The sequence below is a fragment of the Melozone crissalis genome, unplaced genomic scaffold (genome assembly GCF_028551555.1).
Source record: "Melozone crissalis strain CALT ecotype California unplaced genomic scaffold, PUWL_Pcris_2 ptg000034l_1, whole genome shotgun sequence".
NCBI classification, from domain to species: domain Eukaryota; kingdom Metazoa; phylum Chordata; class Aves; order Passeriformes; family Passerellidae; genus Melozone; species Melozone crissalis.
Window position 1 is genome coordinate 24,223,571 of NW_026535812.1, and position 125,002 is coordinate 24,348,572.

The following is a 125,002-nucleotide window of genomic DNA, read 5'->3' on the forward strand; positions in this document are numbered from 1 at the left end:
CCCAGAAATCCAACCCTGGCATTGGCAAAGTCCCCGCAAGAAACAAGGTGAAATCCCAGAAATCCAGTCCTTCCCACATCCTGGGATTGGCAAAATCCCTGCAAGGAGCTGGGGACACTGAAATCCCAGGAAAATTCCAGAAATCCAATCCTTCCCTCAAACCCTGGAATGCTGCTGGGGCTTTCTGGCTCTACCCCAAAGATTTTTAGGGGATTTTAGGGATGCTCCTCCTTCATCTCATTGGGTACCACCAGACTCAGCAGGAATTGCCTTGACAGTTTTGAGGAGAGTTTTGACATTTGAGGACCCAAAGGAGAAGGAATTTGTGCATTTATTTCTGCAAGGTCCATTTATTTCTGCAGTGGGATTTCTCCATTTCTTCCTGCAAGGTCCAGGTTTCCCTCTGTATTTAAAATGCAGATTTTTGGCATCACAATCCCCTCCCTGAGCTGGGAGTGTGGAAAGGGGTAAAAGAAAAATAAAAAAGCTCTATGGGATCATGAGAGCAACACATGTTAAATTCCTTTTGGATGGTAATTTGGTTTTTTCCCCCCCAAATGATCAAATTGTGAATTAAATGCTTGAGAGAAATAAAACCTGAAAATGAAAGAGAAAATAATCTTTGGGTAATGCCTTTATAGTTGTTCTGTTCTCAGCTTAAATTTGGGGGGTTCATTTGTGATGAGAACTTTAAATGCTGCATGGGGTAAAAATTATTTCATTTGCATAGAAAAAGAGCAATGGTTTGTGTAGGAATTTAAATGCTTGACTAAAGACAATACATAGAAAATTAGAAAATATATAGAAAATACATACTAGAGAAAATATCCCCCTCCACAGGGATTTCCTTTGGATTCAGAGGAATAAAATGATCTCCCTGTAAATTCAGTCTCATTAAATTTGGTGTTACTAAAATTCAGATATCAGGGGGAAGATGAGATGGGGAAAACCTGCATCAGTCAGTGCATCCCACAGCCCCTGCACCAAATGTTGATCCAAATCCCCTAAATCTGCAGTTGCACCTAAATAAGGATTTATTGCCCTTTAAATTTACTGGCTAGGAGCTCCAAAAGCTTCTATTTCCCAAAAATAACCATTTGGGAAATTATCTGAGAACCTCCTGGAGTCAATCCCTCTGAGAGCCCCGAAACGCAGATTTAGAGCAGCAGAAACACGCAGTTATTTATGGGAGACACCAGAATTACAGCTCAGGAATTATTCTGGCTGGGTTTTCGAGCCTTTTGGGATGTAAAACATATTCCCCCAGGTGTTATCCCAAACCCTGCCCCGGGATTTCCTTTGTGGGGAGCTCTGGGCTGAGAAAAGCATCCATTGTCCGTTCTGGAAACTGGAGACACCAAAGGGAAAAGGGATAAAATTCCCTGGCTCCCCTTTTCACCCGGGGGTCCCTTTGTGAGGCAGCCCCAGGATGTCATGGACACCCTTTTTTCCCAGGAAATGTTGTTTTCCTTGTGTGTTTGGGAAACAAAACCATCCTCAAGAGCCCTTTTTGGGATTGTTGCCCTCCTTGTGGCCAGTGCCGGATTTCAGGGAAAATGAGAGGCTGGAAATGAGGGAGGCAGGAATTCCTTTGGGGCAGGGCTGCCATTCCCTCACCCCAGCAAAGCCTCTGGAATCATCATTTAATCCTGGCAAATCCATTCAGCACCCAGCTCCCCACAATAATGAACATTTTATGAGATAAAGGGCTTGGAGGTTTAATTCAGGGAGGATCCTGTGGCACAGAGTCCCTTTGCAGGTGATTTCAGCCCTGCAGGTGTTGCAACACTCCTTGGAAAGAAGGAAATGGGAAATTCTGGTTTCCTTTCACCCAAATTCTTCTTGGCTCTGGCAAATCCGGGCTGTGCAATAAAATCCAGGGTTCCAGCACAGGGCAGTGCTGCAGCACCTTCAAATCACAGCAGGAAGCAAAAATCTGGTAATAAAACTGTCTCTGTGTGCTAGACTCAAAGAATTCAGGGAGGTTATGGTATTTTGGGAATTAAAAAGCAAAGGAGAGTGAGAATTTTATGTTTTCTGATCTGCAAACTCGCTGCAAGGGCACTAAAATCAGAGGGAAGATTCCCTCTGATTTCTTTGGAAGAGATGCCTAAAACTCTCCACCTCCTCTGCAACTCGCCCAGAAGCAGCAGAGGCAGCAAAATATCTCCAAAAATAAACAGGGGGACATATAACAGCAATAAATTATAAATAATTGTCAGATTAGATCTCCTGACTCAAATCATATCCTGAGTTGGAGCAGATCATTGAAGTCCAACTGCTGGCTCTGCACAGGACATCCCACCCACCAGGAATCCCACCAGGATTAGGGCAGGAGCAGAGTGACCGAATTTCCTGTTCTCATTTTTCATTTCCTATTCTTATTTTTCATTTCCATCTCTTATTTTTTCTTTTCAGCTCTCATTTTTCATTTCCAGCTCTCATTTTTCCCTTGGAAAGGGAGAAGGAGCCAAAAGTGCAGAGGTGGGACGGGTTCCTCCATTCCATGGAGGTGGCAGCTGTGCCAGATGTCACCCGGTGCTGGAATTGGGGACAACAGCTTTTAAAAAGGGGTTCCAGGCTGGCAGGTGGAGCTGGGGAGGAGCAGGATGGCAGGGCAGGGGGGGGATGGAGAAGGAAAACCCAGGAGGTTTTGGGAAACACGGGAATTGCTGCTCCAGGTGAGGCTCGGCACAAGAGGGAGCTCCAGGAGCTCCCAACAGCCCGGCCAGGGACGGGTTTGCAGCTGAAGCACCAAAATTAGGGAATATCCCGGTTGGAACGGCCCCACAGCCCAATTCCTGGGCAGGACACCCCAACAATCCCACCCTGCCCAACATCCCAGCACTAAGAATTAATGACCCCACACACCCTGAGCCACCCTGATCCAACCAGGACAAGCACAAAGCTCCAAACAGAACATTTTCCCGGGATAACTTCCCAAAATGGAATTTTTTTGAACACAAAATCAAGTTTCTGAGAGGCCTGCACTGCTCAAACCTGTTTGCATTGGGAGCAGTAACCTATATAGGGGGAAAGAAGCAAAAAAATAAAACCTGGACGTGGGAAGAATTCCTCATTTTATGGAAATTTCCTGTGGAGAACTGATTTTAGAACGAGTAGGATTGCTCTCAAAGCTGGGCCTTCTCCAGGTGAAAATCTTCTCCAGCCCCAGGGTGGGATGTGTTCAATGGGTGATTCCTCCCAGAGCCCCCCAAACTCAGCTGCCTCCTCCAGAGGGAAACCTGAACCTCCCAAAGCAACTGGATTTTCCTCTGGAACATGGATGGGAGCAACTCAGGCATTCCCTGGGTGGGGATCCCCACCTGCTATCCTGTAACCATGATATTTTCTGAAAAATCCTTTCCTTAGGATTTTTTCTCCTGAGAAGCTGAGAGGCCTCAGGAACGAAATGCAAACAATGCTTATCTGCTGCTATGGAATGCAACAGGTGCATCTGGGATTGGTCTCATGGGGTTGTTTCTAATTAATGGCCAATCACAGCTGGCTCGGAGTCTCTGAGAGTCACAAGATTTTATTATCATTCCATTCCTTTCTATTCCTTGCCAGCCTTCTGATGAAATCCTTTCTTCTATTCTTGTAGTATAGTTTTAATGTAACATATATCATAAAATAATAAATCGGCCTTCTGAAACATGGAGTCAGACCTTCATCTCTTCCCTCGTCCTGTGAACACCACCACAGTGTCCCAGTGAGGGTGGCAGGATGGGCACGCTGGGATCCGCAGGTCAAGAACAAATCCCATAAATCCCATTTATCCCAGTTATCCCAGTTATCCCAGCAGATCACACACTCTGCTCTTCCAGCCTGGCTGGAGCAATTCAGCATTGGCCAAGGGACACAGCAGGAAGCAGAGATGTGGGAATGTGACTCACCCAGCACTGGAGATCCTGCCCAGCCCTTGTTCTGATTATTCCTTTACCTTCTAATTAATAACTTGTTCCTGATCCCAGAATTCCACCCAGCCCCTCCCCCAGCTGGGTGCAGGCCAATTAACCCAGAACATTAATTGATATTGCTATTGATTTTTTGATATGGAAGAGAACAAGGCTGCTGATAAATAATCCCAATTCCACATAAAACAGATAAAAAGGAATTTCTCAGAAGGAACCACTGAACTCATTTGGCACAAAACTCCCAAGGAAATCACAGCACAAGGGAGGGTCAGACCCGGTCACTGCTGCCACAACTCCAGAACAGGAGCTGTGGTGGCACCTGGAGAGATGATCCCACAGAGGGCTGTCACCACACCCCACAGGGCTGACGGCTCTGCCCTGTCATTAGATAAAAGGGTTGTTCTCGAATTTGATAAAAGGGTTGTTCTCTAATTTGTCAGCAGAGGGTGGCTGTGGGCAGGATCACCACACACCAAATTAGCTGGGAGCACGATTAGCAACAAGATAATCTCAGGTTCAGCCAGAGCATCACCTCAGCCCACAATATTCTGCAGACTCTGCCAGATTTCCTTGTTGACCCTGGAAATTTCCTTTCCTTTCATCAGGACAGCCTCAGCAGCCAGACAAAACCTGAGCAGACACATCCAGATCTCCCGGTGATGGAAAATGAAGAGTTCAGGCTGTGGCTTTGTTGGGTTTGCAGGAACATCCTCAAGTCTGCTGAGGTGGAGGCTTAGATGAGATTTTAGGGAGAAATTCCTCCCTGTGAAGGTGGGGAGAGCACCCAGGGCTGCTCCATCCCTGGAAGTGTCCACGGCCAGCTGGGACAGGGTTTGGAGTGACCTGGGACAGTGGAAGGTGTCCCTGCTATGGCAGGAGTGCAATGAGATGATTTTAAGGTCCTTCCAAGCCAAACCATTCTGGAATTCTGGGATTCTGTGAAATTGGATTTTCTGGGAAATCCTCTGGTGATCCAGGCTGGGAAGAGCCTGGCCTGTTGTGTTCCTGCAGGGCTGGGACAGCCCTTTAAAGGCTCAGGAAATACTCCCAGACTCTACAAAAGCCATCCTGGCCTCTCTGGCAGGGCAGGGATTTTATTCCTTTCCTCAGGGGCTGAGCTGGACGTTTCCTGCAGGAGCCAAAGCCACGCTGGAGTCCCCAGCAATAATTAACACAAATCCCCAGGGGCCAGACCAGAAAGGGATCAGATCTCCCAGAGCAGCAGCCCCTGGGCAGACAAGGAAACAAACTCCTGTGTTTTTATCTGCTTTATGCAGTAATTTGGTCTGATTTTACCATGAGAAGCACAAGGCTTTTAGGGAAGGCTGAGGTTCAAGCAGGTCTGGAACAGGAGAACGGTAACCCTGAGGAAGTTGGCAATTAAATGTGCTTGTGTTCCTTATCTTTTATTTTATTTATTTTATCTTTGATTGTAAAGCACTGGGAGGTTTTGGGGCTCCTTTGCTCGGTGCAATAGGATCAGCCTGCAGCTGATAAATGCAAGGGTTAGGTTTATAAACAAATTTATTTAACCACATGAAGTATTTTCTTTTCAAACCCTTCTCCGATAGAAAATTAATTTAAAAGTTAATTCTTAATTTCCATTTTTTTTTCTTTTTCTGTTTTGTTTATTTGCTTTTCATTCCTTGCAAGGACAATCCAGAGGCTTCTCCTGAGTCAAGGGAGGAAGCAGCAGGAGAACGAAGCTCAGGAGGAAGCAGAGCCTATCAGCAGCAGGGCCTGATAAATCAAACCACAGCCTCCTTTCAATTAAACCCTGTCCTACTTCTCAGAATTCAGAATCCTGAGTTCACTCAGTTCTGGCTTGGGAGGTTCTTCCCTGTGGAAACACCAGCAGGGCCTGGCAGGGCCCCTCAGCCCTGTCTTGTCTCAAGGCAAACAAAACTCGATTATCAGCCAATCTGAAATTTATTGTGAGGCAAATCCTTCTCCGTTTGATAAGCCAGAGTGTGCCAAAGGCAAACTGAGGCATTTACACAGCACTGAACCTTCCTCTGCAGCCACTGCTGAGTGCACCTGGGGATGAAGGGCCTGGAGCACCAGGAGGGGCTGAGGGAGCTGGGAAGGGCCTGGAGCACCAGGAGGGGCTGAGGGAGCTGGGAAGGGCCTGGAGCACCAGGAGGGGCTGAGGGAGCTGGGAAGGGCCTGGAGCACCAGGAGGGGCTGAGGGAGCTGGGAAGGGTTTGGAGCACCAGGAGGGGCTGAGGGAGCTGGGAGGGTTTGGAGCACCAGGAGGGGCTGAGGGAGCTGGGAGGGTTTGGAGCACCAGGAGGGGCTGAGGGAGCTGGGAAGGGCCTGGAGCACCAGGAGGGGCTGAGGGAGCTGGGAAGGGGCTCAGCCTGGAGAAAAGGGGGATCGGGGGGCCCTTGTGGCTCTGCACAGCTCCTGACAGGAGGGGACAGCCAGGGGGATTTGGGATCTTAGCCCAGGGATGAGGGAACAGCCTCAGGTTATGCCAGGGGAAGCTCAGTTTGGATTTTGAGAACAATTCCTTCCTGGAAAGGGCTGTCCAGCCCTGGCACAGCCGCCCCAGTCTCCTGGTCTTGAGGTGTTGGGGACCTCCAAGGACTGTTGGAGTCCCCATCCCTGGAGGGATTTAAAAGCTGTGGGGTGTGACATTTGGGGACAGGGTTTAGTGGTGGCTTTGGGAACACTTGGACTCAATGATCTTGGAGATCTTTTCCAACCAAAATGATTCCAAGCTTCAGGGATTCTGTGCCCATCAGAAGCAAGGCAGCAGCAGCTTATCAGGGCACTGATGACACTGTGGGGCAGCTTTTTGTAAACTCCTCTCTGGAAAGTTCAGGCCCTGGAATAAATACCCTAAACTGTTATGCGGAGTGATGCCTCAGGTTTGAGCTTTTATATTTTCCAGATTCTGTGCTGCTTTAGTGTGTGGGTCTGAACTTCATATTAGGGATGGTGATCTCTGTGCACAGAGCAGGGAGACAAAACAATTCCTGCTCCAGCTGGGCACCAAGGACAAATGACCCAAATCTCAGCCCCAGAGCACAAACCCCGTGGGCTGGAGAGAGAAAAACAAGCAGGGTGGGACTGCCTGGGCTAAAGCTGGAATGGGACAATGAACTGCAAGGTGCAAATGGAGCAGAACTGATCCCAGGGAGAGACCCCGGGAGCGCTCGTGCATTTTGGGGCCATTTTGGTTCATCTTGGGTGCAGCCCTGGCTGGGCTCTGGTGCTGCCCAAGGTGGATCCATGGAGGAGATGCTTTGGATAAATCCCTGCTTTATTCTGGGACTCTGCCCAGCCTCTGCCCCAGGGCAGCCTGCACAAGGCACCAGAGCAGGTGCCCTGATAACCCAAACGGCTTTTGCCAGGATTTTTAGGGGATTGGGTGACACCCACCCACCCATCACTGACAGAACCACTCTGGCCATTTCAAGCTCTGCCCACTCAGGGATTTCACCACCCCGAGTGGTGCCCAGACACAGCACAGAGCTCTGGGACAGGCAGAGCTCTGCTCTGGGCTGGGAAGGGACACAACCATCTGCAAATTTTGAACAAAGCTTTTGCATGTGAATATTTTCCTATCAAAGGCTAAGCAAGCATCAGTTCCACAGTCAACATCCATAAAAATAGCAGAGGCAGAAAGAGGCACTGCTGGGTTGGGAATGAAAGCGTCACTCCTGATGGCCCCTTTGTCACCTGCGCTGCTCTGTTTGAGCAAGCGCCTCTTAAAGGTGTTCGCCGTGGAAAGAGCAGATTTAAAGCATCGTTAAAATGTGTTCAAACAGGAAAAGAACAGCTTTAACCCCAGCTGTTACATCTGGCCCTGCAAAGGTTTGCATTCCTCTGAGGTCGGAAGGCACCGGTGGGTGCCAGAGCAGCGACACTTTGTTTAGTGAGGGGATCGTGCCTGGAATCCTGCTGCTCCAGGGGAAAATCCGGGAAAAAGCATTTCTGACACTTTTATTCCTCACGTCAACTGCAAAGTTATGTGCTGAAGTAGATGTTTGGGAGCGAGCAGGACATTTCATTAAGCTTTTTTATCTCTGCGACAGAACAAACTACACAAAGCTGAGCCTCATGTTTGGCAGGGTCGTGCTGCATTCCGCGGCATTTCAAATTAAATTTTGTGAATTCCTGTCCATTCCCGCCTCTCCTTCCTGCACACCCCTCACCTGACACCTGGGGGTACCTAATCAGTGTGAAATCACCCCGAACCCCTTTTCCTCCCCCTGGAACACCGCGCTGCAGCTCCGGCTCCTTCCACCCGTCTCCTTGGAGCCGGGATGCTCGCAGGCACCTGCCGGCACCCTCGGCAGGATAACCGCGCTGCAGGGGCGTCTGTCGCGATGGAGAGCTGCGATATGAAGGCTGTCTGTCGCGACAGAGGGCTGCGATAAGAAGCCTCGGGGCATCCCGCCGAGCTCACGACGCCAGCTTTTTCCCGGGAAAAGCCAGGGAAGCACGGCGCTGCAGGAACAGCCGGCGTGCCCGAGGTGCCAGCCGGCTCCGTCCCACGGGTTTCCCCGAGCCCGGCTCGCCGCTCCGCCTCCCCCGCTCCGGGCGCAGCGGCTGCGGCAGCGGGCGGGGCGCGGGGACCGGCCCGGGCCCACGGACAGAGCGGGCGGGAGGTGAGCGCCGGGAGGAGGAGGAGGAGGGAGGAAGGGAGGGGGCAAAGGTGGGGATTTAAGCGCGGGCAGCGCCGGGCTGGGGAGCTGCGGTGCGCGGGGCGGAGGTGAGGGAGGCGCGGGGCCGCGCTGTGCTGCATCCCGGTGTTTTACATCCCGGTGTTCTGCATCCCAGTGTTTTACATCCCGGTGTTTTACATCCCGGTGTGCTGCAGCCCGGTGTTCTGCATCCCGGTGTTTTACATCCCGGTGTTTTACATCCCGGTGTGCTGCATCCCAGTGTTTTACATCCCGGTGTTTTACATCCCGGTGTTCCCGCAGCCCGGTGTTCTATATCGCGGCATTCCAGCATCCCGGAGCTCCCGCATCCCGGTGTTCTACATCCCGGCGTTCCCGCATCCCAGAGCTCCCGGTGCCGGCGCTCATTCCCCGCTCAGCTCAGCTCAGCTCGGCTCGGCTCGCCCAAGGGCACCGCGGCGGAGGCGCGTCCCGGAGCATCCCCAGCAGGGCCGGTGACCTTGGCGAGCGCGGCCGCGGCCACGGCGAGTTCCCGGCGGCCCGGTAAGGAGCGGGGGAGGCCCGGTAAGGAGCGGGGCAGGCTCGGTAAGGAGCGGGGCTGGCAGCCGCAGGAGCCGGGGTCGCTGCGCTGTGCCTCCATCCAGGGAGATGCCGGCGCTCCCGCCGCACCTGCAGCCCCCAGAGAGGGCTCGGGGTGTCCTGAGATGGGCTTCGATGTCCCTTCCAAGCCAGAGCCTGCCGTGATTCCGGGACTTGTTGCTGCAGCCCTGCAGCCGGGGGTGCGTTTCCAGGTTGCAGGAGGATGGTTTGCCTTAGGGATTCCCTAAAAACAGTAAAACAGCCAGGAGAGGGAAGAGGGATGGAGGAGACTGTGTGCTCACGCTGCTGGGCTGGGAATGCTCATTGCCGGCAGATTTTTCTTCTCTGCTTTTCTTAGTTGCCTTCAGAGGGAAGCAGGTGCAAGTCCTGCATTCCCTGCTGGATAAACGCTGGATAATATGGAGGAGAATCCCTGCAATAAACGCTGTGGCTCTGCTTAGTCAGCACAAGGCAAATGGGGGATTTTAATGTGGATTTTAATGCTTTAGGAATTGGGATGCTGGGGTTTCTTTCTCTGATGAATATCACGAGTATGGTACAAATACCTGCAATTCCAGGAGTGCTTGGAGTGATTTCTGGTGGGGAGAAGCAGGGAAGCTGTGCATGGAGCATGGATGATATTCCAATATTCCAGCTGGAATGGGAGATGCTGAAACGCTGCCTGGGGAGCAGCCTGGGCCCGTGGCAATGCTTGTGCCACCCCTCTGTGCCCAGAAAGCACCCAGAGCACCAGGACACAGAGCTCCAGCTGGCTGGGAGGCAGCCAGGGCGCTGCTCTGGGTCTTGCCAAGCCACATTTTATGGAGCTTTGCATTTGTTTTATGGAGGATATCAACAGCTTTGTGTGTCCAAACCTGTTTGCTCACAGCCTGCAAAGGAAGCTGTTCCTCACTGCACAGATGGGGTTAAATCCGTGAAAAAAGTGCATCTCCTTTTTTGTTTCTTATCTGTTGCAAGCATCTCGCTCCATTTTTGCTTTTCCCCTCTGGAGCAGTGACTGGAGTGGTGCAACTCTGCTTCCTTTGATGAGATCTCAGGGAGATGCCCTTGCACAAGAGTTTGGTCCCATTTTCCAGCAATACCTGTCATAGCTGTGACAATATTCACCTCCTCACGTTGCACACAACCCAAGCTGCCTCAGAAATGACTCAGAGCAAAGCAAAGAAGTCTGAGTAAAGTAAGGGCTACAACTGCAAGTAAATCTTATTTTAGAGCCCAGACATCTCAGTTATTTTGTTGGTAGATTGATGTGTTTACACAACCTCCTGAACTTGGAAGCCTTCAAAGGATGTAGATGATGTCCCAAATCTCACAAGGAACTGAGGTTTGTCACCAGGAGCAAATCAAAACCCCTCTGAGATATTCCGGAACAGTTCTTTAAGAACTCTCAATTTTTAAGTGTTTGTAATTTAAACAACTGCTGCTGCTCTCTAGTCCCAAATTTGAGGTTTTGGTTGGGGATAGTTCTGTTCAAAACCATGTTCCTAAATTATACTTACACTCAAAATAGAGGGAAAGGTTTCCCTTTTTGCCTTTCCCTGGGATTCAATTTGGCATTTTCCCATCTCCTCTGGCAGAGCTGCTCACCTGTTCTGTCCCAAGGCACAAATCCTGGCACAGGGGGAGGACCCAGAGCCCAAACCGTGCCCAGCCCAGGAAAGCTAGGAAGGAAGGGATCTGTACCAAAACTGCAAGGAACAGCTGGTTATGTAAGGAAACAACCAAGGAAACTTCAGGGGAGGGAAGAACAGGAAAATTGTTGAAAAATTAATTTAGCCTTGGAAGAAAATGGGACAGAGTTGCTCCAGGAATGTTGTTGGTACAGAGAAGCTGCATCTTCTCCTTTCTCTGTGCCTGAGTAAGGAGGGGATTGGGCACTGATAAATCAGCCAGGCTGCAAAGGCAGGGGCTGCTGAGTTATTCAGAGCTGTGCCTTTGCTGGGAGCAGCCTCCAGCTGTCAGGGGCAGGTAAGGCAGGAAATCAGCCCCAAATTCAGCTGCCTTCAGCTGCTGGGCTGGTACCGAAGCCTCTCTCCAAAGGAGATCCCTGTGGGTGCTGCAGGAATCAAAAATTTCCTGAGGGTCAAAAATTTCTGGATCTCATTTGAAAGGACTTTTCCACATGGTTGTAGGTCACCATAAACTCCATCTGTGTACTCTACTCAGCTGAAGGAGAAAATTCAGCAATTCTCTGGCTGCTGTCCCCTGCAGCAGGCAAGGCAGGCTGACAGGAATCCCCCGCTGCAGAATCCTCTGCTCCAGGCAGAGATGCAGCTGAATTCCAGCCCCAAAGCCCAGAACTGCAGCAGGAGGAGCACACACACAGATCAGGGTCCAGGTGGAGACGAGGAAGTCGGCTCTCAGACTTTGTGCAGGTGTGGCACTGCCACTCGAGGAGGGGTTTGAGGTTCCCAGGGGTAACAGGAACTCTTCCTGGACAGGGAATGCTCCTGGGCTTGGTGCGCACTGAGCAGCATTTCAAAGACCCAAAATAGCACCTGCGTGCTGCCACTGAGGCCAGCAGGAAGGAAGTTGGGGTTAAAGATCAGGAAGATGCTGGAATTTCACTCTCCTGAGCCAGGTAAGGCAGAAACAGGGCTGCAAACACCACTGCTCTTCCTGCCTCACCCCTTCCACTCCTGGAAGATTTGATTTCCAGCAAAGCCCACGGGCCCAGCCCAGCCACGCTCACCCACGTGCAGAATGGCTGAGTCATGAGCAGCACCAGCATTTCCCAGCTCAGACCCTCATCCTGTGCTGCACAGGACGCGTGGAAGGGATCCACATCTCCTGGAGCTCTGCAAGGGATGCCCAAGGGTGCTGAGGGACAGGAACCAGCATTGCTTCACTCTGCTGTGCACTCCACAATTCCAGGGTGGTTATTTATCCAAATCTGCAAGAAAAGGTGCTTTTTGAGGTGTGGCCTTGTCTTTCAGCCTTACCCCTTCCACTCCTGGAAGATTTTTTTTCCCCCCAGCAATCCCCACAGGCTCTGCTGTGCACTCCAGAATTCTAGGAAGGGTTATTTATTAAAATCTGCAAGTCAAGGTGATTTTTGAGCTGTAGCCTTGTCTTTCAGCCTTTCCCTTTCCACTCCTGGAAGAAATATATATTTCTTTCATTGCTAGAAGAAATATATATTTCTTCCAACAATCCCCACAGGTTCTGCTGTGCACTCCAGAATTCTAGAAAGGGTTATTTATTAAAATCTGCAAGTCAAGGTGATTTTTGAGGTGTAGCCTTGTCTTTCAGCCTTACCCCCTCCACTCCTGGAAGAAATATATATTTCTTTCATTGCTTTCAGTGCACTCCAGAATCCCAGGGGTGGTTATTTATTCAAGGTGGTTTTTGAGGTGCGTTCTTGTCCGCAGTGGGAGCTGTGCTGGGATTGATGCTCCTCTTCTCACTCCTGGGATTTCCTCCCTGGGAGAACAAGCTGGGGGTTGAATTTAAAATTCCATGTGGGAGAGCTGCAGGAACGTGGGGGCTCTGCTTGCCAGGAGGGGAAGGCAGATCTCAGGGCTGGGCTGCTGCTCCATGGACACACTCCGTGTGGGATCAGAGATGCAGGGATGCAACAGAGGAATGGGCTGGGGTGCTGTTCCCAGGAAATTCTGGGATTTGGATGCCCTGGAATGGGCTGAAGTGGTGTTCCCATCAAATCTGGGATTTGGATTTACCAGAACAGGCTGAGGTGCTGTTCCCAGGAAATTCTGGGATTTAGATTTCCTGGAACAGGTGCAGGTGGTGTTCCCATCAAACTCTGGGATGTGGATTTCCTGGTTGAGGTTGCATTCCCAGGAAATGCTGGGACTCGGATTTCCCAGAACAGGCTGAGGTGGCATTGCCAGGAAATTCTGGGATTTGGATTTCCCAGAACAGGCTGAAGTGGCATTCCCAGAAAATGCTGGGATTTGGATTTCCCAGAAAAGGCTGAGGTGCTGTTCCCAGGAAATCCCGGGATGTGGAATTCCCTGGAATCTGCTGCCTCATTTCAATTTCTTCCCAAGCACTGATCATTTCATTCCTTGATCCCTTGTGCACCATGCTTGGTGCTCACTGAATAAAACATGAATGGAACTGCGTGGGGATGGGAATGGGAATGGGGATGGGGATGGGAATCCCTTCCTGGTTGTGCTTGCACTTGGAGTTGTCAGCCTGAATAAAATCCCTAGGCTCATCCCAGAATTCTGTCAGCATTAAGAGGGACAAGATGGTGCCTTGGATAAATCAGGATATTCAGCAGGACAAACCCATGAAGTTACAGATAAGAACAGCTCCACATCAATAACTTGCAGACAGGATTTCCATTCCAATCCCAAGGAGGTGATTGCCCATTTAGCTTCTAATATCCAGGATTATTTACAGATCAGGCAAGTTTAAATTCAGTCTGGCATTTTGCCTGGCTGCACCTACCCACATGTGGGTGCTGGAGGGACTGGAACCCCCTCAGGGACTCGTGCAAGGATTTTATTTAAGCTCCAGCACCAGAGGATTCCCTCAGGATGCTCCAAACCCCATCCACTCTTGCTGCTGGGCTACCCCAGCAATTATCCAGCAAATGGTCACTTTTAGCCAATTAAATATTTGTATTTGGGAGATGGATTGATTGTTTGCTGCTTTTATTTCTCATCTCATCCCTACTTTCTATTTAAAGCAGCAGAGATCTCTTGATGAATGATCATGAGGCCATTTCCAGCTCCAGGCTTTGTTTTTGCCCACTCCAGATGAACTTTTCCTGAATATGTGTTGGAAACCCTTTTTCCCTGGATGTGTAACTCAGCCAACCCCTCCTGCTGAGGGCATCAGGTGTTTTTTAAGCATTCTCTGGAAACCAGTCTCTCCCAGCTCCCCTCCAAGAATGTTTCTTTCCACAGGAATTTCCCAGCAGGAGCTGTCTGGCCACGGGTCAGAGCTGCAGATTGAAAATGTGACCGAAATTCCCCAAATCCCAGCTGCTCAAAGCAGAAATTAAATATTAAAGGACCTAACACTGTCATCTTCTAACTCCCAGCTAGCTCTGACTCCACAAAATAAGGTCATTAGTAAAGAAATTTGGGAAATTAGCATGCTCTGAAATGAAACCTTGATATCTGGATGATGATTTATCTTTTCAGCTGCCCTAATCACAGACATGTGTCAACAAGCAAGAAAATCAGGCAGCCACTTAAAACACTAAAAGCTGCTTTACAGGTTTCTCTTCTTGCATTTTTTTCCTATTGGAGGTGCAAGTGCTGAAAATAACCTGAATATTGCTTAACAGGAGCTGAATTCTCCTCATTTCACTCATAGCTGGCTGTAACAGTCCCGTGGCCTCTGAACAGGAAGGCATTTCCCCAGCACCTCTGAATGCTTCAATCCAAATTTGTAGACAAATGAATGCCGAGTTAAAATTGCATAAGAACAAATGATCTCCTGCTCTGGAATAGTGGGAACTGATGAGTGAATAACTCAGGGCCCTTCCAAGTGGGAGTGCCAGCTGGAATAGAATAAAGCACAGGCATGGAAGTGGAGCCTCTCTAGGAGGAATCCTGTTTAAAATACACATTTTTAGCCTCTGAGGTTTGCCTAGCAATCTGCTATTCCCTTTGATTGCTGCTACAGTTAATTTGGGCGGTAAAGCTGCCACAGACCTCTGGAGGTGTGGGGTTTTGGGCTACTCCTTATTCCTCATAACGGGATGCAAATTGTCCCTTCCCCAAGGGATCTCTGTGACAGTGCCACAGAGGAGCCTCATCTCTCATTGCCTCAGCTGCTTGCAAATGGCTTTTTCCCCTTCCCCTCCTGTGTTTTCCTTTATCAATTATGCAGCTGGAGTTGTGTTATCCCTGCACAGCTCCCTGCTCTCAGGCTGCATGAAATGCAGAAGTGTGTCAGTGCTGAGGGCACAGGCTGTAATTTGCTTTTGCCTTTTACTTATCCCAACCTGCAGCATTCATTAGGAGACCACAGAGCACGAAGGCAGCTCGTGTTCCTCCTGGAATTCCAGAATGCCTGGGGATGGAATTACTGCCAGGATGGAATTACTGTGCTGGGGCTGCAGGGAAATGCAATCCCCAGGCTGGAAAAAAGGTGCCAAGGGCTTTGGTTAAACCCAAAGGGCTTCTCATCATTTTAACTGCCTCATCCTTTATTCATGTGGCCCTCCAAGGGGTGATGGTGAGGCTGCAGCCTGGAACATCAGTAAAATCAGCCTGGGGGATGTTTTTTCTGCCTGTGGCTGTCCTTCAGCAGCTCTGGATGGAGATGGAGATGCACAGGGCTGTGAGCTGCTCTGGGCACTCAGACACCCCCAGTAGGGATTACCCACGGAAGGGATGAGTTTAACCAGCACAGCCCTAACCCCAGTGTAAACCCCATAATCCTGGAAGTCCTCCTTCTCCTTCTCCTTCTCCTTCTCCTTCTTCTCCTTCTCCTTCTCCTTCTCCTTCTCCTTCTCCTTCTCCTTCTCCTTCTCCTTCTCCTTCTTCTCCTTCTCCTTCTCCTTCTCCTTCTCCTTCTCCTTCTCCTTCTCCTTCTCCTCCTCCTTCTCTTTCTCCTTCTCCTCCTCCTCCTCCTCCTCCTCCTCCTCCTCTTTCTCCTCTTTCTCCTCCTCCTCCTTCTCTTTCTCCTTCTCCTCCTTATTTCCAGGGCTTTAAGGCCTCTCTCTCTGGAGTTGTGCCTTCCAATAAATGATGTGGAAGGAATCAGCTTCCATTCATGGCTGGCCAGAGAGCAGCAGAGCCTTTCTCCCCAGGCTGAGCCCCTGCAAGGAAAGCTGGTCACAGACACAGCCACTGCTACGTTTAAATGTTGATCTGTCCCCAAAAGTGTTTAGGAACTTTCTTGCTCTAGGAAATATGGGAAGATGGAAGTGAAGGAAATGCTTTGGGAGAATTAGTAGGGAAAACTTCATTTTCGTAAATCCTATATCCCCCCAGAACAGAGCAGGAAACCACTGAATATTGGAATATTTTTTACCTATATGAGTGGCCCATCCTTATTTTAATTCCAGGTGCAAATTTCCCAGTGCTGCTTCGGGATCTGCTGCTTCGAGGGACAGCAAGGCTCTGCTGCCCCAAACTCACTGTGAACACCACACTGGAGGGCTGTGATGTGCCCAAGCCTCTTTGCTCTGGCATTTCAGGCAGCACAAGTGTAGAAGAAAAAGGGGCATTGGGAGGTTTTCCAGCAGGGAATCTGCTGAATTCCCTATGGACTGATCTGCTTGGAATGTCCTCAAACCTGAAAATAACAGAATCCCTCTGGAAAGCCTTGAACGCTTTCTTATCATTCTGTTTTCTCTAAATAGATGCTTTTAGCCTGCATTTAAAGATTGTTTCAAATGCCAAAAAGCACATTTAACAATGAACAGTGGAAGCAAACCCTATTTCCTGTTTAATTCTTGCTCAGCCATTCTCTTTCCCAAGTGGAGCTGGGAACAATGAATGCATAAAGGCATTACCCAAGAGGAAAATCATTCCTAGATTTGTAATTTCCATTAAATATTCTTTTAATCTGTAAAGTTTTTCATTTCTATGGAATGAACTGCAAAAAAAAAAAAATCCTTCTGCAACCAGAGATTACTTTTTTCTCCCTCTCTCTTTCGTAACTTGGTTTTTCCTCCCAACAATTGCAGACCAATAAAAACCATTATCAAAAATAAGCAGAGGAGTTTGTACAGGGCAGTTGTTTTAATCTTATCTTTATTCCGGGGCATGCATGGAAATTATGGAACATTTATGGAGTTTATGGAACATTTATGGAATTTATGGAACATTCCTGGAAGCTGACCCAAAGCCTTTCTTTTTAAATGCCTATTTCCCTGATTTCCACAGAGAATAGGATAGGAAAACACACTTGGAATGTGGGAATTGATAGAATCACAAAGCCTTTCTTTTAAAATGCCTATTTCCCTGATTTCCACAGGGAATGGATAGGAAAATACACTTGGAATGTGGGTATTGATAAGATCACAAAGCCTTTCTTTTTAAATGCCTATTTCCCTGATTTCCACAGGGAATGGTTAGGAAAACACATTTGGAGTGTAGGAATTAATAGAATCACAAAGCCTTTATTTTTAATTGCCTATTTCCCTGATTTCCACAGAGAATAGGATAGGAAAACACACTTGGAATGTGGGAATTGATAGAATCACAAAGCCTTTCTTTTAAAATGCCTATTTCTCCAATTTCCACAAGGAATAGAATAGGAAACCACACTTGGAATGTGGGAATTGAGAGAATCACAGGAAGGTTTGGGTTGGAAGGGAGTTTAATCACCAGTGCCACACCTGCCATGGGCAGGGACACCTTCCACTATCCCAGCTCACTCCAACCTGGCCTTGGACACTTCCAGGGATGGATCAGCTTTTCTGGGAAGTGGGAATGCCCAACTGCTGCAGCTCCAATAACTGAGCAGCAGCTGCAGAACCCATCCATGCCCTTTGGTCCAGGGGAGCTGGTGGCGCCGACACTTCAGAAAATGAGTCTGCGTAGTGTTTCCACGGGATACCCCCGCTGTAATCCCAATTCCCCTGTCATTCCAGGCACCCTCCAAGCCCCCTGGAGCTGAAGATGGACGTGAAGAGGGTGAAGGACTACCTGTACTGGCTGTACTACCAGTACCAGCTGGTGACGTGCAGCTACGTGCTGGAGCCCTGGGAGCAGTCCATGTTCCACACCATCACGGTCACCGTGCTGGCCATGGTGGTCTACACCGCCTACGTCTTCGTGCCCATCCACGTCCGCCTGGCCCTGCAGTTCTTCTCACAGATCTTCGGCTCCCAGCCTGAGGGGGCAGTGCTGAACTGAGCCGGGCCCAGCAGGGCCCAGCAGCTCTGTGGAATGGCTCACAAATGGTTCCTGCTGAGGAAAACCCTGCTTGATTCACCTCCGGGGATGGAGAGCGGAGTGAGGCACCGAGCACGGCCCCTCTTCCATGGACACTCTGGGAATGGCACAGGATCCACACAGCTGCCACCTCCAGCACCAAACCCCATCTCCTGTTCCATCCTTCTCAGCCATTCTCTGTCCCAGTGCTGCTTCGGGATCTGCTGCTTCGAGGGACAGCAAGGCTCTGCTGCCCCAAACTCACTGTGAACACCACACTGGAGGGCTGTGATGTGCCCAAGCCTCTTTGCTCTGGCATTTCAGGCAGCACAAGTGTAGAAGAAAATGGGGCATTGGGAGGTTTTCCAGCAGGGAATCTGCTGAATTCCCTATGGACTGATCAGCTTGGAGCATCCTCAAACCTGAAAATAACAGAATCCCTCTGGAAAGCCTTGAACACTTTCTTATCATTCTGTTTTCTCTAAATAGATGCTTTTAGCCTGCATTTAAAGATTGTTTCAAATGCCAAAAAGCACATTTAACAATGAACAGTGGAAGCAAACCCTATTTCCTGTTTAATTCTTGCTCAGCCACTCTCTTTCCCAAGTGGAGCCAGGAACAATGAATGCATAAAGGCATTTCCCAAGAGGAAAATCTGTCCTAGATTTGTAATTTCCATTAAATATTCTTTTAATCTGTAACATTTTTCATTTCTTTGGAAATGAGCTGCATCCAACTGCTCTGGCAGAGGCTGTTTTGGTGGCTCCTCACACCCAAAGTTCTACCAACACAGTGCAGGGGCCAGGTTAGAGGAGATAAAAAATGAGGATATCCAGCAGGATTGGAGTGCTCATGCCTGGTTGGTGACTTCCAGGCTTCAATGGATGGGAGAGGAACTTGGAAGAGAAAGGAACAGGAGGATGAACTCAAATCCAGCTTTTTTTCACGTCTAAGTTTCTGCCTCTGAGTTCAGATGGTCTAAAATATTTTCTTTTTGGAAAAAAGTTCTCCACCTCATCTTGCAGCTCAGTGAGGATGACAGGAAGAAGCAACCCTGCTCTGTCTCAGTGCCCTCCTGCCTTCTCTGATGAAAATCAAAATCTTTTCTTGCTGCTCCCATTCACCAAGGTAGCAAAGTGCAAATCAGCAGCAGGGGAAGAGGATCCAGAGTGGAAATAATATTTTAATGCCTGCAGGGAAGGCTTCGAGAGATCTCCTTTACAAAGAAGAAATTAGATTTATTACCATTGCCTGTGGGGAGGTTTTGAAACGATGGGAGGCTTGTTTGGTTTTCACTGTACACAAATCAAACGTGGGTGCCAAATCATAAATTACAGCTGCACTCTGCACGTCTCTACCAGCTGATGCTCCTGTTAGTAGAAGTGAGAAGTGCAAAATGTAAATAGCTTTCAAATGATGTTTGCACAGTTCTAGATTAAAGAGAAAACCCTCTTAACTCCTTTCTCAAGCTGCAGTGGGCTCCTGCATGCTTCAGAGCACAAATTTGTTTGGAAACGAAGACATGTGGTGAAGGTTGCCCAGATCTGAACATGTGTATGCAGTTTTTTCAGCCAAAAAAAATAAAATTTTATTCTTCACAAACGATCTCCGGCTGCATGACTCAGCTCTTCTGTGTTTCCCACTCATTCATAAATATTCTGCATGTGTGTGGGCCAGGCTGGCGCTGTGCAAGAAGGATTATTTTGTGGTGAATGTTTTGGGGAGAGGTTGGAGAATCCTTTAAATGGATCTGGGGTGAGTGAACTTCAGCCCAAGAGCTCTCCTGTTTCTGGAGGGAAAAAACCCTCTGATCTGGTTCAAATTCAGGCATTATCAAATAGCTGAGTGTGCTGAGAGCTTTGGGCTCCAACAGGAGCTGTCCTGACAGTTTATCACAGTTGGGAACTGCAAACACGAGGTGCCAAGCTGTAATCACACCTCGAGTAATGAACACAGCACTGGAGGAGATGAAAAATGGCAAAACCCGGGGCCATTCTTCTTGAAAGTGTCTGTAAAATAGACTAAAAGTCATAATCCCAATGCTGGAGGTGAAAAGTGAGAATATTTACTTAGCAAGTTGGTGTAAATTCTATCTCCAAGTGTGTTTAAATTCTGTCTCCAAAGATTCTGCTCGTCTAGAAAATATGATGGTGTGAGTGCCAGGGCTCCTCCTCATCAGTCCTGTTCCCATTAATTTTTGATTCCTTCAAAAGTGGATTTCTTCCCCATGCCATCAAACCCAACTTTGAGAGCACAAGGAAAAGTTTTTGTCTCCAGGAATGCAAAGGTTGGAGCTGCTATCTGCAGGAGCCCACACCCGGTGGAACATTGCTCTTTAAACATCTCATTTGGCAAACAGAACGTGGGGAGGACTTTGTTCAGGATTTCCATTGCCCTGCCATGGTGGGATCCATGCAAAGCACTTTCCTTCCTTATTGTGCCTGTTCCCTGTGTTTGGCTTTGGGACGTGCAGGGAGTGGCAGGGAAACAGCAGCAGGTGCTTTTGGGGAGGGTCCCTGCAGCTTGAACCAAGTAGAAACTCATTTTTTTGTGTGAACTCTTCACCTTCTTCACTAAATTTTAAAGGGTTTAGGCAAGAGGTATTTACTAGGAAGGAAAGAAGCTGCTGAAAACAATCTCTGCTAAAAACCTTTGGAGATTTCCCCAGCCCTTTGCACTTCTCCTCGCATCCAGAAAAGCTGGAATAACCCTCCCTACGTAATATTCCAAATCACTGGGTTCCAGCAGGAGACTTCAAAGGATTCTGGCACTCAGCAGGGAACAGAAGCTTTTTTTTTTCCCCAGCTGAAAGAGAGAGGAGGTGAGATAACACTTCTGACAGCTTGAGACCGCACCACAGCTTAGGAAACTCTCCCAGCTCTAAAATCCTTTTCCCTGGGAAAAAAAAAATCATTCCTGGACAATGGGAAGAGGTTTCCATGGGATCCCAGCTGCACACTGAGGTGGGAGGGTGGAAATTTGGAGCTCCCAGGAACACCAGTATGCCCAGTGCAGGGTGACAGCTCTCTTGTGAGGGATATGATGTCAGGCTCTTTATAAAAGTCTCTTTTCTCCTGCTTCATTACAGTTCCATGTTAATTGTAGTTAATTGCTTCACTGGGCTAATTGTAGCACAGCAGCTGGAAGTGTTCACACCAAAAATAATCCAAATAAAAAGAGGAAAGAGAACCAATAATCCAGCAGTGAAAAAGGGAACAAAGGCAGAACAGGAGATGATCCAATTCCAGCTGCATTGACCCTGAAAGTACAAATGCCCCATTAATTTAAGGAATGAGAAATGTTGGGGCTCAGCTGGCCAGCACCATATACCTCTTGTTTAAAACTCATTTTCTTCATTTCATCTCATCAGAATTCTCATTTATCCTGCCATAAAAGTTTCCTGGCCAATTTCATGGACCATGAACCTCCAGAACCTTCCTCCCAAAGCCCTGAGGGCAGCTTTTACCCAAAACCATCAAAAACAGCTTCTCAAGGACCTTCTCCTTAGTGCTGCTCCCCAGGGAACACAGGGATCAGGATCATCACCAGTGCCCCTGCCCATCTGAGTGTCCAATTTACTCAGAATTCCAGGGAAAATTCTTGTGTTTATGGAATTTTGAAATCTTAAACAAGCTGGGGGGTTTTTTGTTTGTTTGGTTTTTTTTTTGTTTGTTTGTTTTTTGTTTTTGTTTTTTGGTTGGTTTTTTGGTTGCTGTTTTTGGTCTTTTTTTTTTAAAGTTTTCTCATCATTGTAATTCAGCCATAATCTAAAATTCTTACTTCGGATGCTCCAGTTATAAATTGAATTCCCTGATTATTTGGAAGTTAGGGAAAAAATTCACACAACTACTTAAGCCATGGTAAAAGAAGCCCAGCAGGTGCGGGACAGTCAGCAGAACCACACAAACAGCAAATTGCAGTCGTGCAGCACCAGTGAGAGCCAAAATTGGGACAATTCTTCAGATGAATTGCTGCACCCCAGGGCACAGACATGGACAAGTGGCCACGTGCCAGGCTGAGCACTGAAATTAAAGCAGAACAGGCGGATTTGCAAATGAAATATCACAGAACGTGGATTTAAATAACTTTCTCTTAATCACACACAATGATCAATATTCACGCAGCAAAAGCAGCTCTCTCCTCTAACCCCTACCCAAATAATTTCAATTATTTTTCCCTCAAACACCAAACAACAGCTGAATATCCTGAAATCCTTCCACAAACTGAAAAACTGGGAGGTCAGGAGCAAAGCTGGACTCAAAGTGCAAATTCTCAGATCCAACATCAAACCACCCAAAGCAGCCCTGCTGCAAACTTGTCACAGTCAAGGCAATCAAGGAGCTGAAACCAATGAAATGTTCAGGGAAAATAATCCCAGGAAATGGAGAATTCAGGGTTTGTGGGCTGACAAAGGAGGGCTGGTGCCTCCTGAGGTGCTCCAAAGGCTGGATCTGAGCTTGTTCCACGACTCCACCAGAACAGATAAAGGCTCCCCTTGACGCTGCCCTCACACCCAGCCTGCACCAAACAAAGCCCCTTGCTTCAGCAGCTCTGTCCTTCATACTCCTTCCAATAAGCAATCCAATAACTCTGAATTTGGGGAGCCCAGATCCTGAGAATATCTCCAGGCAACTTTCGTGGGAACTCCCTGGCTGGAAGGCTCTGATTCACGGGTGGAGGTCGGAATTAACTCCAGAAATTCCCTCTTGTCATCATCCCTGCCTGCTCCACCCTTATTTCAGCATTGCTCCATCAGGACAGGGAAGAGCTGATAAACTCTGCTGATCCTGGGGTTTCAGGACAGCCAAGGCCTCCTTTTCGTTGGAATAAGGAGGTCCAAGCTCAAAATAGGCTATGGAAGTTGTTTAATGTGGCCTGATGTAAGTTAGAACCCTCCTCAATTACCAACACACATTAGTCTAGGTTTAAAAGTGAAATTAAAACCATGCACACTCTGCATTAAAATAAGAATCTCAGTGCTGGAATATAATCAGGCAAGAGGAAAAAATCAGGAAACAAGACAAAGAGGAGAGGAGAAATATCCACATGTCAGAAAAGAGGGTAAATCTGGCAAATCCATATTAAAAAAAAAAAAAAAACAAAAAACCAGATTCTGCTTTTCTTACAATGACTGAGCAAAGAGGGAGGAAATGAAGGTAAATTGTGGCAGGGTCAGAAATAGATCCATTGGCAGCCAGGGTGCTGTTCCCGTTATTTTCTCTGGCAGCTCCTATCTCTGCTTTGTAATCATGGAGTAAATCAGAAATATCTCTTTATTTTCAAGGTCATACTCAAGGATGAGTTACACTCTGAATTTTTAGCAGCTTTAGGTGCTTTTAAAAAAAGAACAGGGGAAAAATGCAGGTAAAATGTTCATCATGGGGAATTTGACACAAAACAAGAGAAGCCAGGCACAGGATGAAGCACCTGGCATGGAAAGGGCTGGGATGGGATTGCAGCACCCTAATTAAAGATGGGGAGCAACAGCCTCACCCATGGGGCTGGCAGAGGAAAGGGCCTCCAGCAGCTCCTTGCATTTCCCACAGCCACAAATTGCACAAGAGAGAAGCCTCGTTGAGGCAGTAATTATCTGCCAAATGCACAGAGATTGAGTGATTTATGAAGGAACAGCTCTCAAAAAAGATGCTGCAAACTGATTCAGCACATCCAGCTCTGGACACGACGCTGCCTTGCTCAGGGGACACATCTGGTATTTCACTCCAGGTAAATAATACATCTCAAGGCATTTTCTCCACACATTTTTGATTTCCCTTTCTAATATTTCTCCCTACGTGAGAATTAAAGGTGAAATCAAGTGGGATCAGGCTGGTGCTGAGGTGTGGGTACCTACACCCAGCAGTCCGTGCTGCCTCAGGCCCGGTGTGGAGACACATCCAAAAATTCCAAGTGCTTCCAGTGCCCAAAACTTCCACAGCTGGCTACAGGTGCCTCACATGCTATCCAATAATCTGAGGTAATTGGTATCCAAATTTTGGCTAGTTTTGATATCTAAAAGCTCTTCCTTATCACAGATGTATTTTAGAGATATAAAATACCTCAGAGCCCCACACGCAGTTCAGCATAAAATTGGATTTTGGGGAGAAATCCTTCCCTGGGAGGGTGGGGAGGCCCTGGCACAGGGTGCCCAGAGAAAGGATGGCTGATCCATCTGGTGGCTGATCCATCCCTGGAAGTGTCCAGGGCCAGGTTGGACAGGACTTGGATCAACCTGGGACAGTGGAAGGTGTCCCCATGGCAGGGGTGGCACTGATGGGCTTTAAGGTCCCTTCCAACCCAAACCATTCCTCTCCAATCCCCTCTACCCATGCCAGGACTTGGCAGTGAAACAGCCTCTCACAGCATCCCTGGCTCCATGGCCGCTTTTCCCCAAGAAACCCTCAGCTGCCAAACGAGCATCACTGGCATCATCTTTCATATAAATGCAGATACCCCTAAATAAATGATGAGCTGCAGCCCCGGGATCAGCTGGGGAAGTTTCCACCCCCTCGGCCGAGCAGCCAGCCCTGGTTTTGCAATGCTCAGGCTGAGCAGCACCTGCACCAACACCTTTTCCCAGGGATGTGTCAGCACTCCGTGTCGTGCCGGTGCCAGCAGGTGGGAGCGCTGGGAAAGGATCCATCCCACCGCAATTGCGACATCTCCCCCCCCCGGGAGTTTATCTCGCTGGATAGTTGTAACATGTAAATGCCATCAGAGAGGACTGGAGCAAGCAGAAAGAAATAATGAATAGTTAACAAGAAGGAGTTAATTGTCATTTCATTTAGCAAATTTCATTTATTTCAGCACATCTTAGGTTGACACTGGGAAGATGCTTAATGCTAAAATGTCCCAGTGTTCTGGTGGAGCCCTGGGTGGACAGAGTGTTCCTGTCCTCCTCCTCCTCCCACTCCTCCTCCTTTTTCCTTGTTTTCCTTCCCTGATGGTTTAAGCAATCTTCCTTCACTGAACTGTATTTTTGGCATTTTCCCTGGTTTTGTCTCCAGCCAGACAGAATGAGGCAAGGAAAGTCAGGAAAGTGAATCTGGAAATGTCAGCTCTCTCCATAATTTTTATGTGCAGCCTTTGAGCAGGAATAATGTGCAAAATATTTTCACCTGCATATGACTCTTCTCACGTTCTCTCATCAGAGAACTCAGAATGAAAAATACACTCATTTTCCTATCATAGAATTACAGAATCATTGAGGTTGGAAAAGATCTCCAAGATCATCAAGTCCAACCTTTAACCCACTAAACCATGTGCTGGTTTAACACTTCCAGGATGTGACTCCACCACGACCCTGGAGAGTCCATACCAATGCTTAACCACTCCTTCAATGAAGAAATTCTTCCTGATATCCAACTTGAACCTCTCCTGATGTCCACACCTGTCCTCTCCCAGCAGCTCTCAGCTCTCCCCACCTCCCACCAGGATTCCTTTAATGGGATGAGATGTTTTAGCTGGCACACAGAAGATCACCAAAGGCAAGTGGAAAGCAAACAGCTCCTGTACAATCATCCTCAGATCCCTCTCGTGTTCTGATGAGCAAATATTTACCTTTTAAAACAATTATTTCTCAGTCTGAGGTTCATGCCTAGTGCAGCCTGGTAACAAACACAACTAAAGCAACACCCCCTGGCTCCTGTCCATGCTTTGCCTTAAAGTGAAACCTTGGCCATGGCTGTCTGTGGTTGTCAAGGAAGGATAAGCCATGATGTTTGAGTTATCACAATTTCACAGAATCCCAGAATCCCAGAATGGTTTGTGTTGGAAGGGAATTAAATCCCATCCCATCCTGCCCCTGCCATGGCAGGGACACCTCCCACTGTCCCAGGCTGCTCCCAATGTCCAGCCTGGCCTTGGGCACTGCCAGGGATCCAGGGGCAGCCACAGCTGCTCTGGGCAGGGCCAGGGCCTCACAGGGAACAATTTCTCTCTCAAATCTAATCTAAATCTACTTTCATTAATCTGGGGCATCTCCTTGTTTGAGCAGCTCAATACAGTTTGGGTTATTTTGGTTTAGAAAGGCTACAAAGAAAAAATCCCGCTGCTTGTAAGCCCATGACAGACACAGCAGGAGTTTTTCAAAGGTTCCAGGGATTTAGGAGGCAGAGGGTGCTGTTGGTTCCCCTGACTGCACACACCCAGCAGCTCTGCCTGTGAGCATCCAGCCATTGCCAGCTGCCTCAGCAGGGCTGGGAGTTATCCCCTCTCTGACACAGGGCAGCACTTCCAGAGGTATCCCTGAACTGCACCCAGCGTGTTTGACGTGCAGGTTTCACACAACACGAAAAGAAAGCCAACCCACGGGTATTTGTGCTGTGACCACGCTCATTAAAGCTGGTGATGCAACACAGTTTCACCTCCATCAGCTGGGAGTGGAATGTCACAATATCCCCAGCCCTGCCACAAAGCTATTTTATAGGAGCTCTTCTGGCTCCTTTTGTTCCTGCCTTGAAGTTCAGCAGTGATAATGCTGGTGGCTCACGCTGTAAATTGGATTGCTAATTGGATTCCTCACAAGAACTGAAGAAATAGGCAAGAACTGGAAAATAACTGGAGCATTATCCCAGTAAATGTAGTGCAGGTGAATGCACAGAGAGCAGCCCTGGAAGTGCCGTGTCCCAGGGGAATCAGGGAATGTTATTCCTCCTGTTCAGACCACAGAGGACACACTAAAGCAGCGGCTGAAATTGCTGAAATTACCACTTTGCAACTTCCCAGCTGCAATCCATGATGAAAAGCAAGGAGAGCCCTGCTTTCCAAAGGAATAGACAGCCTGGAGATGTCTGATTACAAACTGGGAGCTGGATCCTGGCTTGGAACAAACCTGGGACCTGCCACCCCACACACAGGCCAGGCACAATCTGTTCCTGCCCAAGGATGTCCCCAGTGGCACTGGGAGCTGAAACAGCTCCTGTAAAAAGCCCTGCCTTTAATTCCCCTCTCCAAATCCTGGTGACTCCTCTGCCAATTCCCCTCTCTGAATCCTGGTGACTCTTCTATTGCTAATTCCCCTCTGAATCCTGACAATTCCTTGGTTGGTAATTCCCCTCTCTGAATCCTGACAATTCCTCCACTGTCAGAATAGAAACTGCTCCACTCCTCTAAATCATGGTTTCCTGCAATAGGAAGAGGAGCACAATTGTTGGGAATGTGTGAACGCTTGTGAGAAATAGATTTGTAAAGAATTCTTGAATAGATTGGTAAAGAAACACAGACTGGGTGTCTTCAGGATCCTCCTCAAAACTAAACTGGGCACCAGTAAAGATCAGAAAGGTGTTTTATTGTTATTGCACAGCCCTTCCCATGCTTCCATCTGGACGCTGTTACTGAAATCCTGCAGTTGAATGAGGATGTTTTTATTGTTTGTGATATGGAGGTGCTGTGCACACTGCTCTGAATGCCCAATTTATGTGGGAGTGAATAGGAAAAAATAAATGTAAAACACTGTTTGGTTCTGTTCTTAAATCCCTGGAGTTTTATACTGAAATGAGCACAGGTAATGCAAACAGCAGCCCAGAACAATCCCTCCTTGGGAAGCTGAGAGCAGGAGAGGTCCAGGAGCTCCTGGAGCACCTCCTTTCCTGGATCCAGTGAATGTGAGGGAATAGTGACCTCAGGTGTCTGTTCCATTAATCACAGGGATATTCCCATGAATTTACCAGGAATTCCATTGGACATTCCTGCTGAAAATGAGAAAATGAAGCTGCTGGGAGCTGCTGTCACTGGCACGAAGTCTCCTGGGTTTTCTGGCCTTGGCACTTGAGCTTTCCCAAAAACACCTACAAGGACCTTCTTCAGGGCCCAGCCACCTGCAAAAAAACCTGAGAACACATCTATATTGAAACCTGGTTTAAAATAGTGCGAAATTTTTAAATTTGAGATATATTTAAATGGTGTGCTCACTGTCCTTGCCTATTGCACAGATCCTTTAAATGCTGTGAAAGAATATGGCAGTAGAGGCAGAAAACACCCATATAAAATGAATATAACATTTGATGCTCACTGAAAAACACGTAAGAAATCAGAACAAACTGATATGGCTTTCATTAGGGGTGAGATTCAGGCTGCTGTGCTCTTCACCTCATTTTGTGCAATAAAAAAAATATTAAAAAATATAGAATCCTTCAGAAGTGGCTGTAACACAGTTTAAAACACAAATTTTCCACGGAAGCCAGAGGACAACCAGAGCTCACAGGCAGCACAAAGTACCTCAATGACTACAAAGAACCCAGTTCTGATATTCACTGAGGCTGTGCCTTGAGCTGAGGTGGGATTTGGTGTATTAGCACCTAAATTAAGTCGAGAAAATAAATCTGCAGTTGAAAATAAATCTGCAACGGAAACTTTTCCAGCATTATCAGGATCCAGCTCTCATCCCAGTGGCTTCAAAGATGTGGCTTCCATAAAGGACACACTTTGTCCTACCCGTCTCCCAACGCCACTCTCCAAATGCCAGCCTGGAAGTGCTTTATTTCCTAAATATAAGATTGAGTGATTCATCAGGGCTTCAAAGTAAAAACTGTGTAACACCCACTGTGCAGCAGAGGTTCTGAAACAAAACTTCAGAGCAGGGAAACATTTATTTTTCATTGTGCTTTTTCCTTTCATTGTTTTAATAATATGGTCCATAGAGAGTCTCCAGAGAGGTCTGCAAAGAAACTTGATTTCAAAGGAGCAGAAGTGAGTAAGTGTGTGAACACAAGCATCGCACCAAAGAAAAATGTGCCAAAGAATTAAAAACACGGCAGACAGCTTGACAGGCTGTGATTTTCAGTCCTCGAGTGAAAGAACTCTTCATTTCCATCAGGATGTTACCACATTAAATAAATCCCACACAACGTGTTGATGCAATTCAGCTTTATTTTTCTCCAGCATAACCTGCAGGAAACAAATACTGATCTACAAACAAACCTCGGTGTCACAGAATCATCAAATGACAGAATGCTCTGGGTTGGAAACGACCCTAAAGGTCATTTAATTCTAACCCCCTGCCACGGCGGTTCCTTCTTTCCATAGGGTGCTTATGGTACATTACAAATGGAATACAAAGCGAACGGACTGTGCGGGTGGTCCATGTAAATAAAAATATAATGTAATTCTTAATTAATTCATTGTAACAACGTATGTCCCTCACGGTTCCCTCCCGCTCCATGGCTCCCTCACGCCCTTCCGGGGCTCACTCAGGGCTCCTCCATGGCTACCTCACGGTTCCCTCCATGGATCCCTCACGGTTCCTTCCATGGCCCCCTCACGGTTCCCTCCCCCTTTTCCATGTCGGCTCCATCACGGTTCCCTCCATGGCTCCCTCACAGACATTTCCAGACTCAGGGCTCCTTCGTGGCTCCCCCACGGTTCCCTCCAGGGCCCTCACGGTTCCCTCCCGCTTCCCCATGTCGGCTCCATCACGGTCCCCTCACAGCTCCCGCCCGCCTCTCCGCGGCCCCTAACAGCCCTTCCCACGTTCCCTCACAGTTTCGCCATGATCCCCTCACGGCTCCCTCACCGCTTCCCCCGCCTCTCCATGGCCCCTCACGGTCCTTTCCCGGCTCCCTCAGGGCTCCTCCACAGCCCCCTCACGGTTCCCGCCTGCCTCTCCACGGCCCCGCACAGTCCCTTCCTCCTTCCCTCCTGGTTCCCGCCTCCCTCTCTGTGTTCCCTTCGCTCCACCCTCCCCGGGCCGGGCTATGCTCAGCCCCGCCGTCTCCTCCCCTTCCTGTGCCGGCCGGAAAGCGCCGCGTGTTCCGCAGCCATGGAGTACCTGCCGGCCCCCGCGGCCCCGGCGCAGGGACACATGTGAGCGGTGGCGGGGGAACGGGGTTCCCGGTGCCTGTAACCGTGACCATGACCATGACTAACTGTGCTTCTCTCTGTCCCCGTGTCCCAGCCTGTGCTGCCAGTGCGGTGTCCCCATCCCACCCAACCCGGCCAACATGTGCGTGGGCTGCCTGCGGGCCCAAGTGGACATCACCGAGGGCATCCCCAAGCAGGGCACGGTGCACTTCTGCAAGCAGTGCGAGAGGTGAGCAGCCGCGAGATCGCTGGGGAGGGCAGCAAAATATACTTAGAATGCACTTAGAATATATCATTCTCAGGGTTTAGGGAGGTAAAAGCGCACAGGTTTGGTGTGGAGGAGCTGGAGGGGCTCAGCCGGGAGAAAAGGCGGCTCAGGGGGAACCTTTGGCTCTGCACAACTCCCTGACAGCCAAGGAAGGGTTGGTTTGGATATTGGGAAAAATCCTTCATGGAAAGGGATGTCCAGCCTGACACAGCTGCCCAGGGCCCCGGTGAAATCCCCATCCCTGGAGGGATTTATAAGCCCTGTGGATGTGGCATTTGGGGATGTGGTTTATTGGTGGCTTTGGCAGTGCTGGGGGAATGAACTAAGTCACCTTAGCCACGATTTTCTATGATTCTAAAAGTTGTAGCTGCATTGGTGTTACTGAACTGAAAGCTTTGGAAATAGCTGCTCGTCCTTGGAGTGATTTAAGGTAAAATGCTCCCTGCATCCCAGGTACCTCCAGCCCCCAGGAACCTGGATCCAATGTGCCCTGGAATCGAGAGAGCTGCTGGCTTTGTGTCTGAAGAAAATCAAAGCTTCCCTGAGCAAGGTGAGAGCTGATCCTGCTGGGATTTCAGAGCCTGGTCTGCAGAATTGTTTCTGCAGAGATGGGAGCTGAATGAACTGAGGGAAGCTGATGTGGTTTTAATTTCAGAGTTTTTTGTAGATTTCAGAAATTATTTATGCAATATTTGTTCTCACTGGTTTATGATGATATGAAAAAGGGTTGCAGAGGTCTGTATATAGATTAACTCAAATTCACGTGTTTCAGTTGAATGAAACATCCCTTAGGTTCAGAATATTATTAGAGGGAAGGACCTGAGATTGAGCATCTTGAGGTAAATCGACCTCCATGTTCTAGCTAAGCACTATTAATTGGATTTGGGATATTAATATATATATTTTTAATTAAGATTATTCACTTTTTCGCTACAGACTGTTTGTGTTTGTGGAGTTAGGCTTGGTTTTACTGAGCTCTTGTGCTTCCCCACGGGCAGGTCCGGCTGATTGATGCAGGGTTCATTTGGACAGAACCACATTCCAAGAGGATCAAGCTCAAATTGACTGTTCAGAAAGAGGTAACTGGAGCACAACCTTCTCCAGGTGGCTTTTAAAAAGCTTTTATGGCAAACAGCAGGATTTTTTAATTATTATTTTTCCTATTGTTAGATTTCATCCTGCCTATATTTTGTCACTAAAGTGCCATTCATCAGAATGAAGAAAGTTTTTGTCTGTTCCAGTAAAGATGGAACAATCTTGCAGTTATTTGTGACCCAACCAGAGCCTAAACCTTGAACACTTTTGTTTTGCAGGTGATAAATGGGGCAGTTCTGCAGCAGGTGTTTGTGGTGGAGTACGTTGTTCAGTCTCAGATGTGTGAAGACTGTCACAGGATTGAAGCCAAGGATTTCTGGAAAGCTGTGGTGCAAGTCAGGCAGAAGGTAGAGGCAAACTGAATTTTTATTTGATCGTGGCAGAACAATCAGGCAAAGAATTGGGTGATTTTCTGGATTTCTCAGACAAAAATGTACTCACATTTAGCCACAGGGATATGGTTTGTGTTCAAGGTTGTTGAATTTTTTCTAACTCAGTTTAGAAAAACTTTCTGCTGTCCAGTATTAATATTCTTTAAAATGATTCTGGCAGGAGGATCTTGTGTGGATAACTAAATGCTCTCCTGTATTTTAAGGCAGTTTGGGAACTGTGGGACAAATATTTAAATCTTCTTTAAAGGAAATAGATCTCTGTAGCAACCAGTTCCACAAAAATGAGAAATGGGAGCTTTCAATAATTTGGTGTAAGTAGAGCAATCTGAAATCTTTTTGTTTAGTTGGATGTTCTTTCTCTAGGTGATCTCTTCATATAAATGTTTATTCTTCAGAGATCCTGCTTTGCACTTGATGCTTCTTAAACAACCTTGATGCTTTTGTGTTTGTTTGGCTTTAGACTGTGCACAAGAAGACTTTTTACTATTTGGAGCAGCTGATTTTGAAGCACAGGCTCCATCAAAACACACTGAGGATCAAAGAAATCCACGGTGAGTGGCTCTGGAGGCAGAATAACCTGGATTTATGATGGATGTTTTCACGTGTGTGTGCTGGGACCTGTGCAGAGAAAAGCTTATGAATTATATGTGATAAAGTAGAATAGAAATAGATTTGTTTCCTTGCTTTTCAGATGGCCTGGATTTCTATTACTCTTCCAAGCAACATGCCCAGAAGATGGTGGACTTCCTTCAGTGCACAGTTCCATCCAGGTGCAGCTCCCCTGTCCATTGCCTTGAGCACTCAGAACTTTGGGGAACTGTCTTAAATCCTTCCTTTTAAAAGAATTTTTAAGTGCAAGTGTAAGGAATCTGTATTTTAATCAAAACACACAAAATTCCTTCTACAAAAGTCCCATATTTTTCACTTAGCCATGGTAAAATTTGTATTTGTGATGCAGACACTTTGTTCCAAGGATCTCCTGTTCCAGGTGATGTCTCTTGTTTCCTGAAACTTTATTTTTGTGTTTTACAGATCCAAATCATCCCAGCGTTTGATCTCCCACGACATTCACAGTAATGTCTACAACTACAAAAGCACTTTCTCTGTGGAAATTGTTCCCATATGCAAGGTGAGCTTCCTCTGCTTCACCTTTGGGGTGTTGTGGGCAGAGTTGGGGTTTGGAGGTTGTAGGGTTTGGGGGGTTAGGGAGGGATCCACACAGGAAATGCTGAAGTTATGGGGCTAGAAAAATAAAACCACAAAAGTTTAAAATTTTGTTTCAGAAGATTTGGTAAAAAATGGAGGAAATGGGAATGTAATTGATTGTGTTTTTTGCAGGACAACGTTGTGTGTCTGTCACCCAAGCTGGCCCAGAGCCTGGGGAACATGAGCCAGATCTGTGTGTGCATCAGAGTGACCAGCACCATCCACCTCATCGACCCCAGGACTCTGCAGAGTGAGTTTGGGCTTCTCCCCTGCCCAATTGTTCTGCTGGCACAATTACTGTGGGTTTCTTTCCACAAAATCCTGGATATTTTGACTTTACTGTTGTTAAATTGATCTGTACAGTAGAAATTTCGTAGTGAGCTGAGAGTTCTCCAAGCTTGATTTCCATAGGATCCTGGGCAGAATGTGCAGGCTCAGTTTGAGCTCCTGGATGTTCTAAATATTTACCTATGTCAGCTTTATTCCCCTATAATTACATGGCTTGATTTCCATGGGATCCCGGGCAGAATGTGCAGGTTTAGTTTGAACTCCTGGATGTTCTGAGCATTTACCTTATCACCTTTATTCCCCTACAGTTACATGGCTTGATTTCCATGGGATCCCGGGCAGAATGTGCAGGTTTAGTTTGAGTTCCTGGGTGTTCTGAGCATTTACCTTGTCACCTTTATTGCTCTACATTTACATGGCTTGATTCCCATGGGATCCTGGGCAGAATGTGCAGTAGAAATTTCATTGTGAGCTGAGAGTTCTCCAGGCTTGATCCCCTGGGCAGAATGTGCAGGCTCAGTTTGAGCTCCTGGATGTTCTCAGCATTTACCTGTGTCAGCTTTATTCCCCTACAGTTACATGCCATCTGGATTAAATTTTCAGCCACTTCAGTAGCAGAAATTCTGTGCTTTGCTTGCTGTGTGCTGGGGAGCTTGGGCAGCAGAATCCCTGTAAAAGATGGATCCAGGAATAATTCCTTTGAGCAAAGTCTGCCACAGATCAGCTGCTCCTGCAGCAATGTGGGTCATGTCCTAAATAAGTGTTACAGAGATGAACAGATTGTGTCTGGCAGTTGCCTGCATTTTGGTTAATGGTTGTTTTTTCACCAGAAGTTCTCTCCCCGATCATTTTGCAGTTGCTGAAATCGATGGCAACACCTACTGGCGCCACCCCTTCAACAGCCTGTTCCACCCCAAGCAGCTGGAGGAGTTCATCATCATGGACATCAACAGGGTCCATGAGAAGAAAAAAGGTGCTGGGGCAGGGGCTCGATCAAACAAGGTGAGTTTCTCTGTTTAATTCGTGTTTTGGGCCTCCTGCTCAGCTGAATTCATGGGCTGGGTGTGCCTGGCACAGTCTGGGCTGTTCTGGGTCTCACCACTGGCAGAAGCTTTCCTTGGGACCATTTAGTTTGGAAATGGCACAGGCAGGAGGTGAATTCCCCTTCCAGGAATTCTGCTTGAAGAGTTTAAACTCTGCTTGTTACTGGGTATTGAAATATTAACTTTGCAGCTTTAATGACTGCATTGGTTTTGTTGAAGCATTTCTTTTTAATCATAATTAATTGATCTTCTCAGTTAAAAGCTAAAATAGTGTTTATTTATAGAAACAGCCTTTGGGAATTCCTGAGAGTTGCCATGTCCATTTCTTACTTTTATGTAATGAGAAAGGAGTGGCAAGGGACACATTGGATGTGATGCAGAAACACAAGTTTAATGACAAATGGAGTTTAAATCAGTGCAGATATTGGAGTTAAGCTGGGTTTGGTTAAGGAATGTTTTATTTTCCATTCCCACAGCACACTCTGGCTGAAGCCTGGGTCAGGAAAACCTCAGAGCTGGACACAGATCACCAATATTTCTGCTGCACTCACCTGGGGCACATCTTGAATCCTGGCGACCTGGTCTTGGGGTCTGTTCTTCTTTTCTGAGCTTTTATTGAATGATTATTTAATGACTGAATTCATGTGCTATCAGAAAGTGTTGAACTGCTCTGATTTCAAAATGAAAGCAGCAAAAGGTGGGGAATTTCCTGGTCCTAATCCAGGAAATCTCTTTTCTAGAAGGAGTTTTCACATAAAAAATTGTTAGAAATAAGAGAGCTGATTGCCTTCAGAGTGCAGCTTGGAGTCACAGCTTAGCCACAAATAAATGGGAAGGATTTTTAAAACACCAATTAATTATTTGTTTGCTAATGAATATCATACAGTGATAACAAATGGGGATTCTTGGTAAGATTAGGCAATTTAGGTGATGCTTGGAAAGGTTTAAACATGAATGTTGTGAGCCCAGCAGAACCTCAGTGGGTGTTGCAGTTTGGATTCCAGAGGTTGGGAGGTGCCAACAGCAGGATTTGGGAACTGCAGCTGCTCAGACTTAGCAGAGCTGCACATGAATGTGGATTTTTGTTTCCCTTCCTCTGGAAATATTTCTGTTCCTTAGGATCTGCATCTTGCCCTGTGCTGTCCTTTAGCACAAATATCATAGAATGAGGTTGCGTTTTTATAAAGCAGAATAAAACCCCTGTTTCCATTTTAGCTTTGACTTGGCCAACTGCAACCTAAATGATGAATTTGCCAACAAGATGAACGCCCAGCACATCCCTGATGTGGTAAGAAAATCCCTTTCTCTGTCCCAAGTTCCTCCATTGCCCAGGCTAGGAGGGAGTGTGATTTTATAGTGAGCAGTGCCTGAAGGAAGAGAGGATATTAACAGTGACATTTGAGCAGCATCTGATTTTAAAGGATTATTTCCTTAAATATTTGAGTGATTGTTAAATTACACATTTTTTGTGGGGTTTTTTCCAATTACCATGATTAGCTAATACATTAATTATTTGTTTTATTCCAATTACCAATCCCTGGGTGCTGAATAATAACTCCAGTGTGTGCCTGTCCCTTCAGTACCATTCCCCAAGTGTTTGGAAACATTTGAACCAACAAACTCCCTGTAAATTCAGTATAACACTGCTGAGTGCCAGCCCAGCTGGTTCTGGATGCCCAAATGTGGATTTGGGAGCTGATTTGGGGTTTTGGGAGGTGGAAAAAGGAGAAATCTGCTTTTCTCTGCAGGTGCTGATCAAGAAGAGCTTTGACCGCTGCAAGCGGCAGCGCCGCAGGAACTGGAAGCTGAAGGAGCTGGAGAGGGACAGGGAAGCCTCAGACACAGATGATGAAAGGTTCAGTATCTGCTCCCCTTGTTCACTGACAAAGCAGCTTCTGAATAACCTCCAGCTGAGAGGAAAAAAGGAGAAAATGAGAGATAATTGAGTTGGGAAATAATAGGTGAGGGTAAATCAGCGACGAGTTGGAAATGTGGGGATGCTCTGGGGTTTTGTTCCTGTGATTTTACTTTGTTGCATGAATTTCCATAAATCCAAAGGAACAGGGAGTAAATACATCCCACATCTTTTACAGACAATACCAGGACTTCCTGGAAGATCTGGAAGAGGATGAGACCATCAGGAAAAATGTCAACATTTACAGAAGTAAGGCCTTTCTAACTCCCTCACTGGGTGTCATTAAATCATGTTTGAGGCAAAACAACTTTACTGGAATTCTCTATTTGCATTCTCCAAACTCCTCATGCCTGGAGAAATGCTGTAAAGTATTTCACAGATGTGTTTCACCTGATGGGTTTCCTTGCCTTTAAATGAAAAGGAACTTTCCTCCTGCACCCAAAATCTCTGCTGGGGGAAGGATTTGATACAGAATTCAATTTTTTTCCATGAGGGGACTGATGAGTTTTTAGGAGTTTTTTGTTTTGTGGTTTGTTGGTTGTTTTGGTGTTGTTGGTTTGATGTTTTTTCCCCATTTTCCCTTGGGGTTTCTCTAGTGGTTTGGGGTTTGTTTTCTTTGCTTAACTGTTTTTTTGGGGGGTTTCTGTGTGTTTTTAGATGCAGATATTCCTGTGGAGAGTGACACAGATGATGATGGAGCTCCACGGATCAGCCTGGCTGAGATGCTGGAAGATCTCCACATTTCCCAGGATGCCACAGGAGGGGAGGGAGCAGAAATGCTGACAGAGTGAGGACAGTGCCTTACACCCAATAAATTGGGGAGCAAAAACTCCCCAGACCATCATTAACCATCACAGGGCCAGGAAAAGTGACAAAACGCCCATGCACCCCAACATAATGGCCTGGAATTCATATTTTATGGTTGATACTCCAGAGAATCAGCAATTAAAGCTCAATTTCTGGTGGAAGCGTTGCAATATAAATTCCACAAGTTCCTCCCATCCCTGAGGGATCTTTCCATGCAGTTTCTGCAGTGGAGAAAATAAGGAAAGATGTCCAGAGGGAGAGATTTTATTGCAGTTTTCCTGGATTTTAGGTAGAGTCCCTACCTACTGTTACAGCTTTAATTTCTCACATGGGGAAGCTTTTCCCCATTTTTGGCACTGTGGAATTTTGAAGCCTTTTATGATACTGGTAGATTATTCCATATATCCATATTTAGGGAAGCTCAAGACTAATTTCTGTTCCCTCACACAAAGAAAACTTCCCTGCAAAGCCCTTGATCAGAAAGATTGGAAAATCCTGTGGAGTGTGATGAGTATTGAACTGTATCCCATGTCTGGATCAGTGGATTAAAAGCAACATGCACAGCAATTAATTAATAAACCAGCTATAAAGGATTAAAAACCTCTCGAGATGTTTTGATTCATTATTTTTTAGTTCATTTTAAATCCAGTTGCCCTCTGCAAGTCCAAAGGGGACAGAATAATGAACTCCCTGTTGGTGGCAGGTGATGGGAGGGTAATAAAATCTGGGTTTAAACTCTGCTGTTTCCATCAATCCTTTTCCTCCTCCCTGTTTTCCTTGCTGGACTCTCCCAGGAATGTTGGATATTTGCTGTGCTGTTTATCCCTGGAGATTTCTCTCTTCCTTTCCCCCCTTCCTGGAGAAGCTTTCATGGATCTTTTATCAGAAGATTTTGTGCTGCTGAAGCCTTGAATCCAAGGATTGCCTGAGTTTGTGGGATTTCTTTGGCTGGAGCAGCTCCCCACAACCAAAGCTGGGTCTCTGTAGGTTCCCAAGTTTCCAGTGCCCCTTTGGGAGCTCAGAGGGGTTTAGGGAGTGTCCAAAAAATTAAATATTCACCAGTATTTCAGTTATCAAAGTATTCATTGTCTTGGATAAAAGCTGCCACTGGCCCTGCAGCTCTTCCTGAAAATCTCTGACTTAAAGCACAAAAAGCTCCTTTTGTACAACAGAAATCCTTCAGGGTTTTAACCAGACCTGCTCAACGATGCATTTCCACCCAGATGCTGATGGATTTTGAGTTGGAAGTCATGGGAGAAGCTGTGCAGAATGTTGGAATTATGTTTTGCTCAGAGAAAATGGTGAAAAAATGTGTTTTATAAGTCAGAGCTTACAGCACAAAAGCTGGATAACTGAGGGGAAAAATGAACAGAAAAAGGGGATTGGGGTGTGCAAACACTCATTTTTGATTTATTTTTCCCTAGATAAAAGTCTTGTGTGTTGATGATGAAAAGCTTTAGGTGATGATTTCACCTCTAACTGCTTTAAAAATCTGTTAGTGGATGGCCTGATGTAACTCCAGGGCTCCCAGATTTTCCCAGATGGAAATTGCTGAGGTGAAATATTGATGGGAAATCACTCCTAACCTCAGGCCAGGTGCCTGAGCTTGGCTGCACTCCTGGGCCAATTTTGGGAGCTTGCAAGCTGAGGAATTGAGACGCTGATCTGGTGGGGACTTAACAAAATCAGTGTTATTTCAGTCTCTTACTCCTGGAAGTAGCTTAAAATAGAGAATTCCAGAGGAATATTGTGTCAGGGAGTTTTCCATAAAAAGTTGGACAAGGGTACAATCCAAATTCTGTTGGATTTTTGGGATTTGGAATCATTTCTCTGAAATGCCAGTGGGAAGAGTCTGGCTCCATTTCCACCCTGGGATTGATAGAGATGGATCCAATCCCGTCTCTTCCCCGTTCTCCTGCAGGAGAATCCATGGAAAATGGGGATGTGCTGAACGGGAGAGTCCACCTGGTGTCACTGTTCCTGCACCCAGAGCAGGTGAAAGGAGTGGGGGAATTGGAAATCCAGAGGGATTTGGGAATGTTTCCTGGAGCTCATTCCAGGATATAATCATGGAACAAAGAATCTCGTTGCTGTCAGAATCTCTATTTCCTCCTCAATACAAGATGGGAACCTGGTTAAGCCAAATCGGAAAATTCAGTTTAAAACTTGTCAGGGTTTCGGTTCCAAACAAAACCAAAGCCTGATGGTAAAGCAAGAAACTGAAGGGATTTTGTGAAATTTAAATATTCATCTTCCTAAATATTCATCACTGTTCCTGCATGGCCCCTGGTCTGCTCCCTGCTCCAGGAAAGGGGGGCTGAAAACTCAGGAAAAACTCTTCATGCCCGTGCAGTTCTTGGTATTTAAATTCAAAATAACTCCAAGCTAAAGGAGAATAAGACAAAAACTGCTTTGAGCTTGATGTTGGAGGATTTAATGTCAGCAAACTGCTCCTTCTGCAGACTGATCTCAACTCAGGGCCATTTGATTCAGATGCACCTCCCAGAGCAGGTGAAAGGAGTGGGAGAACTGAAAATCCAGAGGCATTTGGGAATGGTTCCTGAACATAATCGTGGAACAAAGAATCTCGTTGCTGTCAGAATCTCTATTTCCTCCTCAATACAAGATGGGAACCTGGTTAAGCCAAATCAGAAAATGAAGTTTAAAACTTGTCAGGGTTTCGGTTCCAAACAAAACCAAAGCCTGATGGTAAAGCAAGAAACTAAAGGGATTTTGTGCAATTTAAATACTCATCTTCCTAAAATGAAAGCATTTTGGATGATGCTTTCATTTAAGGAAGTTGAATACTCAAATTGCACAATCCCCAACAAGGACTGAAAAGCCTTGAAAGCCAATTTTAAACTCACCTCTATCAGTGAGGTCTGTGAGATGGAAGGAAACTCCTGAAGCTGTGAAATATTTGGTGCTGTTTGCGCACCCTGCTGGGAGTGTGTGCTCTGAGGATGGTGCTGCACACCTTGATCCCTGGAAAAAATGCCTGGAAAAATATCAAAGTAAATCCTATTTCATGTAATATCTCTGCTCTGTCCTGGGAATGGCAGCAGCAGGGAAGGAGGAGCTTCCTGTCTCAGAGAAACTGGAACTCAACTGTTGCATGAAGCAGTTTCAGCTGAGCAGGGAACCGAAGCAGAAACTTCCAGCCAGGCAGGACAGAGGGATTTCGGTCAGCTCTGGAAAAGCAAACAGAGCTGCTGGAAACTCCCCCCTGCTCTGAGCAGCCCTGCACATGGAAATGTCCTGTGGGATGCACAGCCAGGAAGTGCTGACAGGTTCATTCTCCAAGCAGGATTTTCAGGTCAGGTGATGGAGAGCAGAGATAAGACCTGCAATTACACGTGGCTGGAAATGAAGCAAAGTGCTGCTGTTGGAGTGCAAAACAATGACAGGAACAAGGAGCGAGAAATTATCTTAGAAAGCTTCTAAAAACTCCTGAGGTGATCAGCAGCAGAGGGGCTGAAATTCCACATGGAAAACCATCTTTAGTGCCTTTAGGAAGTGCAAACTCTTTGGATCAATAAAATTAAAGTTTCATGGGACATAAAGTGTGAAAGTCCTACAATAAAATCACTCCTAAGGAGGATGCTGGGATTCCAGCAGGGTGTTCTGGCTGGAAATATCAAAGGTTTCCTGTGAGCAGCACGAGCAGTCGGATTTTAGCAGCTGGTTCTCATTTTGTTCTTTAGTTTCCACTCTTGCTGAAGCAGCGTGGGTTAAGTTGTGCAATTTGAATATTTCCTTTTCACATGGCAGGGATCTGAATGTTACCTTGCATTCCTTTCTGCCAGGACAGAAACTTCCCCCAGACAGATACAGCTGCCCTTGGCGTGCTCAGGGAAGGGTGTGCAGGGAATATTCCCTTTCCCATTCCTCTGGGAACACTTCCTGCTCCAGCCATGCATCCATTCATCCATTGAGGTTTGGAACACTGAGCATCAGGTGGGAAAAACTCAGTGCTGTGGCCACTCAGAGCAGCTGGTTGGAAAAATCTGGAGAAATGTGGAAAGAGACTTTTCCACCCCAACAATCCCAGCCTGGGCATCCCTGGAGTGGTGCCCAAACCCTCCTGGAGCTCCAGCAGCCTTGGGGCTTTCCCTGGGGGCCTGGGCAGTGCCCAGCAGCCTCTGGGGAAGGAGCTTTCCCTCTCTCCACCCTGGCCGAGCCACAGCTGTGCCTGTGCCTGTGCCTGATCCTGATCCCGATCCCAGCTGAGCCTGACCTGACAAATCCAGACTCCCCTCAGGCAGGAACCTGCCCAGGCAGGGCAGGGAACTGAAATGGGGTGAGATATTGTAAATCCTGGAGGCTTGGGACAGGCAGGGAAAAGAGGGGGATGAGGAAAATGAATGAGGAACTCCGGGGAGCTCCGGCTGCCCCTTGGTCCCCCTGTTTTCTCTGCTGGATTTTGGTGCTTCCCTGGCTCTGTCCTGTTCCCCCAGCCCAGCTGGGATCAGGGGATGGGAGCAGAGCCCCACCCCAATCCTGCACCCAATCCCATCCCAATCCTACCCCAGGTGTTGTGAAAGAGGCACCCCAAAACCCCACATGGGAAAGGGCAGAAGTAACACAAGCAGGGTGCATAATACAATAACACAAGCAGGGTGAATAATACAATAACACAGCCTGCTCCTCCAGCCTGCTCTGGGATTCCCGAGTGCCCAGAAATGCTCAGGATGTCCCTGTGGAGTCCTGCAGGGACTGAGGGTGACCTGCTCCTGCCCTGGGCTCACTCCCAGGCACAGCTTGAGCAATAGTTATTTACATAGACTTGAGAAATATACAGATTTTGCACCTTTAATGCAAAGTCCTGCCTGTATTTCTCTGTATTAGGGACTGACAGGCTGGGGAAAATTCAATGTCTCCATAACTAGGCTAATGATTGATATAATTAAAATATTGTGTGCTCCCTCTTCTTCCTAAACATCAGTAAATACAAATTATATTGATAAATATCAGTAAACATAATATGCAGACTAAGCATGAAAGCAAATCTACACTAATTACTACTTCAACCATTATGTTACTTGAATGAAATATCCCATTGGATCCAAGTTTGGAAGTATTGAATAGATTTTTTTTTACAAACTTAGCTGTCCTCATTTTCCCAGAGAAATTATTTTCATCTCCTGCCTTATTTCCCCATAATTATAAGCTGGGAAAGCAGCTGAGGTGACAAATGACATAACTGATGTCTTCACTTTGTTTTGTCGCCTCCTGTGATCAAGCCTCATTCCCTAATTCCCTGCATTGCCACCTACAGCAACAACCCATCCTCTGCAAGGAGAGCACATCCCAGGAGCTTGGGAAAAATCCCAAAACAAAAATTTAGAAGGTGAAAAGGAGGGAGTAAAGGGTTAGGAAAAAAGGAGACATTGTATTTTTATATTTTTATATGTTTAGGGGTTTATTTTCAACTGAAACCCTAGCACAGGTGAATCTGCAGTGTTATATTCTCTTTATGATGCATGTGATTTACTCATCTTCTAAAGACTATCTGGTTTTATAAAGCACAAGAATCTGAGAATTTCATCAGAAGTTTTCACAGCAGCACATCCTCACATTTTTAATGAATCAGTGGCATTGTTTGCACCATGGTAACGAGCCAGCCAAGTAATTCATTGTATAAAACAATCAAGGAGACTGAATAAATCCTGAAATCATTCCACAAAAACACAGCAAGCTCAGGGAAGCAGCTCCCACTCGTCCGGGATTTTTGTGTGCACATCTCTTCTGGCAGACAAGAACAAATCCATGCTGTCTCGTTTCTCCAGATGGAAACTTCCCATATCCAAACAGCTTTCCCTGGGATAAAATCTTCACGGGGGTTGTTCCTTCCCCCAAAATAACAAATTCTTCAGGAGGGTTGTTCCTTTCCCCCTGGAATAACAAAATCTTCAAGGGGGTTTCCTGTCCCAATCTCAGCTCTGTAATTCCAGTGGGTCACTAAAATTGAAAGCTCTTGAAGAATCAAATAGTAAAAACAGGGATTGATTGGAGCAAAAATAATTTCCTGTCAGAGCAAAACACGAACAGAGGATAAAGCAGAGTTTGCTGCTCCTGGACAAAAATGGGATAAGGAAACTCTTTGATGCCAAAAGGCAGGCTGAGGTTTTACTTCACCACAGACAGAGAATTTTCCCGTGGGTTTCCCAGGAAGCTGCAGAGGAGCTGGAAGGCCGAGCTGGCGTGGAAAGCCAGGCACACATAGGTGGTGTAGAGCAGCAGCCCCAGCATGGCCAGGTTGAAGGAGTAGAAGAGCACCTTCTCCCAGGGCTCCATCAGGTAACTGCAGGTGATCAGCTCAAACTGGCAGAAGAGCCAGTACAGGTACCTTGGGGTGCTCTTCACATCCATGCCCAGTCCCAGAGCTCCCTGTGGGATGAAAGGTGGGGGATCATGGAAAAGGGAACCTCACATTGCTCCTGAAGGATGGGGGAACGTGGAAATGGGAACCTGACATTGCTCCTGAAGGGTGGGGGATCATGGAAATGGGAACCTGGAAATGGGAACCTGACATTGCTCCTGAAGGATAGGGGATCATGAAAATGGGAACCTGGAAATGGGAACCTCACATTGCTCCTGAAGGGTGGAGGATCATGAAAATGGGAACCTGGAAATAAAGGGTGGGGGATCATGGAAATGGGAACCTCACATTGCACCTGAGGATGGAGGATCATGGAAATGGGAACCTGGAAATGGGAACCTCACGTTGCTCCTGAAGAGTGGGGGATCATGGAAAGGGGGGGTCATGGAAATGGGAACCTCATGTTGTACCTCAAGGGTTTGGGATCATGGAAATGGGAACCTCACACTGCACTGAAGGGTCTGGGATCATGGAAATGGGAACCTCATGTTGTACCTAAAGGAAGGGAGATCATGGAAATGGGAACCTGGAAATGGGAACCTTACATTGCTCCTGAATGGTGGGGGATCATGGAAATGGGAACCTGGAAATGAAGGGTGGGGGATCATGGAAATGGGATCATGGAAATGGGAACCTCACATTGCTCCTGAAGGGTGGGGGAATCATGGAAATGGGAACTTGACATTGCACTTGAGGGTGGGGGATCATGGAAATGGGAACCTGGAAATGGGAACTTCACGTTGCACCAGTCTCACCAAGGAGGCTCCCTGAGAGCTCATTTCACCCAAGAGCTGTGGCAATTCCATTCCCCAGGCCAAACTCTGCCAGAATTTCACCTTGCACTGGGTTACTCAAGGCTCTGTTGGAGCAGCTTAATTAAAATTCCCTTTAAACCTTCTCTCCTTCCTCCTCCTCATCCCCACCTGTGGATTTCTACACAGAATTTGCTACAGGGATGATTCCTGCCACTGCAGGCTGGATTTTATGTCTCGTGCTCCAGTTGCTGCTGGAAGTTCCAGGTGCAAACTGAGAGCATGGAGAGCTCCACACAAACAGAATTCCAATAAAAGGAAACTACATCCAGGTTATCCAGCTTTTTCTGCAGCAGGGAGTGAATGGATCTGTTGCCAGAATTAAATAATAATACTAATAATACTAATATATTGTAATGTAAAATAATAATAAACACAGATTTCTTTTCAAGAAGAAATAAATCAATGCTAGTAGTTACTGAGTATTGCATTATGGCACCAGCAGGACACAGAACTGGAGGGGAAAAGGGAAAACAGGACTAGTTCAGTTATTGACACTTTGTGTCCTTTGGTGAATAAGAGGAAACAAATCAAAAGCTCTGATTTCCCACTTTTTAATTGGGAAGTAAAGAACTCCTGGTGATGTCAAAATCTGTGGAAAGAAATTTATCCCTCAGAAATGACAAACCATTAACTCCATAGCTCCAAACAGAGTGGGATTTCACCCTAAAAAAGCCACTTCCCAGAGATTTTAGCAACATTTTGCTTCCATATCTCCTCCTCCTCTTTTCTTCCTGCCAGGTGAGCGAAACAAATGCCTCTGTAGTTTGAAATATTAACAATTACTTGTGGCAATACACTCATTAACCACCCCATTTCTGCCCTTACACTAAATTAGGGGACACCTGAGCCTCTTCCCACCAAATGCATCACTCTGAGGTAAAATTTGGGATGTAAAAAGCAGAACTCACCTGTGCCCCAACACGACTGGGCAGGGGATGCTCTGGAGCTGGCAGGGAGCAGCTCCCGTGTGGACGGAGAGGCAGAGCCCAGGAGTCTGATCCTCAATTACAGAGCGTGTCCTCCTCTCCCCGCCCTCCTCCTGCCCGCTGAAATCTCCTCTGGCCACAGGACTCTGCTTTGTGCAATAATTTATGCTCTGCCTGCACCACGCTCAGGACACGGCACTGGGATCCTGGGGCCGAGCCCAAGCTCAGGGACTCTGCAGGGAGGAGCACAGCAGGCAAACAAATATTTACAGTTCATGCCTTGGCTGATTGCAAACCTCCCAAAACACCTCTGCCCCCGTGGGGCTCTGAGCTCCTACCAGGGGCAATTTCGTGTCTCCACAGAATTATGGGGTTAAGCAGCCACAAAAATGTGGCACAGGAAGGCCTGCAGTGAAGCCACCACCTTCTTTTGCAACATCTGATTGGGATTATTTTCAAACAGCTCCCAATCTCTGCATCTGCCAAATCTCATCCAGACACTTCAGGGTGGAGGGGATTTGGGGATGAGGTTGGTGTGAGGAAAAGAGGGTGAGTTTTCCTCAGAAAAGCTGCAAAATAAGAGCAGGCCGCAAATGCTGGAGGCTCTTTAATGATCTAATTGGGCAAGTAAACGAGGTAAGAATCTGCATAATGGATGGTGTTCCAAACTATCTGCCTGCAGCCAGATCATTTCCAAATATGAATCATGGGGATGATGTGCCACAAGCCATGTCTGAGCCTCACCTTCCCTCCCTCCTGTCCCAAACACAGCCTGAGCTCAGCTAACAGCAAACCCTGCCCTGCTCCCTCAGCCTTCTGCTTTTCCTCCTCATGTTTTCCAACAAAATCAAATTTTCTATTAAAGAACTGGCCCTTTCCCCTAGAAAATGCAGCAATGGGGAAGGACTGCCCCAGGCAGCAGCAGTCAAAATGCTCCATTTTCAATCTTTCAACCAAATTCTTCATGTCCAACCCTTGTCCCTCAGGAATTCCTGCTTCCAACCAGACCCTCTCAGCCATGGTTTTCTGTGGTGTCTGGAGGGCTGGGGTGGGATGCTGCAGACAGGTAGAGATATTAGAAAAGGAAAAATAAAATATAGTTTAGGCCCTGCTACTCTAGCTAAGCTAGCAGCATCTGAGTGTGCCTCTCACAGAATCCTGGGATGGTTTGGGTGGAAGTGATGCCTCAGGTTTGAGCTTTTCTATTTTTCACATTCTGTGCTGCTTTAGTGGGGAGTTTGAGCTTCACATTATGGGATGGTGATCTCTTGTGCACAGAGCAGGGACACAAAACAATTCCTGCTCCAGCTGGGCACCAAGGACAAATGACCCAAATCTCAGCCCAAGAGCACAAACACCGTGGGCCGGAGAGAGAAAAACAAGCAGGGTGGGACTGCCTGGGCTAAAGCTGGAATGGGACAATGAACTGCAAGGTGCAAATGGAGCAGAACTGATCCCAGGGACAGACCCGGGAGCGCTCGTGCATTTTGGGGCCATTTTGGTTCATCTTGGGTGCAGCCCTGTCTGGGCTCTGGTGCTGCCCAAGGTGGATCCATGGAGGAGATCCTTTGGATAAATCCCTGCTTTATTTTGGAACTCTATGCTAGGGCCTAGCCTGCACAAGGCATCAGAAACAGGGATCCTGCACAAGGGGGGAGTTTTCCTCTGCAGCTCCAGGGCTGCTGGAGATGGGCCTGGGCTCCTCTGGCAATGCAGGGCAGCACAAAGCTGCTCCTCTGGGAATGCAGGGCAGCACAAAGCTGCTCCTCTGGAAATGCAGGGCAGCACAAAGCTGCTCCTCTGGCAATGCAGGGCAGCACAAAGCTGCTCCTCTGGAAATGCAGGGGGCAGAGGCTGCTGTGCTGTTCCCAAACCTCAGATTGTACCCAGGTAGGAATGCTTGGCTCCTCCCCTGGGCGGAGCATCTCCCCATGGGATGGTGGAATTGGATCAGCCATGCAGGGACACTCACTGGCCATGGACAGAAGATAATTAATAATTAATGGCCCATGAACAGCAGACATCTCCTGGAGGGAGGATTGGCTGTGGGAGAGATAAAGAAAACTGCCCAAATAACAGCAGAGAACTGCCCCAGCTGGCCCATTATCAGAGGATGTCCCTGTTAACCCCCTTATCAGAGGATGTTCCTGTTAACCCCATTAACAGAGCATGTTCCCCCAGAGTTATGAGGGATGGGCCATGGAAGGGACAAATAACACTGCCCCACCTGGATTAAACAGCTGCTGTAGAATACACACCCCTGGTTCCATCCTGCATTGCAGCCTAAGACAAGGACGCCCCACAGAAACTGGATAAGGAATTTCTGGGCCTCCATCAGGAGTTTATCTGGGCTGCACTGCTGGGGCTGACTTGCTGCTGTTTGGGATGCAAATCCAGAGTTAATTAGGACATTGCTGCTGCCAGAGTCACCCCATCTCCCACAGCTCCCCACACCTGCCAGACCAGTCCAGGAGCTTCCTCAGCTCTGCATCAAGAGAGGTCATTAACCAAGTGAGAGCAGGGATCTGCAAAAGCACAGGAATGTGCATGGAATATGCAAGGAATTGGCCCAGAGGATGGGGCACAGCCTGTGTCAGCTCCAGGGTGACACTGACAGTGTCACAAATGAGTGTCCCATAAAAGCTGGCCAGGGAATTAGGGCGGCAGTGAAACCCAGAACTGCCCTGAAGGCCTTTAAATAAAGATCTCCTTTTCTATTACCTCCTTACTAAAATGATCTCAAGTTTCATTTCCAAGCTGGAGAAAAGGCAGCACCTGCTCAGCTGGGCTGTGCTTTCTCTGAGCTGGCACCAATATTTATCCTCCTCAGTTCCTCCCCTGTGCTGCCCAGGCTGGGGCATCCCTCACCTGATACCTGCTCTGCTTTCAGGGGCAAAACAAATCAACTGGGAAGGAAAAGCTGCCTGAACCAGGTTCAAATTCAAAATGGCACAGACACAAAGCCATGAGCTGGGACTAAGAGCTGATTAAACTGGGAATTCTTGAGACCAAGTTCTGACCATGCTGCTCTCCAATTTCCAGGATCATTCTGTATTTTTTCTTTGAATCAGGGGTGATGTCACCCTTGCTATCTTGCAGATTTTCAGCACACATTGTACCACTGACTGAAGCAGTAAGAAATAAAATTTATCTGCTTCTAGTAAAGAAATGGCAGCATTTTTATAACCGTTTTTCACCTGTAGAGGAAATTTTTTGTAGTCTTAGCAAGCACAGGCCTGTCAAACACTATGGGAGATTTTAAAGAAAATAAAGTACATTTGGAAGTGTTCAAGGCCAGGTTGGAACAGCCTGGGATAATGGAAGGTGTCCCTGCCCCTGGCAGCGGATGGAACTGGATGAGCTTTAAGGTCCCTTCAACCCAAACCCACTGGAATACTCAATGATTCTTCTTCCTGCCATTAATCCACAGAAAATTCCTTCAGAACACCCTGCTAAAAGTGGCAGCCCAGCAAAGTGGCCCAGGATGGGAATCAGGGATTTTCCAGTGCTCAGGGATCTCACATTCCCTCTCCCTGCCACTGCCTCTCGTTCCCTCTCCCCTCCTCATTCAGCTTGGAAGTTGTGAACAGTGTGAATAAACACACTCCAGAAATGCTCCATCCCTTCTCCAGGAGGATTCAGCTCTCTGACTCCATCCCACAAATTCTCCATCCCTTCTCCAGGAGGATTCAGCTCTCTGATTCCATCCCACAAATTCTCCATCCCTTCTCCAGGAGGATTCAGCTGCCTGATTCCACCCCCAGCACAGAGGGAACCCCAAAAGCTGCCAGGAAACCCAGCCCAGCTGCAGCAGAGATGGGAAAGGCTCCTGAGAGAGCAGCAAGGAATTTTAAACCCCTGCAGCACGAAACCTTCCTCCAGCTGATGCTGGGACCACAGGGAATGCTGCACAGGGCCTGGAATGTGCAAAGGAACATTCCAGCAAGGAATCATCGAAAGGACATTTGGGAGTTCGTAATTAATAATCATATAAACACAAAATAATGACGGGGTGTGCTGCTTCCCTGTCCCAGCTGTGCCAGCAACCACGGGCAAGAGCTGAGGATCCATCTGGGCTGTGCAGGAGATGCCTCTGGGAGATAAATCAACACTGGGTGAGGTCCAGGGAGCTGGGTTTAGGAGGAAAGGCAGGGAATTAAAATTTGGGCTTTTTGGGGAAATATTCAGTGATTTTTGAACCAGCTCAGTGATTTTTTTAGGCCCCAAAGCGGCCACATCAGCCTGCCTGTATTTATCTCAAACCTGCCTCAAAAGGGTATTTATCAATGTCATCAGAGTGAAACTATTCCCAAGTTTATTTAAAATAAATTTTCCTGTATCTCCATGCTTTTAAAATTCTGTTTGGATCCCTGGTGCTTTATAACTCTGAGGAAGGAGAAAATTCCACAGGGCTGGAAAAGGAAAATGGGGCGTGGGTGATGGATAATAATGGGGAGGTTGCCAGAAGTTTCTCTTCCACTGAGGAATCAACCCATGGGGAGGCTAAAATACACAGAAATGCATCTTTTGCTAAATATTTTATATTTCTTGCTCTCCAGGGCCCACAGATTTGGAACCTTCAGCTTTTTTCAGTCAGCTCTGGCCTTACTTGGTGGCCACACCTCTCAGAAAAGTGGATCCACTTTTTATTTTATTTCTGTCTGACAAAATTGATTAATTGAGAGTGAGATTTTGAGGCACATTTTTCTTAATCTTTATTAAGAAATTCTTGACTTTTCTTGTAGAATTTTCTTAATCTTGATGTATTTTCTTGTAGAAAGCAAATCTTCTGCATTTCTGCCTGCCAACATAATCAGTGCTGCTGCTGCTTTATTCATATTACTTTGACAGAGGTTCAGACCTTTCCCTGGATATGAATCCTCTTTATTTAGATATTTCTTTTACACATGTCCTAGTTTTTCTGAGACTGTAGTCCAGAGAAAGAAACAAGCAGGAATTTATTTTTCTTTCCTGTAAGAAACGGGAATTTCTTTTCAGTGTAATAGTGGGTATTTCTTCTGTGGGGAAATTTTCCTGGTCAGTTATTTATTCCCATAAAATCCTGCTTTGTGTGAAGTGTCCCAGGTTTTAGTGCTGTCTTTTGGAAACTCTTTCCCACTTAGCAAAAGAGAGGTTTCTGTTGTGCACATTTATTTGCAATGGAATCAAGCACTCCCACAGGGGAGTTAGTTCTTTCCACACACCTAAAAAGTGGATTCTTTGTTAAATATGATGCAGTTATTTGGTTAATTAATTGATAAGGACTGGAATTTTGCAGTTTTAATCTTTGTTCTGCCTCGGCCCCCTCAGAGCTGCCACAGGGATCACTTTTAACATTTCTCTTTTCTTTCTCCCCCTTTATATCCTCCTCTTATTAAGAGCCATTTGTCACTGTGGAATTTTCAGAATTTTAGTGTAGATGTAAAAATATCTTCTTTTGTACACATCCATCTTTATGATTAATAACAGACTGGCCTGAAAAGAGCAATTCCTTTCAGAATTATGAAAGGTTTTCATCCCATCTCCTCATCCGATCTGAAACGGGGACATTTTCACTCCTGGAAAAAAAATAGTGAGGTGTTGCCACTCCTCTGAATCTAAATCTAAATCTAAATCTAAATCTAAATCTAAATCTAAATCTGATCTCCCAGGCTCATTAAATCACCAGAGAGGGGTGGAGATTTCCTGGAAAGTGCAGCCCTGGTGATCAAGTGATGGATAACTTCAGCTCAGGACAGAGATCTGCAGGTGCCAGATTTTATTTCTTTATTTTATTTACTGCCAGCCTCTCCAGTGGAGCTCTCATAGGTGTCAAATCTTAAATTCTTTTTTGCCAGGGTGGGGATTAAATCTGTGAGATGGTAAAGATCTAAATTAAAGACCAATCCCAGGCCTATTTTAAACTGAAATCCTGAGGCTGTCAGGAAGCAGAGTGGGGTTAAGGAGTTATGTGAGAACAGTGAGAAAGCAGAGGATTGCAGCCTCTGGAATTCTGGCACAGGGGGAAAATCCGAGATATTTACACCTTTACACCATGTTCTTTTACAACTTTGATGGAGTTAAACACACCAAAATGCAGCTCAAGGGGGAAACGACACTATTTATCCTTTAAACACACAGCTATGGATGGGATTAAATAATGGAGCAAATTGCTGTCAAAATACATTCTGTGAGAAGAGTGAGTATTGAACAGTGATGCAGGAGTGTGAAAAGAATTATTAAATTGGATTTTCCCATTTTTTTTAAATTTGTGCCCTGGGCTGTACAAATTCCACATCCCTCCCAAGCAGCCCCAGTGATTCCCCACATTCCCAAAAATGCAGAATTGTGTGGAGGAGGGCACAGGCTGAAGGTCACTGGGACTACTTCTGTGCTGAAATGTTTCCAGAGCAGGGTCCCAGTTAAAAACCTTTCCATTTCAGATTGCTCAGCACAACCTGGCTGTTTGGAAAAAGCCATTTCAAGCCCCAGCACTTCATTAAATGTCTCCTGGTACCAGAGAGGAACAAGTGAACCTTAAGGAAGTAATGGAGCAGCTTGAGAAATGGCAACTTTCTGAAATCTGCCTTATTCCACCCCAATATAACTTAGCCAACATTTAAAATCTATATTCATTTAGAATGATGGTTTCTTGCTCCTTCAGAGAGATTCTGTCTGACTGACTTTTTTCTTATTGTCCCTTCTGCCTCGCTATTTGTCCCTGTGAGACTCCTCAGACATTTAAGGACCCATTTTATTGGGGTCAGAGGCCTGTCTGAGCTGCCATCAAATTCCCTGGACAAGGACACTTGAATTTCCTCACATGTCCCCAACTCCTGACTCCAGACTGTTGGGAGGGAGCTCTTTGTGGTGACTCAGAGCTGAAGGTCACACCAGGAAACATTTGCTGCTCCAGCTCCTGCATTTCATCTTCTCCCTCCACCAGCACTGCAAATCCCCCTGAGAGTGACAAACTGGGGAAGATAAAGAAAAATACCCTAAATTTTCCCAAATAATATGTAATAACTACTAGAGGAACAGAATATTTGTGCATTAGGTGTCGGTTGTATTCATTTTTCTTATAGTATTCATTTGTTGTATTCAGTTGTATTCATTTCTCTTATTTCTCTCACATATTCATTTTCTTATTTCTCTTATGTATTGATTTCTCTTATTTCTCTTATGTCTTCATTTCTCTTATTTCTCTTATGCATTCATTTCTCTTATTTCTCTCATGTATTCATTTCTCTTCTCTTGTATCCATTTCTCTTTAATTTCCAACATTCAGGTTTTTTCCCCATAGTTCTGCTGATCCATGTGTGACTGAAGCAACTCTTGCTGAAGGGAACACTTGGAAAGGCACTGAAGGAGTGGGGTCTTCCTTCCCAGGCTGCAGATCCATCTCCCTCCACTTCCAAAGGCTTCTGTGAGTCAGGATTTCCACGAATTTTCAGCTCTAGGCAGACCAGAAAAAGGAAAACAATGGAAGAGAGATGGGTGAATCTGCAGGCAGCCCGCAGATCCTGCACACCGCGCTGTGTTTTGCTTTTCTGTCCTCACAGAATTAATTCCTGTTGCTCCTGCTTGGGAACAGCCTCAGCAGAGCCCAGGCTTTGGCTGCTGGCCCAGCTCCTCTGACAGAAGCGCCTCAGCCACCTCCTGCTCCGCCACAAATCCACAGCAGCACGTATTTGTTACACACAGAGCGCTGCTCCTCAATGCTCAGCCAGGCTGGGAAATCGTTCCTGGCCTCCTTTGCTTTCCCCATCGCAGCCGGGAGCAGGAAGGAGGAGCTGCTCCATGTGCAGGCAGCTCTCAGGTTTGGATTTTTGGCTTCCAAAGGCAGCATTAATTCTCTCATTAAGGTGTTTCTGCTCGGTTGGGCTGCCTGTCCTCAGGCACATTTCTTGTGCTCAGAAGCTGAAGTAGGAAAAAAATCCTTCCCTGAAAAGGTGGGGTGGGAATGGGATGGGATTCCCAGAGCAGATGTGGCTGCCCCTGGATCCCTGCAGTGCCCAAGGCCAGGCTGGATGGGACTTGGAACAATGGGAGGTGACTTTCTGTGACTTTTTTTCACAGAATTCCCAGAATCACTGGGTTGGAAAAGACCTTCAAGATCATCGAGTCCAACCCATGCCCTAACACCTCACCTAAACCCGGGTATTGAGTGCCACATCCAGGCTTTATTTAAACACTTTTTAGGAAGCAATGACTGATTGTGGCAGGCAGGAAAAGTGCAAATCCCTGCTCCTTATTTGTGGGGCATTACTCACGGATTGGGAATGGGCTGCAGGGAGCCTGAGCCCCGGGACCAGGAGCTGCTGGTGTCAGCAGATGATCAGGTTGCTGCTTGTGTGTCCTCGCCTCCCTTATCAAGTGAACTTGAGGTGATTTTCTCTCCACATCCCAGGTTTCCTGGTTGTCCTGGAGAATCCCAGCTCTCCACAGTGACCAGAATTGATAATAAAGCAAAAAAATCGTTAGGCACAGCATTAACAGTGGGCTCACAACACAACAAGATTTCCCCCTGTATTTTAAAGTTGTTTCATTTACTTGGCAGAGCTGCTCTCCTGACTTCCAATTTGAGCAGGAAGGTCAGCCCAGAACAATGTTTTTGGAGAAGTCACAGGCTATAAATAAATCCCTTCATCCAGCAGATAAACAGCAGAGGGATCTGTGGAATTACATTTCTGGGGATGGAATCCCAGCCCTTCCCCTGCTCCTCCATTTCCTGCTCCTTTTCCAGCAGCTGAAGGAGCTGCCAGTCACTCATCCCCTTCCCAAAGAGAAACTGGGAATGTGGCACGTCCTGGGAGCTGGGAATGCTGAGAGCACTGGGGCAGGCAGGGAGGAAAGGTGAATTTAGGATCATCTTGCTCCCACCAGCTTTTTCCACATGCAGAAAGGAGCTGGAAGCAGCACCAGGGAAAGCCCACAGGTGCTTGAAGCTCCTTCCCACATCTGCTGGCAGCTTCTGATGCTTCAGGAGACCGGGGAGTGATGTGGGAATTGGAAATTCAAGCAAAGTCATGAAATTAAACAGCAGCTAGACGATTCCCCCCGTTCAATCCCAGCTCCAGTGCAGCAGATCTGCATCCCGAGGAAGCAGATGGTGCTGTGCATGGAGAGCTCACCACGTGGGGAGGAGGAGAGGCACTGCTGACAGCTGAAGGCTCCAGCCCAGGCAGCTATTTTGGGCCAAAGCACTCCATTCCCATCACACCCAGCACATTGCCCAGGAGAAGCCATTCCACTGATGCCTCAGGTTTCAGTTTTTATATTTTTCACATTCTGTGCTGCTTCAGTGTGGGGGTCTGAGCTCCTCCTTAGGGGATGGTGAGCTCTGTGCACAGAGCAGGGACACAAAACAATTCCTGCTCCAGCTGGGCACCAAGGACAAATGATCCAAATCTCAGCCCCAGAGCACAAACACCGTGGGCTGGAAAGAGAAAAACAAGCAGGGTGGGACTGCCTGGGCTAAAGCTGGAATGGGACAATGAACTGCAAGGTGCAAATGGAGCAGAACTGATCCCAGGGAGAGACCCCGGGAGCGCTCGTGCATTTTGGGGCCATTTTGGTTCATCTTGGGTGCAGCCCTGGCTGGGCTCTGGTGCCCACTCATCTGCCTTGCCCAAGGAAATCTAAATTAGCCCAGAGCTGGCTTATCTCAATCCTGCCTCAGAAGGTTTCACTTTTTGGGTTTTATCAAGAATTTGGTCAAGGGAAGGCGTCAGGGCTGGAATGAACCTCTGGAGTAGCCAAGGCACCGAGTGAAATGTGGATTTACACTCCGCAGTCAGCTGAGGGCACAGCTAATTTTAGTCTCAGAGAAGTCACCAAAAAAGGCACCTGTAACCTCAGCTCCCCTCTCACCTCAGCTCTTTGGGACAAGCCTGGCCTAAGGATTTAATCCTGAAGTTAAGCCTGTCATGTTCTGCATCCAAAAGTGCCTCAGAGTGAAAATGTGAGGCATTCAAATGTATAAATCAATTTTGCAGCCCTTTGCTTAATGCAAATTAAACAGTCTGCACCACAGACACGAAACAGCTGCTAAACAGAGTAAAAATTAATGAAGAAGAAAATGAAGATTGCTTTGCTGCTGCTTTTTATCAATTTGTGCCCAGATCTGAGGAAGGTTTGTGAGAGCGCTGCCAGTTTGCAGAGCCATCCCATGCTGCTGAGCTCCTATTTCCATTTTCCTGGAGTTTTGTGGGCAAGGGGGGAGTTTGTGAGGCATTAATTCCCCAGAAATGCTCCACAAACACTCCCTGCGGTCTGCACTCTGCAGTGGTGCTGCTGGTTACACCAAAGATCCCTCCAGGGAGCAGCTCTGGGCATCAGGAGCATTTTCAGTTTTACCTGCTGGGTCTTCTGGGGGTTCCTCTGTCATTTCCCAATTTTCAGGGAGTTCACACCTGGAAAATGACAGGGAAAATCTGTTTGGAATAATCTCTGCCTCCCAGAATTTGTCATGCCCTGGAGATGTGGACCCCAAATCAATATTTTAGGGATTGTGCTGCCAGTGACTTCAGTGGCCAAATTTTTGTGGCAATTCCGGAACTGGGGCAATTCGAGGCTCGGGAAGTTGGCCAACCCCCGAATTTTCTTCTGAAAAAGATCCCAGGTTAAACTTTTCCATTAAATTAACATTGACATCTTGCCTTGATGTATCACCAGGTAGTTTGGCTCTGATAGTCAAAGTCAGTAAGATGTAAAGGTTAATAAACAACATCCCATAGCTTATGTGGGAAACAAGATAAATTATTGTTTTCTTAAAATAATGTTCTTTTCAGGTGTAATTTACATACTACAAAATGAAAATTTTATATTTAAAATGAAAATTCTATATTTAAAATCAAGAATTATATTCCCTGAGTAAGGCAGGCGTGTGATTTCCATCCCAGGCACCTGCAGGTATTAAACCAGGATGTCTTCCTATTTATAATTTATATATAAAATTTTCACTGCTAATTTATAGATAATATTTTCACTATTATATATAATAATTTCACAATAGTGAAATATATATATTTCATTGTATATATTATGTACATTTAATAGTATTAATAATGTAATGTAATGTAATGTAATGTAATGTAATATAATGTAATAATATAATATAATATAATATTATATTATATTATATTATGTTATATTACATTATATTATATTATATTATATTATATTATATTATATTATATACATTGTATAATTACTATAATAATATGCTGATATTAGATATATATTATATCTAATTTCACACACAGCACTGTGTTTTGGTGCACGCCATTTCACAGCAGAATAATGTGTTTAATAAAAGATATTTTTAAAATATCTTTTATATACTTATATATTTAAATAAGGTATATTTCAATATATTTTCTTTTTTATATATTTATAAAAGATATTAAAACATCAGCCAAAAATCTCCCTCTGCCTTTCCTTCCCACTGACACCAAGGTCACTCAATGGCATCAAGGAATACATAAAAATCAGATTTTACACATGAAGATGTCCTGGGATTGGGAATGCTGGAAAAGAGAAAGGAGCAACTTGTGTGGAAAATTGCTGTTTGCATTTCCCATCTGCAAATGTTCCTGTTCAGGGCAGATGCAGAGCAGAGCTGCTGGGATGGGATTTCTCAGGGGGAGGCAGAATTTCCCTGCAACTCCTGGTGTGTGAGGTGAAACCCTGGCAGTGGCATCAGGAAATGGCATTTGTGATTTATAAATGGCAATGGTGATTTCTATCAGCGGGGATGAAAGCGCTGTCGGGAGAGCTCAGCCTGATTTCTGTTATCCAACCCGATGGACAGAGCAGGTTCTGGGGCTGCACCCCGTGATTCCCCTGCAGAGCTGGGCCTGGGGCACCTGAATATCCCAAAATCAATTTTTGCACCTGCCTGCGAAGAGAAACACATTTCTTTTACTGCATTGCAGTCCTGACGGGAAAAACTCCACTTTTACAGTTGTTATTTATTATTGGTGCTGATTTTTCTGTTCTGATTTTGTGTCTCAGCAGAGGAAAAGGGAGGTGAATCCACAGGTTTTGGGGAATATATTAATATTTTAATCTTCAATGAATCACATTATTGTGCACATCTGATTTATGCCAATAGAAGTATTTAAACCTGAGAAAACATTTTAACTGGGCAGCAGAATTCAGCAAACAGCAACAGCAATGTCCCCCAAATTTTAGCATCCCAGAGAATATCATAGAAAGGATATTCTACAGATTCTGGGAGTATTTTTACAAAGAAATCTCCACCAAATTAAACGTTTCTTGTAATGATTTTTGGTGACCCATCAGTGCTGTGTCCTCACTGCTCATCCCCAGGGTGAAATAATGGTAAATTCAGTTCGCAACTGCAGGAAATGAAAGTTTTTCACTGCTATTACTTTTATTCAAGTTATTCTTGTAAATACATTCACAAAATGAGGCTTATTCCAATCAGAACTATTGAATTTTATTTAATAGAAGCAAGAAGTGACAATGACAAAAACACTGGTATTACTCAGGCTAGCATATTGTGAGAGTTTCTCCATTATCTCACTCTCTATTTTCATTCTGCCACAAAAATTGCCTAGAAAAGCTGAAAACTGCTTTGGGGAAATTGGGAAGATTTATTATTTATTATTCCCAGGTTTATTCTGTTTATAACCCACAACTCCTGTGTACTGGAGCACTGAACAGACAGTGAATTCCTGTTTGCAGTATCAGATTATTTTTCCTGTAGTCAAAATATAACAATTGATGTCCTGATGCTTTCAGGCTTTGGGCGAGCAGGAGGAGGAGCTGTTGAGCAAGGAATGCTTTTCCCAGTTTTTCAAGTCGATAATTCTCCACTTGATTCACAAACCTGGCTCAGAAATCGCTTGCAATTCCTCTCACAAGTGACAAAAAACTAAAATTAAACAGCAGCTGTTACCCCGAACGTTGGTGATGGTTTTATTGCTGATTTTAAAAATAATCTGTGAGCGCTGAAGTTCTGCTTCTCCCCTGGGAAGTGCAGAATGAGCCCTGAAATTGGGAATTTTTGGCTCGAGCCACTGGGCTGGCTCAATAATTATTGCATTTTTATCTTCTTCTTTTGTTTGTGTTAGGGTTGGGATTAAAGTTTGAGATGTATTTTGTGTTTGGACTTGGATGTTTATTATTTCTTATCTATATTGCAGTTTTACAGGCTGTGAGTTCTGTAGTATTTCAGCAATAAGTTAGGTCTTCTAAGGTTAAACTGTCTAATTAAGAAATGACAGAAATTATTTTTACTTTTGAGGTAATAATTAATTATTTGAAGCCTGCAATGCAGACTTTTCTAATTATAAAATACTATTTAAACTTATGAAAAAGAAGTTTAAGAAGAAGGACTAGCTACTGCTTTAAAACTTCTATTTTGCTTTATATATATTTTTAAAAAATTTGTGGGGTCTGGAACCTCCTCATTTCCTTCACAATTCCAGGGTCTGGACCCAAATTGCCAACAGGGAAACACAACCTCACAGAAGTCACAGTTCCACATTGATATTGCAGTAAAATGACAAATAAATAATGAATTCATTGGTGGGAGAGAGCAGCATCCTCCTTATTTTACATTTATTTTATCTTCCCTTAAGTATAAAATTAATAGAATTTAAAAGCAATAATAGGGATAATGATATAATAATGTTATGGAATATATATATTAAAATATATTACCAATATTATTAGAATTACTAGCTTACAGCTAATTATTAGTTTGTAGCTAATAGTGACACATTTATATTGCAGTAAAGTGACAAATAAATAACAAACTTGTAGGTGGGAGAGAGCAACATTCTTCTTGCTTGACATTTATTTTATCTTTCCTGAAGTATAAAATTAATAGATTTTAAAAAGCCATAATAGAGATAGTGATATTAATAATATTAGAATATTAGCTACACAGTTTGTAGCCAATAGACAGTGGCACATTTATATTGCAGTGAAATGACAAATAAATAACAAATTAATTGGTGGGAGAGAACATTATCCTTCTTATTCCACATTTATTTTATCTCTCCTTAAGTATAAAATTAATAGATTTTGAAAGCCATAATTGGGATAGTGATATAATAATATTATAGAACATCTATATTAATATTATTAGTAGAATTACTATCTTGCAGCTAATTATTAGTTTGTAGCTAATAGACAGTGACACATTTATCTTACAGTAAAATGACAAATAAAAAACAAATTGGGTGGGAGAGAGCAACACCCATCTTATTTTACATTTATTTTATCTCTCCTTAAGTATAAAATTAATATAATTTTAAAAGCTGTAATAGATATAGTAATATAATAATATTATTAGAATTATTAGCTACACAATTTGTAGCTAATAGAAAATGACACATTTATATTGCAGTAAAATGACAAATAAATTGTTAGTTGGTTGATAGCAGTAAGTAGCATCATCCTTATTTTACATTTATTTTCTCTTTCCCTAATATAAAATTAAGAGAAATTTAAAAGCCACAATAGATATCATTAGTATCAATAATATCATTACAGTTATTGGCTACACAGCTTTTTATCAGCTGCACATTTCTGTAGAATCAAAAATATTGTTTTCTTCTTGTTTTCCTCTGTTCAGGATACTCATTCTCAGTTTCCCTGAGTATTTATTAAGTACTTTAAGTTAATTAATTAGCCTCATTAGCTACAGGTGCTGCAACACCTGTGCTGGTACCACATTTCCCAGCTCACAGGTGCAAATTTTGGCATTTTTGGTAAAAAATCTGTGGCACAACTCAAGCACATCATGACAAAGGAGAAGATAAAGGGGAGAGGTTTTTCTAGGCCTGAAATGGAAAATTTCGGATAAAATGCTAACAGATTGGTTTGCACCTCTTACATTTAAAGCAGTGTCATGGTTATAATTAATATTTGTCATTAATTTTGGTGGTTTTCAGAGCTGGATTTAAGAATGGGGTGCAGAAAGGCTGAAATTGTTAACTTAGGGTTGAGCAGGCTTGGGGTTCTGTCATTTATTCCAGCTGATCTTTGGAAGAAATGGCAAAAAAAAGAATTTAGAACAGAGTAACAAAAGTCCAGAGGAGCTGCTGAAAAACTTGGAATGCTCCTAGCTGAAGTTTTTCAGTCAGAATTTCAGTTTTGGGGTTTTGTGGTTTGTTAATTCCCTTTGTGTTTGAGGTGTTTGATTCTCGTGCTGCCTCTGACGCACTCTGAAGTTGGTTGATGGATTTTGTGTTTTGTGCCCCTCAGCTGGCAGCAAACAGCCCAGGCACGGCATTTAATTGTTTATATTTAAATCTAAATATTTCTATTATATATTATTCTGCTCGCACACACGGCTCGTGGCTTTCAGTGCTGTCAGTGCAGCGAAATGGCAATTTTCACAAATGGGGCAGAGAAAGAAGAGAGATGCTTTGGGGGTTTTTCCAACAAAATGCTACCTTGGCAAACTCTACTCTCGGTTTATTTGACAAGATCCTGTTTTGTTTCCGTTTTGACTGCGAGCTTGTGAATGGAATTGGGAAACACACGAGGGTCAATTTCATCCTTTAGAAGAATCCCAGGATGGTTTGTGCTGGAAGGGACTTCAAGGGGTATCTCATCCTATGGGCAGGGACACTTCTCGGTATCCCAGGTTCATCCAAATACCAAATAACTTTGATTAAATAATTTTGATTAAATTTTAAATTTTTAATTATTTTTATTAAAATCCCTTTTATTCGATAATTTTAATTACACTTCGATTAAATAATTTTGATTTTTTTAATTTTAACACATTTTTATTTAAATCACTGATTAAATAATTTCAATTACATTTTGATGAAATAATTTTGATTTTTTAAATTTAAATTTTTTTATCTACATAACTTTGATTCAATATTTTAATTACATTTTTATTAAATAATTTTGATTTTTATTTTAATTTTTTTTTTTACTTAAATCACTCGGATTAAATCATTTTCCCTTCTCCCGGCTCCTTCCGCGGCCGCTCCCAGCCTACAACTCCCAGCATGCCCCACACACCGGCGGCGCTCCCGCGGGGGCTGCCGGGATTTGTAGTTCAGCGGCGCGGCGGGGGCGGCGGCCGGGACGCTCCGCCCGGGTGGAAGGAGGGCGGGCCGGCGCCGGGCGCGGGGGACACGGGACGCAGGTACCGCGGGCGGCCCTGGCAGCCACCTCCGGACCGAGCGGAGCGGAGCCGAGCCGCGGCGGGCAGCGGCGTTCGGGAGCCATCCGGCGGCGCAGCGCTCGGCGCATCCATCGGCGGGCCCGCGCCCCCGCGGCACGGACGGGGCGCCGCGGGGCCGGGGCGCGGCCGCCGGGAGCAGCGGGAGCGGAGCCGCAGCGAGCGGAGCGGAGCAGAACGGAGCGCGGGGCTCGGCGCTGCCCGGCCGGCCGAGCATGCACTGAGCGAGCGGCCCCGGGCTCGGAGCCGCCCCGCTGCATGCTGTGGGGAGACACGGTCGCGATAATAAATGATAGAGGATACAATGACTTTGCTGTCTCTGCTGGGTCGGATCATGCGTTACTTCTTGCTCAGACCGGAGACCCTGTTCTTGCTGTGCATCAGCCTGGCCCTGTGGAGTTATTTCTTCCACACGGATGAGGTGAAAACCATTGTTAAGTCCAGCAGGGATGCGGTGAAGATGGTGAAGGGCAAGGTGGCCGAGATCATGCAGAATGACAGGCTCGGGGGTTTAGACGTGCTGGACGCTGAGTTCTCCAAGACCTGGGAGTTCAAGAGCCACAACGTGGCTGTCTACTCCATCCAAGGCCGCAGGGATCACATGGAGGACAGGTTCGAAGTAATCACCGACCTGGTGAACAAGACTCACCCCTCCATCTTCGGGATATTTGATGGGCACGGAGGAGAGGCAAGTGCTCAGCTGGAAATAACCAATAATTCAACAACACCAAAAAAAAGGGGGGTGCGGGAGGGAGGATGGTCCAAGGCAAGGCGTGGATGTGTTCTCACCCACCAGGTTTGTGTGGTTGTCTTGTACATTGTGGGGAGGGGATTTCCTTGCTTTTTGTCTCTGAGAAAGGGCTGTGTAATCCTCCCTTCCCTTTATCCCTCCTTACCCCTTCCACTCTCAGCACGGCACAAATGTGCCCGTACCCCCTTTGCCCTTTGCAGTAGTAGAGGTTTAATTGAAGGCAGGGCTGCTGGAGGTGGCTCTGACGTGCGTGGAATAACGATGATGAGCACAAACTCCCCGGAGTCATCTTTTGTTACAGCCAAGTGTGCTGTGATGTGATTTTGGCAGCGGGCTGGCTGCTCCCCCGGACACAGCCGGGCTCAGCGGCTGAGGTGGAACAGGAGCGCTGCTGGAGGATGCTAAAGTGTACAAAATGTGCTCTGGGAAATTCCCTGTCCAGGGAGCCGAGCACAGCGCGGTGTTTGGGAATTGTGTTTGGGAGTTTATGTCATTAAAGCGCGCTGGAGGGAAGGCAGCAGAGCCGGCATCGTGGCGCTCGGGGCTGGGCGACCTCGGCGCTCTGCCGGGCACGCTGGTATCGGGGTATTCCGGGGGTTTGCGGATGACAAATGTTGGAACTGCAGCTTCCTCTGCCTTGAGGATGTGGTGCTGCCACGCAGCTCTTGGTGTGGCACAAGGCACGCGTTTCGTAACTGTGGGCAAGGACGAGGAGTGCGTCCTTGTGTGGCAAAGCAGCTCCGGCTGGGTGTGAGGGAACCCGCTGGGGTGATGGGAGAAACGCTGGGAATTTTCCGTGAGGGAGGGTATTCCTCCAGATCCGAGAGTCCAAATCCTTCCTGGAAAAGCTCTGGCAGTGCCCAGGCACTCACGGGGCACAGGGGTGGCAGCTGCTGCCCTGCTAAACCTGGAAGGGCTGCTGGAAAATCCAGGCCCTGGGCTCGGCTGCCAGGCTTGGGAAGGGACCTGGGCTCTCCTCGCAGTGTCGGCTCTTTGGCCCCCTTAAATTCACGCAAACTCTTTGGGTTTTGAGGATTGTCGGCTTCATAAAAAACGCTGAGCTCTGTTTTGGGGTATTCTGTCTGATTTCAGGTGAGCACAGCAGTGCCAGCTCCTCCTGGCATTCCCAGGCCAGTTCCCTGGGCACGGAGGAGCACGGCTGGCGATGTCTGTGGAGCACGGGTGGCAATGTCCGTGTGTCCCAAAGCGTTCCCAGCTTTTTTCCAGGAGCCCTGAGCAGTTCCTTGGGGCCATCTGGCTCCTTTGTGCCCGGAGGAAGGTGCCGGGCTGTGCCTTTGTGTGAGCTGAGTTTCCTTGTGGGAACCGAGCAGCCCAGACAATTGGGGAAGGATCCGAGTGGTGTTTTCAAACAGAGCGCTCCGAGGTTGTGGGATCCTGGCTGAAAGGGGGATCTGATTTCTTTCATTAATTTTGTAGCTTGCCCTGCACGAGGTGGCGAGCGGAGGGTATTGAATAACCCCCAACTAACGCAGGGAATGTTGACATTTCGCTAATGTGCCCCGTGGATATTGCCTGCTTTGTTGGGCATCTTGAAATTCCATCCATGGCACGCATTAATGCTGGACCCGTGGAAAACTCATTGGCCTTTTGTATTCTGCTTCCTCAGAACTCGCTCTGATGGATTCAGTGGCAAAGCACAGGCAGGTTTTTAATTTTGAAAGGTTCAGCAGAACTCTCCACAGATCTTTTCTAAATTTAGTGGTTTATAAATGTACCCGTCTCGCATCTGTTATTCATAATGGAATCCTAAGTGTTCTTCATGGCCTTTACTCCTACAAAAATAAGTTGAGGACCTAATTAGTTTCGAGTTTTACATTTTAGGTAAAACTGTTCAGAAGAACATGAAGTGTGTGCTGAGCATACAGCAAAAAAAAGAAGAAATAATGAGGAACAGTTTTTATTCCTAGCAGGTTTTGAGTAGAGAGCGAGAGAAGAAACAAAAATTTATGCTCTTATTTAATCCCTAGTACATAACACTACATTTTGTGTCTCTATTTGAATGGGGGTTTTGTATGTCTTAATTTATTTTCATTTTTTATAAACATCCAATACTCTGTGAAACACTTCATCTACGCACTTAGCGAAGCCTTTGTGAAGGTTAAATTTTCCATATGGGCTCCCATTAAATTTCTTTATGTATATTTAAAGAATAAAGAACAGCTGATCCCTGGGGTTACGTGTGAAATAGACTGTTCTATATGGGGAGAAATTTGTTTTTCCAAGCAGCCAATACCAGAAATGAGATGCCAGGTGAATTATTTGCAGCTATATGCAAGGGAGCCTGTCTCCATTAATTACTTCCTGCTACATCCCATTGAAGTGGAAGGATGGAGGAGCGTGATTCAAGCAGCTTCAATTACTGTGCACTGCTAATTTATGAAGATTTCTGAGCTTTCATATCACCAACATTTTGCACAAATTCTACTTTTCTCTTATGTCATTTCCTCTTCCAGCTTCCAGTTTTAGCCAGGATAGTTTGGCAGACATTGCTTTGGATTTTGTGGGTGGCTCGAGAAGGGAGCAAGCAAAAATAATTATTAATGCTCTAGTTTGGTGCAGTAACTTCTGAAAGGCAAGAAGATTTCAGAGAGAAAATTGGATGTGGGGTGTGTGGTGCAGTCTTTTATTAAAGGTTAGTTTCTTGGAGAAACTTCTTTTATTGAAAGTTAATTTCTTGGAAATATAATGGTAATGATGATGATGGTGATGACGATGATATAATGGTAATGACGATGATGATGGTGATAATAATAATCATATAATAATAATAATAATAATAATAATAATAATAATAAAGCTGCTGAGCAGGTAGAGGTCAAAGAAGAGACCTTTCTAGATCTTCCTTTCATCTTTCTAGATTTATAAAGAATAAAGAAAAGTTGCTGCCTGTTGTCTCACTGATTGACTTTGGCCAAAGGATCATCCTTCAAGGTGATTGAACTTAGAAAAGAAAAAGATTTCTGTTCTCTCATCAGCTTCTTTTTAAGGTTTAAAAATGGCTTGAGTGCTTTTCTTTTTCTTGCCATTTTTCCCTTTATTTAGGAATTTTTGGGCTGTCCAGGCTGGAAGATGGAGCAGCGTCAAACTCCACAAATGACCAAATAACAAATGATGAGCTGGGAAGCTGAGCAGAGGAAAGGCTGGCTGCCTAATGAGAGTGATTTCCCTATTTTAACTACCATTTACTCTCAAATATTTAAGGTTTAAGCACGCAGTTTAATGAGATCTCAGCATTAGACAAGGGCAAAATAGCTCAGCTCCCATCTGCAGTTTTATAGTTATGGCTCTGCTGTAAATCATTGGTTTTTCCCTAACCCTGTGGGGTGAAGGTTTTAAAAATAATTATGGTAATAGATAGTACCTTCCTCTGTCTGGGCTTGTTTGCAGTTGTAAACGGATGTGGGAAATTACAGCTCAGTAACTGTCTCATAAAAAAATGTCTCTTTTTTATTTCCCTCCACCTCCTGAACGGGGACGTGGCGAGACTTGTCCATGATGTGTAGCTGTGGGGAAGAACTTTTTCTGCCTGGAATATTTGGGCTCTGGAGCTGCTGAGCCAGTGGTTTAGGATGGAAAATACACATTTTTATTTTTATTTTTATTTTTTATTCCCAGCGCGGGGAAAGGCTGGGGAGCTGGGATGGGGAAGGAGAGAACGGTGTGGAAGTGGGGCTCAGGACCTTGATATCAGCAGCACCAGGTGCTGGCAGAAGTTTCTGGTTACTGATTAACTGAGAAAGACACAAAAAATAAAAAAAGGGAAAAAAAGAAAGGGAAAGGTCAGAAGATAATGGTGGAGAGTCCTGAGGAGCTGGTGTGAGGCTGTGGGAATGGCAGTGCTGAGGTGAGGCCTGGGGGAGAGGGCACTGTGCCAGCCGTGTTTGAATAAAGCTGCTGTGCATTCCAGCCCAGCTCTCTGATCCTGACAGCAGAAGGTGTTTCTGCTGTGCTGAAACAAGAGAAAGCTGCCAATTTCACAATTTTAGTTCATTTTTTGGTGGTTTTTTTAATCTGCTAATTCTCATTCCAGCCCCATCCTTGTGATGCTGAACTACTTAAGCAATGTCAGCAATGAAAATTTATCTATCAGGCTTTGAGTCAAGGCCATTCAGGACTGATGGCTTGGGATTTTATAAAAGGTAGGAATAAATCAAACAAGGCTTTGGAGTTTCTCTGGATGTTATAGCCCAGTTGTAAGGAGAAGCCTTTGAGGGTTTGCAGTTTTTAAACAGAAACTGCCAGCATGGTTTTCCTTTTATAGTAACTTCCTTTGGTTTCTAATCTAGAATCTATTGCAATGTGCCCAAATGTTTGAATAAATATTTACATAGGTGAGGTCATGGTGATAGGCAAGTCCCAAATCTGCTTATGAATTCCCCTCCAGTGGCCTAAAACACAAGTCAGAAATGATCTACAGGAACATTCCTGTCATTTTGTTCAGTTTATCCAAGTTTTATTCTTGCATATCATGCTCCAGGATTATGATTTTCAGCCTACAACACCATGCTGATTCAATTCAGGGTTAAACTCTACGCTCATTTGCTGTACAAAAATTGATTAAAATGCTGTAAAAAGCTGTAATTGGAAGGAGGGACTTTAATTGCTGCCATTCAGGGCTGTATCATTGGGTGTAGGATTGAGCCTTTTTTCAATTCTGATAACAATCAAGAAGCCAATTAATTTTTAATGTGTTTTGCCAGCTTTGTTTTAATCGGTGTGTTTCCCTGTCTGGGCTCTCAGGCTGCCAACAGATTGCCACTGGTTTAATGAAATCAATTTTGATTATGAGAGGCTTTCAGATTATGAAAGTCATTGAAGTTTTCCCCATGAACTTGAGGAACTCAAGACTCCTTCACGGGACGTGTCCCTGTTGGGAATTGCTGTGAATGGGGAGGAAACAATCTTGGAGCAGTGGGATTTTAATCATTTCTGTTCCCTAGCTCAGGAGTTTGGGTATTTTTGTGTGAGAGAAAAAAAAAATTCAGGTCCTCTGTCATGTGGGTTAATTAAACCAGCAGATTGCTCTGCCTCCAATGTGGCGTTTCCAGCAGCTCTTTTGGAGCACAGTAGGATTTCTCCTCCCTCCCTTTTTGCTAGAAACCCAAATATTTACGGTGTAAATTGTGCCTTAAAGCTGTGATTTGGCTTCTGGCAGTTTCACTTCTGAAACAATCTCCTGGCACGTGGTTGCTGTGTTTTGCTGCTGGCTGGTTGCTGCTGGTGGCTGCAGTTTCCTGCAGCAGTTTTGGCACTGTGGCCGTGTCCCATGCTCGTGGCAGGATTCCCATGCACTGCTTTTGGCATTTCTCAATTATTTATTCATTTTTTCAGCACTTTTCAGCCCCGCCCCTCTTCATCTGGGGTTTTGTGTCTTCCTCAGTACGCAGGTATTGCCTGCTCTGAAGTGAAATTCCAGCTTTCCTCAGCCCCAGCAGCTTTTGGACATGTTGATCTGCTCAGAAATGAGTGGGATCATGCTGTGAGATCAGCCAGGTTTGGGGATCCAGCTCTGGAAGTGTCCAAAGGCTTTGGAGCACCCTGGTCTAGTGGGATGTGTCCCTGCCCATGGGATGAGATGGGTTTTAGGGTCCCTTCCACCCCAAAGCAGTGTAGGAAAGGCAGTGCAGAGGAACCTGGCACTCATTTTTCTCAGGGCTTAAGGTTTAGTTCTTGCTCTTCCCTCAGAGCACAGCATAGAAACCCTGACAGATCTGGGAAAAAGAACAAAATGCTCGTGTGCTCCTCCTGCTTTGAATCTCTGCCCTTGCAGGGAGACTTCCAAACCTCATTTAAGGGCAGCAGCTGCTCTAATTATGCACAGAAAGTCACACGCCTCTTGCTCCAGTTTTTCACTCAATAATTTTTGGTAAATTCTCCACGTTTAAGTGAAGTCAGCACCCTTTGGGCCCTACTGCACCCCCTGCTCTGTGCCCCACACAGACTCCTCACCCCCATTGCTCATCCCTGCTGGTCCTGTGGCCACACTCCTGTCCCTCACCCCACAAACCCTCAGGGAATGCTGTGTCCCAAGGAGCTGTACCCATTCCAGGTCCCCTGGGATGGATTTTGTGCTTTAAAACAGATTTTGGAGCTCCAGGTTCCCTCTGGCTGCTCCTGCTGGAGCTCAGGTTCTCCAGATCCCAGCCCAGCTGGCCAGACCAGTTCCTCTGGCCCAACCCCAGCCCAGGAGCTCTCCCACGCAGGAGATGGTCGGCAACATTTAATGACCCTAATTCTTTATGAGCCTGTAGAGTTTCACTTCACCCAGAAGGTCAGGAAACAGCAAAGGCTACAGATGAGGCAATCCCAAAAGGGAGTTTTCATCCTGACAAAAATGTCCATGCTGGATCTCCAGGCTGTTGCCATTTGTGTGTAAAATCAGGAGTTGTAACAAGCTGCAGATTTTTTTCTCTCTCTTTTGGGCTGTTTTATCTGCTTTTACTCCTGTTTTTTAGCTGGTGTTTAACACTTCAATGTTAAACACTGCTGGTTTTATTAAAGCAGTTTAAAGCTCGTGCCAAAAGCAGGTTTCATTTGAAAGCAGCATGGCTTTGAAAAAATGCAAATTTCATTACAGTTTATGAGAGAAGAAAGGTTTGCAGGTGCCAGGATACTGACAAATACTCAGGGTAAGCAAGACTGGTGAGAATGGTAAATTTTAGTTGAAATAATTGCTCATTCATGCCGTGAAATTGATGTTTATATGGCAAATACAGCCTGGACCAGATCAGGCCTGATCCAGGAAGGATCAAGGGGAATATTTTGGTCCTGCTAAAAACCAGAAATAACAGAAAGCTGTTGTTAAGAGCAGGCTCTCAGCTCTGGAGTGGTTTGCCATCAAATAATGTGGATGGAGGAGAAATCCACTTTTCTTTCTGCTCCTGTGGAAAAGCCATCCCAGAAAAGCAGCTGGAGGTGGAAACACTGAGCTGGGATCTTGGGATTGGGGTGTTGGGTGAGGAGCAAAGGGGACAGGGGGGAAAAAGGGGTGAGAAAAGGGGATGGGGGAAAGGGGGGTGAGAAAAGGGGATGGGGGAAAGGGGGGTGAGAAAAGGGGATGGGGGAAAGGGGGGTGAGAAAAGGGGATGGGGGAAAGGGGTGAGAAAAGGGGATGGGGGAAAGGGGGGTGAGAAAAGGGGATGGGGGAAAGGGGGGTGAGAAAAGGGGATGGGGGAAAGGGGGGTGAGAAAAGGGGATGGGGGAAAGGGGTGAGAAAAGGGGATGGGGGAAAGAGGGGTGAGAAAAGTGGACAGGAGGAAAGAGGGGTGAGCAGAGTGGAAAAAGAGAAAGGGATGGGCAGAGTGAACAAGGGGAAGGAAGAAGGGATGAACAAAGTGGACAAAGGGAAAGAGAGGTGAGCAGAATAGACAAGGGCAGGGAGGAAAAAGGGATGAGCAGAGTGGATAAAAGGAAGGTGGAATGAGCAAAGTGGACGAGAGGGTGGGAGGGAGGGATGAGCAGGGTGGACAGGGGAAGGAGGGATAAGCAAAGGGGACAAAGGGAGGGAAGGATGAGCAGAGTGGACAGAAGGAAGGTGGAATGAGCAAAGGGGACAAAGGGAGGGAAGGAAGGATGAGCAGAGGGGACAAGGGGAGGGAAGGATGAGCAGAGGGGACAAGGGCAGGGAGGAAGGAGCGTCATTCTTTGGGTTAAGCCCATCCCCAAGCCCCGAGAGCAGCGAGGCAGCCCAAAGGACTGTCCTGCTGCTCCTACGAACTGGCTGTGGTGCTGGAACGTCTCCTGCTCTCATCATGTGTGACCCTGCCTGCTCCCCAGCTGTGGGAGCAGTGACATCTCCAGCCACACAGTCACAGGCGGTGTTCTCACTGCTGAGCCGCATCACAATCAGCCACAGCTCCTCGTGTGGGCAAACCTCAAAGCTCCCCCGGAGAAATGAGCACTTATTTGCATTTACTTTCAGCACCAAAATGTTATCCCTCGCAGATTTGCTCATTGTCATAAGTGTTGATAAAGCCTTTTTTTATTTTTTTCCCTCTGAATCCCCTTCAGGGGTAAACATTTGATTTTATTAAGTTCTGTTATAATAGCTGAAGCTGTCATACAGTGCTGCTTTCAATCAATATGCTTTTTTATGTAATAAATCTCTTTACTTTTTCATTCTCTTCCCGAAAGAAAACTGCTGGAGGGTGTGAAACATTTCTTCTGGGGGAAAAGTGCGTGGTCCATAATACAGCTCTGTGCTGTGCCACTACTTTAAACTTCATTTTAAATGGGAATGTGATTTATTTCCAGGTAATCTGTGCATGCACTGCATTTTCCCTGGAATGTGTGCTCCCTCCAGACAAACACTGAGCTATTGAAATATCTGATTGTGGTTGGCATGAAATAAAATCTCTGTCCAAAGCTGTGTGCTTCAGGAATGAAGTGTGGGAGTAGGAGGAAGGGGAGAAGGAACATGCTTGTCTCTTTAGTGTTCTTGATGTTTATACCCCTGAGCTTTCATCTGCTTTCGTGCTTTGCAGAGTGAATGGTGTTTTTCTGATTTTTATAGCTTTTTTTTTTATTGCTCAAGTGTTTTTGGAGATGTCTAAGACATTATGTAGGATGTAGAAGGTGCTTTTCGTGCTGGGTTTTTTTTAACGTGGGATATATGTGATGTGGTTCCTGTGGTTTTATTTCTGCTGGCAAGCAGGGAAGTTGGGCAGCAGTCTGGATAATCCCACCAAACAAAACTAATTTTTTCATGGGATATTTATTCCTAATTATCTGAAGTTTGGCTGTTTATTGTTGTGGGTGAAAAGGGGAACCACAGCTGAAGTTTGGCCCTTTATTGGTGTGGAGGGAAAGGGAAATCCTGGCTGAAGGTTGGTGAAAAAAGGGAGATCACATCTGACGTCTGGCTCTTTGTTGGTGTGGAAGAAAAGGGGAATTAGACCCGGAGAAGTAGCAAAAACCAGTCTCCAGCTCCCAGGGAGCAGCCCTGGGAAGGAGACAATCCCAGTTCCCCAAAGTGGAGTTAACTCAGGGATGTGCACTTTGGTGGGAGATGCCAAACTGGTGGAATCCAGCCAACACCTGAGGGGCTGGATTTGTTTTAGGTGATTCCTGGTCAGGCTGATCCTGGTTTTATTTGGTGCAGGATTTGTTTTAGGTGGTTCCTGCTCAGGATTATCCTGGTTTTATTTGGTGCAGGATTTGTGTGTGAGGTGATTACTGGGTCAGGATGATCCTGGTTTTATTTGATGATGGATGTGGTTAAGGTGATTCCTGGGTCAGGATGATCCTGGTTTTATTTGGTGCTGGATTTGTGTGTGAGGTGATTGCTGGGTCAGGATGATCCTGGTTTTATTTGGTGCTGGATTTGTTTTAGGTGATTCCTGGGACAGGATGATCCTGGTTTTATTTGGTGCTGGATTTGTGTGTGCAGAGATTCCTGGTCAGGATGATCCTGGTTCACCCTTGGTGCTGGATTTGTTTTAGGTGATTCCCGGGCCAGGATAATCCTGGTTTTATTTGGTGCTGGATTTGTGTGTGAGATGATTCCTGGTCAGGCTGATCCTGGTTTTATTTGGTGCTGGTTTTGTTTTAGGTGGTTCCTGGTCAGGATTTTCCTGGTTTTTTTGGTGCTGGATTTTGATTCCTGGTCAGGCTGATCCTGGTTTTATTTGGTGCTGGATTTGGTTTCGGTGATTCCTGGTCAGGCTGATCCTGGTTTTGTTTGGTGCTGGATTTGTTTTAGGTGATTCCTGGGTCAGGATGATCCTGGTTTTATTTGGTGCTGGATTTGTGTGTGAGGTGATTGCTGGGTCAGGATGATCCTGGTTTTGTTTGGTGCTGGATTTGTTTTAGGTGATTCCTGGTCAGGATGATCCTGGTTTTGTTTGGTGCTGGATTTTGATTCCTGGTCAGGCTGATCCTGGTTTTATTTGGTGCTGGATTTGTGTGTGCAGAGATTCCTGGTCAGGATGATCCTGGTTCACCCTTGGTGCTGGATTTGTTTTAGGTGATTCCCGGGCCAGGATAATCCTGGTTTTATTTGGTGCTGGATTTGGTTTCGGTGATTCCTGGTCAGGCTGATCCTGGTTTTATTTGGTGCTGGATTTGGTTTCGGTGATTCCTGGTCAGGCTGATCCTGGTTTTATTTGGTGCTGGATTTGGTTTCGGTGATTCCTGGTCAGGCTGATCCTGGTTTTATTTGGTGCTGGATTTGGTTTCGGTGATTCCTGGTCAGGCTGATCCTGGTTTTGTTTGGTGCTGGATTTTGATTCCTGGTCAGGCTGATCCTGGTTTTATTTGGTGCTGGATTTGTTTTAGGTGATTCCTGGTCAGGCTGATCCTGGTTTTATTTGGTGATGGATTTGTTTTAGGCGGTTCCTGGTCAGGATTTTCCTGGTTTTCCCTCAGAGCAGGCTGGGGAAGCAGCCAGCCCCGTGTTTTGGCAGCTCTCCTTTGTGGCTCTCCAAGCAGCCCTTGCAGTGCTGTAACCCCGGGTGTTTTGGGCACTAAACTTTGCCCTCTTTGTTTCTGCCACATCTCTGCCGTGCTGGCACAAATTCCAGCCCGAGCTGTTGCTCAGGACAGAGGAGCAAAGAGTGGGAGCAGCTGCCGTGGTGCCAGTGCCAGTTGGCATCGGCCAGCACAGAGAGCCCCAGGCAGCGCCCATCAATATCAATATTAATATCAAACTGCTTCATCCACAGAGAATTCAGGGTGACACACCCTCATTCTCCTCAGTGTTTGGTGCTGTCATGTAAAAACCATCCCCGAATTTGACTTTTGAAAAGCCTGAGGACTGCAGTCACAGGAGTGGCTTGGGAGTGAAGCAATGAGGGAATTCTCAGAGGATGAGCGTTGCACGAAGGATTTGTAATCCTTGGCAATTAGGAAATTGTTGCTGAGGTTAATGGGGATATTATTTTTAACTTTGAGGGCAGGAGTAATCTCCTGCCTCCGGGATAGAATTATTTCAATCAGTGCTTTAAATGAGCACTTTCTGGGATGGTTTAAATTGACAAACATTCAAATCATCAACCTGAATTCTTTTTTAGCTGTTATGTACCCTGATATATTCACATTATTTTTATTTTGCATTGAGGCAGAATGGTGTTTACTACAGGTGTTTAGTTGTGTGAGGTTGGGCTTTTTTCCCTGTTGTTTTTTTTTTGTGGATGTCATTACTGTAAATAAAAGCAGAATAAAAAGCTAAATGAGAAGCCAAATACTGTGATGAAATCAGGAACCTTCTCCTCAGACTCCATTTAAAACTGGAATTATAGACAGACAAGAACTGGAGATAATTCTGCTCAAGGTAACCACATCTTCAAAGAGAATGATGGCAAAATAATCAATTATTTTTTAAAAACACACTTTTTTTCCCCTGTTTTTAGGAGAAACTCCTAGGAGCTGGTGTCCACTTCAATAACTCTTTTCTTTAACCTTCTGAGGCAAATACAGGCTGTTTATATCTGTAATTCTGATTAATTATCATAATAGGGTGAAAGAGTATGTTCTCAGCCTTTGAGAAATACCTTTTGTTGATAGTTTTACTTTTAAACAACTTTTTTTTTTTTTTTAAAAAAAAAGCCAACTTATTTACCTTTTTGTGTTGTATCGCAGCTCTGGGCAGTGGCTGCGCACAGGGTCAGGCTGCAGCACTGCATGTGATGAGTAGAAAAATATTCCAAATAAATTTAGGGATATTTTGGAGCACTCCAGGCTTTTAAGCTGCCTGAGTTAGAGTTTGTGTGTTCTGAAATGTCCACATAAACATTCACTCCTCCAGGTGTGATTATTTTCATTATCCGAGGCCGTTTGAACCTCTTGCAGTTACTAAACTTTTTAATTAGATTTTTTTTTAAGGTGATAGAGTATATTCTCAGGCTTTGAGAAATAAATTTTGTTGATAGTTTTACTTTTAAACAACTTAAAAAAAGAAAAAAGGCAACTTATTTACCTTTTTTGTGTTGTATCACAGCTCTGGGCAGTGGCTGCACACAGGGTCAGGATGCAGCACTGCATGTGATGAGTAGAAAAATATTCCAGGTAAATTTAAGGAATCTTTTGGGATGTATTGGAACACTCCAGGTTTTCGAGCTGCCTCAGTTGGAGTTTGTGTAATTTGAAGTGTCCATATAAACATTCACTCTTTCAGGTGTGATTATTTTCATTATCCAAGGCCGTTTGAACCTCTTGCAATTAGTAAACATTTTAATTAGATTTTTTAAGATTGTGTTCTTAGATTTTTAAGAATATATTCTCAGGCTTTGAGAAATAAATTTTGTTGATAGTTTTATTTTTAAACTTTGGGGTTTTTTTAAAAAAAAGCAACTTATTTACCTTTTTGTGTTGTATCACAATGGTAAGGCTGCAGCACTGCATGTGATGAGTAGAAAAATATTCCAAATAAATTTAGGGAATAATTCAGGATATTTTGGAGCACTCCAGGCTTTTCAGCTGCCTGAGCTGGAGTTTGTGTAATTTGAAGTGTCCATATAAACATTCACTCTTTCAGGTGTGATTATTTTCATTATCCAAGGCCGTTTGAACCTCTTGCAGTTAGTAAACATTTTAATTAGATTTTTAAAGATTATATTCTTACATTTTTAAGAATATATTCTCAGTCTTTGAGAAATAAATTTTGTTGATAGTTTTATTTTTTAAACTTTTTTTTTTTTAAAAAGCAACTTTTTTTTTTTTTTTTGTGTTGTGTCACAAGGGTCAGGCTGCAGCACTGCATGTGATGAGTAGAAAAATATTCCAAATAAATTTAGGGAATAATTCAGGATATTTTGGAGCACTCCAGGCTTTTCAGCTGCCTGGCTTGGAGTTTGTGTAATTTGAAGTGTCCATATAAACATTCACTCTTTCAGGTGTGATTATTTTCATTATCCAAGGCCGTTTGAACCTCTTGCAATTAGTAAACATTTTAATTAGATTTTTTAAGATTGTGTTCTTAGATTTTTAAGAATATATTCTCAGGCTTTGAGAAATAAATTTTGTTGATAGTTTTATTTTTAAACTTTGGGGTTTTTTTAAAAAAAAGCAACTTATTTACCTTTTTGTGTTGTATCACAATGGTCAGGCTGCAGCCCTGCATGGGATGAGTAGAAAAATATTCCAAATAAATTTAGGGAATAATTCAGGATATTTTGGAGCACTCCAGGCTTTTAAGCTGCCTGAGTTAGAGTTTGTGTGTTCTGAAATGTCCACATAAACATTCACTCCTCCAGGTGTGATGATTTTCATTATCCGAGGCCGTTTGAACCTCTTGCAGTTACTAAACTTTTTAATTAGATTTTTTTTAAGGTGATAGAGTATATTCTCTCAGGCTGCAGCACTGCATGTGATGAGTAGAAAAATATTCCAGATAAATTTAGGGAATAATTCAGGATATTTCGGAGCACCCCAGGCTTTTGAGCAGCCCGAGCTGGGGTTTGTGTGTTGTGGAGTGTCCCTGTAAGCGTTGCCCTGAGAGCTGAGCTGCAGCAGCCTCAGGTGGCACCCAGAAGAGCCAAGGAACGAGTTTGCAGCTGCAGATTGGGAGGAGTTGTCCCAAGTGCAGCTTTTAAAAGCTTTTTTGGCACAGTGGTGTCCATCTTATTAAGGAGAAACCTGCCTGGGAGGGAAGATGGTGTGGGTGAGTAACAGGAGAGGCTGTAACCTCAAACCTATTACAGAAAAGAGATATTTTTACTGGAATGTTTTGTTGCTGAGTTTCCCAGCACCTGCAATTGGCAGGAGAGCTAAACGCAATTCCAGTGGCAAACACCATTCAACTGAGACTTTTTTTTTTTTTAATCCAAAAATTGAAAACTTTGTGTTTTTTCCTGTCTCAGTGGCTTTAATTGGCCTCTGATTGAAAGCCTCTCAAAAGTGGGTCACAAAAACATGTTATACCTCTGTGAACAGGTGTTTCCAGCTCATTTTACAGGCTCAGATTTCTGCTTATGTCTCTTGGCTGCTCTCACACAAGTCAGGATCACAACTCAAAATAGAAATTTGTAGCCCCTCTCTTGTTTTCTCCCACAGGCAACTGCTCCTTTATTTATTTGTTTTTTGTGAGACTCCCCCTGTGTGCCTTTAACGTGACACCAGCACCTTCCTGCTGGGCTCTGCAGGCCCCAGGTGCTTTGTTTAATGGGATTATTAAGAAATTAATGGCACCTAAGTCAGGGCAGCGCCAATTCTCATTCCAGATCATGGACCTGGGTGGTTTTTTCACACCAAAATGAGAAACCCTGGTTTGAACCTGGGCCAAACCTTGAGCTGTTGGGCATCTTTTAGATGCATTTTGGTTTGAAATGCATCTAAAATGTTAAAGTTAAAAGTTTAAAGTAAAGTTAAAAGTTAAAAGTAAAGTTAAAAATCAGTTAAAAAAAATGATATAAATAGCCAGGCAGGGGTGGGGAAGTGGGGCTTTCTTATCCCTGCCTTCCTCTTATTTGCATGAATTTGTGGATTATGGACACCACAAAAAGAGCTTGACTTCTTCATTTATCACAAAATGAACTGAAGCTCTCAGCAGCCCAAAGAGAGGTTTTTGAGGGAAAGTTCAAACAACAACAGTGAAACAAGAAAAGTCTTTTCCTTTCTAGAAGTGTGGTGGTTTCAGGAACCCCAGAAGTGAATTAATCCCAAAAGTTAATTTACCCCAGAATTCCAGCCCTTTTTTCTGAGAGCATCATCCCTGTGCTCACCTGTCCCTGGGAAAAAAACTTGCTTTTCCCTCTCCTTGCAGCAGGACCCTTTCCATGCAGGCAGGATTTGGAAAATTTGGAATAATTTGCCCTCTCTGGAGCAGCACAAAGGAGAATCTGCAAGAAATGAAAGTGTTGCCTTTGGCCGAAGGGCTGCAGGTGCTGCCGGGTGGGTTCCTGGGGCTGAACTCTTTCTTCTCTCTCATTTTCTGCTCTTGAGAGTTAAAAACATGCCCTGGAAAAACTCAAAACCTCCTGGAAGCTTTTGATCCAAGAGCACAACTCCTCAGAGAATGGGGATGTGGCATGGGCACTGTGCTCTGATTTAAATAAATTAGGGAACATAACAGGGTTTATTCTTCTGATGAAAACGCCCCAGAAGATCGAGTTAAGTGGTTTTTTGGTTTTCACTTTCAAAGTTACTTTAATAAAACATTTAAAGCCTCCAGATCTGTCTTGAATTAAAGTTGTGTATTGCAGGAAAACTGCTCTTAGCCGTGAGGGGCGTTTCAAGGTGACCAGGGACGAGTTGGGAACAATAAAAAGAAATTAAATTAATTACGTTGTGGGTGAGGGTGCCTGTGTTTTATTCCCCCTCTGCACAGCCACGTGAGGAGAGGAAATCCAATGAAGAAAGCTGAGCAGGATTTCGTTATTGCCAAAAGCTTAGACAGCTCCACACCACAGGAAAGAACCTCCAGGCATTATTTTTGTGCAGCAAGAGCTGGTGACATGTTAGGGGGAAAAAAAGGAAAAAAAAGAGAGAGATAATGAATGGTCAAAACAGCAAATACGTAAATATTTTGTAGGGAGCAGTAATTAGTGGCAGGAACGAGCTCCCACTCAGCCCTGGGCTGCCAGGGGATCTCAGCTCCCCAACAACCAGTTTGAAAACACATCAGAGGTGCCTTTTTTCCTGCTCTCATTAAGCTCTGGCAGCCAGGGATGGCGTTATTGAAATGTCAGGGTTCGAGAGGCTGCCAGGAAAGTGCTCAGAGCAGGGAAATGCATCCAAACACTCCAGCACAGCTCTTGGTGCTCTCCTGTGTCTGCAGGGGCACCTCCAGGCAGCGCAGCTCCCATCCCATCCCTGGGCATCTGTGCAAGGTGCAGCTGGAAATGTGGAATTGTCACTGTGGGAGCAGCTGGAAATGGGAATTGTCACTGTGGGAGCAGCAAGGAAATGTGGAAAATGGAATTGTCACTGTGGGAGCAGCTGGAAATGGGAATTGTCACTGTGGGAGCAGCAAGGTGGAAATGTGGAATTGTCACTGTGGGAGCAGCTGGAAATGGGAATTGTCACTGTGGGAGCAGCTGGAAATGTGGAAATGGGAATTGTCACTGTGGGAGCAGCTGGAAATGGGAATTGTCACTGTGGGAGCAGCTGGAAATGTGGAAATGGGAATTGTCACTGTGGGAGCAGCTGGAAATGTGGAATTGTCACTGTGGGAGCAACAAAGGTGCAGCTGGAAATGTGGAATTGTCACTGTGGGAGCAGCTGGAAATGTGGAAATGGGAATTGTCACTGTGGGAGCAGCTGGAAATGGGAATTGTCACTGTGGGAGCAGCTGGACATGGGAATTGTCACTGTCACTGTGGGATGTGCAAAGTGCAGCTGGAAATGTGGAATTGTCACTGTGGGATTTGTAAGGTGCAGCTGGAAATGTGGAATTAGCTGGAATTGTCACTGTGCCCTGTCCTGTGCACCAGGCACAGGGCAGTGATCCCTGCATCACTCAGGGGTGACAATTATCAATATAATTATCAATATCCCACCCCATGGGAACCTCTTGGAGTTAGTAAACATTGTATTTGGAATGATAGAGCATATTCTCAGGCTTTGAGAAATAAGTTTTGTTTATAGTTTTACTTTTAAACAACTTTTTTGGTTGTTTGTTTTTTTTTTTAAGCAACTTATTTGCCTTTTTGTGTTGTGTCACAAGGGTCAGGCTGCAGCACTGCATGTGATGAGTAGAAAAATACTCCAAATAAATTTAGGGAATAATTTAGGATATTTTGGAGCACTCCAGGCTTTTAAGCTGCCTGACTTGGAGTTTGTGTATTCAGAAGTGTCCATGTAAGCATTCACTCTTTTGGGTGTGATTATTTTCAATGTCTGTGGCCATTTGAACTTCCTGGAGTTATTAAACATTTTAATTAGATCTTATCTGCATCTCCTGGATAAGAGTGGAGCTGCTGTAAATTGCAGCTGGATTCCAGAGGGGCCAAAGCCAGGCTGGGTTAAAGTGCCAGGTGCATTCCTTGGATACCTGGCACTGAAATGGGGCTTTTCTATCCCTGCCTTCCTCTTTTATGTGCAGAATTTATGGCATTAAGGGACAGCACAAAAAGAGCTTGACTTCTTCATTTATCAGAAAATAAACTGAAGGTCTGAGCAGGCCAAAGGAGGTTTGAGGGAAAGATTAAAAACAACAGTGAAACAAGTAAAATCCCCTTTCCTTTTTCCTTTTTCCTTTTTCCTTTTTCCTTTTTCCTTTCCTTTCCTTTCCTTTCCTTTCCTTTCCTTTCCTTTCCTTTCCTTTCCTTTCCTTTCCTTTCCTTTTTCCTTTCCTTTTCCCTTCCCTTCCCTTCCCTTCCCTTCCCTTCCCTTCCCTTCCCTTCCCTTCCCTTCTTTTCCCTTTTCTTTTCCAAAATCAATTCATTTGTTAATAGAATTCTGGTAAAGATAAGAATATCTGGGTTACATTCTGCTCTGTGTGAGAGATTTCAGTACTAATTACTCATTCTGTGGGTATTACATTTTCTTATTTTACATGCAGCTTTTTAAATCCTTATGTCTCAAAAAATCGAGTTCTAAATGGAATTAAACAGTCTGGATTTAGATGGTTTTGAAGCACGGACAGGGAGGTTTGCAAAGCACAATCTCTGGGTTTTATCAGGGTTAGCAATGCATTTTCCTGGACGAGGAATTCGCATAGAAATTCATGTCATGAATTGAGCGTGGGGAGAAGCATTTGTGGGTCACTGTGGGGATGTGAACGGCAGCAGCTCCAAAATGCTCCTTTTCCTGGATTTCTGCCCTGAAAATACATTTAACAGAGGTTTATGAACAGCTGAGAGGGATCATCTATAAAGTAAAACCAGTTCTTACCTCTGGATTGTTTCAGAAATAACCTGGGCAATCTGGGCCAGTGGAATGAAATGATCTTTAGGATCCTTCCTAACCCAAGCTGTTGCAGGATCAGTGATTTTTAATTTATTTATTGTTATAGGTACCCAAAGTGACTGTAAGGGATGCTCATCCTCCCATCCCTGCTGTGCCAGGGCAGCTGCAGGTGGGAGAGCTCCTTGGAATAACTTTTTGCTCCCATTTTGTAAAGGTTGCTGGAAACTTTGCCTTGAAATTGAAATTCATCAATTTTTCAAATTTTCCCAGCCAGGGCAAAAAGTGTAGCTTTATGTTGGCTGAATAATGCATGGCTCCCTGGGTGTGATGCTGCTGCTGCTGCTTTCCTGGCAGGGCATTGATCTGGAGGAGATGGAAACAGAACCTGGAGACCAAAAAAATCCCAAAAATCAACCAGGATGTGAGGAGAACACAGAGAGGCTGAGGCTGCAGCTGGATCCAGCTCATCCCTGTGGTTTTTTGGGGTGTCCAGCCCTGCTGCCTGTCCTCTCCTGGTTCTCCCAGCTGTGTTTGCTTGGCTGACAGAACTGGAGTGGAATGACAACAATTCCTGATGCAGGGAACGCCCTGGGACCTGTCCAGAGCCTGCTGAACTCGTGGGTGTCACTCCAGCAAAACAAAAACACGGGGAAAATACAGGGGAAAACCCAGCTGAACAAAGCTTGGTGCCTTATGGAAGAAAAGGTGGAGATTTCTGTAGCAAAAATTAAAAATACCCAAAGGAAACCTCGTGATGCTTCCCCAGCTACAGGAGGTCGCACTGAAAAGTTGCATTTTGAATTTATCAGAGCCAAATGCCAGGAGCTGAAGTCAAAACCAGGAGATGCAGAATCTGTGGGCGCTGTTGGTGTTCATTGTTGGTCAAGAGGGGCTGCAAGATTTGTTATTTTGAATTATTCCAAGTGCAGAATGGGATTGGGACGGGAGAGGCTGAGCTCTGTGATGTTCCTGCCTCCAGAATGGGGTGCTGATCCCAAAGCTCCCCTCACTGATCCTTCCCTGGGCAAAGCACAGCTTGCTCTCAAATGTTTTGAGTAGCTGCTGTAAACACGAGCCTTTAAATCCATTTTTGGGTTTAATAATTATTTATTTATTGGATAGCGCTTTGCAAACTTCTCTGTTCGTGCTTCAAAACCATCGAAATCCAGATTGTCAAATTCCATTTAGAATTGTTTATTATTGTTGGATTTATTAGCCCCCATCTGGAATTAATCCTGTCTTAAGATATGAATTCTCTTCAGAGAAATAATGCAGTTTAATTTTTAAAACATGCATGTGATCATATTCATTTTAGACTCATTTCATATTCACTTTACACTCATTTTATAGTTGTTTCATACTCATTTTACTGTCCTACTCTGATTATTTGATCTTCCTCAATCCCAATAAATAACAGGGGTTTCTTGTAATTCTTTAGGGTTGTTTTGAGGTAATGACCATCCTGTGGCAAATATTGATTGCAGATTTCCTTTTTGAAAAGTTAACATTTGAAAAACTTGCAGTTATTTCCACGCTGAAGGAAGGTAGAAAAGAAGAGAAAATTCTGAAATTCTGCTGAAGTGTAAAGGCTGTTAATCTCTAAGAACTGCAGGTTAAGTCTCAATTTCATTCTTACTTACTGTACCAAAACCATGTTTTTATTTCTGTTTTAGTTTCTGAACTTAAAATTATTGCTATTTTAGTTCATTTAATAATAATAATAATAATAATAATAATAATAATAATAATAATAATAGCAATAATAATAGTAATAGTAATAGTAATTATTATTGTTGTTATTATTATTACTGCTATTATTATTATTATTATTACTACTACTATTATTATTATTACTATTATTATTATTTTGTTTCTGAACCACTCGATAGAAATCATGCAGAGTAAACTTTTTCTTTAATTTTTAATTTTTAATTTAATTTTTCTGAGCAGCTGTGTTGCAAGCAAACATCTCATTCCAAGACCCATGGAAATACACTTTTTGGGAATGACCATCCCAGCTGTGATGCAAACTGGGGGAATTTCCTGTCAGAGCAAGAATGCCTACAAATTTATCTTTTTTTTAAAAATATATATAGAAATGAAAACAAATTGAAACAAACCCCCTGTGTAATTTGATAATATTTTGACTGGACGAGCAGTTTCCTTCAGCCCTCAGCAGCCCAAAATAAATAAAACACCAGAATTGCTGTTCCAGGAGGTGTCTGCAGCAGGAGCTCTTTGGGATGAGCTCTTGCTCCTTGCTCTTCCTGGCAGAATTAATGGGATTTTATTCCCCATCTTTTTTTTTTTTTCCTTTCTCCTACATAAAAACCTTCATGGTTGTGTGCAGCCCTCATCCTGTGACGGTAAAGGGAGAAAATTCCCATTTCTGGGAGCACCTCCAGTGTCCTGAGTGTGACAGCACATCCCAGTGATGGTCACAAATAACCCTTCCCTTGGGCTGCCTTGCCAGGGAGAAAATATTCTTTATGCTGCATAAAACCCACTTGGTATTCTTAAATATGCATGAAATTAAAGAGATATTTCTCCCAAGGCAGGGGTTTTATACAGAGAAATAAATGCTCTGCAAGAGATGGTCCTTGCTTTCCCTGCTGAGGAGAAAAGCTGCAGCAGGAATGTTGGATATTGGTGAAAAAAAGAAGTTTATATGTCTGAATTTTGGAGTTCAAATATTAGAAATAATTATGGAAACTTCAGCGTGGGTTGTGGTGGATCTTTTGGAGGAGTGAGTTGTAGTTTCTTTAAAAAGAAGGAAAATTATTGGAAAGCATTTCAGTACGGGACAAGGAGAAAATTCCTGAGGGTGACCCCTGCTCAGGATATTCCGTCCCAGGAAATAGAATATTCCAGGTGTCATCAGGAAATAGGATATTCCAAATATGACCAGGAATTCTGCTATTCCAGGTATCACCAGGAAATAGAATATTCCAGGTGTCACCAGGAATTTTGCTATTCCAGGTGTCACCAGAAATTGGATATTCCAGGAATTTGGATATTCCAGGTGTCACCAGAAATAGGATATTCCAGGCACCACCAGGAAATCTGCCCCATTTCCAGCCTCTTGCTTTGGTGCCTCATGGAAGAAGAAGTGTGGATTTCTGTAGCAAAAATTAAAAATGCTCCAAGGAAACGTTGTGGTATTTCCTCAGCTACCAGAGGTCCCAACCCTGGGACTCATTTCTGCCCAATCTCCCCAAAAACAGCCCCAACCTCTCTGCATTTCCAGCCTGGGTTGCAGAGGTTCCACGAGGCTGACATTTCATTTACCTGCCCTGAATTGCTCTGCATCAACACACAGCTCCCAAAAATCCTTTAATGCAGGATTCACCCCATCCCTGCTCCTCCTCCTGCTTCTTCTGGCCACTCAAACTCTTCAGCTGAACTTTCCTCCCTCTCTCAGGTTAATTCTCCGTGGGTTTTGCTTCCTCCTCTGCGCTAAAAACAAAAAAAGGGGGATGGCATTCCTAATTCCACAGCTCCTCTGGGTGCTGTCCTGATAAAAACCTTGAAATGAGGTTGGTTTGTGCAGGTGGGTTGGCTCTGCCTCTCCCAAGTCTAAAATTTCTGTGGTTTGGGGTTTTTTTTCTTGTTTGTGGGCTGCTTTGTGAGGGGAAACAAGCAGAGAAAAGCCCTGGAGCTCCTCCCCAGCTGTTGTGTGTACAGCGCAATTGGCTGAAGTAGAGTGTAAAAAAATAATGAAGAAGTAAAGGGAAAAAGGGAGGGAATATATATATTTAATATACATTTTTATATTTTTTATAAATTATAGATATATAATGTTTTTAACTTTTATATAATATATAAATATATAATATATAATATTTAATATATATTATATAATATATAATATATTATATATTATATAGTATATATTATATAGTATATAGTATATAGTATATATTTTATATTATATTATATATTATACATTATACATTATATAGTATATATTATATATAATATAATATAATATAATATAATATAATATAATATATATGCTATTATAAATAAAATATTATATATGAAACTATATATATTATATAATATATTATACATATAATATATATTTTGTAATATTAATATTATTTATATTTATATTTATATAATTAATAAATAATTGTTTCTTTAATATTAATATTTAGCTATTTCAGTGTATATAGAGATATATATATATATATTTCAGTTTATATAGATAAACAAACAAAATATAGATATTTGGGGTTATTTTTTGTAATATATATATATCCACTGAAATTAGCTAAATCCAGGGATCAGATCAGATCAGAGCTCTGGAGCTGGAGGAGCCCCAGGAAGGAGCTTCCTTGAAGGACCTGCGTTTTACTGGGCTTTATTTTTCAGCTAAAACTACATGAGTTCATTTATTCCAGAGAGGTGACTGAACCTATAAAAATGGCTTGAAATTATTGAAATTTCTGCTCAGCTTAAAACCCAGCTCTGTGTGTGCAGCTTTGGATGTGGGCGGTGTTTGCAGAGTTAAAGTGGATTATTCTTTGTTCTACTCTTTGTTTTATCGATGTGAGAGGTACCTCATGGAGACAGGGTGGCTGAAATAAAACAGTTTGGTCCTGGAAAAGCTGCCAGAGAAAAAGAATGGGAATTTTGGGGATAAAAGTTTCCATGAAGGGATCTGGGATGGTGTTTGTGTGCCAGGTCACCACACCTGGCTGGGCTCTGAAGTGAGGGGATGGTGATAAACTCCCAATAAATCAATAATTCTGTGCTGTGTTATTCCAGCATCTTTATTTGATTTGTGTTGCAAACCACTCCAATATTCCTCTTTTTTATTTATTTGACAGTGGTACCACTATAAATTAAGTTGGGGGGAGAAGCTGGAGCTCAGCTGCTGCCCTCATCAAGCCAATACTGAACACATCAATAATTTCAATATATCAATAACTTCCATCTTACTGAAATGCCACATTATTCCATTTCTTTAGCACATTTTTGTTCTCTTGGCCTCGTGGCTTGCACTTCACACATCCTCACCATCCCATTTATTTTCATTTTTCAATGGAAAATGTGTCCAATTCCAAATGGGCTTTTTGTGCTTCCTGACCTGTTTGGCATCATCTCAGCCACATTTCTGAATTTGTAATTGCTGTCATGTGAAAGCAGCCATCCCATTTGATGTTTGCTCCTTGAAAAGTCACAGATAATCTAATAATAGCTGGAAGTTTGCTAAATAAGGCTCTGCCCAGCACATTTTCTTGTAGCAATAAAGATGTGTTAATTAGTTTTGCTCTCTCTTTGCTCTCCTGGTACTGATGGAAATCAACTCTGATCTGATGGGTCCGGGGACCCAAGGGGCTGAACCCAATCAATGGTTGGATAATTTATTTATAAAAAGAAATCTGTTTATTTTTAAAGTAATTGTCCAGGCTGTTTTAAGGTGAATTTTTGTCTATTTAAGTGTGTCTGTTTGCAGTGGAATCAGTCTGGGCAATGATATTTATTTAATTATTTTAAAGACTTCTTATTGCCCTGATGAAAATTATGACTAAAACCAGGCAGAATGCAACAAAAGGGAAATCTTTTCATCATTATTAAAATAACTAAATAATAACTAAGTAATGAACTAAATAATAAAAGAACTAAATAATTAAAAGAACTAAATAATAAAAAACGAATAAATAATAAAAAGAAATAATAAAAATTGAAATAAATTTAAAATAAATAATAAAAATAATTAAATCTTTTTAAAATATCCATTTTTAAAAGACAATACATTTAAGATTATTCTATTTGTAAATAACTTCCATGGAGGAAATCTTAATTTGTGCTTTATTCATGTGTATCAAAGGGAGTTTAAAAGAATTCAGGTCCTGAGGAGGAACCGTGTTTGCCAGGTTTTTTTAAAGTGCATTTTGCTGTGGTGTGAGATGTTCATTCCCTGCAGGGCTCACCCCACAGGAGGAATTCCTGGGTCAGGCTCCCAGGGCAACCCTGTTTGGGTCAGACCCAGATCTGTGGTTTTGTCCCCGTGCCAGGAGTCACCCAGGGGAAAGAAAAGCTTCACATCCCACAAATTCCCTCAAATAAATCAGAATAAGTGACAGAAATGACATCACTTGTTCTCTTTCCTGCACATCTTTCACAGAATGTGCTGCTCATCCTGCCAGACGTGGCAAAAGGAGGAGGGTTTGTTTGTCTGCTCATCTGCCCCACAGAAAATCTCTTTGGAGGTTGATTAAAATCAAATCTGACATTTGATTTGAAATGGGATGATGTTCACGCAGCAAGAAAATTCTTTTATTAGGAAGGGATATTTTAATAATTGTTTTATTAAATCCCACCCCTGCCATGGCAAGGACACCTCCCACTGTCCAGCCTGGCCTTGGGCACTGCCAGGGATCCAGGGGCAGCCACAGCTGCTCTGGGATCCCATCCCATCCCATCCCATCCCATCCCATCCATCCCATCCCATCCCATCCCATCCATCCCATCCATCCCATCACATCCATCCCATTATCCCATTATCCCATCCCATCCCATCCATCCCATCCCATCCCATCCATCACATCCATCCCATCCATCCCATCCATCCCATCACATCCATCCCATTATCCCATTATCCCATCCCATCCCATCCCATCCATCCCATCCCATCCCATCCCATTATCCCATTATCCCATTATCCCATCCCATCCCATCCATCCCATCCCATCCCATCCCATCCATCACATCCATCCCATCACATCCATCCCATCCATCCCATCACATCCATCCCATCCATCCCATCCCATCCATCCCATCCCATCCATCCCATCCATCCCATCCCATCCCATCCATCCCATCCATCCCATCACATCCATCCCATTATCCCATTATCCCATCCCATCCCATCCATCCCATCCCATCCCATCCCATCCATCCCATCCCATCCCATCCATCCCATCACATCCATCCCATCCCATCCCATCCATCCCATCCCATCCATCCCATCCATCCCATCCCATCCCATCCCATCCCATCCCATCACATCCATCCCATCCATCCCATCCCGTCCATCCCATCCCATTATCCCATTATCCCATTATCCCATCCCATCCCATCCATCCCATCCCATCCCATCCCATCCCATCCCATCCCATCCCATCCATCCCATCCCATCCCATCCATCCCATCCCATCCATCCATCCCATCCCCATCCCATCCCATCCCATCCCATCACATCCATCCCATCCATCACATCCATCCCATCACATCCCATCCATCCCATCCCATCCCATCCCCATCCCATCCATCCATCCCATCCCATCCCATCCATCCCATCCCATCCCATTATCCCATCCCATCCCATCCATCCCATCCCATCCCATCCATCCCATCCCATCCCATCCCATCCCATCCATCCCATCCCATTATCCCATCCCATCCCATCCATCCCATCCCATCCCATCCATCCCATCCCATCCCATCCCATCCCATCCCATCCCATCCCATTATCCCATCCCATCCCATCCCATCCCATTATCCCATCCCATCCCATCCCATCCCATCCCATCCATCCCATCCCATCCCATCCCATCCCATCCCTCCCATCCCATTATCCCATCCCATTATCCCATCCCATCCCAGGGAAGGATCCCCAATTCCCAATATCCCACCCAGCCCTGCCCTCTGTGCCATTCCCCCTGTGCCTTTGAGCCCTGATTTATTCCTCTGCTGGAAAAGCTGGTTTTGTGTCCCTGGACAGATTTACTGTTTCAGTCCTACAAATGTGACAGAGGTGAAGAACGAGGTACAGAGTGTGGTTACATTTTCCCTGTGTATTTCTGCATGAACAAATCCCTTTTTTATGGCTGTTTGTGGAATTCCCTGCCCGTCTGTGCTCTCCTGGCCCTGCCAGTGAGGACAGTGAGGATTGTCCTGTGTGGCTCCTGGTGCTGTCCCATCAGAGATCTCCTCAGTGGGAGCATCCTCTGATGGAATTCCAGACAAATCCCCGTCTCTGCACACCCCCAGGCCCCTCCCCAGCACTTGGGAGGGCAGGAGAAGCCAAGAACAATGAGCTGTGTGTGCAGGACAACAAAACACTGAAATCACCCCAAATCTGCCTGGCGTGGGGTGCTCATAGAGGGGAATTGTTCTTGCACAGCTTTCCCTCTTTGCCTGTGCCACCCCAGCCTGCTGTGCTCACAAAGAGCTTTTATTGCATTGTGGGCACCCAGAAATGGGCTGGGGTCCTGCACACCTGCCCTAAAAACTGCATTTGTCCAGGTGTGGGGAGAGGACAGCCGGGAATTCATCTTGGTGTCCTTGTTTGCAGAGTGACTCTGTCCTGTGCTGGTCTCATTACACCCCTGTGCATTTATTAGGGTTTTTTGGTTAAGGTTGGGATTAAATGTGTGAGATTCCTTGATGGTTTATTATTTATATATATATTATATATATTATTTATTTATATTGTTTTATAAATAATATATTTATAGTAATATAAAAATAATAATATTATTTCATAATATATTTTATAACATAAAACATATTCTAAAATATATTATAATATATAATTATATTTATAATGTATTTATGATATATCGTATATTATTATATTTATAATTTACTTATTTATATATTTTATTATTTTTATTTATTTATTTATATTATAGTCTCACAAATGGTGAGGTTTACAGTAACAAACTAAAAATGGAGTTATATCTCTCTTTCTATAAGTTTTTTTTTAAGGCTAAACTGACTAATTAAGAAGTGACACTTAAATTATTTGTATTTTTATAAAATATAAATGGTATTGTATTTTTAACTCAATAACTAACTACTTGTGGCCTGTCATGTGGACTTTTTAATTTAATTACACATTTTCCCTCTTGGCCTCGTGGCTTGCACTTCACACATTCTCACCATCCCATTTATTTTTATTTTTCAATGGAAAATGTGTGCAATTCCAAATGGACTTTTTGTGCTTCCTGGCCTGTTTGGCATCATCTCAGCCAGATTTCTGAATTTATGATTGAAAAGTCAAGGAGCAAACATCAAATCAAATTTCCTCCCCTTCTTTCCCCCTTCTTTTCCCTTTCCTTGTCTCATGAGCACCCCTGTTTTGTGGATAACTCAAGGAATCCCAGCTGGATGCTCCCAAAGGGAATCCATGGGAATTATGGAGCTGGGATCAGGCTCTGTTGGTGAAGGAAAATCCACATTTCCTGCTGCCACCCCCATTCCTGCTGAATTGTTCTGTTTGTATTTCCACATTCCCACTCCAAAACTGTAGGAATTCACTGGCTGGGGATAAATACTCCCAGCTACCATTGACATTAAATAAATAAATGATGAGATTAATCCCATTTGATGTATTATCAAAAGTTTGTTTGTCCTTTTTGTAATCTTACAGAGGAATGGCATCAACCCTTCTCCCTCCATGGCTTTGCTTTTTGATAAACTCTGAAGGAGAATATGAAAATAATTTGCAAAATGGGTATTTTTGAAAAAGCCTTGTCTTAAAAGCTCTCAGCTTTGCAGTCCCAGGAGGATAACCTTCAGCTGGTAACAACTTAAACAATAAATCATGTCCTGTAAATGTGTAAAACCCTGTGCTAAGCAGGAAATTTCCAAGTGAGGAGTAAATCTCAACTCAGGCTCCTAAAGCTCTGCTGAAGAGCTGCCTCTTGTCATTGCCTGCTTGCCACTGAATTACAGGTTTAGCATTTCACCCTGCTGGATGTGTTTAAAGTTTAAAGTCGTTGCAGGCCTGGAACCAGCCTGCGGTGCTCGCAGGAGCTGCCCAGGTGAGCGAACAGAGCTGCAGCCCCTCCTGGGCTGGGCCTGTGTTTGCCTTGGGCTCAGGCACTGCTGGGAGCCTCCCCAGCAACCCCTGGGCGCTGTTAAACTGAGCCTTTTCTCACCCCAAAACGGGGCGGCTGGCAGTTTGAGCACTTGGAAAACTCCTGAGAGTTTTAAAGCTAATAAAAGTTTTAAAAACTTCTGGTTCGTTTTCGCGCGGAGGATCCCAAGCCCTGCTTGGCGTCGTGGGTTTCCTTCTTTCCCCTGATATATCCAGCACTGTCCCAGTTATATATTGCTGGGAGCTGGGAAATTATGTACTGCTTTAATTCTGGGGGCTGAAATAAATTTATTTATTTATTTATTTATTTATTTATTTACTTATTTCAGGTCACGCTTCTAACCAAATGTAAAATTCGAGCACAATTTTCGCTAGGCAGCTTTAAGTTCATGTGGTTTGTTTTATTTCCAGAGTTTTTGTGTTTGTTTTTTTTTAACGCTTTATTTGTTTGTTTTGCTGTTGTTTTTACTGTTTGGGTTTTTGTTTTTTTTTTTTAACGGCTGTTGAGGAATTTAAGATTCTTATAAATGGCTGAAAAGTTGTTTGACGGGAGCTGCTGTGATTAACTTCCAGAAGCAGCCAAAGTTGCAGCCCTGAGCCTGTTCCAGTGATGGTGAGCGAGCAAAACATGCAGTTTTCCTGATAAATACAGCACTTTTAATTAGCCAGCCCTAATGAACAGCAACTCCGCTTTTCATTTACCAACTGCCAGGGCAGAGCATGTGGGGTTGGTGGAATAACTGTGGCTTTCAGCAGGAAAGAAGAAATGAGGAGAAAATGGCTTTTTGAGCCTGTTCCTATGGAAGGGCCGTGGCAAACACAGCAGTGTTTAAAGTCCTTTTTGTGCATCTGTGATAGAAACACTCACCTCTCTTTAATTTGAATAATCTGATTTATTAATGCTCCCCGAGTTCCTGAAGGCTCAGTAGTGCTGGAGATGGCACTTGGATATTGCTTTCTCCAATAAAATCCTGAATTTTGGTTTATTTTTTGCTATCCCTCAGGACAAGCATTCCCTGGGCACTCCTGTGTGGGATTTTTGGCTGTCCAGGTGTGGCAGGGAGTGATGTCCCCAGGTCGGGTGCTGTGCCTGGGGCCTCTTGGGTGACACAGCACTGCAGGAGAGTTTTCAGACTATTTATAGAGTGTGCTTTGAGCCAGAAATTCTGCTTTAAAAGATAGATATTCCAGGAGTTTTCTCTTTTTCCTGCCTGGCTTCACAGGGAGGGAGGGAAGGAAGGAACCTTTGGGCAATTAGCTGTGATTTAAACCTGACTTTTAAACCCTGACTTTTCTGTGAGTTGAGTTAATTCAGCAGATTATCAGTTTAAAAAGTTGGGTTTTTTTCCCCAAAGAATGATGAAATCAGTGGTGGTGGCACTGCCTGGCGCATTTCTAACCCTTCCTGCCAGCCACACCCTCAGAAACTGCCATGGTCCATATGAAAGGGAAATAAATTCCTGTTAATTAACTTGCTGAATCAAATATTTTATAGTTTTATATATATATATAAAATATTAAATATAATATATATTATATATTATATATTATATATTATGTATTATATATTATATATTATATATTATATATTATATATTATATATTATATATTATATATTATATATTATCTCGCTGAATCCAATTTATTATATTATATATATATATATATATAAATTCTATATATAAATATATATTCTATTAACGTGTTGAATCCTATTTATTCTATTGTTAATAATGTTATTCTTATTTCTAACCTGTTTAAATCAGATTTTCAAAGATATTTTGTCTATCTTGACCCAAAACAATTCTTTAGTGTTTATACAACTGCAAAGGAATAAGGTCTGCCTCTGGAATTTGTATTTTCCTGGCTGGTTTGATTGAGTTTATTGAAATAATGTGTTCACCCTGCTGGTTTTTGGGCATTCGGGGACACAAACCCATTTTGGAAGTGCTGTTGGCAGCTCCATCCCCCCATCCCTCCTGGATCCAGGATTTTCCCTCTCTCCCTGGATTTAGGCTCTGCATTGGCAGGTGTGAATATCCCTGTGAGCTGTGAATGGAAAACACCCCCTGGGATCTCCAGGAACACAGATGTGTCAAGTGTTGCATCAATGGGAGAAAATCACCCTGAAAAACAAATTATCTGGCAGCAAAACCATCCATGGAAAGCGATGCAGACCTGGCTTGTTTTGGGCAGAAATTCCCCCAGCTCCCTCTGTGTCTGTCCAAAGTGCAGAGTCTGTGGTCTCAGCTTTGAAAGGCTCTTCAGCTTCCCTAAACCAAGGAATTATTCATAGCAGAATGTTCACCAGAGCTATTTTTAGAATGCGCAGACTCCAGATTATTCATTTTGTATTTACTTGGGGATTTGGACTCTGTTTCATGCTGGGGAGCACGGAGTTAAAATACCCTGTTAAAATATAAAATTCCCTGTTAAAATACCCTGTTAAAATATAAAATACCCTGTTTAAAACCCTGTTCAAATATAAAATACCCTGCTCAAATATAGAAATATTTATACAGAAATACCCTGTTAAAACACCCTGAGCACAGGGAGGGAAGGAGGGAGCAAACCCTGGGCCTTGAGGGGTGGTTTGTGCATTATTGGAAGAGGCTTTGGTCTCCTTAATTAATTTTTTACTCATTAGAGGAGAGAAAGAGAACCTTAAATGAAACAGCAGCTCCACAGGAGGCACTGCCAGTGGACGGACACATCCCCACTGCCTTTATCCCATGGAAAAAGCAGAAATCTCTTATTTGCAAAGAGATTTTTATCAGAGCTGGGCCCTGGATGTGTTATATGTGTTTTCTCTGTGTTTTCACACAGGATAAATGGTGCTGTCCAGTATTTTTGGGCCCTGAGCATCCTTTTCTCAGAGCCTGGGGTTGCTGGTGGAGGGTGAACACTCAGAGATGAAATCCACCTTGCAAATTCACCCCTCAGAGGGGGCTTTTCTTACCAGCAAAGAAGAAAAAACTCCATTTTTCAGGAAAATTTTCAGGAAAAAAGTGCATTTTTCATCAAAATTTTCCGGAAAAAAGTGCATTTTTCTGCCTCAGAGCTGCTCTCCCCACACGTGGCAGCTCTGCACCAAACCCAATTTTGTACAACCCTTGAAATGGCACTGAGGAGAAACCCAAGCAAAGCCTAGAAAATACGGGGAGAAAAAATTAAAGTGAAAAAAAAAATCAACTTTAAAGGGTTATTTAGTCTGAAATAGCTGCAGAGGAGTCACTGGAGTGTTCCCTCCATGCTTGGCCATTAATATTTATCTTGGAGGAGCTGAGAAGGCAGAAAGGGAAACGCTTTGGTGCTGCTCCATTAGGCTGGAGGAGATCACACGAAGGTGCTCACTGACCCTGCAGGATGAATTTCCTGCAATAATAGAAATATATTCCTATTTTTGGGGGCTCCTGAGGGAAGCTTTTGTGTTAATGGCTTTTCCTGGCTTAAAGCTGGGACCCAGGCAGGCCTTGGGCAGGCAAGGCTGGAAAAAGGAGATGGAAAAAGGGAGATGGAAAAAAGGAGATGGAAAAAGGGAGATGGGAAAAGGAGATGGAAAAGGGAGATGGGAAAAGGAGATGGCAAAAAGGAGATGGAAAAAAAGAGATGGGAAAAAGGAGATGGAAAAAGGAAGTGGAAAAAGGAGATGGGAAAAAGGAAGGTGGGGAAAAGGGAGATGGGAAAAAGGGAGATGGAAAAAGGAAATGGAAAAAAGGAGCTGGGAAAAAGGAGATGGAAAAAAGGAACTGGGAAAATTAGATGGGAAAAAGGAGCTGGAAAAAGGAGATGGAAAAAGGAGGATGAAAAAAGGAGATGGAAAAAAGGAGCTGGGGAAAAGGAGATGGGAAAGGGAGATGGTAAAAAGGAGCTGGGAAAAAGGAGATGGAAAAAAAGAGATGGAAAAAAGGAAATGGAAAAAAGGAGATGGAAAAAGGAGCTGGGAAAAAGGAGATGGAAAAAAGAGGATGGAAAAAGGAGATGGAAAAAAGAGATGGGAAAAAGGAGATGGAAAAAGGAAGTGGAAAAAGGAGATGGGAAAAGGAAATGGAAAAAAGAGCTGGAAAAAAGGAGATGGAAAAAGGAGCTGGGGAAAAGGAGATGGAAAAAGGAGATGGCTTCAGATTGGCACCAAGGGCTGCAGAACATCAATCCCCAAAATCCTCCACAGCTGCTGCTCCCAAACCAAATCCTCTCCCTTTTCACCCCACTGCTGTGTCAGGAGCCCCAGAGCAGCCAGGAGGAGGAGGGAGAACTTCCCTGCATTCATTTCCCTCCCAGCTCTCCTGGCAAGGCTGCACATCATTTATCTTTCAGCAGTTTTGCTTTGCTCTCAGCTGCCTTTGGAGTTCAAAGAGACGACAGCTTTGGGCAGAGGAATTTTGTTGCAGTGTGTGTAAAGCAAGGAGGTGTTTGTGTAGTACTTGCCTGGCACTAGAGAGGCTGGATTTATTATTTATGTGTGTGTTATAATACAGATAGACAGAGAATGGGTTTGTTAGAACTTGTGTTGTTCACAGGGAGGCAATTCCTGCAATATTCCAAGCGCTGCTGCCCTCAGTGAGGTGTAAGCAGCTTTAATGGGATATTTTATTGCATTATTGTGGTCAGGGATGCTGGAGCATCCTCAGCTTCCTGTCAGAAACATTTTATCTGTGTCTCCAAATGCTGCTCTGGGTGCTTGGGATGGAGAGCTGGAGAAATCCCACATTTTTGGCAGGAAATCCCAAACCAACATCTTCACCTGGGCTGGTTTTGTCACCCCTGGAGCAGCAGCAATTCCAGGGTGCAGAGGGAAGGGCCATCAACAGGAGTGGCTACAATGGATCCATTCCTGGAACCAACCCAGACCTCTCCTAATGCTTTTCTCTTGCTCCATCCCCAGAGGGATTTTAGAAAGGGAAAAATCTCTGATTTTTAAACATTGCATTGCAAGGCAGCACTGGAGAAGCAGCAGGTTCCAGTGGCAAAAGGTGCGAGTTGTTCTTGTCTTCCTTAATCCAGGAAATCCAGGGCTTTGTAGTTTATTTATTTGTTATTAACATTTAGGAATGGTGCTCATAGCTTCCAAAATGCTCAGTTCTGGGTTGATGGCTTTGCATTCACATCTGAAGCAAAAATTATGTCTGAAATTCAAATCTTTATTACAGCGACCTTAGTTCTCTGCTGAGGTTTTCACTTGGGTTCTGGAATCTATTTCTAAAATGTTTGTGCCATTATGAATTCAGGGAGAAAACCCTGATGTGTGAGTCCCATGTCAGCAGCAATTTGGGCACTTTTGTCAGGAATAAAACCCCCCTGATCAATGGTTTTTAAGCATTGCATGTTATGTGCTCAGTAAACTCTGCCACTGCAGAGGTGAAGGTGCTCACAATTACAGTGAGAGTAGGAAAATGCCCTTTAATGTTTGCTTTAAATGTTTGAAGAGTGAGAAAAGCAGAGTTAGCATTCTCAAGGCTGCCATCCTCTACATTTAAAAGTGGAGTTAAGTTTCTGCTCTGTGCTGTTTCTGTTCTGTGCTGTTCACACTATTAGATTTCATTTGTAGGGGTTTTTTTTTTTCTTTTGAAAGATGCTAATTTTGCATTAAGAGAAGGAAAAAGATCCTTCCAGCTGATTGAATTCAAATGCATGGTGGTGATTTCATCTTGGCTCTGTGCTGGGATGAAGCTCCTGAGGACAGGGATGGGACAGAGCTGGGAGGAATCTCCCATCAGCCATTCCCAAATCACCATTTATTTAATTTCCCTGTTTTCCTTGGGATTCAGCCCTCAGCTGTGCCAGGAGAGCCAACAGCAGCACCAGGCTTTGCCTGCAGCCACAAATGAATCCAGCCAAGCACTTTGTGTCTGGCTTTCCTTAATTCCAGGGGTTTCATTCTGTTCCCTCTGCTCCATGCAACTAAACTGGCATCCGTGCCAACACCAGTCCCACTGCTGCTGGTTCCCTTTGGTAATCACCCATCTCTGATGGAGTGGAGAAGAAATCCTGAATTTCTTCTAAATCCTAAATGCCAGCAGCTTGTGGGGCTGCCTGCTGCAGGCAGAGAGGGTGGGATGGCTCTTTAGGGCAGCATTCCTGGGGTGGGCCAGAGCTGGGATCCTCATCATCATCCTCTGTCATGGACATATTCCATGAAAAATCCTTTCCTTAGGATATTTTTCCTCCTGAGAAGCTGAGAGGCCTCAGGAACAAAATGTAAACAATGGTTATCTGCTGCTGTGGAATGCAACAGGTGCATCTGGGATTGGTCTCATGTGGTTGTTTCTAATTAATGGCCAATCACAGTCAGCTGGCTCGGACTCTCTGGTCAGTCACAAGATTTTATCATTCCTTTCTATTCCTTTCAAGCCTTCTGATGAAATCCTTTCTTCTATTCTTTTAGTATAGTTTTAATACATCTTTTCTTTTAATATAATATATATCATAAAATAATAACTCAGCCTTCTGTAACATGGAGTCAAGATTCTCATCTCTTCCCTCATCCTGGGACCCCTGAGAACACCACCACATTCATCACCATCATCACCAGAACCATCATCATCATCACCATCACCACCAGCCATGAGGAGCCTCCTTAGCCCCAAACTTCTCAAAGTTTCCATCTTCTAAGCAGAGCCCAAGAACTCAGAATGAAGCACAAATTTGGTTTAAGCACAAATTTATCCATTTTCTGCAGCCTGCTCATTAAATTTTAACTGCTGCAGTCTTTTCCAGAAGGGCTTGGAGCGGGGTTTTCCCTCTGGGGGGATAAATGAGTGCTCTCTGGAGATGTGGGGTGGTGAAGGGCGATGTTGCACAGGTTCTAAAGCTGGCAAACACCATTATGTTTATTGAATTAACCTCTGAACTTGCTTGAGAATAGCTCAAAACACCCAACACACAGCAGACAGCTTTTTTTGCTTTATAGCCACAGTTTGGGTACAATTTACTTCATTTGTCATCTTCTGTAATTATTTTTCTAATGGTGCATCTACTGCAGGGACAATATGTGAATTTGAATAAGCTGTGAAAAGCGGCTCATGAATAACAATTTAGAAGTGTGGAGGTAGTTACTTACACTCATTCATTCATTTTCAAAGGAGTTTCTTTATCCTCCTTATTTTCTATTTAGCCTTTATTATTAATAATGCTATGGCTTGTCCCCACACACTGCAGGGGTGTGAGTTAAGAGTTGTTGGGAGGGAGATTCCTTCCTATTAACCTGAATTAGCTAAAATGGTGTCAGATCAGCAGGCAGGAACTGGAGCTGCTCACCTGAAATGGGGAACAAACCTCTCCAGGGAGCTGTGAGGGAATGGAGAGCCTGGCAATAAAGAGCTTTAATGGTGGAGGGTCCCAAAAAGGGAATGTGGCACTTGGGGATGTGGTGACCATGGTGGTGGTGAGCTGGAATCAATGGCCTTAAACATCTTCCCCAAATTTAAGGATTCTCTGATGGATTTGACCCATCCTGGTCATTTCCTGGAGTGTTATTGGATCATTTCCTGCTCATCTTCCAACCTGTTAAACTCTGGGAGGGGTCCCACGTGCCTTGGTGTGAGGGAGGCTCCACATCTGACGGGGAGATGGTTTTAAACCGGAAAAGGAAAGGTTGGATTAGGAAAAAATCCCTCAATGTGAGGCTGAAGAGGCCCTGGCACAGAGCAGCTGTGCCCTGGAAATGTCCCAGGCCAGCCTGGACAGGGCTGGGAGCAGCCTGGGACAGTGACAGGGTCCTTGTCCATGGAATGGGATTTAGGGTTTCATCCAGAGTTCCTTGGGCAGGGCTGGGAGCCCCTTGGGGCAGTGGCAGGACTGGGATGGGATCTCCATGGAATGGGATTTAGGGTCACCTCCAGAGTTCCTTGGGCAGGGCTGGGAGCCCCCTGGGACAGTGGCAGGGTCCCTGTCCCTGGAATGGGGTGGCATTTGAGGTCCTTGCCCCCCACAGCACTTGGTGACTCCGGGATTCTGCCAGCAGAGCTGCAGGAGCCCAGGTTTGGGGCAAACCATTGGGATCCATCCTCCTTTTCCCTCTGGCTGGGAAGGTCAGTCCCCAGCCCAGTTTTCCCTCCCTGCTGTTCCTGAGCTGTCCCTGCCCTGCTGCTGTTCCCATTCTCCTGCTCCTCCTGCTCTGAGCTCCTGGCCCTGCCTCTCTCTGCTCTCCCAGGTTCTGACCTTCACAACTGCACCAGATGCCTTCTCCTCTGTTACTCATAAATCACTTCCTCTCCTTTTATCAGGCTTTTTTCCCCCTCATCTCTTTTTTTGCCAAGTGCAGGGCTTTGTTTTCCAGCTGTCAGCACTTATTGAAAGGGTGCCAGTGTCACTGCCCCTGAAATGCTGCCAGCTGGGCACAGAACTCCGTTATCACCTCTTCCTCAAGTATCTCTCTGCACGGATTTATCAAGATCTCTCATCTCGGGTTCTTCATTTAGGAGAAACTCGACAATTCTCGTGTCACTGTGGCCTACAGGAGTTCTGGTTTATATTTGGATTTTGCAGTTCTTGTTCTTCATGAAGGAGTGATCTCGCTTTCTCTCATTTCTTCTTGAAATAGGATAAAAAAGCATTTATCCAGAGGGATGTTCCATGCAGGGATCACACTCTGAGCAGATCACAGCTGGGTGACACTCTGTCCCCAGCTCTCCTGTTTCCCACTGAATTCCATGAAGGAATTAGGAGATTTGTTCTTTTCCCTCATGAAGTATTTCCTGTCTCACAGGACTGAGCTGCACTCCTCCTCACTCAGGTGCTTTGGGCAAATTCACTGTTCTGCTTCTCCACATCCCCTCCCAAATCCAAAGGAAAATAAAGGAATTCTGTCAATACCTTTCACTAAATTTGATTTTCCTTCCCATCCCTTTCACTTCATGCTGTATATTGGCAGTGTGGAACATGCAATGCAATTAAGGCACAGCACAGTTCATTAAAAGCCACAACAAAGCTCTGGATTTTGGGATTGACTCACAGGAGCACCTTGGAGCCATCCCAAATTTCAGCCCAGCCTCAGCACCCTTTGGAGATGTGCTTGGACAGCCCCACACCGAGTGGGGATGATGAAATCTTTCATGGCACAGATCTGCTGCTGGCTAAATACAGAATTAGGAGGGCTCTTCCTAAAAGCCTCTGCCTGGAAAATGAGGGGATGTTGGGATTTAGTGGCAAAAGAAACAAAGCTGGGAAAACCCTTCCTGGACTGCTGATAGATGAGGAGCAGCAGGGGTGGCACTGAGGGATTACTGACAGGGAATTCAGCCCATCCAAGGGCAATCCTGGTTTTGGCTGTGGTGTCAGAGCCATGGGAACGTGGTGGGAAGGAGCAGGGCTGTCCCTGAGGAGGATAATTGCTGTGAAATCAGGTTTGTCTTGCATCTGTGTGGGAAAACTGCGTGCCCAAGGAGCATTTTTGGGACAGAAGTGTGGCCTTGGGGCTTCCCTTGTGTTTTATCAGGTCACATTCCTGGTTTTCCGTGTCCCTTCTCCTCCCAGACCACCTGCGTTCTAACAATTCTTAGTTTTTAATAATTTTCCACTCATTTTTCCAATTTTCTACCACATTCCTCTGTTTGATGTGTCCAGGCTCTGCTGCCCAAGGTCCCCTCCTGTCTCTGGGTGTTTGGTGGATGTTGATGGGACTGGAATGTGAAAATCTGCCCCAGGCAGGAATTTCCATGTCCTAAATGTTACCCCAGTTTCCATCCTGGCAGCTTCCAGGCAAAGCCTGTGGTTTGCACATCAGGACAGAATAATTCCATTTTCCAATGCAGAATTCACAAACATCCTGTCCACTCGTGTGTTGACACTGATTCCAAAAATGCCTCCTAAAATAAACCTGGAAGGGCCACATCAAAGAGGGACCTTGGCAAAATTTCCCCCAAAATAAACCTGCAAACAAAGCCCTGGCTGGGATGTTGGAATTGTTAATATTTTGTGTTGTTTCCTTGCGAAAAGATCTGTGAATTCAAGGTTTGTCATCTATTTAAAAAGCATTTTCTCTCTCAGTGGTTTCAGTAGAGTGGATTTTAATTTGATTTATGAGTTATGGTTGAGGTAGGCTGGCTTTTCCTTCAGTTCTATGTCTATGTACAGGCAGTGATGAAAAATTAATTAAATTATGCTGCCAATACTGATTACACTGATCCCTGGCATGGGACACCACCAGGAATGGGATGCTCCAAGAACTTTATTTAGAAATTATATAGAAATTATGTACATAAATTACATCCATAGCACATCATGTTCTGTACAGGAAAATGAGAATTTTTTTCCTCTCTTTATTGAGGTTTAGGAATCTATCAGATACCCTGTTCTGTTCACACCATTGCTCTGGAGCTTCCTTCCATTTTCCTTCACTTCCAAGGAATTTTTGGATCATGGCCACTCCATTTTTTCCCAGGAAACCTCCATGCAAACTGATTTAAATGCTCCATGCCCTTGGTTTTGTCTTTCTGTGACCTGGTGGAGCTCTTTAATCCTGCAGAACGAGGCCAGCCAGCAATAAAAGTCCAAGTTTTACCCTGCCACATCCAGTGGTGCCACCCAGACTTCAGGCAGGCCAAAACATTCTATTTTTAAACCCAAAATAATGCTTTGAAGTATTTATTCCAGCCAGAAAAGGCACTGGGATCAGCACAAACTGTATTTTATTTACGCCTGAGGTACAAAATAGAGGTTTTTGCTCAGAGATTGTGCCTTGCAGAGATTTAGGCCTGCAAATGGGAATACTCTGATTTTTTTTTCATGCTTAGCCATTCCTTGGCTAAAAGACTTTTTAGTTTCTTCATTGGTTTCTTGCAAAGGAATAATTGATGTCACAAAGCTCCCATGAGGGTGAATTCCTCTGGGTATTAATGCAGATTTCAGCTGGTCAGATTTCCAGCTGTCAGCACATTTGGTAGATTTATATTTCTTCAATTTATCTACACAATATATATTATATATTATGTGTATTACATACATACTATATAATTTAGAATAGATACTATAGAATATATAAAAAATATATACACTATAATATATTTAATATATTATACAATGCATTATATATTTATTGTGTATTTATATATTAAATATTATATATTTAAGACATATTTTAAACATATAAAATACTTAAATAAATATTTAAATAAATATTTGTTTTAATAAATTTTCTAAATATATATTTTATATATTCCAGTGGTGGAAACTGGGGAAAAACCTCTCTCCTTCCCTCTCCCAGTGCTCCATAAAGCAGAAACTTCAGGATTTGCATCCCCTGGTTTTCCCCCCGGGATTGCTGCAGTTGTTCACGACCCAAAACCACAAGAAGGTTCCAAAAAAAGGGATGGAAATATTGAGGGAAAGTTTTTGCTTCCCTCCTTTCTGGGTCCACCATTTGGTGTTTGATTAAAAACTCCAAACCTGGTGTCTTTTTTTATGCAAAACACCTCGAGTTGGAAACAGTCAAACGTGAAAAGTGGAATTATCCTGAATTCCCTGTGGCATTTATCCCAAATTCCCAGTGGGATTTGTTCCCAGTTCTCAGTGGGATTTATCCCAATATCTCTGTAGGATCAATCCCCAATTCCCAGTGGGTTTTCTTCCCAGTTCCCTGTGGGATTTATTGCAGTTTCTCTGTGGGATTGATCCCAAATTCCCTATGGGATTTATCCCAAATTCCCTATGGGATTTATCCCCAGTTCCTGGAGGGATTTATCCCCAGTTCCCAGTGGGATTTATCCCAAATTCCCTGTGGGATTTTTCCCAGATTCCCTGTGGGATTTATCCCCAATTCCTGGAGGGATTTATCCCCAGTTCCCAGTGGGATTTATCCCAAATTCCCTGTGGAATTTATCCCAAATTCTCCGTGGGATTTATCCCAATATCCCTGTGGGATTGATCCCAATATCCCTGTGGGATTGATCCCAAATTCCTGGTGGGATTTATCATCAATTCCCAGTGGGATTTATCCCCAGTTCCCCATGGGATTGATCCTCAATTCCCTCTGAGATTTATCCCAATTCCCTGTGAGATTGATCCAAATATCTCTGTGGGATTGATCCCCAATTCCCTCTGGGATTTATCCCAATATCTCTGTAGGATCAATCCCCAATTCCCTGTGGGATTTATCCCCAGTTCTCTGTGGGATTTATCCCAATTCCTGGTGGGATTTATCCTCAATTCCCTGTGGGATTTATGCCAAATTCCTGGTGGGATTTATCCTCAGTTCCCTGTGGGATTTATCCCAAATTCCCCGTGGGATTGATCCCCAGTCCCCTGTGGGATTTCCAGCTCGTGGCACTTTCCATGTCAATACTCAGACAAATTGCATGGAAATGATTTTATTTATTAGATGCCTTTCAAAGCTAAATGCCTGTTAGTCCTTGTAGAAAGGAACGAGCTGCAGGTTATTTTGGGCAATATTTGGTAAGAGAAAAACAGATTTTTCTCGTAATTGATTTCACTGTAAAAAACCACATCACTATATCACCAAGAGTTGTTGTTTGAGTGGGTTCCTAGCTCGGTTTCTAAGAGAAAATCTGATTATTTCTTGGCCACCTACCTATGAAAACATTTTAACAGCTTTTTTGCTTGACCCTGTAGTTATGTATTTTATTTTAAATAATTCCTGTAAGCTGAGAAAGACTAAAGGGAAAACCACAGGAATCAGCAGGAAAAAGCATTTTCTCTCAAGCACATGCTCCTGGTGCATATAAAGTACAATTTAAAAAGATTTTAAGGAGTCTTATTCCACCTCAGTCATACTCCCTAAGTGTGGAGTGCTCAGAGTTTGGTTTTTAGCCCCCGCTGAGCTTCACTGTTTTATTTATTCTCTATTTATTTAATATATTAAAGAACCACAGAATCATTTAGGTTGGAAAAAACCTTTCAGATCATCAAGCCAAATAATACTCAGCAGATCATAAAGCCCCAAAATCTACAAAATACACTTTTATATTCAAAATTCATGGTGCAAAAATAGCACAGTGAGAACCAGAGGTTGGGTAACAGTGTTTGGGCCCTGCTGGAAAGTTGAGGCCTTAAATTCAAAGTTTTTAAGGACTTTTAAGGAGAATAAAAGGAGGTTGTGTAAGAAAGGATGGAAACGACTGGGACTGGGGGAGGAGTGGGAGTGGGAGAGCTGTGCAGAGAGGCCAAGGGCAAAAGCACAGCAATGAGAAGTAAAAATAGCAGGATAAAGATCATTCTGGTACCAAAAAATAGCCTGTAGCTCCTCGTGTGCATGTGAAAGGGGAATGGTGACCAAAATAACCTCCATGGAAAAAACTCCGGGATGGTTCCCCAGCAGCTCTCCAGAAAATCTGGGTACAGATGGAGGTGAGGAAACATCTCTTGTGAAACAGCTTTTTATCCATAAAACCCAGAGAAACTCCTTTTTTATTCCTTAATTTCATTGCTGGAGTTAAATATTTCATTTTTCAGGTAGTTTCATCTGCAGGTCTTTAAAAAGTATAGTATGCCCTAATTGTATGCAGTGAAAACATTCATTGCATAATTTTGTGTTTGGATTCATTCACCCTCTGATTTCCACCTGATTTCCAGGCAGCAGAGTTTATTGCAGAGCTTTAGAAAACCAGATTAGAATATTATTTTAAGTGTCAGGAAGCATCAAGCATTTTATCATGATTTCCTGCAGTCGTTGCTCTTGCAAATTTGATTTCCCACTTCACTAAAATCCACTTGATGAAAATACTGCAGCCACATGTTGGGGAAAGGGAGTTTATGGGCTCCAAAATTGGGATAAGGAGTTCAGAAATAGCCCTGATTCAATTTTCCTGGGCTTTTTGCTGGTGTGTTTTGTTCTGGTGGAGCCTCTTAGGTGGGAAATGAAATTAAATGTTTCCTTTAAAGCAGGATTTTCCCCTCCCAGAGCAGCACATTCATTTGCTCCCAGGATATTTTTGGGTTGGTACAGGAGGATCAGCAGCTCCTTAAGGTGAGGCTCACTCTCAGTGTTTATTTTGCAGGGGATTTTCTGCTCCCTAAAATGAGGTGGAGTTAAAATAGCCAAGAAGGCCAAGCAAGGGAAAATAATCTGGTTTTGAGCTGCTGAGCTGGCACAAACTCCTGGGCAGGGATCAGCTCCAGGCTTTTCCTGGGGATTTGGACACTCCGGAAGGGCCATGGATGAGGCTTGGGAGGTTTTCATGTTTAGCACCTCTCCTTTCTTTTGGCCTCTTAGCAAAGCTGATCCTTAAAGGTCTCTCCCAAAATTCCCTTTTCTTCCTCTCCCAAAATTCCCTTTCCTTTAACTTTTCTTAAATCTCACAAAATTCCTTTTCCTTTAACTTCCCTTAAATCTCCCAAAATTCCCTTTCCCTTAACTTTCCTTTAATTTCCAAAATTCCCTTTCCTTTCACTTTCCTTAAATCTCCCAAAATTCCCTTTCCTTAAACTTTTCTTAAATCTCCCAAAATTCCCTTTCCCTTAAATCTCCCAAAATTCCCTTTCCTTTAACTTCCCTTTAACCTCCCAAAATTCCCTTTCCTTTAGCAAGCTCCTTGCTGCTCAGCCTTCCCTTTTGTCCCTTTCCTTCTCCCAGACTCTCTCCCTCAGAAATGCCATTATTTGGCTGCACCATCCCGTTGACTCCAAAATAAGTTTCTCACTCTTCTACACACCAGGTTTTTTCCCCCCTCAACATTTCCTGCTGGTATTTTATTTGTCTCCATCTAGATGAGTTTCTAGCACACCCACAAGATTCCCAAATCCTGTTTTTACCCTTTTTTTGCTCAGTGTTGGCAGCATCTCTTTGAACTTCAACGATTCTCTCAGATGTTGTTTTCTCATTCCCTGTTTGTGTCCCGCCGTCGGTCGTCAGGAAACAAACCCACTTTTTTTGGGGTGGAAAGTTGAAATTCCACGTTTTCCTGCCCAAAATTATTCTCTCACATTTTTTTGCCTCGATCTGTCGAGACACATCAAGCTGTTGAGATTTTTATTTTTTTTCCATTCTGCTCTTCTCTGGTTTCACCACAGTTCATCCCTTTAGTGTTTGCTTGCTCCCAAGCGTTGCTGGGAATAAATCTGGATTTCTTATGGAAATTTATTTATTCCAGCAGCTGGGATCCGGCAGTGCCTGCAGGGAAGGGGTTGTGGAGGTGGATTTAAAAGCAGCTGCACGTGGGGGTGATGTGCTGGGAGGCTTAGACATGGTTTGGTGCTCAGGTGTGGCAAACAGAGCTCAGGCAGAGATAACACCTGGGATACATCGCTCTGAGGGTAATCCTGCAGTTCTGGGGCATAAGAGGATGAGAGGAGAGGAGATTTAATGATGCTCCCACTGCTTCATCTGGAGATGTTCCCAGAGCTGCCTGGCTGGGCCTGGAGTCCAGGAGTTTAGAGATTGGGAAGTCATCAGCTGGGAGTGGGGCTCACCATGATCCTAGCCTTGGACAACTCTTAGGGAACTTTCTGGAAAATAATATGGAAAAACTTGATCGAAAATCTGGTGGAGTGGGATTATTTCCGTGGAGATGATCCAGGTGGAATAATGGGCAGGAATAATCCCCACAGAATTCCCCCATCCTGAGGGATGAAGTGAGGGAGCAGCAGCGTGTGAGGGACAGAGCAAGGCCCCAAAGAGCCCAGAGACTCTGGGGGAAAATATTAATGATTTTGGGAAGTGATAAATCAATGCCTGAGTGACAGCAAAACATAGGGAAAAACCCTCTGGAAAATCTGGTGGAGGGGGATTATTTCTGTGGAAATTATCCAGGTGGAATAATGGGCAGGAAGAATCCCCACAGAATTCCCCGATCCTGAGGGATGAAGTGAGGGAGCAGCACCAAAGAGCCCAGAGACTTTGGGGAGAAATATTAATGATTTTGGGAAGTGATAAATCAATGTCTGAGTGACAGCAAAACATAGGGGAAAACTCTCTGGAAAACGGTGGAAAATCTGGTGGAGTTGGAACAGTTCTGTAGAGATGATCCAGGTGGAATAATGGGCAGTAGGGGGAAAATCCCCACAGAGTTGTGAGGGAGCAGCAGCGTGTGAGGGACAGAGCACAGCACCAAAGAGCCCAGGGACTCTGGGGGGAAATTTAATGATTTTGGGAGATGATAAATCAATGCCTGAGTGACAGCAAAATATATGGAAAAACTCTCTGGAAAATGGTGGAAAATCTGGTGGAGTGGGATTATTTCTGTGGAGATGATCCAGGTGGAATAATGGGCAGTAGGGGAAAAATCCCCACAGAGTTCCCCCATCCTGAGGGATGAAGTGAGGGAGCAGCACCAAAAAGCCCAGAGACTTTGGGGAGAAATATTAATGATTTTGGGAGATTATAAATCAATGCCTGAGTGACAGCACAACATTGATTTGCCAGCAGCTGTTTTTCTGGGAAATGAACTTGATCTCCCCAGCTTCCACCTCAGAGACCTGGCTCAGGACTTGTTCACCAACACGGCATGAAAACCCAGCCAGCCCCTGGGATATCTTGGGTTTTCTCTGCATTTCAGATTTGTTTTTCTTCTGAAACCTTGGCTCAGGTTTGCTTAAATTTCTGTTTAAACTCCTGGAAGTGAAAGGTTGAATATTTTTGGGAATGTTGCCAAAATATTAAGCTGTGCTTCGCGAGTTGCTTCGCTCCACGCTCCCGATAAAAGGTATTTGCTTTTTGTTGTCTCAAGGCTTGCCATGAAATCTGAAAACTCCAGGCTGTGTCACTTTAATATACAAACACTCCAAGCAATACAAAAGCCTTAAAATCAAAGCTGTGCTGTTATCTCTTCAGAGCAGGAGCTTTTTCGAGGAGCTTCTAATGCAGGAGCAGAATCACTTCCAGTTGCTGCTTTGAAGTTTTTTATAGTGTGCTATCATGGACCTTTAATCCCTGCTGGGGCTGCTCTTAAAAATAGGAGGAAATTGCAAAGTGAAGCAGTAAAGGGAAAGAAACATCTTGGACATTTAATCAGCCTCCCTTGGGAGAGGGACTGGTGCTGTCCCTGTGAGAGGAAACCTGGTCAGGGCTGTCACTTGGAATGGCCCTGTCTGGGTGCTCTGCAGCCTGGCCAGGAATAAAGATACAAAAAAAGATATAAAAAAAGATATTAAAAAAAATAATAAAATATATAAAATCTGCTCAGTTATGGCTGCAACACTCTGGTGTCATCCCAGAGGGTCAGTGCTGGAGGTCCCAGCTTGTGGCAGGCACTGTTTATTCCCCTTTTCCCCCTCAGCTGGGTAATTCCCTGCTCAGCACCCCATTCTCCATCCATTCAGAGATGAAAATAGCTGGGAACCTCCTTGACCTTCTGCTTTGATAATAAGTGCAATTAACAACCCTAACGAGCTGCAGAAACACAATGACTGTGTACCATCTTATTTAATTAAACGGTGTTTCAGGAAAATTTCCTTTAAATGACCTTTTAAATGAAAAGATTTCCAGTCTTTTGGAAGGATTTCCCTGGCATTGAATCACTGGGGTTGGAGAAGATTTCCAAGACCATCGAGTCCAGCCTGGGCCTGATCCCCACCTTGTCACCAGCCCAGAGCACTGAGTGTCACCTCCAGGTGTTCTTTGAGCACAACTGGTTTCATCTTTCTTTTTTCTGACTTCCATTTTACTTGATGCCTCAGGTTTGCGCTTTTCTATGTTTCAGATTCTGCTGCTTTAGTGTTTAGGTCTGAGCTTCACATGAGGGGATGCTGAGCTCTGTGCACAGAGCAGGGAGACAAAACAATTCCTGCTCCAGCTGGGCTCCAAGGACAAATGATCCAAATCTCAGCCCCAGAGCACAAACCCCGTGGGCTGGAGAGAGAAAAACAAGCAGGGTGGGACTGCCTGGGCTAAAGCTGGAATGGGACAATGAACTGCAAGGTGCAAATGGAGCAGAACTGATCCCAGGGACAGACCCGGGAGCGCTCGTGCATTTTGGGGCCATTTTGGTTCATCTTGGGTGCAGCCCTGGCTGGGCTCTGGTGCTGCCCAAGGTGGATCCATGGAGGAGATCCTTTGGATAAATCCCTGCTTGATTCTGGAACTCTGCCCAGCCTCTGCTCCAGGGCATCACCCTCTCTGTTCTCCCTTCCATCAGTGTCTGTCCCCCTCCTGTTCTCCTGCATCTGCCTCCTCCCTCCTTGTTTGCCCATCTTTTGGAATGAGCTGCTCATGAACTTGAGGAATATGAACAAAACCACCTCAATAACCAGAGATGTTCTGATCCCAAAAATCCTTTTTTAATCCTTTAAATATACATTTGTAGAGGGAAGCAGGAATAACATCCAGGCACTGCTGTTTGTCCTTACTGGGCCTGATTTATGTCCCTCCTGCTCTCAGGGGTGCAGCTCTCGGAGTTTGTGTAGTGAAATGCCTCCAGAAAAGGAACAGGCCTTGGAAACTATTTATGGATTGGAATTGGCTGCTGTTCTATTTAATGAAGTCCCTGTCTTTGAGCCTCTGCCATTTAATTAAGTGCTTTATATAATTACTGTGTGACATCAATTCTGTCCACTCTGGGGGGTTTGTCTGCTCCTCCTGAAGGAGGTGTTTTATTTAATGGCAGTTTCTGGGTCCTGCTGCAGCTGAATTCCAGGGCAGCCACTCTGCAGCAGGGTGGGATCCTGAGATCCTGATCTGGTCATTCTTTTTTGTCTTGGTCACTGAAGTCCCTGAAATTTCTCTGATTCCTCCTGGTTTTAGGAAGAGGAGCTGTGCCATTACAACCAAAGCACCTCAGAGCCTTCACATCCTCACCTCTGTCAGCTCATCAGAGGGAAAGTTTCCTTCTCTGGGAAAAAACCCCAACATTTTCCCCCTTTTTTTATTGGGTTCCCCCTTTTTTAATTGTAATTTCCCCTTTTTTATTGCAATTTCCCCTTTTTTTTTATTGTTTTCTTAAACCCTCAGATACCCTCTATTTTCTACCTTTTTACTACTTTTTTTCATTGTAATTTCCCCCCTTTTTTATTGTTTTCTTAAACCCTCAGATACTCTCTGAATTCTCAAATTCCAGCTATCACAAGCAGGGTTTTCCATGGACAATTCCCAAATTAGTTCCCCCAATCAATCATTATTACCCCACTGTTTATACACTTGGGATTCCAGGAGCCTTTTTAAGCACTGAGCGCTGCCACAATCTCGTGTTTCAGCTGCTTATCACCCACATGATCCCCAAAATCTCCTTTCCTGGCAGCCTGCTGTTCCAGGAGAGGACACAAAAGTTTGCTTTATTCTGGATTAGTTTGCTTTATTCTGGATTAGTTTTACAAAACCAGGAATGTGCCTTGTGCAAGTGTTTTCCTGACTGGGAAATGGGAAATAATTGGGATTTCATGGATCATACCTGTCCCTGCTGGGCACAGGGAGAACAGGATTTATCATTTTTCCATCTTGTTGGCCTCCTTGCTCCTGGTTCCAGCTGTCCTGGCTGCCTCCAGCTCATTATTCAGGTCAATACAGTGGATTTTTCAGACCCAAAGGGAGGAGGGCAGGACCTCAGAAAATAACCACAATTACATTGAACCAGGGCTCATTGAATCTGCAGAAATGTTAATTCCTGAAGGAAAAGAGGGATTGCACCTTTTCCCTGTTAACCCCTTGTGTGCAGGGTTTGTCCCAGGTGTGGAAGGACAGGGTTGGGTCCCTGTGGTGTCTCCATCCCTGGATTTCTCTGGAAGAAGAGAAATAAAACCAAAAGGTTTTGTCTCATCTCATCCCCTCGCAGCTCTGGGTGGAACACCAGGCCAATTATTCATGGGATTTTTTAATAGACAATTTTTAAGGTCAGACTTCAATGGCAACTTAAGGGTTGTTCCCAAATTGGATTTATCTGGTGTAGGGACAGCATCTCCTGCTCCAGGAGCTCTCCTGCTTCCCTCAGGGGATTCCTGGCTGGGGAAGGCAAAATGAGAATATTTTACACATTGACTCTCTGCTGCTATTTGAAGTTTCTGTGTGTTTGCTGCTTGCTGAGCTTTGGGGTTGTGCTGGATGGGATCACAGCAATATTCCATTTAAAGGTGCTGGGAAGGGTGGGAGACAGGTTTGGGAGCAGCTGGTGAACACTGCTGACATTCTAAGCAGCTGAAAACTGATTTTTTTATTTTATTTTTTTGGCTCACCCAGACTGAATCTTCCCAGTTCTTGGTTTCTGCTTGGCACAAAGTGAAGTCTCTAAATCAGGAGGGACCATTTAGGCTAAAATAAAATATTCCACTGCTCTCCCTGAGTGCTGGGAGGGAGAGAACAATGGCACAGAAAGATGAATGCTTCTTGCTCTTTAATTGAGTCTAATAGGCTATAAATACATTTTTTTCCCTCAACTACAGGAGCAGAATGAAAGGCTTCTGGTAAAACTGGTTTTTCACTCTAAAAATCCCCTTCTCTCTGGAAAAGCTTCTGCACAGAGCCACCTGTGGAAATCCCCTGGAGTAGTTTTAAGGCATTTTAATTCCTAATAAAAGCTTTCAGTTCAGGGGCTGCGCTGGTGCAGGGTTGCAGAGTTGGAAATGTCATTTCGAGTTGAGTCATTTTGCAAACCTCCTTTTTTTTTTATTTTATCTTCAGTGTTAACTTGATGAGCTCAGTAAAACCCAAAATGCAGCATTTTGCTGGATCAAAAAAGGCTTGGAAATGAGCAGTTCAGCACCTGTGTAAATGCAGAGGGTTTATGGCGCTCTCACCATTATTTTTAGGGTTATTGCTTTTCCTCTCATTTCTGCCTGTTTGTGCCAATATTAAAAATGATCCCTTTTGCTTAGATTTGATTACAGGGGTATAAGAAAACGTTTCAGTTAATCCTGCTTGGGTGAAATATTCCTGTCTGGCCTTGCAATGCAATCCCTGCTCACAAAATTTAGGAAATAAATTGTAATTTGGGTTTTTCTGGGTTTTTCTGCATTGTTACCTGGTAATGGCAAAGTCTTTTCAGGCATTTTAAAACCATTTTTTTTACAGACCTTCATTTCATATTCCGCTCATCTCCGCTAATAGTTCCACCCAATTAGCATCAAAATCAGGTGAAATCTTGACATCCCTAATTTATTTTTATTTTTAGCACTTCAATCACACCTGTTTTGCTGTGTGCCTTTAACTGAATGGTGCCCTTTGGTAAATGCAGATATTGCATTTGAATATCAGGCATTGATGTCCTTTCCTCGTGGTGTTGGTCACAATTTGTGAGCCTGAGCCTCTCCCATTTTTGGGGCTCCATCCCCCTGCGTGGCATTGCTGACAGAAATTGTGTCAAACACCTGCTCTGGGCCTCATTTCCCCACCAATCCTCGTTTTTCTCCTAAAAGAGGCAATGATTGACTTTCTAATTAACATTCAGGGTTTGTGCTTGTGCAATTCAGATGCTGGTGCTTTTTGCTGCAGGAATAATTCCTTTACTGTCATTATTGCTGATATTTTTAATTTTGGGGGTGTACGTGTGGTTGTCAGAGCAAAAATTCAGGGTGGGATAACCCAGCTGGGATTTGGTATTTCCATATCAAATATGGGAAATTTGGTGATTCCACAGCCTCTCAGGGCGCCCTGTTTGACCAGAAAAAAAAGATTTTTATTTAAGTTTTGATGGAATTTCCTGCATTTCAGTCTGTGCCCGTTCAGGATAAACAGAAGTTGTTGGCTTGGTGTGTTCACTTGGGAAATTGTCCTGTGACTTCTCCAATCTCTGATGGAATTATTGATAAATAATTGATAAATCCAGAGGAACTGCACTCATTTGCTGGGGGGGCACCTGCAAATAACTTGGAATTGATAAATCCAAGCACAGTTCCAAATATTTAATAAATCCAACCACAATTCTAATGTTGCACAGGGTGGTCTAAAGGAAAATTTAGGGAAAATTAAGGAAAATTAGAATTTAGGAAAATTAAACACAAATTTCTGAATTTGAGATAAAATAATCAATGTACAATGTGCCTTCTGACCTTTCTGGGGAAAAAACAGCTCTTTAAATGTAATGTTCATTAATAATGAATTAATTAATTGCCCTGTGCTTGTGTGGGCAGGTCCTGTGGTTTTCCAGGAGAAATTCCCTGGTGCCACAGGGGATCAGTGCAGGAACGTGGGACACGACCCCAGGGATGTTTGAGATTGCAATTTAATCTCTGATTTAATCTCTTTGGAAAAATGAAATATTAAAAAAAAAAAAACAAAAAAACCCAGAGCAGAGGGGAATTCTGGTCCCTCCCAACCCTGGGATGAGCAGCATTCCCAAGGCTTTGCCTCTTGTGGAGCCATTCCCACTGAGTTCATTTATAACGAAATCCATTAAAATTATAACACAATTCATTACAATTATAACACAATTCATTAAAATCTGTTTGGGTGTTTCAATGCCAGGAACGGCATTAAAAATAAACCAGCTTCAATACAGGAATAAAACAATTTATTAGCGTTTATTTTTCTATTTTTTTTTTGCTCAAGAACTGGAGCGCGGAGCCCTTGCTGCTGTGCCAGGGAGGGGAAACTGGAAAACCCAAATTAAAGTGTGCCAGGAAAGGGAATTTCCATTGCCTGTGCCAGGGGATGCTCCAGGGGGATTGGGGTGCTGGAAATCAGGATTGAGCCTGGGCTGCTCCCAGAGGTTACTCCGAGGTTACTCCGAGGTTACTCCAGCTTTACACCAGCCCCAACTCCAGCCCAACCCTGCCCTCTGCTGGGCCCGAGCAGGGAATTAAAGGGATTTTAATTAATGAATTAAAATGAATTCTCTGGGTTTGCGCGTGTCAGTATTTATGGGTTTGCGGTGTGCCAAGGGCAGGGGGAGGGATTCCACTCTCTGCTTTAAATGTAAAAAATAAAAAAAAACCCCACATTAAATTTGATTCTGCTGTGCCATGTGCTGCTTTAAAACTTAGAATAAAAATTTAGAATAAAAGCATTGATTCCACTCTGCCAGTTGATGCTTTGAAATTTAGAATAAAAATTTAGAATAAAATTTTAGAATAAGCACATTAAATTTGATTCTGCTCTGCCACGTGGTGCTTTGAAATTTAGAATAAAAATTTAGAATAAAATTTTAGAATAAGCACATTAAATTTGATTCTGCTTTGCCAATTGGTACTTAAAAAGTTAGAATAAATATTTAAAATAAACTCATTTAATTTGATTTCACTTTGCCAATTGTTGCTTAAGAATTTCGAATGAAAATTTAAAATAAAAATTATTACAGCATCCTGAGTGGGTCGCTGAGGGTGGTGAGAGAAAGACAAGAATCTTGTTTCTTGATCAGAAGGCTGGATTTATTGATATATGATATATAATACATTATTACTATACTAATAAGAATAAAGAGAGGAGCTGCAGAGGCTTGCTAAGAAAAGAAAGAAAGAATCTATATCAAAGTTGTGTCCAGGGACTCTGTCCCCAGCTTGCTCCTGTGATTGGCCCTTAATTATAAACATGGAACATGAACCAATCATAGGTGCATCCTATTGCATTCCACAGCAGCTGATAATCATTGTTTGCATTCTCTTTCTGGGGCCCTTTGCTTCCCAGAAAATGCAGAAATCTGAAAGAAAGCATTTCTGTGAAAAACGTCTGCGACAAAAAATTTCAGAGTGAACACACTAAATTTGATTTCACTTTTCCGCGTGGCGCTATAAAATTCCAATTAAATCCAAACCCCTGGGATGTGCGGGTGACCCTGTCCCAAGCCCTGAGCTGTGTGTGTGCGGTGAGTGTGCAGCGCAGGGGCTCTCCGGGTAATTATTTAAGGTAATTAATACCTTAATTAACGCTTTGTTAATTGCCGTGCAGTCGGCAGCGGAGTACGTGAAGGCGCGGCTGCCCGAGGTGCTGAAGCAGCACCTGCAGGACTACGAGCGGGACAAGGAGAACAGCGTGCTGTCCTACCAGAGCATCCTGGAGCAGCAGATCCTCTCCATCGACAGGGAGATGCTGGAGAAGCTCACCGTCTCCTACGACGAGGCAGGTACGGCTGGGCTGCTCACAATTCTCATTTTTCTGCCCCCAAAATGGCTCTTTTCCCCCAACGCCTTCAACTTTTGTCCTTGTGTTTATGAAATGTGTGCTCCTCTTGAAGTGGTTCCTCATAATTCTCATTTTTTGGCTCCAAAAATGGCTCTTTTCCCCAAACCCCTTCAGCTTTTGTCCTTGTTTTTGTGGAATGCGCGTTCCTCCTAAAGTGGTTCCTCACAATTCTCATTTTTCTGCCAAAAAATGGCTCTTTTCTCCAAATCCCCTGTGCAGGTTGAGCTTTTTGTCCTCATTTTTCTTCCTCCTTAGGTGGTTCCTCATAATTCTCATTTTTCTGCCCCAAAAATGGCTCTTTTCCCCAAACACCTTCAGCTTTTATCCTTGTTTCCTGAAATGTGTGCTCCTCTTGAAGTGGTTCCTCATAATTCTCATTTTCCTGCCCCAAAAATGGCTCATTTGCCCAAACATCTTCAACTTTTGTCCTTGTTTTGTGAAATGTTTGTCCCTCCTGGAGTGGTTCCTCATAATTCTCATTTTTCTGCCCCAAAAATGGCTCATTTCCCCAAACGCCTTCAACTTTACTCTTTGTTTCCTTGTTTTTCTGAAATGTTTGTTCCTCCCAAAGTGGTTCCTCATAATTCTCATTTTCCTGCCCCAAAAATGGCTCATTTCCCCAAGTGCCTAGTGCAGGTTGAGCTTTTGTCCTTATTTTTGTGAAAAGTTTGTTCCTCCTGAAGTGGCTTCTCACAATTCCCATTTTCCTGCCCCAAAAATCGCTCTTTTCCCCAAATGCCTTCAGCTTTTGTCCTTGTTTTTCTGGAATGTGTGTCCCTCCTGGAGTGGTTCCTCCTAATTCTCATTTTTCTGCCCCAAAAATGGCTCGTTTTCAGTCCTTCCCTGAACACCTTGTGTGGGTTGAGCTTTTGTCCTTGTTTTTGTGGAATGTTGGTTCCTCCTCAAGTGGTTCCTCATAATTCTCATTTTAGTGGTTCCTCACAATTCTCATTTTTCTGCCCCAAAAATGGCTCATTTCCCCAAACTGCCTGTGCAGATTGAGCTTTTTGTGCTCATTTTTTTAAATGTTTGTTCTTCCTCAAGTGGTTCCTTAGAATTCTCAATTTTCTGCCCCAAAAACCTCACTTGTTTCCCCAAAACCCCTTCAACTTCTGTCCTTGTTTTCTGAAATGTTTGTCCCTCCTGAAGTGGTTCCTCATAATTCTCGTTTTCCTGCCCCAAAAATGGCTCATTTCCCCAAGCACCTTGTGCAGATTGAGCTTTTCTCCTTGTTTTTGTGAAGTGTTTGTTCCTCCTCAAGTGGTTCCTCACAATTCTCATTTTTCTGCCCCAAAAATCGCTCATTTCTCCAAATCCCCTGTGCAGGTTGAGCTTTTTGTCCTCATTTCTGTTCCTCCTGAAGTGGTTCCTTAGAATTCACATTTTTCTGCCCCAAAAATGGCTCATTTTCAGTCCTTCCCCAAAGTCCTTCAACTTTTGCCCTCGTTTTTGTGGAAATCTTTCATCCTCCTGAAAGGATTCCTCATAATTCTCATTTTCCTGCCCCAAAAGTGGCTTGTTTCCCCCAATATCTTGAACTTTTGTCCTTGTTTTTGGGAAATGTTTGTTCCTCCTCAAGTGTTCCTTAGAATTCTCATTTTCCTGCCCCAAAAATTGCTCGTTTTTAATCCTTCCCCAAACACCTTCAATTTTTGTCCTTGTTTTTGTGGAATGTGTGTTTCTCCTGAAATGGTTCCTCACAATTCTCATTTTCCTGCCCCAAAAATTGCTCGTTTTCAGCCCTTCCCCAAACCCCTTGAACTTTCGTCCTCGTTTTTGTAAATATTTGTTCCTCCTGAAATTATTCCTTATAATTCTCCTTTTACTGCCCCAAAAAAATTATTCATTTCCAGTCTTTCCCCAGTCCCCTTGTGCAGGTTGAGCTTTTATTCTCATTTTTGTCATCTTTTATCCTCATTTTTATGAAATATTTGTTTTTCCTGTCCCAGTTTGGCTGGGGATGTCCCCCCTGGGTGCTGGCAGGAGCTGAGGGGACACTTCTGGCAGCTCATTGTGCTCTGCTGTTAATTATTTTAATTATTTCCTGTGTCTCTCCATTGGCACCCCCTGGATTTCGCTCTTTTCCCCTTCACAAATTCCTGATTTTTGGCCTTTCCCAGCTGGGAGTGCACTGGGCAGGCACAAAATCTGATTTTTACCCTGACACGAGGATGGACAGCCAAACCCAGGCAGTTTTTGGGGCTTTTTGTACAGTGAACTCCCAGCTTGCAGATCTGACACTTTTCCTGGCATTTTATTCTCAGAAATGTCTTTCAGCTTTTAAATCCTTTTGTAAAATACACCTCACACCAGGAGCTTGGCCTGTGGGTTCTCAAAGGCCAGCGCAGGTCAAAATGAGGGTGCAGAATATTTCTTTCATCACATATTGCTTGCTTTTAATAATGCACAAAAAATATGCTTCAAAATTTGTTGCTTTCTGTCACCTCTGTTGATTTTTCTCACACAGAATTTCCCAAAATCCTGTCATTTTTTTTTCCATTAGTTTGGTCACTCCAGCTCCTCTCCACTTATTTTCATTTAAAGCAGTTTGTTAGGGAGGAGAAAATGCAAGGAAATTACTGATTCCTGTCAGAAGGAAAAGAAAGCTTTTCCCTTTATGGAAATCTCAGTGTTTGTATGGTTAAAATAAAGATTAAAACTGCTTGAAACACATATTTGGGGATTTATCTCATCCAGCAAAAATCATGTGGAAATGAGAAGCTCAGTAATAACTGGTTTAGAAAACTCCCAGCAGCACAGCTGTAAATGAAAGCCCAAAATTCATCAGAGATGAAAACACAGCAGTGGAGCCCCTCACCCTCCTAATTGTGCCCCTTATTTATGAAAAGGCAGAAATGGCTCTACCTGCCCTTGGAACCAGAGCTGATTGTGAGCAAAGCACAGAAAATGGGCAGTTAAATGTAATTACAGCAGCTGCTGGTGATCCTGGGTGCTCCAGCCCTTGCTGGTGACATTTTCCCTTTTTTTTTTGGCTTTTTTCCCCAACAAAATCAACTGAACGAGGAACTCGAGCTGCTGGTGGGGTGTAAAAAGTGAAGGAAGCAATCCTTCAAAATTGGCAAAATAGAAAATTAAATATTTATTTAAATTATTCCTTAGTTTCACTCCATACAGGTTTTGTTCCCTGTGGTGTAGAAAAATGAATGTCTCTCATGTCTTCTTTCTCTCTTCTGTCTCATAGCTTAGCTCATTTAACAAAACAAGAATCTGAATTTGCCACTCTTTTTCTCTGGGGTTTTTTTTGGGGGTTTTTTTGGGTTTTTTTGCTTCAGCTTTGGATTCACTGAAGCTGAAGTGAATCCCCAAAATATCTGTTGTTAGCATGAGGGGCAGGTTTCTCCATTTTCAGGTTTCTCCATTTTCAGTGCCTTGATAAATGAAGCCTAAGAGGGGAGTGGTTCACTATAAGAAAGGGCCTTTGGATTCTGACAGAAATTTCATCTTGGATTGTTTTTGGATTTTGCTGCCGCCCCCAAGGAGCAATGTGGGAGCACCTGGAAAATGTTTGTGTAGTGTAGTCCAGTCAACAACCTCGGTTCTTGAGCCAGTTTGGGCCCATTTGTTCTGTAAAAGGTCTCAGCCTGAAAGCAGAAGGTGTTGCTGTTGGGAGACACCCATCCAGAGAAATCCTTGTTTGTGGAAAGCAAAATTCTCACAAACGACTCCTACAGCAATCTTTCCTCCTTTGATGGTGGTGAAAGGGGAGAAAATGCAATTTTGTCTGTGATGTGAGGGATCCCCAGAGCCCTCCTGGAGCCCTGCCAGGGTTCCATCTCTGCAGGAATGATGAGCAGCTGGAATTCCAGCAGCTGGAATTCCAGGGGAGCTGCCAGGGAGGTTTTTGGGGGGCTCCCAGGGCAGGGGAGCACTCCCACACCTTTTCCAGCCTTTCCCATCCCTCTTGGAAGGACCATTCTGCGCCCCCAGGTAAATCCTTTCTCCCCAGGGAAAAATCCTTTCTCCCAAAGTGGGTTCAGTTCGAGTTCAGCTGCATCCCTTTGCCAGGAGGAAGCTGAAATGCTCTGATTTTGGCACAATTTTGGGTGTTAATTTGGCCTTTCTGGCAGCATCCAGTGTTAATAAAGTGCAGCCCTGATGGAATCCACATCCCAACGTGGATCTTTCCCTTTTTTTCCCTTTAGAAAATCAATCCATCAGAGCTACACATAAAATGAGTTTGTCTGGGAATAGTCGAGTGCTGGCAAGGTTTTTTTTTTTTGTGAGGTTTGAGTAAGGAAGCTTTAAAAAATGAAAGCAGGCCAAAAGTGACAGATGGGGACAAATCCTCTGCTAATCTGTAAATCCTTTAGTTTAAAAAGTGGCATTCTTGACTAGCTAAGGCTGGGGTAATTCTGTGCAAGAATGTTTTCTCCCAACAAAGCTTTGCTGGCTCTTAATCCCATTCCTTTGATTTGCAGCATCCCTAAACATCCGAGGTGGTCAGTGCCTGATCCGTGGCAAATTTTGGTTATTTAAAGGAATTTTAGCATTTAATCCCAATGTTCCAGGGAATTCCAGCCTGCTGGGAGGTTCTGGAGGGGTTTTGTCCTGTGGGAAATGGCTTTTTTCTTTAATGGATGGCCCTTCTTCCCCAGAAATCCTGAAAAAATTGAGTTTCATTACTGCACAACAAAAAAAGAGATGGAATTCATTTTTCCCTGCTGTCAAGCAGTCCTGGAGATATTGATATTTAGGGATTGCATCCAGAGCCAGAGCCAGCCCCAGAATGGTTTTTTTTTAGCTGATATTTGCTGGTTGTGGGTGAGGGGGGGCAGGAAGGGGAAGATGGGAACTGGAAAGGAGATGGGAAATGGGAAGTGGGAAATGGGAAATGGGAAATGGGAAATATTCCTCCCATTTAAGGTGAGCTCAGTGCTCAGAGCTGGAAAGGAGATGGGAAATGGGGAATTGGAAATATTCCTTCTATTTTAAGGTGGACTCAGTGCTCAGAGCTGGAAATGAGATGGGAAATGGGAAATATTCCTTCCATTTTAAGGTGGGCTCAGTGCTCTGGGGGTCACAGCTGGGACTCCCCAATCTTGGAAGTCCTTCCCACCTCACCCACCCTGGCATTCCGTGACAGGAACGACATTTTCCTGCTGATCAGGACCATCCATTCCATGGCAGAAATGTGATTTTCCCCACCTCTAAGAGCAGCCCCTGTGGTTCTGTGCAGGCACCACGTGTCTGATCGCCCTGCTGTCCGACAAGGAGCTGACCGTGGCCAACGTGGGCGACTCGCGGGGCGTCCTCTGCGACAAGGACGGCAATGCCATCCCCCTGTCCCACGACCACAAGCCCTACCAGCTGAAGGAGAGGAAGAGGATTAAGAGAGCTGGTGAGTTGTTGCAAGGTTCAGCTTTTGTTTGTCACTAAAATTGACATTTCCCCTGGGAGAGGGTGGGGAGTGTCTGACTGAGGCGGCAGCAGATCAAATCTCCTGTTCTCCACCCAAAATTCCACAGGGCAGAGGTGGCAGCAGATCAAATTGGAGTTCATTGTCCCATTCCAGCTTTAGCCCAGGCAGTCCCACCCTGCTTGTTTTTCTCTCTCCAGCCCACGGTGTTTGTGCTCTGGGGCTGAGATTTGGATCATTTGTCCTTGGTGCCCAGCTGGAGCAGGAATTGTTTTGTCTCCCTGCTCTGTGCACAGAGATCACCATCCCAAAATGTGAAGCTCAGAACTGCACAATAAAACAGCACAGAGTCTGAAAAATATAAAAACTAAAACCTGAGGCATCACCTCCCACATTCTGATCTCTGTAACCCCTCAGGATGAAACTTTGGGAGGTCTGGCAGGAACCAGAGAGCTCCTTGGGTGTTCCAGAGAGCTCCTTGGATTTTCCAAAGGAAGAGCTGCCTGCATGTTCCAAAGAGCAGCTTGGACATTCCAAAGAGCTCTTTGGGTGTTCCAAAGGGCAGCTTGGATTTTCCAAGCAGCTTGGATATTCCAGAGAGCTCCTTGGATGTTCCAAAGAGCAGTTTGGCCATTCCAAAGAGCTTCTTGGACGTTCCAAAGGGCTGATTTAAGCGTCATTTCCCCCCCAGGTGGGTTCATCAGCTTCAACGGCTCGTGGCGCGTGCAGGGCATCCTGGCCATGTCGCGCTCGCTGGGCGATTACCCCCTGAAGAACCTGAACGTGGTGATCCCCGACCCCGACATCCTGAGCTTTGACCTGGACAAACTGCAGCCAGAGTTCATGATCCTGGCCTCGGACGGGCTGTGGGACGCCTTCAGCAACGAGGAGGCCGTGAGGTTCATCAAGGAGCGCCTGGACGAGCCGCACTTCGGCGCCAAGAGCATCGTGCTGCAGTCCTTCTACAGGGGCTGCCCCGACAACATCACCGTCATGGTGGTGAAGTTCAGGAATAGCAGCAAAGCTGAGGAGCAGCAGTGAGGAGCCCCCGGGCCCGCTCAGGACTCAGGACAGTGTGTGTGTGCTGGGAAGCTCCAGGAGCGCCGCGCGGGCTCTCCCGCGGCCGCGGATCCATCCGGGCTCTGCTCGTGGCTTGGCAAAAGGAGCAATACAACAAATAAATCCATGCTGAGCGACCACAAGAATCCAGTCTGCCCCCTGCCCCTGCCCTGTGCCCTCGCTGCTCCCTAGGAACCGACTGGAAGCTCCCATTTCTCACTTTTCTTTAGGAGTCCTGTGTAGGTTTGGGTTTGATGCTCTCCTCAGGGGCACGGCAGGGCCAGGGCAGTGCTGCTGCTCCTCCCTCCTGCTGTCCCTGCTCAGGAGCTGCTCTCGTGTCCCTCATCCCTGCACCCTGCAGTGGGAGGGGCGGCTGGGGAAGGGTTTGTGATGTGAAGGAGGAAGAGGAGCCAATCTCAGCCTGCTGCCACTGCTGGCTCTGCTTTGTTCAGCCTCCCCCCACAATAAACCCTGCCGAGCATGTGAGTAGGTAGAGCTCCTGAAGCACCACGTTCATTCAGGCTGTGCATTACTCTAGGACAGTTCTTCTAGGCCATATTGTATCCAAACCAACTCATGGTGAACTTCAGCAAAGCCCCGGGAGCTCTGAAGCTCCTGGATGGGAGGAGCAGAGCTCAGCTGTGGGAGCAGAATGTGTGTCCTTCACCGAGATCACCCTGACCTTACTGCTGTGGAAAGAGATGTGAGAGCAAATGGATTTCACTGGTGACTGGTGGGAGCCTCACCCAAGCAGGGCGTTCCTCAGAGGTTCCTCAGAGCTACCTAGCTGGAAGTCAGGCCTGAGAGACACTTCCCTGTACCACTGCAGATGGATTTGTGGGGTTAATCCCAGGGCAGACCCCTCTGGACGGGCTTTTGGGATGACATGCAAATGCCAGGCAGCATCAATGCACTGTAGAGATGAAAGGTTGTGTTAAATCTAGGTTTTAAAAGTGTGTTTAGATCTAACTTTCAGTATTTAATTGTATTTTGGGATCTGTGACTGCTGTAAGTTGGAGTGAGGACAGTTTGGGTTTGCTGCACCTCTGGTACCAGCTGGGTCATGGCAGAGGGACAGGGCAGGCAGGATTTTGGATGGCTCCTTTGTCCTTACCCTGCCTTACAGAAGTCCTTGGAATCTCCCCAGAACGTGATCCTGGACACTCTGCTCAAGTCTTCAGGGTGATGGAGGCTGCCTGTGTTTGGTGTGGAGCTGGGTCGGGGATGTGATGGATTCCCTGGCCATGCCTGTTCCTTGGGAAGGTCCAATATTCCTCATTTCCCAGCTGTGGCCCCCCTGCTCACCTGCAGGGCTCTGGGGAGGGGCTGAGGGGGTCAGGGTCTCTCAAGGCAAAAAATCAAAGAGCACAAACTTCTGCTCGAGAAGGAATCCCCATCTTTGTCTTGTTTTGTCCCCCACAACAAACTTCCCTCCTTTAATTTGTTTGGGGATAATCTCAGCCCTCAGTTGGCTCTGGTGGTGTTTCCGAAGTGTGTCTGAAGCCCTGGCAGCGCAGTGTCCAGCAGGCAGGAGCCTGCCCTGCTCCTTTCCCTGCCCTTTCCCATCCCTGGTGCAGCTGAGTGCCCCTGGCTGCCCAGCTGGGCAGTGAACAGGAATTGCTGAGAATTGCTCCAGGTATTGCAGTGGGCACAGAGTGAGGGCAGAGTGCAGCTCCTGGGTGATGGTGATTCCATGGGAGTGCTGGATCTGGGCTGGAATGGCACAGAGCAGTGAGGGAGCAGCTCCAGGCAGAGCTCAGGGTGTGGAGTTTGCCTTCCCTGTCCCCATGTGCCTCCCCTGTCCCCTTCAGCATTCCCTTGTGCCTTCCCTGTCCCCTTCCCTGTCCCCTTGTGCCTTCCCTGTCCCCTTGTGCCTTCCCTGTCCCCTTCCCTGTCCCCTTCTCTGTCCCCATGTGCCTCCCCTGTCCCCTTCAGCATTCCCTTGTGCCTTCCCTGTCCCCTTCTCTGTCCCCTTGTGCCTTCCCTGTCCCCTTCTCTGTCCCCATGTGCCTTCCCTGTCCCCTTCAGCATTCCCTTGTGCCTTCCCTGTCCCCTTCCCTGTCCCCTTGTGCCTCCCCTGTCCCCTTCAGTGTCCATTTCACTGTCCCCATGTGCCTTCCCTGTCCCCTTGTGCCTTCCCTGTCCCCTTCCCTGTCCCCCTGTGCCTTCCCTGTGGAGGGCACAGCTCCTGGGGAAAGAGGAATCCCAGCAGCTCTGAAGGATGTTTGTGAGCCCTGAGCCATCCCAGGCCCTGCAGGGATGGCCATGCCCAGCAGAGCAGCACAGGTCCAGCTGGGGTGGCGGCTCCTGGAGCATTCCTGAGGGATCCATGAGCCCTGAGCACTGCCAGGAACGGCAGCTGGCAGGGGTGGCAGCCAGGAGGGAGCCCTGGCAGGGCAGGAGGGTTTGCAGGTTTGCTGGATCCTTCCAGGATCCTTCCAGGATCATTCCCTGTCCCCCAGCCAGCCCTGTGCCAAGCTCCAGGTGGCTGCAGCTGCAGCAGGAGCTGTCCCAGTACCTTCAGCTTCCTCCGCCCTCCCTGGCAGTGCCATCCATGCCAACATCTCTGCTCAGCCCGGGGGTTTTTGCTTTGATTGCTTTGGAAAAGGAGCTTCAGCTGCTCCAGGTTTGAAGGGGAAGGCCTGATGGAGGCGAGAGGCTTTGTTTGTGTCCCACGTCCTCGTGCAGTGCCTACCTGTGCTCCCAGCTGGAGGCTTTGGAAGCTTTCCCTGCCAAGGGAGGCGTTTCCAGCTTCCAGTGGTGCTGATCTGTGCCAAACTCTGCCGTGCCACAGCTGGAGGCTGCAGGATGAACTCCCTGCACACATTGCTGATGCACCCTGACCAGTGCAGGGCTCTGCCACTGCCTTAACACTGCATCCATCCATCCATCCATCCATCCATCCATCCATCCATCCATCCATCCATCCATCCATCCTCCACCTGGGGAGGAGCTGTGGCCAGGAATTCCCTGTGCCTGTGGCAGCAGGGCCCCAGCCTTCCTGCTGCTCTGCTCCCAAACACAGCTGGGCACAGCTGGAGCTGCTCCTGCCAATCCCCCTGGGCACAGCTGGAGCTGCTCCTGCCCACCCAGCCAGGTTTCATCCCCCTGGGCACAGCTGCAGCCTCAGGGCACAGGAGTGGCTGCCAAGGAGCATCTGCAGATGGCTCAAAGTGACAAAGGGACCCTGAACCACGAGGCTGAGCCAGTGCTGGGGAACTGGGCTATTCCCAAATTGGGCTGTTCCCAAATTGGGCTGTTCCCAAATTGGGCTGTTCCCAGGAACATCCCAGCTCCCAGTGCTGGGGAATTGGGCTGTTCTCAAACTGGGCTGGTCCCAAACTGGGCTGATCCCAAACTGGGCTGTTCTCAAACTGGGCTGTTCCCAAACTGGGCTGTTCCCAAATTGGGCTGTTCTCAAACTGGGCTGTTCCCAAATTGGGCTGTTCCCAGGAACATCCCAGCTCCCAGTGCTGGGGAAATGGGCTGTTCCTAGGGACATTCCTATGGATGTCCCAGCTCCTAGTGCTTGGGAATTGGGCTGGCCCCAAATTTGGCTGGTCCCAAAATGGGCTGTTCCCAAACTCATTTGGTCCCAGGGACATTCCAGCACTCTGAAATTCAGCTGTTCCCAAATTCAGCTGTTCCCAGGGGTGTCCCAGCTCCCAGCTCTGGGGAATTGGGCTGTTCCCAAATTCATCTGGTCCCAGGGATGTCCCAGAGCTCTGGAACTGGGCTGTTCCCAGGGACATTCCAGCTCCCAGTGCTCTGGAACTGGGCTGTTCCCAAACTAAGCTGTTCCCAGGGCCATTCCAACACTCTGGGGTTGGGCTGTTCCCAAACTGGGCTGTTCCCAAATTGAGCTGTTCCCAGGGACATTCCAGCACTCTGGAATTCAGCTGTTCCCAAATTCATGTGGTCCCAGTGATGTCCCAGCTCCCAGTGCTGGGAATTTGAGAATTTTAGCTGTGTCCCAGGGATGTCCCAGTGCTCAGGAACTGGGCTGTTCCAGGGACATTCCAGCTCCCAGTGCTTGGGAACTGGGCTGTTCCCAAATTGGGCTGTTCCCAGGGACATTCCAGCACTCTGGAATTGGGCTGTTCCCAAATTGGGTTGTTTCCAGGGTGTCCCAGTGCTGGGGAACTGGGTTGTTCCCAAACTGGGCTGTTCCCAGATTGGGCTGTTCCCAAATTCAGCTGTTCCCAGGGGTGTCCCAGCTCCCAGTGCTGGGAATTTGGGAATTTGAGCTGTTCCCAGGGATGTCCCAGAGCTCAAGATCTGGGCTGTTCCCAGGGATGTCCCAGCTCCCAGTGCTCTGGAATTGGGCTGTTCCCAGGGACATTCCAGCACTCTGGAATTGGGCTGTTCCCAGCTTGGGCTGTTCCCAAATTCAGCTGTTCCCAGGGGTGTCCCAGCTCCCTCCCCTGGGATGCTCTGCCGATTCCCTCCTCCTGCAGCACAGGGATTGCTCTGGGGTTCACCCACCCCTCGGATCACTCCTGGGATGTCCCAGCCTGTCCCCAGCCTGGTGTTTCCTTCCGCTGGCCTCAGACATCCCCACAAACCCCACAGCAGCCCCTGGGACAGAGGATTTCAGCTCCCACTGCTGCTGGTGCAGGTTAAACCATTTCCAGAGGTGAAATTTAAAATATTGTGAAGATTTTAGAATCCAGGAGTCAGAGTTAAAGCACTGCATCAGCTTGGCTGCAGAAACACCAATGCCACAGCCTCAAAAAAACACAAAAATAAAGGGAATTTTGTGTCTCAGGATACAGGGCAGCCCTGCTTTAAATAATATGGATTTATTGCTCATGTAGCTGATACTTGTTTTACACAGAGAAGCATTTAGTCAGTGATTATGTTACAGAAAAAACAGCTCAGCAGCCTTTCCTGCCCCAAAGCAGGATTCCAGGCCTCTGAACAAAATTCCAGGTGAGAATGTTCTGCTGGGATTTGGCCACTGCAGAGCCCAGAGCTGCAGCCCCTTGTGCCCAGTGTGTTCATAAATGGCCTTTCTGAAACTCCCAGAGGAAAAGATCTGTACAGATAATTCATAATGAGCTGAAGTTTCGTTGCTTTTATTTCTCCAGCGCTGACTGGACGAGGCTTAGGGGAGCCAGTGGATGAATCTGGATTTTCCTGAGGTAACTCAGAATCCCAGGGAGCAGCTCTGGAGGATGCTC

The 125,002-nt window shown here is 45.0% G+C and overlaps 4 protein-coding genes across 5 annotated transcripts; 3 read left to right on the plus strand and 1 right to left on the minus strand.

Annotated features, from left to right (window-relative positions):
- Nucleotides 1–8,483: 8,483 nt before the first annotated feature.
- Nucleotides 8,484–19,550, plus strand: SPTSSB (serine palmitoyltransferase small subunit B). Of its 2 annotated transcripts, XM_054283027.1 has the most exons (3): nucleotides 8,494–8,536; nucleotides 8,938–9,094; nucleotides 17,679–19,550. In XM_054283027.1, exon 3 carries the CDS (start codon nucleotides 17,707–17,709, stop codon nucleotides 17,941–17,943), a length of 237 nt encoding a protein of 78 aa, XP_054139002.1. In that variant the 5' UTR covers nucleotides 8,494–8,536; nucleotides 8,938–9,094; nucleotides 17,679–17,706; the 3' UTR covers nucleotides 17,944–19,550. The 2 variants fall into 2 exon arrangements, with proteins under 2 accessions (XP_054139001.1, XP_054139002.1); XM_054283026.1 differs by lacking the exon at nucleotides 8,938–9,094 and having other exon boundaries at nucleotides 8,484–8,536.
- Nucleotides 19,551–29,695: 10,145 nt separating this feature from the next.
- On the plus strand, nucleotides 29,696–37,393 carry NMD3 (NMD3 ribosome export adaptor). Its single transcript, XM_054283021.1, has 15 exons — nucleotides 29,696–29,760; nucleotides 29,852–29,986; nucleotides 30,479–30,575; nucleotides 31,024–31,104; nucleotides 31,339–31,467; nucleotides 31,973–32,063; nucleotides 32,204–32,282; nucleotides 32,545–32,641; nucleotides 32,851–32,968; nucleotides 33,863–34,008; nucleotides 34,526–34,638; nucleotides 35,265–35,337; nucleotides 35,798–35,904; nucleotides 36,143–36,213; nucleotides 36,622–37,393. The coding sequence occupies exons 1-15, from the start codon at nucleotides 29,717–29,719 to the stop codon at nucleotides 36,753–36,755; spliced, it is 1,515 nt and encodes a 504-aa protein (XP_054138996.1). The 5' UTR covers nucleotides 29,696–29,716; the 3' UTR covers nucleotides 36,756–37,393.
- A 5,507-nt stretch (nucleotides 37,394–42,900) lies between these two features.
- Nucleotides 42,901–43,143, minus strand: LOC128941095 (serine palmitoyltransferase small subunit B-like). The gene has a single exon (XM_054283024.1). The coding sequence runs from the start codon at nucleotides 43,141–43,143 to the stop codon at nucleotides 42,901–42,903; it is 243 nt and encodes an 80-aa protein (XP_054138999.1).
- An 18,057-nt stretch (nucleotides 43,144–61,200) lies between these two features.
- Nucleotides 61,201–121,486, plus strand: PPM1L (protein phosphatase, Mg2+/Mn2+ dependent 1L). Its single transcript, XM_054283022.1, has 4 exons — nucleotides 61,201–61,744; nucleotides 113,150–113,324; nucleotides 118,581–118,742; nucleotides 119,452–121,486. Exons 1-4 carry the CDS (start codon nucleotides 61,346–61,348, stop codon nucleotides 119,799–119,801), a joined length of 1,086 nt encoding a protein of 361 aa, XP_054138997.1. The 5' UTR covers nucleotides 61,201–61,345; the 3' UTR covers nucleotides 119,802–121,486.
- The last annotated feature ends 3,516 nt before the right edge of the window (nucleotides 121,487–125,002 follow it).

Bases quoted from the DNA above. Each gene is read 5' to 3' on its own strand.
- SPTSSB (XM_054283026.1), top strand. From the start codon at position 17,707: ATGGACGTGAAGAGGGTGAAGGACTACCTGTACTGGCTGTACTACCAG.
- NMD3 (XM_054283021.1), top strand. From the start codon at position 29,717: ATGGAGTACCTGCCGGCCCCCGCGGCCCCGGCGCAGGGACACAT. The intron at 30,576-31,023 runs GTGAGAGCTGAT...CCCCACGGGCAG, and splicing joins TCAAAGCTTCCCTGAGCAAG to GTCCGGCTGATTGATGCAGG. The intron at 31,468-31,972 runs GTAGAGGCAAAC...GTTTGGCTTTAG, and splicing joins TGGTGCAAGTCAGGCAGAAG to ACTGTGCACAAGAAGACTTT.
- LOC128941095 (XM_054283024.1), bottom strand. From the start codon at position 43,143: ATGGATGTGAAGAGCACCCCAAGGTACCTGTACTGGCTCTTCTGCCAG.
- PPM1L (XM_054283022.1), top strand. From the start codon at position 61,346: ATGATAGAGGATACAATGACTTTGCTGTCTCTGCTGGGTCGGATCATG. The intron at 61,745-113,149 runs GCAAGTGCTCAG...ATTGCCGTGCAG, and splicing joins TTGATGGGCACGGAGGAGAG to TCGGCAGCGGAGTACGTGAA. The intron at 113,325-118,580 runs GTACGGCTGGGC...GGTTCTGTGCAG, and splicing joins CGTCTCCTACGACGAGGCAG to GCACCACGTGTCTGATCGCC.